Source organism: Trichosurus vulpecula, chromosome 2 (genome assembly GCF_011100635.1).
Source record: "Trichosurus vulpecula isolate mTriVul1 chromosome 2, mTriVul1.pri, whole genome shotgun sequence".
NCBI lineage: Eukaryota > Metazoa > Chordata > Mammalia > Diprotodontia > Phalangeridae > Trichosurus > Trichosurus vulpecula.
The window spans coordinates 40,127,379-40,261,811 of record NC_050574.1 but is presented as its reverse complement, the minus strand read 5'-3'; the positions used below and the strand labels follow the sequence as shown (position 1 = coordinate 40,261,811).

At 49.8% G+C, this 134,433-nt stretch overlaps 6 protein-coding genes and 1 long non-coding RNA gene across 9 annotated transcripts; 4 read left to right on the top strand and 3 right to left on the bottom strand.

Annotated features, from left to right (window-relative positions):
• The first annotated feature begins 3,609 nt into the window (after window positions 1–3,609).
• On the top strand, window positions 3,610–9,256 carry LOC118839552. Its single transcript, XR_005009628.1, has 3 exons — window positions 3,610–3,721; window positions 4,011–4,160; window positions 8,949–9,256. It is a non-coding gene; the product is annotated as an uncharacterized LOC118839552 (long non-coding RNA).
• An 8,873-nt stretch (window positions 9,257–18,129) lies between these two features.
• On the bottom strand, window positions 18,130–26,103 carry LOC118838417 (trafficking protein particle complex subunit 6A-like). The gene is given in 7 exon segments (XM_036745714.1): window positions 18,130–19,085; window positions 19,630–19,653; window positions 19,656–19,722; window positions 20,042–20,125; window positions 21,874–21,991; window positions 22,274–22,341; window positions 26,016–26,103. Coding segments are annotated over 7 exon segments (417 nt in total). The 5' UTR covers window positions 26,040–26,103; the 3' UTR covers window positions 18,130–19,053.
• Window positions 26,104–26,460: 357 nt separating this feature from the next.
• BLOC1S3 (biogenesis of lysosomal organelles complex 1 subunit 3) lies at window positions 26,461–28,564 on the top strand. Its single transcript, XM_036745713.1, has 2 exons — window positions 26,461–26,541; window positions 27,739–28,564. The coding sequence occupies exon 2, from the start codon at window positions 27,758–27,760 to the stop codon at window positions 28,346–28,348; it is 591 nt and encodes a 196-aa protein (XP_036601608.1). The 5' UTR covers window positions 26,461–26,541; window positions 27,739–27,757; the 3' UTR covers window positions 28,349–28,564.
• On the top strand, window positions 28,055–45,713 carry LOC118838415 (very-long-chain 3-oxoacyl-CoA reductase-B-like). Its single transcript, XM_036745712.1, has 12 exons — window positions 28,055–28,139; window positions 28,931–29,120; window positions 29,840–29,886; window positions 30,329–30,404; window positions 30,617–30,727; window positions 30,827–30,894; window positions 31,448–31,492; window positions 31,656–31,690; window positions 31,826–31,907; window positions 39,482–39,547; window positions 39,837–39,986; window positions 45,410–45,713. The coding sequence occupies exons 2-12, from the start codon at window positions 28,946–28,948 to the stop codon at window positions 45,494–45,496; spliced, it is 942 nt and encodes a 313-aa protein (XP_036601607.1). The 5' UTR covers window positions 28,055–28,139; window positions 28,931–28,945; the 3' UTR covers window positions 45,497–45,713.
• A 2,283-nt stretch (window positions 45,714–47,996) lies between these two features.
• Window positions 47,997–74,664, bottom strand: EXOC3L2 (exocyst complex component 3 like 2). Its single transcript, XM_036745008.1, has 12 exons — window positions 74,623–74,664; window positions 64,169–64,738; window positions 61,480–62,116; window positions 60,874–60,985; window positions 58,255–58,356; window positions 56,886–56,986; window positions 54,469–54,579; window positions 53,675–53,810; window positions 52,942–53,064; window positions 52,096–52,251; window positions 49,857–49,978; window positions 47,997–48,689 (listed from the first exon to the last, which is right to left on the bottom strand). Exons 2-12 carry the CDS (start codon window positions 64,725–64,727, stop codon window positions 48,401–48,403), a joined length of 2,448 nt encoding a protein of 815 aa, XP_036600903.1. The 5' UTR covers window positions 64,728–64,738; window positions 74,623–74,664; the 3' UTR covers window positions 47,997–48,400.
• Window positions 74,665–78,082: 3,418 nt separating this feature from the next.
• MARK4 (microtubule affinity regulating kinase 4) lies at window positions 78,083–101,891 on the top strand. Of its 2 annotated transcripts, XM_036745010.1 has the most exons (18): window positions 78,085–78,329; window positions 82,580–82,780; window positions 83,361–83,414; window positions 83,825–83,873; window positions 84,010–84,075; window positions 84,308–84,378; window positions 84,536–84,592; window positions 87,525–87,761; window positions 88,123–88,242; window positions 88,707–88,806; window positions 89,509–89,618; window positions 89,913–90,072; window positions 94,260–94,477; window positions 95,035–95,138; window positions 96,011–96,283; window positions 96,462–96,541; window positions 99,526–99,570; window positions 100,239–101,891. In XM_036745010.1, exons 1-18 carry the CDS (start codon window positions 78,279–78,281, stop codon window positions 100,301–100,303), a joined length of 2,061 nt encoding a protein of 686 aa, XP_036600905.1. In that variant the 5' UTR covers window positions 78,085–78,278; the 3' UTR covers window positions 100,304–101,891. The 2 variants fall into 2 exon arrangements, with proteins under 2 accessions (XP_036600904.1, XP_036600905.1); XM_036745009.1 differs by lacking the exon at window positions 96,462–96,541 and having other exon boundaries at window positions 78,083–78,329.
• Window positions 101,892–116,111: 14,220 nt separating this feature from the next.
• CKM (creatine kinase, M-type) lies at window positions 116,112–129,961 on the bottom strand. Of its 2 annotated transcripts, none has more exons than XM_036747198.1 (8): window positions 129,650–129,961; window positions 127,499–127,710; window positions 122,335–122,489; window positions 121,822–121,954; window positions 121,422–121,593; window positions 119,780–119,903; window positions 117,398–117,587; window positions 116,112–116,580 (listed from the first exon to the last, which is right to left on the bottom strand). In XM_036747198.1, the coding sequence occupies exons 2-8, from the start codon at window positions 127,689–127,691 to the stop codon at window positions 116,402–116,404; spliced, it is 1,146 nt and encodes a 381-aa protein (XP_036603093.1). In that variant the 5' UTR covers window positions 127,692–127,710; window positions 129,650–129,961; the 3' UTR covers window positions 116,112–116,401. The 2 variants fall into 2 exon arrangements, with proteins under 2 accessions (XP_036603093.1, XP_036603094.1); XM_036747199.1 differs by having other exon boundaries at window positions 127,499–127,757; window positions 129,650–129,699.
• Between the last annotated feature and the right edge of the window lie 4,472 nt (window positions 129,962–134,433).

Below are 134,433 nucleotides of genomic sequence, written 5' to 3'. Positions count from 1 at the left end.
GTGAAGTGGCCTGTCCAGGGTCACACAGCTAGGAAGTGTGTGAGGCTGGATTTGAAGTCAGATCTTTCTGCCTCCAGGTCCAGGCTCTCCTCCCCCTCCCCCCCAATAACTGTGGATGACATCCAGGATCCAAAGGGATCCTGGCAGGCTAGAGCATTGGGTGGAGTCTAATAAGATGAAACAATATAGGGATGAATGGACCCTTAGGTGGTTGTTTGTTGGTTGGACAACAGTTTATCTGAAAAAGATCTGAAGGTTTCAGTGGATTGCAAGCTTAGTATCTAGTATGACTGTGACCTAGCAGCCAAAAAGCTAGTTAGATCTTGGGCTCTGAGAAGACCATGACATGTTCCAAGAGCAAGCTGCTGATCAGTAGCATCTGTCTGTACTCTGCTCTGGCAGGACCACATCAAGACTCTTGATTTCAATTCTGAGCGCTACCCTTTAGAAGAAAACTGACAGTCTGGAAAACATTCAGAGAAATGTAACCAGGATGGTGAGGGGCCTCGAGGACATGCCATATGAAGCCTGTTCACAAAGCTGGGAAAGCTTCTTCTGAGCCTCCCAGATGCTAGGGCTCTTCCTGCTCTCTCCCCACCACCAACAAACCCAGTCTTGCCTTCAGTTGATTTTGATGAGGCTTATTTAGGAATATGGGCACTAGGGGGCGCCATAGTGCACAAAGCGCCAGGCCTGGAGTCAGGAAGACTCATTTCCTGAGTTTAAATTAGGCCTTGGACACTTGCTAGCTGTGTGACCCTGGGCAAGTCACTTCAACTTGTCTGCCTCAAGTTTCCTCACCTGCAAAATGAGCTGGAGAAGGAATGGCAAACCACTCCAGTATCTCTGCCAAGGAAATGCCAAATGGGGTCACAGAATCAGACAGGACTAAAAAAAATGACTCAGCGACAAACAACAACAAACATTTCTCTCCAGATAGAATATAAACTTCTTGAGCCTATGCTAGCAGTAGCAAGAAGGCCAATTCCGCTGGTTTCTAGTATGTGTGACCTAGATAGAAGACTACATAGTAGAGTGGGTAAAGTGCTGGATCCAGAGTCAGAGGGCCTAGGTTCAAATCCTGCCTCTGACACTTACCACCTGTGTGAATGTGGGCAAGAAATACGTTGTTGAGTTGTTTCAGTTGTGCCCAACTTTTCCTGACCTCATTTGAAGTTTTCTTGGCAGAGATACTAGAGTGGTTTGCCATTTCCTTCTCCAGTTCATTTTACAGATGAGGAAACTGAGGCAGACAAGGTTAAGTGACTTGCCCAGGGGCACATGACTAGTAAGTGTCTGAGACTGGAATTGAACTCAGAAAGATCGATCTTCTTGACTCCAGGCCAAGTGTGTACTATGGCGCCACCTAGCCTCCACAGGTACTAGGTCTATTTGGCTTCACCTTCTTTATCAACTATGCCTTCTGCATGGGACAGAGGAGAATCCAAAATTCACAGCAGGAAAGTGTCTTAGAAGCCCATCTTGTCCAGACCTCTCATTTTGCAGAAATCGCACAGTAGAGTATGTGGAACACAGCCAGCACTTAATAAATGTGAGAAACATAGTATGTAGGCACTTAATAAAAGCTTGTTGATTGATTTTCATCTAGAGTTGTTCACTCTCTGAAGGAGAGTCAGAGAGTCAGGGCTGAGGGGAAACCCTGGGCAGGGAAGGCTTCCTAAGAAGAGTCAGGGTGGGAGGGGGTTAGCCAATCTGGGTCCAGAAACATTGTGGAAGAGGTCCAAGAAGTCAAAGAGCCCTGGGGGCCAGGGTGATCAGGAAGGACTTCCTGGAAGGCAGCAATCTGACCCAGACTTTGAATGACTCAGCAAATTGTCAGGGTGAGAGGAAAGATTTCTCTGTTGTTTGGGGAACTGTGGGGCAGCTAGGTGGTGCCATAGTGCCTGGAGTCGGGAAGACTTCTCTTCATAAGTTCAAATCTGGCCTCAGACACTTACTAGTTGTATGACCCTGGGCAAGTCACTTAACCCAATTTGCCTCAGTTTCCTCATCTGTGAAATGAGTTGGAGAAGGAAATAGCAAATCACTCCGGTATCTTTGCCATTTTGCGGCCAAGTTTTGTTGTTCAGTCATTTCAGTCCTGTCTGACTCTTGGACACGACTGAAATGACTGAACAACAAAACTTGGGAACTATGCTCAGGAGAGAGGCCAATCTTAGGCTGTGCCACAGTTTAGGCAGAACATTGATGAGCTAGAGAAGGTGCTGATGGGAACCAGGAGGACCTTGAGTCTGATCCAATACAAACTCCCCTCTTTGGTGTTTCAAACCTTCCTAGCCAGGCTTACACCTCCCTTCCCAGCACTATTACACATGAGCACAGCAGGATCACAAATGGAGAGCTAGAAGGGCCATGAGAGGCCATCCCCTCATTTTACATGTGAGAAGATTGAGACCCAGAGAAAAGAAGTAATTCACTCACAATCAGGTGGTAGCAAGTAGTATGGGTGGGATTTGATCATTGCTCTAAAGCTAGGAGGGGCCCAGAGGTCATCTAGTCCAACTGAGGCCTGGAGAGCTTAAGTGACTTACCCAAGATCACACAAGTAGTTAGTCTCAGAAACAGGATTTGAGGCCAGCCTGGATGCAGCCTTCTTCCCGCTGGACTATGTAGACTCCTATCTGTACTATGCATGCTAAGCCCAGTGGAACTGGCTTTCTTACTGCTGTCCATAGAGGACATTGTAACCCCCACCCCACTGTGCCTCTATTTCTGGACCACTCTCCCTACTTGCCTCTGTCTCTTAGAATCTCTAGCTTCCTGCAAAGCTCAGCTCAAATGCCACAGTCTACATGAGGTCTTTCCGGATCTTTCACTCTGCCCCAGGTACTTCACCTGTCAGTTACCTGATATTTAATAAATAATAGTCATTAGCATTTCTGTAACACTTGGAGGTTTGTTTGATCCTCACAGCAACCTTGGGAGGTAGGTGCTATAACTATGCCCAATTTACAGATGTGGAATCTGAGCCAACAGAGACAGAGGTTAAGTGACTTGCCCAGGGTCACACAGCCAGGACGTGTCTAAGGCAGGATGTGCACTTAGATTTTCTTGAAGCCAAATGCAGTGCTCTGTCATTGTCCCAGGAGCTGCATATGTTTGATATGTATGCATATGGACATGTTTGGCAGGATGGAATGGAAGACTCCTGAGGGCAGGGATTGCTTTGGTTGGTTTTTTTTTTCTAACTTTATCTCCAGTGCCTAGAAGAGCCCCTGCATAGAGCAAACAATTAAATACTCCCTCACTGTTTGATTGGTTGGTAGAACCAGGCATATTTAGCCCAGAGAAGGAAAGAATTCATGCAGGACTTGGGAACTCTCCTCCAGGATTCTGAAGGACACCATGTAGACAAGAACTAGTCTTGTTCTCTTTGAGCCCAGAGGGCAGACTCAGGAGCAGTGAAGCAGTCCAGGGCTGAACAAGAGTCCTATCAATGACAGCTGCCCCAGAGTAGAGTAGGCTGCTTAGGGAGGTAGTGAGCCCCCTGTCCTTGGAGGTCTTCGAGCAGAGGCCAGAGGACTGCTTCTCAGTGAGGGCTTCCTCTTCAGTGAAGATTGCCCTTCAGGGGTGGGTTCTCCTCTGGGTCCCTTCTGATGCTAAAATTCTGTGATTCATCCTCTCTCCCTCATAGGCCTTTATCAATAGCTTCTCTCAGGCTGTGGCCTTGGAATACCAGTCTTCTGGAGTCATCATCCAGGTATGGGTGGGAGTGTGAGTGTGAATGTGCTCATGTGATTGTTAGGGCATGAAGGGATGGATTGGAAGGTCTGTGAGGAGCTCTGAGAGGGGGAAGAGCTTGGGAAAAGGGCAAGGGGGCCAAGGCAAGTGGGATGCAGGTTTGGTGAGCTAACAGGAGGGCAGGGCTAAGCTGGGTACAGGAGGGTAGGGGCAAAGCTGGGTGACCAGCTGAGGGGGAGGAAGCCTTTGGGAGGTGGATAGAGTGAAAGTTATGACCCTTTCATCCAGTCATCAATTTCTTCCTCCAGACTATTACCCCTCTGATAGTTTCCAGCAACATGAGCCAGATATCCCCCAGAAAATTCTTGGTGAAATCTGCAGATGACTTTGCCAGAGAAGCCTTGGACACTGTGGGAGTCACTAACTTCACCACAGGCTGTTTCATACACTTTGTCCATGTGAGTGACTGGGGTGCCCACTGGGTTGAGCTAAGAGGGAAGGTGTCCAGACTGACTCCTAGCTGGAGGGGTTGGCTGAGGAGGGAAGGAAACAAGCATCCATCAAGCATCTGTTACATGCCAGGCACTGTGTCAAATCCTTTACAAAGATCTCATTTGATCCTCACAACAACCCTGGGAAGGTAGGTGTCATTATTATGCCCACTTTCCAGTTGAGGAAACTGAGGCAGACAGACATTCATTGACTTGTGCAGGGTCACACAGTGGTAAATTTCTCATGCTGGATTTGCACTCAGGTATTGCAGACTCCAGGCCCAGTTCTCTAACCATTATCACCTATATGCACATATCTAGGTAGAAGTTGGGTCTTTGGTGTGTGTGTGTGGGGGGGGGCAGGGGATAATGGTTTTTTTGAGCAAAAGCAATGGGCTTCAGGGAAGAATGGGAGGCATGGATGAAGCCAGGTGTCTGCCCTAGGTGTAGTGTCATGGAAAGAACATTCAATTTAGATTCAAAAGACCTAGGTTCAAATCTTAGCTTTGCCATGTATTGGACCCTTCATCTGTCACCTTGCCCAAGGTATGTCTGGCACATGGCAGAGAATACTGGATTAGGAATTTCCAGTCTTGGCTGTAAGGTCTTGAGCAAGGCCCTGAATATCTGAGACTCAGTTTCCTCATCTGTAAAATGAGGGGGATGGCTCAGGGGCCTCCCTTCCAGCTCTAAATCTGTTATTCTAAAATTTAAATCTCCAAAATTCAGGTGTTTTTTTTTCACTTGTGAAATAAGAGTGGCTTTGACAAGGTGATCTCCATGGTCCCTCACAGCTCTGAGTCCTCCTTTTGGAAAGGATGAGCTCCTGGACCTGTGATTTCATAGGAGGTAGGAAACTCCTGGTGAGGAAACTCCCTCTCTCAGTATAGCTTGTCTGCAGTTTAGAGTTGCTGAGTTGCTTGGGGCAACCAGAGGGTGCCACAGCCTGTCAGTATCAATGCTGGCCCCTCATAAGGTAACACTGTAGGTAACCCTTAGCCTCTCAGCCACATTACTTTTGAAGTACTTGGATGTTCTGAGAAAGTCATCAGAGCAAGGACTGCACCCCCACCACCCCTGCCCTGGGTCTAACACCCTTGAGGTCTTGAAGGAAATGACCTCCATCAGGCTTAGAGTGGCATGGACACATTCCAAGGTGCCAGCTGTCATAATATTAGACAGGACAATGGGAACTCACTTATCCAGAGCCCATCTGTCCAATGATCTAATCTCCAAAACTTGGCTTTTTGGGGGGGCAGTGCCCAGTTATAGGGCACATGGCTCTCTAGAAGTTGGTTGTCAGAACACAACCAGCTCTATAAAATTCAACAATGTAGGATGTAGTTATCTAGAGCCCACTGTAGGTAACTGTTATCAACTGCCCTAGAGTGCAGGTATCTGGAACTTGGTCACCCCCAGTCAGCTCTCAAGAGCTTAGTCCTTCAGAATTGAGGTCACTGAGACTTAGTTATCTGGCATGCTGTTCTCTAGAAGTCATTGACCCAGAACAGAATTAAGAGTCTGACGAGACCCCAAAAAAGAAACACCCTAGCTTTGAGCAGTGTAGGCATCACAAAATGTGTGCATGTACATGCAAGCTTCTGCATCTCCTTCAAAGGAGGACCCATCAGGGATTTACTCTGAACCTACTGGCTCTTACTCAACACAAAATTCTTACAACCCTGGTGCTCTGGTTCTCTAAGTCCAGAGAAGATTAGAATCAGCAGATTAGAGAAGCATGGACCCACTGAAAGAAGATGGACTCAGGGTGCAGACCCAGACATAAGGTTTAGGATGTGGCCAATGTGGGAATTTGCTGTTTGACTAGGCATACTTACTGCAAAGGGGAAAGTGTGAAGGAGAGGAAATAGATTTAATTTAATTTTTAAAAAGATTGGAAGGGTTCATGGAATTAACTAGAGAAGGATAAGGGGGTTGGTGGGGAAGTAAGTGGTAGGAGCAAAAGATGGAAATACAAAAGACAACAAACAAGGTTGGGCCCCAGAAAGTTGAGTTCCTAGAGATTAGGACATTGGAGAAATGGGCTCTGGATAAGTGAGTTCCCACTGTCCCATGTAATTAGGGTGATTGGCTGACTGCCATGGAGTTGGTAAGTTGGTCTAGGTTTTGCCTAAGGAGGCAGAGAGATGTGACCTCTTTTTTTTAAAGGAAACTGGGGTTAAATGACTTGCATAGGGTCACACAGCTAGTGTCCGACGTCACATTTGAACTCAGATCCTCCTGACCCCAGGGTTGGTACTCTATCCACTGCACCACCTAGTTGCCCCAGTGAGCCATTTTAGAAAGCTCACCAAATGTTTTTTTCAAAGGAAAAAGAATTTTTGATCATGCACTCATAGACCATATTGCTGGCAAGGATTTGCATGATCACTTTGAGTCCAGTTGCCTCATTTTACAGAATAGGAAGCTGAAGCCTACAAAGGGTACAAGATGGAAAAGACATGGTGAGGCAGGAGTTGTATCTGAAAAAGAGCTGGGGATGTTAGTGGACCACAAGCTCAATATGAGTCAGCCATGTAATGGGGTACCCCAAAAAGCTAATCTTGGGTCATGTAAAGTGGGGTGTAAGCTTCCAAGAATAAGAGGCTTATAGTCCCACATACTTCATTAGGAGCTCTGTGTTCAGTTCTGGGCACCATGGTTTAAGAAAGATATTAATGGGCTAGAAAAGGTCCAATGGCAGGCAGCAAGGATGGTTCAGGTCTTGGCATCCAGGTTATACTATTAGTTGAGGGATTTGGTGGTATTTAATCTGGAGAAGACACAAGGGGGTCATGATGGCTGTTTTCTAGGACTTACATGTGGGAAAGGAATTCTATGTTCTTTGGCCTCTGAGGGCAGAGCTGGGAGCTGGTAGGCTGGGGGTGGGGTGGGGAAAGGGGAAGGGGAGACTGAAAGGTGGCCAATTTTGGCTTGAGATTGAGACAAACTTCTAGATAATGAGGGCCATCTGAAAGGTCAACGGGTTGCCTTGAGAGGCAAGTTCCTTGGAGGTCTTCAAGCAGAGGCTGGAGGACCATCTGGGATATGTTCTAGTGAAGATTCTGTTCCTGCATGGGATGGATTAAATGGTCTCCGAGATAATTTCCCTTGAGACTGAGGGGAAGGGGCTTGCCTGGGGAGGGAGGCATGGGTAGAATAGAACCCCCAGGCCATCTGACTCTTTCCCCTTCACAGGACTGTCCACCCCAGTCCCAGCACCCTTGAGCACACAGGCTGAATTCTGTTTATCCTGGGCCTGCTGTGTGCAAAGCCTTGAAGTGAATAAACTGTACTTGACAGCATGTCAGATAATACCAAACTGTTACAAACAGCAGGGACATTATTTACACAATGTTAAATGGTGAGGTTGATATTGTATATGCCAGAGGCTGTCTCCCATACAGTTATATTGTTAGCAACATGAAGATTAGGACACCAAGTAACATCTCTTAATTCATACAGCTTAAATACATGGGGCAGCTAGGTGGCGCTGCATTGGATAGAGCTCTGGGACTGGAGTCAGAAAGACTCATTTTCCTGAGTTCAAATCTGTCCTCAGACTTTTACTAGCTGTGTGACCCTGGGCAAGTCACTTAACCCTGTTTGCCTCAGTTTCCTCATCTGTAAAATGAGCTAGAGAAGGAAATGGCAAGCCCCAAATGGGGTCACAAAGAGTTGGACACAATTGAAAAGGACTGAAGAACAGCAAATAAATACATGAGTATGCTTTCTCTACTACTTTTCACATCAGAAGGGAGAGTAAGGGGAAGAAGCATTCCTATAACATGTACTATATGCTAGGCACTGTTCTCATGACAACCCTGGGTGCTAATATTATCCCCATTTTACAGTTGGGGAGACTCAGGCAGGTTGAGGTTAAGTGACTAAGATCTTAGAACAGAGAGGTGAGCAGGGAGGGACTTTGAATAAAGAATGTTGGAGTCCTTAGAATGGAGGATGTCAGACCTGGGAGGGCCCCTGGAACATGCAATGTCGGATGTGGAAAGGCCCTTAGAAGAGGGAATGTCAGAGCTGGGAAGGCCCTTAGAATAGGAAATGTCAGATCTGGAAAGGCCCTTAGAACAGGAAATGTCTGGGAGGGACCTTACAACAGATGATGTCAAATCTGGAAAGGCCCTTAGAACAAGGAATGTCAGTCCTGGGAAGGACATTAGGGCAGGTAATGTCAGAGCTAGGAGGGGACTTAGAACAGAGGATATCAGATCTGAAAGGCTCTTAGAACAGGGAATGTCAGAGGTGGGAAGTCCCTTAGAACATGGAATGTCAGATCTGGAAAGGCTCTTGGAACAGGGAATGTCAGGCTTGGGAATGACATTAGGGCAGATAATGTCAGAGCTGGGAGGGGACTTAGAACAGGGAATGTCAGGCCTGGGAAGGGCATTAGGGCAGGTACTGTCAGAGCTGGGAGGGGACTTAGAACAGAGGATGTTAGAAGTGGGAGGGCCTTAGAGATCATTTAGTCTAGAGATGTCAAAACTCCTGGACTGAAAAATACCAAAGTGCTGCCCAGACTGGGTTACAGAGTAATTGGAAAATGCTTACCAAAGTAAATAAAACTCCACTCCATAGCTAATGTTCCTAACTCAGCTGTACCCCACTAGACTCTGTTTCTCCTGGAGATGTCTGACGTGGCCCCCAGGGGGAAGTGCCACAGGCTCCAGAGCTCTGGGCCTGGGAGTCAGGCTGAGGCCTGGGCCACCTTCTGACTACTCTGTTCCTTCCTTTTCTCAGAGCTTGCTGGTGTGGCCATTGTTCGCCAACCTCAAATTCATCATCCCAATTCTGACGTTCTTCAGTTCTCTATTCAGAAGATCCTGAAGAAGTTGTGGGAAGGAGGTTGGGGGCTGAATTTGAGGCCCTTTGTGGGAGGAATGGGATGTGACTATTGCTAGAGGGACGAGGGGGGCCAACAGAGGGGTTTCCTCTCATTGATTCATCCCTTTGTCCTGCTCTCCAGGGTCTATTCAAGAAGGAACCCCAGCCCCGAGAAGCAATACCTGTAACTTGCTATAATAAATGGCTTTCTCTGGCCAAGCACACTCAGGCCCCACCCATAAAGAAGCAGCCACCACCTCCTCACTGCCTAAGATCAGGAGGCATGGGGCGAAGGCCTAGGTTCTGGGGCAACCTACCTCAGGCCAGGCCAATTCCCCAGGAGCTGCCTGGACTTTTAGGAGCCAGCCAGGACATTCTCATCTGTTCCCAAGTGCCTGAGCACAGAGATTCAGTCACAGGTGCTCAATAAGTGTTTGTTGAATGAATGGTTGGAGCTCAAGATTAGGGTTTAGAATTGGGTTAGGGCTGGGTCAGGATTAGGGTGGATCAGGAATAGGGGCTAAGGATCAGAGTTGGGAGCTGGGCCAACCTGGGTGTTAAGAATTGAGCCAGCGTTGACTGGTGTTTGTTTTGGGGATGTTGAGGTTTAGATTTTGACCTTGGCTTGTTGTTGGGGCCAGGTGGTCAGGGTGAGGACCAGATTGAAGTGAATCTGTCTAGTCTCTGAGGTTAGATTTGAGAGGAATGGTGGGGGTGGGGGGTTTTGGGCTGAATCAGTGTTGGGTAGTGGGTTAACAGTGGGCCCGAGTGAAGGTCAGAACTGGTACTAGAAGTGCCAGGATTAGAGCTGGCTCAGACTAACTTGCCTTGAGGTCTGAGTTAAGCTTGAAGATCAAAGCCAAGACGTCATGCAGAGGAAGCAGGGGGTTATTACTGGATTAGGCCTGGGCCACAGTGAAGATGAGTTGAGGCCTAAGGGTTAACATTTACTGGGCAGGCTCAGTGTTTGGGGAACAGGGGTGAGAGTTAGAGATGACTAGGAACTGGGGTCACGGTGTGGCCGCAAAGGGAACTGAGGGTTTGCGTTTGAGAACTGGACCATGGCAGGGTGTGTAGGGGCAGTCCCTGGCTGCCACCGGGCTACCTGTGATTTTGTCCAGCATCATGTGCAGTCGGCAGCCAAAGGGGGCGTAGAAGCCCACTGTCACAGGTGTGGGCACGTGGCACAGCGTCTTCGACAGACAGCTGCAGTAGACATCATCCTCTGTCACTATGTCTGCAAGTTAGATGTCGGGCTGTGAGGCAAGGGCTGAGGTTCTCCCGCCTCCCCAGCCTCCCTCGCACACACCTGCCTCCCACTGACCAGACCAAGAAAGCCACCACCTTCCCCCAGAAGCAACCATGTATAGGAAAACGTCCAAGAGTGCCAAACACCCGGGCCCCCATCCCCCATTGCCTAGATGCAGTGAAGGAGGAGGAACCATTGAGCTGTGAAGCCTGTGCTCCCCACAGAGCCCCCAACTCTGGTCACCTTCGTGCTAAGACCAACACATAGTTACTATTCAACTCCCTATGCTTGAGATACCTTGTTACCCCAAATTCCAATCCCATTCCTAACGCTAAACTTTCCCTCCCTGTACTGGAAGTTATATTCCAACTGTGTCCATAATGCAAACCCTAAAGCTAACTCCTCCCCTAAATTTGTCTCTTTACTTGGGCCGTTATCACATGATCCGAGTTGGAAGACACACCAAGCTTGCTTCACCTTGAACTTGAGCATAACCTTGAGTGCAAGTATAGACTGACAAGACCTTGTCTGGGACCCTCCCTCTACTGGAGCTGAAGGACTAGAAGGAGGGCCAAGCATCAGCATATAACTATAACACAGCGTTATATGATCAGTAGGTTTGGAACATGCAAACAAAGGGATGTTTACAATCTGCTGGGGAAGGTCATTGCCAACAGGAAATGTGGGAATGCTTCCTGAAGAAAGTAGTGTTTAAGCTGGGTTTTAAAGAATGACTAGGAACTCACTCCAGGAGGGACAGCATAAGCAGAGATGTGGAGGTAGCTGTAAGACTTTCATGGACAGAGCGCTATTCATTTCTACTGGAGCCAGGAGAGGGGGGAGGGAAGCATGAAATGGGGAGTAATGCCAGGTCATGGAGGACCTTGAATGCTGGACTTCAAACTTGTGCCCCTTGGGCAATAGGAAGAACAAGAAAAGCCAGATCTACTCATGACCCCTTCTGGCAGTGTGAGAGGATACTTCGTGAGGGCATAGTAGCATTGGGACGAGCAGAGAGGCCATCCCACTAAGAGCCTGGATGGGAGGAGAGAATGGACAGCTAGGAAAGATGGTAACCAGAGCCCTGCTTCCAACTTGGTTCTTATCCTTCAAGTCCTTGAATCTAACTGCGCTTGACCCTCACCCCAACACTCATACTCCTAACCTCAGCCACCAGAACCCCTGTCAAATGTCTCGGCTTTACTCTTGGTTTCCAGCCAACGGGACCCCAGAGGCTCCTGGCACCACCTGATGGAGCAAATAGGGAATGGGACCTTATAGAAGAGACCTCCCTTCTGTGTCCCTCCCCTCCTACCAGACTGGAGGCTATGAAGAGAAGCAGGGTTGAATGGTCAGATAAAGCATCGCAAGGTGGGGGTGGGTGGGGAAGAATAACTCACAGGTTCTGAGCGCAGACCCAGCAGCTGCATTGAAGGAAGTGACCTATAGCCTAGGCTAAGGGGCGTGGGGAAAGACTCCAAAAGGAAAGAGCTAGCGCCCAGAAGGAACCGATGGCTTCAGGGACCAGAGCTAGCACACAGAACCCTGGAGAAGACCTAGAAAGATAAACAGCCCTTGAGAGAGCTAATGGCCCCGAAAGACGACGGGTAGAGGGAGGGAACATTCCCCTGCCCAAAAAGACCAGTGAGAGGTTCCCAGAATGTGGGAGTGGAGGGAGAGAGGTACAAATAGAGCCAGGAGCCCAGGAGAAGTGTCTGAAGGATGAGGATCTACCACCAGAGAAGGAGCTGGCACTACAGGCTCCAAGAGCTGGAAAGGGCCGGACAGGGCTGGGCACCCTGACTTCGGGGATGGTGTCAGCCATCGGGGCTGGGGGCAAGTCTGGATTCGAGTTGACAGCAGGAGGGGAAGTAGTTCCAGATGGTGGGCAGCCTCGTGCTGTCCTGTGGCCTTTGCCCACGGGGTGGCCCCGGGCACAGTCTTCACGCAGACAGTGATGGTGCCGGTGCCGCAGGGGCAGGGGGGCAGCACCCGACTGCCTAAGCCAATAGCCTCCATTCCTGGGGGCCTGGAAGGAAGCTGGCCAGGCCCGGGGATTCCCTGGCCATGACCTGTGGGAATGGTGGGCAGAGGCCATGATTGGAGGCCGAAAAGTTGATACATCCTGACGTCGCTGGTGATGGAATCCTAGAAAGAAGGAAGATGAGCGCGATGACCGGGTGGGAGCCAAGGACAGAGAGACATGGGGCACGGGGTACCCAAGCCCCTTAGAGACAGATGAGGCAAAAAGATGCTCACGGTGGGAAGGAAATCAAGTCCTGACCCACTGTGACTGTATTTCCTCACTTTTAGGGCTCAGGCCCCCAAACACCTCTCTGCAAAATGAGGAGGCTGAGATAGATGGTCTGAGGTCTTTTCCAGCCATGACAGGTCATGGGAGGAGGGAGAGTGGCCTTGGGAGCCTTTTCTCTCCCAAGCTGATTTCTGTTTAGAAGACTGAGGGAAGGGCCAAGTGGAGAAACAACAGGAGAGGATGGTGCTGCTTGAGAAGAGGTGAGTGGTCCTCTCTCCTAGGCCTTCCTTCTGGAGGGCTGCCTGGCCCTCAAAGCCAACCTAGCAGGGCATCCTTCCCCATTCCCTGGCCCTCTCCTTCGTTCTGGAAGGAGGGATCATGGAAGGGAAGGGAAGACAGACTGATGGAAACAGGGTGGCATGGGATGGCGCCCTGGTAGCATCAGGGCATCTGCGATGTAGCCCCCACAAAGAAGGTCCGAAAGAAAGGTGAGGGTGATGAAGAGGGGTGGCTGCCACCTCACTCCCTCACTCCAGCAGAGGGGATGGAGGTGCAACCGATGGGCCACCCAGAGCCCCTTCACCCTCCCTCTTCTTTTGCTTCACATCTGCCTTTCTTTTCCCATTTCCTCCTGCTGTTTGCCCTCCTCATTCCTCTCTGCTCCCCCAGAAGGTGGTATACCAGCATGGTCATCATTGACTGGTTGCTGCTTCCCTTCCCCATCTGGAAGACTCTTTACCCACACCCCTCACCCCTCAGCATTTCACACTGCAGCTTGATAAACAAATGCCCTAGTTAAGATAATTCTGGTGCCCCTTGCTTCCATCCCTCCCTTTTAGGAAGGTTTCCAAAGCTAATGATGCTGCTCACCCCACCCCCCAAGCTAATCCCCCTCATTTCCCCTTCACCCCTGCCTCAGAGTTCAGGCCAACTAGTCCATCTACCCCCTCAGACTAGGAAGGATCAAGGATCACGGGCCCAGAGGAAGACACCCTCTACCTTTCCCCTGATAGCTCTCAGGGTCAACAAAGCGATCCAGCCGGAATCGAGTTTGGCCCATGGAGGGCATTGTCCCAACGGTGCCCACAGCAGCATAGGGCTTGGCCATGGGAAAGTTGAGTGTCTTGTCTGGTCAACCACCTCCTGCTGAGAATAAGAGAGGGTAGAGAAGGCCCAAGACTTGGAATTGAGCAAGGCAGGATGTGCTCCCCCTCTAAAGATTCTGAGGGGCTTGAAAAGGGTAATAGGGAGATGTGCCCCTAAGGATATCAATTTGGAATCAAGGATCTGAGTTCTATTCACTCTGCAGCTGACCCTTTGACATTTCCCCACTGAGCCTGTTGTCTGCAGATTAAGGAAAATACTGACCGGAGAAAAACAAAGTCCTTGTCCACCCCACCCCCCCCAGTCACAACCCCTTCCAACTTTCTCAGAGCTGAGGGAGATGTTCTATATCTGTTGAGGATGAGTGACGTTAGAGGAGAGGTTTGCCAGCTAAGTGATGGGAAGAATGAATAAGGTCTGAGGTTGCAGCTTGGGGAGCTAAGTATATTTAGGGCTGGCTAAAGTTCTTAGAAGTAAGTAATGGGACTAAATAGGTTTGAAGAGTAGATAATAGCTGAGGGGGTCAGTTAGGTTGGGAGAGAGGTGAGATCTTGGGTGAACTGGGTAAGTTGGGAGGAACAAGTGAAGTTCGGGGACTGCTAAGGGAACAGGTGGGTAAGGTCCCCTCTCCTTCCTTTCTGCCCCCTTCCCCTCCCCCCATCCCATACCCCAGTCTCATACCTGGTGGGGAGGCAGCTTCAGTAGAGGCCTCAGTTCCCTCCTGGTGCTAGCTGCATCCTGGGCCCCACTAGACTGAGGGGCTAGGCCCAGAGAACCCCTAAAAAACCCAACCCAACCGGTCTTCCCACCTCCACCTCCACCCTCACCAACTACAGGGATGTTCCCTTTGCCACCCCTGCCCCAAGCCAAGTAGTACTGGGCACACCCACCCACTCACCCCCTGACCAGCCTCCTTGGTTCATTCCTTCAGGAGACCTATGAGCTGTGGAATGAAGGACCCAGGACTGGGTGATGGGGACCCAAAAAGGCACAAAGATGGAGAAGAGATGAGAGGAAGAGAAAGGATCGAGGCAGAGATCCAGAGGGATCCTTAGCAACCATCTAGTCTAATCTCACTGCACAGAGGGGGGAGACTGAAGGCCAGGGGAGAACGGACCCACAGCAGATTGCCAACCACTGGATGGGGCTGGTCCCAGGTTCCAGCCCAGCACCATCACATGTCAGTTCAAGGATAACTTTGGGTCATTTCAGCTCCAAGCCCATTTGAGTATCTGGGCATGCCAGAATGGCAGGACTGCAGGGCTTTCTAGGTGGGAGCCATTCCAGGGCCAGGGCTCTCTGCCCCCTACCAAAGCAAGGAGGCTGGAGCTATCCAGTTCTAGCTACAGCTGGCCCCCATCCCCCAGCTTCTTTCTCTTAAGCCCTCCATTCCCCTTTGGGCAGCTCTAATTGCTAGAAACCCTCCTGCCCACTTACATCAAGCAGAAATCAGATTTTCTGAAACCGGTTGTTCCTCCTCAGTTCCTCTTTTAACACTGGCCCTTCCAACACTTGAAAGTATGGCTCCTGTTTCCCTTCTGCACTATGTTCACCCATGTGGCTCCTCCAGCTCACCCTTGATGGCATGCTATCCACCCCTCTCTTCTATACCTTTACCTATGTGCACTCCAGTCTGTCTCTTCTTCCCCCTGTCCTGGAACTACACCCCTTCTGCCTCCCTCAGATGTAGAGGGAAGGGGCCAGGCTTGGTCTGCTGTCCTGCCCCAAGTCTGCCCCACCTGCTGTGAGCTCCCAGCAGACTGGGCCTCTGACCAGTCTCCCTGCTCCCCAAACACACTTCAGCTGAACTGGGTGATGGACATGTTCTGGAGAGCTGCTGGTCAGATAGGAAACACAGGGGAGGGAGCAGGGATTCCATCTCACCTTCCTAGGTGAGCTAGAGTGGGGAAAATGGAAGGAAACCATTTCTAAGGAATATGTGAAACATGTTGCATTAGCCCAGTGCTTCGAAGGCCAGACAGGTGAACCCTGAGTGGGGCTTGGCCAGTGTCCTCAGCCTGATCCCACCAACCCTTCCTGCCCAGGAGCTCCAATGGCAATGCTGTGCACACAGTAAGCATTTAATAAATGCTTGTTCATTCATTCGTGACTTAGCATGATTAACAAGATGAAAGCCCTAATCCCTACCCTGGTATTTAGGAGTCCCCACAATGAAACTTTCTTCTATTTCCAATCTTCTCTCCTTGGCCCCCCTCAATAAGGCCTGGGAGAAGTCAAACTAGCTGACTCACGGTTCTTTGAATTCAGTCTGCCCTCACCACCCACCTTCATAGGATTTCCCAACATCTCTACTTCCACCTGGCTTTAAGAGTTACCTCCTTCAGGAAGACTTCCCTGATTCACTCTTCCCCTCACTCCCACATCCTTTGTTCCTCCCCAGAAAGCCTTGATAAGCAGTACCATTCTGGGCTATCTTATCAGCAGGGCCAGCATTCCTCAGAGGGAGTCCTCACTGAGCTGCCTCCAAGGTTCTCCACCTCACTTCCTAGCACAAGAAGCCTAGTCATAGCAGGTGACAGAAGAGTAAGGTGAGCTGAGCTGAGGGTGGCCAGGCAGAGCCCACCTGTGACTCTGGCTATGTGACCACAGTCCATTGGGGGATCCCTGCTTCCAAGCTGGAAGGGACCTCAGAAACCATCTAACGTCCTTACTTTAGATAAGGAGTAACTCATCTGGGGGTCACACACCAGATCCCTGTCCAAGAGGGGACTCCACCTGAACCTGTGGCAAAACAGGGAGAACAGCCCTTAGCTTCTCCTTGGAGGCCCCCATCGTGGCCCTCAGAACCTCATCCTGCACAATTGGTGGGGCTGTGGAGCTCCCATCTCAGTCCCCTCTGCCCATGTGAGGGCTCCTCCTCGATCCTCCCCTGGAAGCCCCCATCAGGGGCACTGAGGGCCCTTTCCCCAGGCCCTCCTCTTGTGTCTTCTGTTCCCTTCACTAGATTATGCTCTTATATTCCTATTCCCTATTTCCGTACTGTTTCCTATTTCCTCATGCTTGGCATAGAGCAAATGGTTCCTAAGTTTGTTGTGTGACTGGGAAGGGCAGTGGAATTAGGACCTAGGTCTGGACCAGACATGAGGTCTCGGTGTTGAAAACACCTCCAAGGGAGGCCACTGAAGTTCAGTAACTTTTCCTAAGTTACCCAAGGCATGGAGGAGAGAGTAAGTGACTAGTCCAGGGTCTCACAATCCCCATGTTCTCAAAGGTGGGACTTGAACTGAGGCCTTCCTGACTCTGAGATCCACCATCTAAATGCCATTACCTCCCATGACTAATTTTTAAAAATTCCTCCTCACCTTTCAGGGACTGAGCTGGTCTGGTGTCTCACCTCCCTGACTACCTGTAATGCATGGTGGGGTCATGTATACCTCTACTACCTAGATGTGACAGTGCTGTCCTGAGAACACAGCCAGGCCCCCCAAAGGCCTCTGGGCCACCTTCCCCTCCTCCCACCTTGCCACGGGGCCCCTCTGAGCAGGCTCTGCCTCAGAAAACAAGCCTCACCTCTGCTGGTCCAAAGAGCAAAACCCCTGTACAGGAGGAGCATCCATCCTTCTCAAGGTCAGAGGCCTGCTGTCCTGCAAGCCCTCCCCTGCCCATAGAGTGACCCTGAGATCACCCCAATCATGTGACCATGGCCATGTTCCTTTTCTAGCCCTCAGCCAGTTTCCTCATTTCTAAATAAAGGGCTTGGCCCCTTTCTGCTCTAAATTCCATTAATGATGGAGTCCATGAACTCCAGCCACAATCATAACTGGGCAAATGACTGAACTTCTCTGGGCTTTGGTTTCCTCATCTCCAAAGGAGATGACCAGGCCAGGCTAGACGGCCTCCACAGAGGCAGCATGCTGGGCACTTGGGGGCAGAAGATCAAAGTCTGGACAGCTCTGAACTTGGGTTGGGCTGAATCTCTCTGAACCAGCTTGGCATGCTACAACCCGACCCAGGATGGGGGAATCGGGAGACCCAAGTTCCCACCCAGGCCCCAGACCCACTGGCTGCGACCTTCTGCAAACAATTCCCCTAAGCCGATTTCCTCTCTAAATGGGGGTACAGCCTCCACTGTTTACCTCTCAAGGGTGTCATAAGAATCAAAGACCTCTGGAAGCCTCTTCTAGCTAGGAAGATGCCTACCCCAAAGAAGGCCTAGGGGGCTCTCCCTTCTTGTGGGTTCAGACTGAACAGATGGCCAGACTGGGTGGGCAGAAACAACAGGCCAGCAGCTCACTTAGTGGAACTGGGTGGCCCTGATTACTCTGGGTGCCCTGATTACTCTGGGTGCACACCTGTGTCCTCTATTGTGTCTGTGGGTGTGGATGCATTGTGTTGTCTCTGGGGTGGGCCTTGCCTTGTGCCTATGTATGAGGCAGATAAGGACACTGCTCACACCCACAGGAGTCTTCCCCAGCTCTGCCTCCCTCTTGGCTCTGTGGAGTCTAAGGAGAAAGAAGAGTGACTGAGGCTCAGGGGGCCAGGACCAGGCTTTATTAGAGAGAGGAGACAGTGATCCCAGAACTTCAGCATGGCTCTGAGCCTCTGGGGAGGTCCCCTCAGACTCTGGGACTGAACGATCCCCCTGAGCCCATGGTCCTTACAGCTCCCAACACTGGCTGTCACCCAGGCTCCCTGACTTCTAAGGACCCAGGACTCTAGGACCACTAGCCTTAGAATCCTGTGGTTCCACCAAACATTCACAGCCCCAAACAGTCCCTCAGATTCCCAACCTGGCTGGGTGACCTCCTGGGCTCCCACCACTCTGGGAACACAGGATTAGTTCTGGGCCCCCATCTCAGGGGCCTGTCCAGAAAGTGGAGACTAGGATGGTTAGAGGACTGCAGACCTTGGGAAGGCACAATGGGGTGAAAGGCCTGGGGAAAACAAGCTTGGAGGAAAGAGTGTGCTGGGAGGTCAGGGCTCTGGAAGGGCTGTCATGAGGGAGGGGCCCCAGATTTTTCCCCCTTGCTCCCTGGGGGCACAAGAAGCAGGGGCTCTGTTCTGGAGATCTGCAGCCCTCCCCAAAATCAGAGCTGTCCATAAAGAGACTGGGCCACTCTAGGAGGCAGAGAGCACCTGGCCTCCTGGTCCAGAGTGGGGCCTCCTCCAAGCTCAGGCCCCCAAGAAGAGAAACTCATTGTTCCAGCTTCAGCATCTCCTGGCAGTCTGTTCCCTCCCGGAGCTTCAGTCTTCTCATCTGTATGATGGGGTAAGGGTATTGCTTCACCTAATCCCTGGGATGCTTCGAATCTATGTAAAGCACTCTGTAAGCTTCCATTAGGAAGAAAGGAGGATCTCAGAAAGCAGTGTCTGCCAGCTCTCTGGAGCCTGGGCTGGGATTGAGAACCTGCCTCAGTAGATGGGGAAAGGCTGGTACTTGGGCCTGTGGCCTTTCAAGCCTTCTGAATCACCACCTGGAACTTACCTAGAACAAAGAATGCAGCTGGTAAGGAGGGGGAGCACATGCTGTGTGTGGGATGGGGGGCCGAATGCCCAGGTGACCAGCAGCAGGGCCAGTGTGGCATGCTGGACACGGCCCAGAGGCCTGGGGTCTATTTGCTATGGGGCAACTTTGGGCCAAGGACCAAACCTCTCTGAGTGGTGGTTTCCTCATCTCCAAAGGAGGAGGGAGCTGGACTCTGGCTTCTCCTCCCTCCCACCAAATGGCCTCCCACTGGGGGATCCAGAGGCCAGGTGGCCTTGGCCACAACCTTGGAGGCTAACATGGGCCAAAGATCTACATCAGAAAAGTCAGGCTCATCCCTGGAGCCCTGCCTCCCTTCCAGGGAGGGGATAGGGCCAAAGGACAGGCCTGTACTGCCCCACACCTGAGCTTGGGACCCGGAAGGAGGGAAGGAAGCCACATGGCCTGAGCTTTGGGTGGGCTCAGAAGCCCTGAGTCAACCCACTCTGGTCACAGGCTGACTCTGCCTTTTTACCCCAGCTGGCCCCCATCCCTGGAGACTCACAGGCAGGCAGGGAAGCCACGCTGGTGTGACGGAGCTCTCGATGCCCAGGGCGCTGAGGGTGCCCCGGAGAAGACCACACGTGAAGGCAAGAAACTGGAGGGGAAAGACATGGCTATATCAACTGCCTCCTGGAAGTCCACAAGAAAGGGGGCTAGTCCTTGGACCCAGAGCTGGGGAGAGCAGAGGTGTGTGTGTGTGTGTGTGTGTGTGTGTGTGTGTGTGTGTGTGCTCGTGTGCACTTGCACGCAGGGCCTAGGGGGAGACACCCACTGCACACTGCTCAAGTCTCTCAGAGCCCAGGGCCTCCCATCAGGCCCAGAACAGAGGGAGCTGATGGGGCACAGAAGGGAGGTGATGGGGAGATCAGCCAGACCTTTCATTACCAGGACCCCCTCCCCTGCCTACCCAGTACCTTGGGTGCTTCCTCCAGATACTGCTGGCCCCAGGCCATCTGTGTCAGGAAGGGAAAGTTGTTATCTTGCAGGATGTAGGTGCCCTAGAGGAGGGGAAATGCCATTGAGGCTGGGCCTCTGAGGCAGGCCTGAGGCTCCCCTGAAGACAAAGCCTGGGACTGAATGGACCACTCACTGCCCATGGGCTCACCGGCCTCAGTCTCCACCACTATACAATGACCGGACTCACAAAACCTTGGCACTGAGAGTGACCTCAGAGGCCGCCTGGTCTGGTGTAGGCCTGACTCTAAATCTGTTCTCCCATGGCCTGAATAAGGCGCCAACTGGTGAGGCAGGCGCCCCAACTCCTCCTGGGAGGGGGGCCACCCTGGGTCACCGGGAGAGTTCCTGTTTCCTGACCTTCCAGACTGTGAAATCTGCTGCTGCTACCACCTCCCCCACAGGCCCTCGGAGAAGAGAGTCAGATTGTCACTGCCCCCACTGTGCTCACGAGTGTGCACACACACATACACACACACACACAAAGACATACACAGACAGACACATACTCACACTAAACAATAAAGTCTCAGTTTTTTTCAACCAGGCTTCAAGGGGGGTGACCTTAAGCACCTCCCCTGGGGTCAGGGCAGGGGAACATCAGCTCTTGGGCTAAGGTAAGTCAGACCAAAGTCCTGCTCCTGCTCCTCAGGTCTTGTGTGACCTTAGACCAATGACAGGAACCCTGTTATTTCTGGGGTTCTGGCTTCCATCCCTCCTCCCCTAGGGTCTCCAGGATTCAGCCCAAAGATTGGCAGGACGTGGCCTCGGGCCCCCTCCCTGCAGCCCGTTGGCCTCTTTGTCCGGTGGCAGGTTGCCATCTGCTGCGTGGCTGCCAATCCAGACTGACCAGGTGGCTAGAAGCCTCAGGGCTCTGGGCATCAGCCACTATGTGGCCCACGTTCCTGGAGCTGATGGAATCAGTCTTCCATTGGGTCCTAATGGTTTACCCAGTGGGCGGGTGCTGCTATGTGTCTGAGGAAAACCAACCACACCACTCACTCTGGGGTTTAGACTGCACATTTCCCATTTTCTCTGTCCCCTTCTTAAATCCAGGCAATCAGCAAAACAGGAAACCAGGCCTGATTTGGAGCATTTTCGGATTTCCAGGGTGTGGACACTCGTGTGGAAAATTAACAATGGCTCCACTGAAATCCTGGGAGCCGGCTCTGGCACATGCCTTGTTCTCACCCAGCTGGATCCTGGGGCCCTGACTGTCCCCTAGGGAGCTCAGGGGGCCCTCCTCTGGTCCTGGAGCTGTGGCTGGGCATGTGCTGGGGGAAGGTCAGGGGAGGACTAAATACATGGTCTCCTTTTGGCACATAGCAAACCAGCCAGTGAGGCTGCAGGAGAGGGGGGATTAATGTCCCAATTTCACAAATGAGAAACCGAGAAAGAAGGAAGGAAGGAAAAGGAAGACATAAGTATTTATTAAGGCTCTACCGTGTGCCAGGCGCTATGTTAAGCCCTTTAAAAATATCTCATTTATCCTCACAACCACCCTGGGAGGAAGAAGCTATGACTAGTCCCATTTTACAGATAAGGAAGCTGAGGCAGTGATTAAGCACCTTGCCCAAAGTGTTGGAGGCTGCATTTGAACTCAGGTCCTCCTGCCTCCTGGCTCAGCGCTCTCCCCACGGTGCCATCTCAGAATGGCAGTCTCCATTTGAAGCCAAGACTTATGACTTCAAGCTCAGGGTCTTTTCCAGGATAGTATAATGAGTCCAAGGACAAGGGGAAGTGAGTGAAGTCGGGCCTACTTCTGACTCCTGGGGGCTCCACCATCACCTACCTGGTGGTTGGTCCTGAGGTTGTCCGTCTGCTTCCGGAACACAGCCCCCCACAGGTCCCTGCATAGGAACTTGATGGTGTCCAGCTCCTCTCTGAAGACCAGGGCCCCTCGGGGCAGTCTGGGAGAAATACAATCTTCTGACTGGAGTGTGAAGGCAGGGCTCCAGGCCCAGCCCCAGGGGGCCAGGGAGAGAGGGTGCAGGATGTAACCCAAGGTCTAGGAAGGCTCTGGATTGGGGGCAAGGGAAAGGAGACCTAATACCACCACCCATTTTGGCTCCTAGTACCCTAGGGGGGCAGTGACCAACTGGGGGCTTGCCCCTGCAGAAGGGTCTGAGCACATGGGACAGAGAACCCTCCTAGCCCCTAAGCCCTCTGGAGGATGGTGCCCTGGCTCTCACCTCTCAGCCAGGCCTTGGCCCACATGGAAGCCCATACCCTCGAGGACTGTCAAGCCTGTCCTCTGTCCCTAGGAGAGGAGGGGTGGGGAGAAGGGGGCTCAGACAGGGCCATCAATTCTGGGCACCTCCCCTTCTCCCCCAGCGCCCCCCCCACCCCCTCACCCCCTGCGAAAGGAGAAATTACAGATGAGTAATTTTGGATTAGGAATGGAAAAGTTTGCTCCCAGGGCTGGAATCCTAACTCTGGAGGTGGACAAGCCCTAAGACACCTTTACTTTCCCCCTCAAACTGCCAGAGAGGCCAGGGAGGTACCCAAGAAGGCACCAAGACTCTCCCCTCCCAGGACAGGGCCTGGCCCATGACCCCCGGCCTCGTTCTCTGTTCCAGGGAGCCAGAGCGGGAGAGATGGGCTCCTGGCCCTTCCTCAGCTGGGCTTGGACTCCCTCAAAGGCATTTCCTTCCAACCATGAACCCCTGCCCAGGGACCCAATCCAATCCCCAAAGACTGCTACAGTCAGTCATGAGACAAGGGATGTGCAGGAACCAGAGAAGATGGGCCAAGTCTGGATGTTAGGTAGTTAACTGAGGGGCTAAGACTCTCTGAAAAGTCAGTGACACTCCAGAGCTGGGTGTACTGTGGGAGGGCCCGAGATTGGACAAGAGGTGGACAGGGCTGTTCAGGGGGGCCAGAAGGGCCTTAACAAAGACAGAGGTGGAAGAGGCCTGGAGGGCACCGAGCAGTGGGGGAAGGGGGGTGTGAGAGGAGGTGAGGGGGCAAGAGGCCCTGTAGTGACCCCCAGCCCAGTCGCCTCCTGGGCCTGGATCATCTGTGCCTATGTCCAGCTCCCCCTTAGCAGTGAATGCCCATGGGGGGAAGGGGCAAGGAATGGAGGGACAGTGGGAGAAAGGCCTCAGGGACAGGAAATGAGGACAGCGCAGGGCAAGTGGGGAGGGGTGGGCCAGGAGAGAAGGAAGAATGGCAAGGTCATAATGGAAGCAGAAGGGGTGGAGGGAAGGCTGAGCATCCATCAGGCAGCATCTCTTAGGGGCACGTGTGTGCATGTGTGAGTGCGTGCACTGTCAAACCGTGGGCACACGCAGAGAATGGACTCCTCCAATCTTTGAAGGAGCCTCCATAAGAGGAGCGAGGAAGAGCCAGAGCTGGCTGCCAGGAGCCTTCCAGCTCACCTGGTTCAGCCTGTCTACCCCACTCCTCACACCTCCCTGGAAAGGCTGAGGCCATCCAGGCACCCCTCCCAAGCTCCATCCCACCTTTGGTTTGCCCGCCAACCTTTGCTCCATGCCTGCTCTGGCCCCCATCCCCATCCACCTGCTCCTGCAGGCCTATCAACCACTCCCCACTCCCCATTCTCAACCTCTCCTGCCTCCTTCCCTGCTGCCTACAAACCATCACCATCACCCCATCCTTAAACCCCTTCACTCAGACCCACTGGCCCCTGAAGCCCCCATCATCCAATGGTCTGTCTTCCCTTCTTCAGCCAAACCTTACCATCTTATATATATGAAGCCTCACCCACAAGCATTCAGTAAGGGCCTACTACCAGGCACTGGTGTTGGGGGTGGGGACCTGCCCTCAGGAAGTTCCCGGTCTGACCAGGGGAGATAACACAGGCTTACATATATGAGCATAGACAGAATGGACACCTGGTCACTGGTGGAGAAGGTTCTAGATACTCTCAATTCCTTGCAGTCTGGCTGCCAATTCCTTCACGTAAACGAACTGCTTACGTCAAGGTCACTGTGATCTCTTTCCTGGTCCCTCCCTCCTCCCCGGGTCTGGGCCAATCTCGGGGCTCCTAACTTCCTCCTTTCTGCCAAGGGCACCATCTTTGCCACATTCACAACCTGGGAGTCAATCTTGGCTTCCCAATCTCTCCTCACTCCCATCTATGACCAAGCCTTGAGTTCCACCCCAGTATGTCTCCCCAGCTCCAACCAAAGTGGTCCAGCTCCTTATCGCCCCTGCCTAGACTCCTAAGTGGTCTCTCTGTATCCAGTCTCTTCTCTGTGTCCCTTGTCCTCCACACAGCCTTCAAATGGAGGCTCCAAGCACGAGACTGACCAGGACACGATTCTGTTGGAGAAGCGTCAGTGGGACTCCCTCCCTAACCCCCCCCCCAGCCCCCTCCTTCCCTGCCACCAAAGGCCCAGGATGGAACAGACTCCCATTCACAAGCTGCCTCCCTGCTTCTTCCCTGCCCCCCTTCCTTGCTCTGCGTTTCAGCTTATGCCAGCTGGCTGACATGCACCAGACAGTCCTGCCCGGAAGTCACTCCTCACTTACTTCTGCCTCTTGGAACACCTAAGTCCCTAAGCTCAAATGCCACCTTCTTGTAGGGCTTTTTCTCTTATTGCCCGGCAGTTAATGCCCCTCTCTTTCAAATCAATGTACCTTTATTTTGTAAATACCCTGTTTATGTTTATCTGTGAGAGAGTAACCCTGATCACCCCAGCTGTGTGTGAGTACCTACCCCTGACCCCCCCAAATTACTTTGAATTCCTGTTTTATATGAGAGGCAGCCTGGCTTGGGGGAGATAGAGCTGGGCCTCAGAGCAAGTTCACAGCTGGGACCCAAACTGGCTGGGTGACCCTGGGCAAGACTGAGCTCCTCAGTGCTCCAAGTGACTCTCTGAGACTATGGCCAAGTGCCAGAACCAGAACTGCTGCTGGCCTGCCTGGTGGGAGCCTCCCCACAATAACAAGTCCCTGAGCTATTAAATCACACAGTCAGTCACACACACACATCATCCCCTCCACATCATGGGGGTTAGAGGCATGGTGCCCCACCATCTAGGAAAAATCTGAAAAAATGTTTTGGCTCTCCCTTCGCACCATATATCTTGTGCATTTCTGAATTTCTAAACTTTTTCGATTGTCTGCTGCCCTTTGCCTGTGTTGTCTGTGGCTTTCACAAGACTCCCCAAAATTCCAATTTAATTTCCTATGCTGACCCTCGATATACTGAAACCAGGATGGGGAAAGCAGCAGAGTGGAAGGGTAACTGTGTACACACACACAGACACACTGTGCCCTATGTGCCTTTGGTCCTGTTCAATTCTCTGTGACCCCATCTGGGGTTTTCTTGGCAGAGATACTGGAGTGGTTTGCCATTTCCTTCTCCAGCTCATTTTACAGATGAGGAAACTGAGGCAAACAGGGTGAAGTGACTTGCCCAGGGTCACCCAGACAGGAAACATCTGAGGGCTATTTGAACTCGGCTCCTCCTGACTCTGGGCCAGCCTCTCTGTGGTGCCACCAGCTGCCACCTCTAGGGGCCTGCTGTCTCCCAACAAAATGTAAACTCCACGAGGGCAGGGAGTGTTTATGTATCTCTAAGGGCAGGTGGGGGGAGGGGAAGGGAAAGTGGGGGAAAGAGAAGGGAGAAGGGAGAGAGGGAAGGGGGAGGAGAAGGGGGCAGGGAGAAGACGGAGGGAGGGAGGGGATGGAAAGGGGGAGGAGAGGAAGGGGGAGGAGAGGAAGGTCGAGGAGAGGAAGGTCGAGGAGAGGGGAAAGGAAATAGAGGGAGGGGGAGGGGAGGAGGAGGAAATAGTGAAGTGGAAGAGGGAGGAGGAGAGGGAAGGGGGGAGGGGAACGGGAGATGCACAGTCTGAAAGGAAGGACAGAAGGCAGAGAGGACACAGGGAGGCCCTCCTGGCTTCACCTCGTCTCCTGAGCCCCGGCCCCGCCATAGGCGGCCGCCACCACCCCGGTGTGAAGCACCTGAAACAGGGTCTGGTCCTCCATCGCCGGCGCTTCCGCCTTCAGCTGTCACTGCGCGCCCCACCCCACCATGTGGTTCCATTGCATGCAGCAGTTCCATTGGCTGAAGACCGAGCCACGTGGTCCCCGCCTCTCTTTCGTTCTAGATCCAGGGCCCTTCCAACACTTCTATTGGCCCAGAGAGATTTCAATGTGAATTCCGGCATCCTCTTCCTCCCTCCCGGCCTAAGGCTCAGAGGCAGAGCCGCTTTTTAAGTCATCACACACTATCAGGTGGCCGGGGGTGGGCGGGGCTAGGTAGCACCTCCGCGCACCCCCATTGGCCAATTCCTTTTCCACCTCCAGCCCTTCGCTGTCATTGACTGAAGCGGCCGGCATGTCACGTGACCTAGAGCCGCTCGGCCTTGCTCATTGGCGGAGTTGGAAAGGTCCAAATCCGACCTGACCCCACGTGACTGCTCCTCCCCTCCATATCTCTGGAAGGCTGCAAGTAAGGAAAGAGTCGCCTCGGAGCTCCAGCCGCCCGGTACTTTCCTCTTGCGGGGATCGACGGGATCCTGTCCTTGACCCCACCTATAGCGCACCCTCCCTTCCCTGTCTCTGGCGCTCCTCGGGGGCGGGGAGGGAGAATGGGCGCCCCACCCTCGAACCACCTCTCTCCCTAATTCTGCCCTTCCCCCTATGACTCCCGCTCCTCCGTTCCCAGCCCTGCATTCTCCCCCTCCCTGGTTCTCTCCTCCATGGCGCTCCTGTTATTTTTTTCCCTCTATTATTACCCCTCCCTGATTTTTCCCCCAATGACACTCCCCCGTTCTCTCACTTCCTTGTGACACCACTCCCTCCCTGATCCTCCCCCTTCCTGATTTTCCCTCCCCACAAGCACTCATCCGTATTTCCCCCCTTCCCTGTGACGTTCCCTTCTGCCTGATTCTCCTCTTTAAAATCAACATTCTTTGATTCTCCTCTTCCTTCTGACAGCCCCTCGCCAGAACCACCCCTATTTTCCCCTTCCCTCTATGACTCTCCCCTCCTTCATTCTCCCCTAGGTTCGCCCCCTCCCCATAGTCACCAATTCCTAATTCTCTCCTTCTCCCATGACACTCCCCTTTTCCACTACTCATCCCCCTACTTTTTCCTCCTTCCCTCTTCCACCTCCCTCCCATTCCTTATGGTCCCTGGTATATAGCAGTGTCCTCCCGTCAGAGGCCCCATTATGGAACCCCCTCCTCTCAGAATGATGCAATCCCTTCCCTGCTCCCCACCATGCCCTCTCTCTCCTGGTCAATTTTTGGAATAACTCGTCCACCTCCACCCACACCTCCCAACTCCTAAGCCTCCTCGAAGTCCCAAGTCTCTTTTCATACCGCCCTACTGCTCCTCGGTGTCTCGTCACTCTCCCTCGAACTTTTTTCCCGTTTGGTTCCTGTCTGTCGTGGCACCCCTCCCAGGAGGGATCCCCACAAGCCTTCAGGGTGCGTTTTCCAGCCTTACAACCTCCGCCTTCACATAAAGCCCTTATGCGTCCTAGAGTGCCTTCCACCTCTCTCCGCTAGAGACTCTATCCCAAGCTCTATTCAGCCTACCTCCCTTCTCTTCTCCGATGGGGTCCCTGCCCTATCTGCTTCCCTTCTTTCTCCCGATGGATGGCTTCCACCGCCCCCTCCCACCATTGACCCGCCTTGGTCCCCGGAGTAAAGCGCCCTCCTTCCCTCTCCCCCGACAGCTCTTGGGCCTGAGAAGTCATGGCTTCACGGGCCGTCGGAGGACTGCGAGGTCGGCGGCCGGAGACTGTGGTGCCTGGGGAGGCGATCGAGACGGACTCGGCGGCATCGTCGTCAGAAGAAGAGGAGCTGTACTTGGGCTCGGCCCCGCTGTGCCGGGGCCGCCCCACTGGGCTGCGCGTAGCGGGGGAGGCACCTGAGACTGACTCTGAGGAGGAGCCAGCGACCCTGGTGGCCCACGCGGATCTGCCCCCGCTCGTGGTTGTTCGGGAACCAGAGTGGGCAGAAGAGGAGGCTCCTGCAGCGCCCGCGCTCCCTGCCTCGGGCCGGGCCTCGCTCCTGCAGCACCGGCTGGCTGAAAGCCAGGCTCGCCTGGGCCACGATGTGAGCGCCGCGGTGCGAGGTGTGTACCGGCGAGCTGGCCTCGATGTAGCGGGCCTGGCAGCCCGCCTGGCCGCCGCGCAGGCCGTGGGCTTGGCGGCAGCCCACAGCATCCGCCTGGCGCGCAGCGACCTTTGCGCCCTGGCCGAGCGCCTGGACATTGTGGCCAGCTGCCGCCTGCTGCCTGACATCCAAACTCCGGCTGAGGCGGGCCCCAGTCCCCGGGCTTAGTGGAGGCCCGGCCCTCCTGTGGTTCCCAAGGTCTGGTGCTCCTGTGATCGCTTCCCTGGGGAGGCTTGGTAGAGGCCGCCCCAGCACTTCTTGATCTCGGGTTCAAGGGCCCTCCACTGGGGTGGAGGACAGGAAAGGCCTGGAAGCTGGGAGCAAGGAGCTGCCTCACCCTCCGTACCCTGTCCAGATTTCAATAAAGTGTCTTTGGAAAGATGATTGAGTGTCCTCGGGATGAAGGGAATACAGTGGGAGGAGGGGGCACAGGCCCCAGTCCCCAAAAAAACGCCCAGGGCATTCTCCTGTCCATCCTGCACCACCAGTGCTGGTCACCAGGTAGCGCTGTGGCTCCTTCCAGGGCGCCAGGGTTCCTCCACCTTTGGTCTTAGGCTAGCCTTGCTAACGCTGGCCCCGGCCCCCCACCCCCACTTCCATTCCACATTGTCATTCCATAGTCCTTCAGTGCCAGGTGGCCACTCCCTCCTCAGAAAGACCTTAGGACCTGGGTGATCCGTGGTCTTTAGTCCTCTGGGTTGTGAAGAGCTGAACCTGCACCTCACCAAGACTGTCCTGCCCAACCTCCAGGTTGTCCTATTCAGGATGGTACCATGGATGGAATCAGGTGGCTCAGCCTTCCAAATGCTGGGCACCGTGGCTGCAACCTGGTGGCTTCTGCGGATAGCCTGGTGGCTGGGCCATGTCCTGCTCGTCTATGGGCTGCCCCAGGTTGGCCTGGGCCTTGGGACCTCTTTCAGGAAGCACGGAGCCTGGGCAGGTGTGTGGGAGAGGGAGGGAGGGAGGGAAAGGGACCCAAGGGGGAGGGAAGGGGCAAGGGCTCTGGTGATGGGCTCCTTGGGCCAGCTGCCTCAGAAGTTTGCCAACCATGGATGGAGCACTCCAGGATCTGGATTCAAAATTCAGTCAAGCTACTTCGGACACCGGTCGGACTCTGTGAGCATGTTGCTTCCCCTCTGGGCTTCACACTCCATGTGTGTAAAATGAGTGTCTGACTAGGTTGCCCCAAGATCTGTCCCAATCTTGAATCTGATTGCATGACATGAGTAACTCCTGGGAGGTCATTTAATCTCTCTGGGCCTCAGGGTGGTTTTGGTGGGGTTTGTTTTTGTTGTTTTGTAAAATTGGGGGCAGCTGGACTAAATGATTTCCAGAGTCCTTGGAAGCTTTAAATCTGGGACCCTCTGATCTGTGCACTGCATAGGTAGGTCCTCACGCACATGGACATCTCTAGGTCTGTATGTCCCTTGGTAGCATGGTCCCCTTGTATGGGCCCTCATTTCCTGGTTGAGTCCTACTGTGTAAACAGTTTAAACTCCTTTCCACTTCCTGGGCCATGGAGGTAGAACTGAGATGGAGGAGGAGGAGAGCAAAGACTCTCTCCCTGCCCCTTTCTGGGATCTCCCCTTTGGTGGGTCCTCCAGAGGGTTTCCTCCAGAGACCCAGAGATCCCCATTCCCAGCCTCTGTCCCTTCACAGTGGTAACCGGGGCCACAAGTGGAATCGGCAGGAGCTATGCTCATGAGGTAAGAGGGGCCTGGGTCTGCCTGAGTGTCTTTAATGTACCTGGGCATGGCCCCATGTCTGTTCCATTGCATTTCAATACATGCTCCCATGCCTTTGGGGTTTTCTCGCATGCATGCTTCCCTCTATGTTCCCTGATCATTTTCTAGAGCTTCAGGCCATGTCTTTGCAGAGGGGATTCCTGTGTAAATATATGCAAATGTAGTAATTAATATAATATATGTATTATATACATACAGTGAGATAGATGATGTATGGATAGATAGATATGTACACCCATATTTGTCCTTGGTGTTTCTACCCCTGGGTTCCTATTAATTCCCCACATCCCTCCTTGTCCTATGGACACCTGCTGATTTAGATGGGTCCTCTGGAGTCTTCTCTAGGTGTGGGAGGTTCTGTGTGCCCATCCCTCAAGTTCCCCATTCTCCTGTCTGCATACAGCTGGCTCGAAGAGGCCTCAACGTGGTACTGGTCAGCCGAGATCTAAGCAAGTTACGTCGGGAGGCAGAGGACATTGGTGAGGGCGGGACTAGAAGAGAGGGGCATGGGATAGAAATAAGTCTGGTCAAGGTTCCCTGGTGGGATTTGGAACCAAGAGACCCGGGTTCGACACAACTATGCCACCTACGAGCTGTGTGTGACTTGAGCCACTTCTCAGGTCTTTCCTCATCTATAAAATAAGGAGTGGCACCAAACTTCCATTTCTGAATTCTCTGAGTTTTCCTACAGCGAGACTCCATGGGAAGGAGACAAGAGTCATCCAGGCAGACTTCACTGGGGGCTTAGAAATCTATGAAGCAATTGAAACAGCCCTGGAGGGCCTAGACATCGGCGTTCTAGGTACCCACCTACTCCCTCTGCCCGTCTCAGTCCTGCCCCCAGAATCCCTCTCTATCCCCTTGCTCTGTGGTACTGACCTGGTTTTTTTTTTTTTTGCAGTCAACAATATTGGTGTAGCTCCCCAGAAAATCCCTGGGAAGCTCCTGAATTTGGAGAATGCAGGCAAGGTAGAGGAAGCCACATCAACCCTGCCCCCCCCTTCCCCACTCATCACCCTTTCCATTTCTCTGACCTTTTCCATCTCTTCTTCTCCCCTATTCCTGCCTTCTTTATCTGTCCCTTCCCCCATCACCCTACCTTCCCTCTTATCTCACCCCCCACCTCCCTAACAAGGCCCAAAAGTGCTTTGTAAATTTAAATCAGCCCAGAAACGTGAACTCCCCTTGCTTTTGTGGCCATAATAATAATCAATGTTGAGAAAATGTTGCCTTAGAAATTCTGACAAACTTCTTCCACTTCACATCTATTTCTTGTTCCTGTATTTATCTATAAATGTGGGTTGATTGTTTTAATTGGGTCTCGGGCGAAGCTTGGGGAGAGGGGATTTGAGTGGTGAGGGGAAATTTCCTGGAGGAGATGGCACCGGATTGGGGGGGGAAGCCTTGAAGGGTGAGAAAGAACTTTACGTCTCATTAAACCCCAACCCGAGAATTCACGGCCAGGTTGCCATGAGAGACCCTGGGGACCATGGACAATAAGAAGTGTCCTTTGTCTTCTCAGAGCCTAACAGACATGATGAATTGTAACATGCTGTCAATGGTTCAGGTGAGACTGAGGCAGAAAAGAGAGGGAGCATCTTTGGCAGGGGATGGAAGGGAGTGTGTGTGGGGGGGAGGATATGGGAAGAGTTCAAGGGACACATGATTTCTGGGACTGGGCCCAAGGATGGATAATTGGGTAGACTGAGCCTTTGCCTCTTCCTCCACAGATGACCCGGATCATCCTGCCTCAGATGGCAGCCAGGTAAGGGCCCAGTATCCCCTTCCCCCCATCTCTAGATCCTACCTTCCCATCCATATAGACCTCCTGGCCTGTCTCATGCCACCCCCACCATAGACACTCCTTTGCCTTTCATTCACCCATTCTCCAACTCTACAGGGGCCGTGGAGTGATCATCAACATATCCTCTGGGGCTGGAAACCAGCCTACCCCATTCTTGGCTTTATATGGGGCCACGAAGGTAAATGGGTCCCACATGTGAAAGAGCCCAGAACTTGGACACTTTCAAGTTACCAGGAGCAAGAAGGAGGTTCAGGCATTAGGATGGAATGAATAGAGTGTCAGATGTGGAGCGGAGAGCTGTGGGGTGGTGGGAGTGCCCCCTCGGCCCCTGATTCCCTCAAAGTCTTTGCACAGTTACCTTTCTCAGTTTTAGGTCTACTATATGTAAAACCAGAGAGTAGGGACTAAGTGATCCCTGAGCCTTTCACCCCCATTCACCCACTACCCCTATGGGTTCAGTAATTATATGATGGGAGGCCTCATAGAGTGATAAACCAAACCAGCCAAAGCCTGAGTGCCTCATTATCAGGAGCCTCCTGGGAGATAACCGTGCAAGCTGATGTTCACTTTTCCTTCTTGGTACTCATAAATCTTGCCTTGTGAGGGAAGGACACAAGCATTTGTTGAGCAATTATCAACATCTTGCCAGTCTCTGTGATAAGCACTGGGGATATGGGTAGAAGCAAAACAAACAATCCTTGCCCTTGGCTTGCATGATGCAGGGGGTGAGGGCGTGGGGAGGGAAAAGTCATCAATTGGAAATCCAGAAAGTTCTGATTAGGCCAGGAAGGGAATGAAGGCAAGCCAGTGTAGGCATTTCCACAAAGTGGAGGCTCCAACTAGAACTGACCAGAGAGAGCAGAGGGATATCCCATGGTGAGCAGGCCAGAAGATTGGAAGGATAATCCAGGGGGAGGAGGCCCCAGGAGCTGAGAAAAGTTTCTAGAGCAGACAACAAGAAGAGACACGATTCTGAGGTCCCGAAGGTTTAGAATGGGGCTCGGAGGGGAGTGAGATACCATGAAAGTAGGGGAATTAGTTGGAGAAATTGAGGATGTTTGGCCTAGAAGTGTCTTCGACCATATGAAAGTGTGTTATGTGGAAGAGGTGTGCATTCTGATTGGACACCGAGGGCACTTTACATTTTACTTAATAGGAATAAGAAAGTTGCAGAGGCAAATATAGGCTTGGGGTAGCTAGGTAGGACAGTGGATAGAGCATCAGGCCTGGAGTCAAGAACACCTGAGTTCAAATCTGGCCTCAGACACTGGCTGTGTGACCCTGGGCGAGTCACTTAATCCTCTTTGCCTCAGTTTCCTCATCTGTAAAATGAGTTGGAGAAGGAAATGGCAAATCACCCCAGTATCTCTGCCATGAAAACCCCAAATGGGGTCAGGAAGAGTCAGACACAACTGAAGTGACTCAACAATAATAAATATAGGCATGACATCAAAAAAAGTTTCCTATCAGAGCTATTGAAAAATAGAATTAATTCCCTCCCACGATAGGAGGTTGCCCCTCATTAAAAGTCTTAAAGCAGGAAATGTAAGTTGCATTATAGAAGGAATTCCTCAACTATGGGATGGACTCGACAGATACTGAGATGCCTTCTCACTTGAGGATTCTGGGATTCTGTAACATCCACATGTCCTGTGGAAGCTTTTTCCACTCTGAGATTCTTTGTTCTGTATCCTAAATACCCTCATGAACCTGAAAGTCTATAATCTATGGTTCTTTCTATCTTTGACATTGTGTGTTCTAAATCTCCTCCCAGCTCCTCCCAGTTCTAAGATAGCATCCCCTTCCTTCATACACACACACAGACACACTTGCAGACATGCACACACACATTCACACAAATATGCAGGTACACACGCACACATGCCCAGACACATAGGCATGTACACATGCACACACACATGTACACGCACACACACATATACACACAGACACACACAGAGCTCTGTGTCTTCATATTCCAAGGGCCATCTGATGCTCTCACATACGCTTTTCTCTGCTCTAAGTTCTCTTGCTTCTGATGTTTTCTGTTCTAAAGATACTGTCAAATCTGACATTCCCTTCTTTAAAGACCCTTCCAGATCAGACTTACTGTGCTCTAAGACCATCCCTAATATTTTCTGTTCTGAGGCTCTCCCCTACTCTGATATTCTCCATCCTATGAGGCCTTCCAGGCCTGACATTCCATGTTCTAAGGTCCCTCTTAGTTTTTTTTTACCTTGTTAAATTTAATATAAATGCATTAAAAATTGCACATAATAGAAATTCTTAGTTCAACTATCATCACCATTTCTGTTCTTTGCATATTGAAATAATTGTGTATTTTGATGACTTTTTTCTTTTAAAAAATTTATTATTTATTTGCGACATTCTTTTCTTTTTAAGTTTTGAGTTCCAGATTGTATCCCTCCCTCCCATCTCTCTTTGCCTTGGAACGGTGACCAAGGTCCCTGCTCTCTTGTGATTGACTACCAACACTCCTAGCCACTCTAGAACTGCTACCCAGAACTGTGAATGGGTCATAGAGTTGCCAATCACCCAGTGCCAGCAAAAGGTCCCCTGTGATCTGTTTTGGACCAGTTGTGTGACCCCCTTACTATCTCTGTGCTGAGAACTCTCAAAGCAGCTGCTGCTGCTGCTGCTGCTGCTGCTGCTGTTGGTGTTATCAGCTGTCTCCAAGGCTCACCATCAGTGCCCTTGTCATTCTGTAGGCCTTTGTCCACCCCAAGGTTATGGATATTTCCTGTTGACCTCCTATGTTGTCTTAGGCTGAAAAATGTCTCCCTGTGACCTTTTGTTGGCTTTGCTGCTCCAAAATTTGATTTGAGTCATTTTTTTAAAGTTGTTTGGCAGGAAATGTTGGGAGAGTTCAGCTGAGCCCTGGCACATACTCCAACATCTTGACCGGTCCCTCCTGGTTCTGTAATCTAAGGCCCCTCCTGTGCCTGATATACTCTGTTCAAAGTCCCTCTCAGCTCTGTCATTCCCTATTCTAAAGTTCCCTCTGACCCTGATATTCCCTGTTCTGAAGCCCCTCCCAATCTCTGTCATTTCCTGTCCTCAGTCCCTCCCAGCTCTAACATTCTCTGTTCTGAGCCCAGACCAGACCCCCAGAGACCTCCCACTCTAGCACATCCTTAGGACTAAGGGCTCCAGAATTCCTTTGCCTGGAAGCCTTGCTTGTCACACCAGGAAAAGGGAATGTGCCCTGGGGGGAAGAAAGCAGGAGTGCATTGCTAGGCTTGTCCTGGGGCTCCAAGCTTTAGGGGATTCAGAGGAGGATTCTTAGAAAGAGGATTCCATAGAGCGCTAGCAGGGCTGCAGCAAGGACAGGTCTTGCCAAAATAACTTTATTTCTTGTTAGGGCAGGTGCACAAGACTGGTACTGATCAAGGGTATTCAATAGATAGCATTTACCTGGGTCTCACCAAGACGTTCTTAGATGGTGTATCTCATGATGTGGAAAACAGAGATGTGGGCTTGGTAGCAGCTTGATTGGGGCCACTAGGGGGCACCACAGTGCACAGAGTGCTGGGTGGGGAGCTCAGAGCCTTACTAGCTCTGAGGGCAAGTCACTTAATCTCTGTTGGCCTCAGTGTCCTCATCTGAAAAATGGCCATAATAATAGTACCTACCTCTAAGAGTTGTTTTGAGGATCAAATGAGATGATAATTGTAAAGCATTTAGAGAAATGCCTGGAACATAGTAAACATAACAAAAATTCTAACTATTATTAGCCATTAAGTGCACTGAGTCTCAAAACCCTTGAATGACCAGACTCAGAGAGTTAGTCATTTATGCTTGGATGTTGACTTGGAAAGAGGTCTCTGGTGGAGTGCCACAGGAATTCTGTTAAGTGGGTTTTTTTAATCGTTGACTTGAATGAAGGCACAGATGAAATGTTGATTCAAATGTGTAGTTGACCCAAAGCTGGGAGGGGAAGGAGAAAGGAATGTGCATTTTTATACTGCCTACTATGTGTTAGGCACCGTGTTAGGTACTCTGCTAAGATTATCTCAATTTGTCCTCACAAAACCCTGGGAAGTAGGTTCTGTTATCATGCCTATTTATAGAAGAGGAGACTGAGGGTGGCAGAGGTGAAGTGGCCTGTCCAGGGTCACACAGCTAGGAAGTGTGTGAGGCTGGATTTGAAGTCAGATCTTTCTGCCTCCAGGTCCAGGCTCTCCTCCCCCTCCCCCCCAATAACTGTGGATGACATCCAGGATCCAAAGGGATCCTGGCAGGCTAGAGCATTGGGTGGAGTCTAATAAGATGAAACTATATAGGGATGAATGGAGCCTTAGGTGGTTGTTTGTTGGTTGGACAACAGTTTATCTGAAAAAGATCTGAAGGTTTCAGTGGATTGCAAGCTTAGTATCTAGTATGACTGTGACCTAGCAGCCAAAAAGCTAGTTAGATCTTGGGCTCTGGGAAGACCATGACATGTTCCAGGAGCAAGCTGCTGATCAGTAGCATCTGTCTGTACTCTGCTCTGGCAGGACCACATCAAGACTCTTGATTTCAATTCTGAGCGCTACCCTTTAGAAGAAAACTGACAGTCTGGAAAACATTCAGAGAAATGTAACCAGGATGGTGAGGGGCCTCGAGGACATGCCATATGAAGCCTGTTCACAAAGCTGGGAAAGCTTCTTCTGAGCCTCCCAGATGCTCTCTCCCCACTAAAAACAAGCCCAACCTTGCCTTCCGTTGATTCTGATGAGGCTTATTTAGGAATATGGGCACTAGGGGGTGCCATAGTGCACAAAGCGCCAGGCCTGGAGTCAGGAAGACTCATTTTCCTGAGTTTAAATTAGGCCTTGGACACTTGCTAGCTGTGTGACCCTGGGCAAGTCACTTCAACTTGTCTGCCTCAAGTTTCCTCACCTGCAAAATGAACTGGAGAAGGAATGGCAAACCACTCCAGTATCTCTGCCAAGGAAATGCCAAATGGGGTCACAGAATCAGACAGGAGTAAAAAGATGATTCAACAACAAACATTTAGGGATATATTTTCTCTCCAGATAGAATATAAACTTCTTGAGCCTATGCTAGCAGTAGCAAGAAGGCCAATTCCGCTGGTTTCTAGTATGTGTGACCTAGATAGAAGACTACATAGTAGAGTGGGTAAAGTGCTGGATCCAGAGTCAGAGGGCCTAGGTTCAAATCCTGCCTCTGACACTTACCACCTGTGTGAATGTGGGCAAGAAATACGTTGTTGAGTTGTTTCAGTTGTGCCCAACTTTTCCTGACCTCATTTGAAGTTTTCTTGGCAGAGATACTAGAGTGGTTTGCCATTTCCTTCTCCAGTTCATTTTACAGATGAGGAAACTGAGGCAGACAAGGTTAAGTGACTTGCCCAGGGGCACATGACTAGTAAGTGTCTGAGACTGGAATTGAACTCAGAAAGATCGATCTTCTTGACTCCAGGCCAAGTGTGCACTATGGCGCCACCTAGCCTCCACAGGTACTAGGTCTATTTGGCTTCACCTTCTTTATCAACTATGCCTTCTGCATGGGACAGAGGAGAATCCAAAATTCACAGCAGGAAAGTGTCTTAGAAGCCCATCTTGTCCAGACCTCTCATTTTGCAGAAATCGCACAGTAGAGTATGTGGAACACAGCCAGCACTTAATAACTGTGAGAAACATAGTATGTAGGCACTTAATAAACGCTTGTTGATTGATTTTCGTCTAGAGTTGTTCACTCTCTGAAGGAGAGTCAGAGAGTCAGGGCTGAGGGGAAACCCTGGGCAGGGAAGGCTTCCTAAGAAGAGTCAGGGTGGGAGGGGGTTAGCCAATCTGGGTCCAGAAACATTGTGGAAGAGGTCCAAGAAGTCAAAGAGCCCTGGGGGCCAGGGTGATCAGGAAGGACTTCCTGGAAGGCAGCAATCTGACCCAGACTTTGAATGACTCAGCAAATTGTCAGGGTGAGAGGAAAGATTTCTCTGTTGTTTGGGGAACTGTGGGGCAGCTAGGTGGTGCCATAGTGCCTGGAGTCGGGAAGACTTCTCTTCATAAGTTCAAATCTGGCCTCAGACACTTACTGGTTGTATGACCCTGGGCAAGTCACTTAACCCAATTTGCCTCAGTTTCCTCATCTGTGAAATGAGTTGGAGAAGGAAATAGCAAATCACTCCGGTATCTTTGCCATTTTGCGGCCAAGTTTTGTTGTTCAGTCGTTTCAGTCCTGTCTGACTCTTGGACACGACTGAAATGACTGAACAACAAAACTTGGGAACTATGCTCAGGAGAGAGGCCAATCTTAGGCTGTGCCACAGTTTAGGCAGAACATTGATGAGCTAGAGAAGGTGCTGATGGGAACCAGGAGGACCTTGAGTCTGATCCAATACAAACTCCCCTCTTTGTTGTTTCAAACCTTCCTAGCCAGGCTTACACCTCCCTTCCCAGCACTATTACACATGAGCACAGCAGGATCACAAATGGAGAGCTAGAAGGGCCATGAGAGGCCATCCCCTCATTTTACATGTGAGAAGATTGAGACCCAGAGAAAAGAAGTAACTCACTCACAATCAGGTGGTAGCAAGTAGTATGGGTGGGATTTAATCATTGCTGTAAAGCTAGGAGGGGCCCAGAGGTCATCTAGTCCAACTGAGGCCTGGAGAGCTTAAGTGACTTACCCAAGATCACACAAGTAGTTAGTCTCAGAAACAGGATTTGAGGCCAGCCTGGATGCAGCCTTCTTCCCGCTGGACTATGTAGACTCCTATCTCTACTATGCATGCTAAGCCCAGTGGAACTGGCTTTCTTACTGCTGTCCATAGAGGACATTGTAACCCCCCACCCCACTGTGCCTCTATTTCTGGACCACTCTCCCTACTTGCCTCTGTCTCTTAGAATCTCTAGCTTCCTGCAAAGTTCAGCTCAAATGCCAGTCTACATGAGGTCTTTCCGGATCTTTCACTCTGCCCCAGGTACCTCACCTGTCAGTTACCTGATATTTAATAAATAATAGTCATTAGCATTTCTGTAACACTTGGAGGTTTGTTTGATCCTCACAGCAACCTTGGGAGGTAGGTGCTATAACTATGCCCAATTTACAGATGTAGAATCTGAGCCAACAGAGACAGAGGTTAAGTGACTTGCCCAGGGTCACACAGCCAGGACGTGTCTAAGGCAGGATGTGCACTTAGACTTTCTTGAAGCCAAATGCAGTGCTCTGTCATTGTACCAGGAGCTGCATATGTTTGATATATATGCATATGGACATGTTTGGCAGGATGGAATGGAAGACTCCTGAGGGCAGGGATTGCTTTGGTTGTTTTTTTTTTTCTAACTTTATCTCCAATGCCTAGAAGAGCCCCTGCATAGAGCAAACAATTAAATACTCCCTCACTGTTTGGTTGGTAGAACCAGGCATATTTAGCCCAGAGAAGAAAAGAATTCATGCAGGACTTGGGAACTCTCCTCCAGGATTCTGAAGGACTCCATGTAGACAAGAACTAGTCTTGTTCTCTTTGAGCCCAGAGGGCAGACTCAGGAGCAGTGAAGCGTCCAGGGCTGAACAAGAGTCCTATCAATGACAGCTGCCCCAGAGTAGAGTAGGCTGCTTAGGGAGGTAGTGAGCCCCCTGTCCTTGGAGGTCTTCGAGCAGAGGCCAGAGGACTGCTTCTCAGTGAGGGCTTCCTCTTCAGTGAAGATTGCCCTTCAGGGGTGGGTTCTCCTCTGGGTCCCTTCTGATGCTAAAATTCTGTGATTCATCCTCTCTCCCTCATAGGCCTTTATCAATAGCTTCTCTCAGGCTGTGGCCTTGGAATACCAGTCTTCTGGAATCATCATCCAGGTATGGGTGGGAGTGTGAGTGTGAATGTGCTCATGTGATTGTTAGGGCATGAAGGGATGGATTGGAAGGTCTGTGAGGAGCTCTGAGAGGGGGAAGAGCTTGGGAAAAGGGCAAGGGGGCCAAGGCAAGTGGGATGCAGGTTTGGTGAGCTAACAGGAGGGCAGGGCTAAGCTGGGTACAGGAGGGTAGGGGCAAAGCTGGGTGACCAGCTGAGGGGGAGGAAGCCTTTGGGAGGTGGATAGAGTGAGAGCTATGACCCTTTCATCCAGTCATCAATTTCTTCCTCCAGACTATTACCCCTCTGGTAGTTTCCAGCAACATGAGCCAGATATCCCCCAGAAAATTCTTGGTGAAATCTGCAGATGACTTTGCCAGAGAAGCCTTGGACACTGTGGGAGTCACTAACTTCACCACAGGCTGTTTCATACACTTTGTCCATGTGAGTGACTGGGGTGCCCACTGGGTTGAGCTAAGAGGGAAGGTGTCCAGACTGACTCCTAGATGGAGGGGTTGGATGAGGAGGGAAGGAAACAAGCATCCATCAAGCATCTGTTACATGCCAGGCACTGTGTCAAACCATTTACAAAGATCTCATTTGATCCTCACAACAACCCTGGGAAGGTAGGTGTTGTTATTATGTCCACTTTCCAGTTGAGGAAACTGAGGCAGACAGACATTCATTGACTTGTGCAGGGTCACGCAGTGGTAAATTTCTCATGCTGGATTTGCACTCAGGTATTGCAGACTCCAGGCCCAGTTCTCTAACCATTATCACCTATATGCACATATCTAGGTAGAAGTTGGGTCTTTGGTGTGTGTGTGTGTGGGGGGCAGGGGATAATGGTTTTTTTGAGCAAAAGCAATGGGCTTCAGGGAAGAATGGGAGGCATGGATGAAGCCAGGTGTCTGCCCTAGGTGTAGTGTCATGGAAAGAACATTGAATTTGGATTCAAAAGACCTAAGTTCAAATCCTAGCTTTGCCATGTATTGGACCCTTCATCTGTCACCTTGCCCAAGGTATGTCTGGCACATGGCAGAGAATACTGGATTAGGAAATTCCAGTCTTGGCTGTAAGGTCTTGAGCAAGGCCCTGAATATCTGAGACTCAGTTTCCTCATCTGTAAAATGAGGGGGATGGCTCAGGGGCCTCCCTTCCAGCTCTAAATCTGTTATTCTAAAATTTAAATCTCCAAAATTCAGGTTTTTTTTTTTTTCACTTGTGAAATAAGAGTGGCTTTGACAAGGTGATCTCCATGGTCCCTCACAGCTCTGAGTCCTCCTTTTGGAAAGGATGAGCTCCTGGACCTGTGATTTCATAGGAGGTAGGAAACTCCTGGTGAGGAAACTCCCTCTCTCAGTATAGCTTGTCTGCAGTTTAGAGTTGCTGAGTTGCTTGGGGCAACCAGAGGGTGCCACAGCCTGTCAGTATCAATGCTGGCCCCTCATAAGGTAACACTGTAGGTAACCCTTAGCCTCTCAGCCACATTACTTTTGGAGTACTTGGATGTTCTGAGAAAGTCATCAGAGCAAGGACTGCACCCCGACCACCCCCGCCCTGGGTCTAACACCCTTGAGGTCTTGAAGGAAATGCTCTCCATCAGGCTTACAGTGGCATGGACACATTCCAAGGTGCCAGCTGTCATAATATTAGACAGGACAATGGGAACTCACTTATTCAGAGCCCATCTGTCCAATGACCTAATCTTCAAAACTTGGCTTTTTTGGGGGGGTGCCCAGTTATAGGACACATGGCTCTCTAGACGTTGGTTGTCAGAACACAGCCAGCTCTATAAAATTCAACAATGTAGGATGTAGTTATCTAGAGCTCACTGTAGGTAACTGTTATCAACTGCCCTAGAGTGCAGGTATCTGGAACTTGGTTGCCCCCAGTCAGCTCTCAAGAGCTTAGTCCTTCAGAATTGAGGTCACTGAGACTTAGTTATCTGGCATGCTGTTCTCTAGAAGTCATTGACCCAGAACAGAATTAAGAGTCTGATGAGACCCCAAAAAAGAAACTCCCTAACTTTGAGTAGTGTAGGCATCACAAAATGTGTGCATGTACATGCAAGCTTCTGCATCTCCTTCAAAGGAGGACCCATCAGGGATTTACTCTGAACCTACTGGCTCTTACTCAACACAAAATTCTTACAACCCTGGTGCTCTGGTTCTCTAAGTCCAGAGAAGATTAGAATCAGCAGATTAGAGAAGCATGGACCCACTGAAAGAAGATGGACTCAGGGTGCAGACCCAGACATAAGGTTGAGATGTGGCCAATGTGGGAATTTGCTGTTTGACTAGGCATACTTACTGCAAAGGGGAAAGAGTGAAGGAGAGGAAATAGATTTAATTTAATTTTTAAAAAGATTAGAAGGGTTCATGGAGTTAACTAGAGAAGGTCAAGGGGGTTGATGGGGAAGTAAGTGGTGGGAGCAAAAGATGGAAATACAAAAGACAACAAACAAGGTTGGGCCCCAGAAAGCTGAGTTCTTAGAGATTAGGACATTGGAGAAATGGGCTCTGGATAAGTGAGTTCCCACTGTCCTGTGTAATTAGGGTGATTGGCTGACTGCCATGGAGTTGGTAAGTTGGTCTAGGTTTTGCCTAAGGAGGCAGAGAGATGTGACCTCTTTTTTTTAAAGGAAACTGGGGTTAAATGACTTGCATAGGGTCACACAGCTAGTGTCCGACGTCACATTTGAACTCAGATCCTCCTGACCCCAGGGTTGGTACTCTATCCACTGCACCACCTAGTTGCCCCAGTGAGCCATTTTAGAAAGCTCACCAAATGTTTTTTTCAAAGGAAAAAGAATTTTTGATCATGCACTCATAGACCATATTGCTGGCAAGGATTTGCATGATCACTTTGAGTCCAGTTGCCTCATTTTACAGAATAGGAAGCTGAAGCCTACAAAGGGTACAAGATGGAAAAGACATGGTGAGGCAGGAGTTGTATCTGAAAAAGAGCTGGGGATGTTAGTGGACCACAAGCTCAATATGAGTCAGCCATGTAATGGGGTACCCCAAAAAGCTAATCTTGGGTCATGTAAAGTGGGGTGTAAGCTTCCAAGAATAAGAGGCTTATAGTCCCACATACTTCATTAGGAGCCCTGTGTTCAGTTCTGGGCACCATGGTTTAAGAAAGATATTAATGGGCTAGAAAAGGTCCAATGGCAGGCAGCAAGGATGGTTCAGGTCTTGGCATCCAGGTTATACTATTAGTTGAGGGATTTGGTGGTATTTAATCTGGAGAAGACACAAGGGGGTCATGATGGCTGTTTTCTAGGACTTACATGTGGGAAAGGAATTAGCTATGTTCTTTGGCCTCTGAGGGCAGAGCTGGGAGCTGGTAGGCTGGGGGTGGGGTGGGGAAAGGGGAAGGGGAGACTGAAAGGTGGCCAATTTTGGCTTGAGATTGAGACAAACTTCTAGATAATGAGGGCCATCTGAAAGGTCAACGGGTTGCCTTGAGAGGCAAGTTCCTTGGAGGTCTTCAAGCAGAGGCTGGAGGACCATCTGGGATATGTTCTAGTGAAGATTCTGTTCCTGCATGGGATGGATTAAATGGCCTCTGGCAGATAATTTCCCTTGAGACTGAGGGGAAGGGGCTTGCCTGGGGAGGGAGGCATGGGTAGAATAGAACCCCCAGGCCATCTGACTCTTTCCCCTTCACAGGACTGTCCACCCCAGTCCCAGCACCCTTGAGCACACAGGCTGAATTCTGTTTATCCTGGGCCTGCTGTGTGCAAAGCCTTGAAGTGAATAAACTGTACTTGACAGCATGTCAGATAATACCAAACTGTTACAAACAGCAGGGACATTATTTACACAATGTTAAATGGTGAGGTTGATATTGTATATGCCAGAGGCTGCCTCCCAGACAGTTATATTGTTAGCAACATGAAGATTAGGACACCAAGTAACATCTCTTAATTCATACAGCTTAAATACATGGGGCAGCTAGGTGGCGCTGCATTGGATAGGGCTCTGGGACTGGAGTCAGAAAGACTCATTTTCCTGAGTTCAAATCTGTCCTCAGACTTTTACTAGCTGTGTGACCCTGGGCAAGTCACTTAACCCTGTTTGCCTCAGTTTCCTCATCTGTAAAATGAGCTAGAGAAGGAAATGGCAAGCCCCAAATGGGGTCACAAAGAGTTGGACACAATTGAAAAGGACTGAAGAACAGCAAATAAATACATGAGTATGCTTTCTCTACTACTTTTCACATCAGAAGGGAGAGTAAGGGGAAGAAGCATTCCTATAACATGTACTATATGCCAGGCACTGTTCTCATGACAACCCTGGGTGCTAATATTATCCCCATTTTACAGTTGGGGAGACTCAGGCAGGTTGAGGTTAAGTGACTTGCCCAGGATCACACAGCTAGTAAAAGTCTGAGGTCAGATGTGAACTCAGGAAAATGAGTCTTTCTGACTCTAGTCCCAGAGCTCTATCCAATGCAGCGCCACCTAGGTGCCTGTGTCTGAGACCAGATTTGGATTCAGGTCTTTCTGACTACAGGCTCAGCACTCTATGCACTGCATTACCAGCTGCCTCATCCTCAGTATTTTCTGCCCCCTAAGACCTCACATTTTGATTGATTGGTTCCTTCCAGAACTTCCATCTTAAGGAGAAGGTTCAGGCAACAGTTGTCTTCAACCCTCTCCAGGCTGCACTACAGACTCATCTGCATAGAACTTCCCCTACCTTTTCCTTTCCCCCTTTTCCACTTCCTTTTAGGTTCCTTTTAGCATTCCATTAGAATGGAAGCCTCTTGAGGGCAGGACTGTCTTTGTTTCTGCTTGCATTTTCGTATATTATATATTTGCATATTGTATATTTGCAGCCCTTAGCACAATACCTGGCACATAGTAATGTTGTAATAAATGCTTATTGACTAACTGGCAGTATGATGTGTAGCACTCATATGGAAGAATCTTAGAATGTCAGAGCTGGGAGGAACACCTGAGAATAGAGAATATGAGAACTAGAAGAGATCTTAGTACAGAGAGGTGAGCAGGGAGGGACTTTGAATATGGAATGTTGGAGTCCTTAGAATGGAGGATGTCAGACCTGGGAGGGCCCCTAGAACATGCAATGTCAGATGTGGAAAGGCCCTTAGAAGAGGAAATGTCAGAGCTAGAAAGGCCCTTAGAATAGGAAATGTCAGAGCTGGGAGGGACCTTACAACAGATGATGTCAAATCTGGAAAGGCCCTTAGAACAAGGAATGTCAGGCCTGGGAAGGACATTAGGGCAGGTAATGTCAGAGCTAGGAGGGGACTTAGAACAGAGCATATCAGATCTGAAAGGCTCTTAGAACAGGGAATGTCAGAGGTGGGAAGTCCCTTAGAACATGGAATGTCAGATCTGAAAAGGCTCTTGGAACAGGGAATGTCAGGCCTGGGAATGGCATTAGGGTAGGTAATGTCAGAGCTGGGAGGGGACTTAGAACAGGGAATGTCTGAGCTGGGAAGGCCCTTACAACAAGGAATGTCAGGCCTGGGAAGGGCATTAGGGCAGGTAATGTTGGAGCTGGGAGGGGACTTAGAACAGAGGATGTTAGAGCTGGGAGGGCCTTAGAGATCATTTAGTCTAGAGATGTCAAAACTCCTGGACTGAAAAATACCAAAGCGCTCCCCAGACTAGGTTAAAGTGTAATTGGAAAATGTTTACTAAAGTAAATAAAACTCCACTCTGTAGCTAATGTTCCTAACTCAGCCGTTCCCCACTAGACTCTGTTTCTCCTGGAGATGTCTGAGGAGGCCCCCAGGGGGGAAGTGCCACAGGCTCCAGAGCTCTGGGCCTGGGAGTCAGGCTGAGGCCTGGGCCACCTTCTGACTACTCTGTTCCTTCCTTTTCTCAGAGTTTGCTGGTGTGGCCATTCGTTGCCAACTTCAAATTCATCATCCCGATTCTGACGTCCTTCAGTTCTCTATTCAGAAGAGCCTGAAGAAGTTGTGGGAAGGAGGTTGGGGGCTGAATTGGAGGACCTTTGTGGGAGGAATGGCATGTGACTATTGCTAGAGGAACGAGGGGGGCCAACAGAGGGGTTTCCTCTCATTGGTTCATCCCTTTGTCCTGCTGTCTAGGGTCCATTCAAGGAGGAACCCCAGCCCCGAGAAACAATAGCTGTAACTTGCTATAATAAATGGCTTTCTCTTCAGTCAGCTATCCATCTTATCAACTGTTGGATGGCCAAGCACACTCACCCTCATCCTGATCCTCCTCAGGCCCATGGTCCGGATGGGAATCCCAGGTCCAAACCCCACCTCCACTCCTTGTCACTCCCAAATCTGCTGAGTGAGGCCCAGCAAAGGCTGCCTGACCTCTCCTCCCCATGGATAGCCCTTTAGATGCTGAAGGGATGCCTGGAGCAGAAAGGGCAGGGGGTGACTGGGGGAGATGCAGGAGGCCTCCTCCTGTTCCTCCTCCACCCCTCCCCCCGCCCCCCACCCGCCCCCAGCTATCCACTCTGAGGTGTTGTCACAGACTCCAGGCTTGGTTGGGGTGAGGGGGTAGTCAACAGACGGAGGTAATTTACCAGCCCCAGGAGCTCTGATTCCAGTCTTGATTTTCGTTCCCTGATATGCTCTATAACCCTGGTCAACTGGCTTCTCATTTCTGGTCTGGTTTCCCCTTCTGTAAAATTAGGTGGAAGGGGGTAGATTTTGATGGCTCTCCCAAATCCCTTGCCAGCCCCTGGGACCAGTCCCCTCATAGTCCTCCTTCGGTCTGACATTCTGGGTCTTGGGTTCAAGCTGGGACTTTGCCCTCTATCTGGGCCACCCTCTCATTTTTCAGATGGCATCAAAGCCAAGGCTCAGAAAGGGGAATGCATTTGTTCAGCCACTCACCAAGCTCACCCAGGCAGGGGCAGGGGCAGAGCCAGGAAAGGTCTCAAGGCTCTTTCCCTTAGAACAAGCAGAGCCCTCTCCACCCCCACCCCCCACCCCATGCATGTCACGGCCCCCTCCTCCCTGAACTTCCCCCTCCCGCCCAGCCCCCTCCCCCCACACCCCTCCTAACACCTCTAGCTGGAAGTTGGGAGGGGCGGCTCCCAGAGGGCAGAATTCGGCCCTCACCCTTGGCTGCCTTTAGTTATCTCCCCTCCCCCTCCCTTGAGGAAGAAAAACAAGGAAACAAATCAAATTCCTGTCTCCGTCCCAGGGCCTCTGGGGACCCAGGAGGGAGTCACTGAATCTCAGAGTGTCAGGGCAGGAAGGGACCTCAAAGGTCATCTTGGCAAGATCCTCTTGACAAATGGGGAAACCAAGGCCAGGGGAAGGGGTGTGAACTAGCCTGAGGTCTCCCAGTGAAGCAGAGGAGGGGCAGGGCCCAACCTCCCCCACCTAGCTCCCAGGCCAAAGGAAGAAGAGATTGGAGAAGGCCTCGACTTCCCTCCATTGTCTGTAGGGCCCCCCAAAATTCCCTGCCTTTTGGGGACTGGCCCTGGAAGGCTTCTTGGAAGCAGCCAGTGTGGCAGGGTGTGTGAGGGGCTCAGATGAGACCAGATGCCCCTTTTTATGGAGCCATGGGAAGAGTACTGAGTTCAAATTCTACTTCTAACACTCACTAACTCTGTGACCTTGGACCACTCCCTGCCCTGACTGGTTTTCCTTATCTGCAAAAGGGGGGTGGTGTGGGGCGGGAGTGGGGGGTGGGGGGTGGGGAGGGAATTGGACCAGCTGTCCTCTGAGGTCCTTCCAGCTCTAAATCTTATCCATAAATTCCTAGATATCTGAAACCTTTTGGGGGAGGGAGAGGAGTAAGAGGGGAGCCCCTTCATTCCCTCTTCCCCAGACTGCTCCCTTCTTCTGATATAGCATGTAGATGAGGTTCCCTTAGGAAGGAGAGTCATATGGACCTAAAGCAATCAATGCTAAGGCATAGGGCCATGTTTCCTGCTCAGACTGGCAGCCCTCAGAAGGGAAGGCCACACCTCTCTCCTTCAGGGGCATTCCTCCTAGGGGACCCTAACCATCTTGGGGTTCAGACCCCTAACTTCTGGCCCAGCTCAACGTGGGAGAGACAACTTGGTGCCTTCCCTCTTCCCATCCACCCTGCCTCCCAACATAGGACTCAGCCTCGGTTGCTTGTTAAATAGAAACATTTATTTTATAATCATACATTCTTTATTACATGAGGAGCCGCCCCAAGAAGAAGTGTAGAGGGAAGAGAGAGATGGAGACTGGGCATTATTTCTATGGGACCTCCCCTAACTCAGGAACAGCCCTGGCTCCTGGCACTGCCACTGGCCTGCTGTGTGGCCCAGGAGGACATCCCTTTCCTCACTCATCAGCCTCAGTTCTCCGGTCTGCAAAATGAGGGAATAAAACTAACCAATCTGATGTATTTTCCCACCATGATAGTCTATGCACTTAGTGTAGTGCCTGGCACATAATAGGTGCTTAATAATGTTTATTGCTTGGTTATTGATCTATATTCTAACTTCCTTTTCAACCTTAACTTTCTATGTCCTAAGGTCCCTTGCAGCACTGACATTCTCCATTCTAAGGTTCCTCCCAATCTAACATTCAGTGTTCTAAAGGTTCTCCCAGTTCTGATGATCTATGTTCTAAAGATTCTCCCAGTTCTGATGGTCTATGTTCTAAATGCTCTTCCAGCTCTGATATTCTATCTTCCTAGGGTTCTCCTAGCTATGACATTCTGTTCTGAGGACTCTCCTGGCTCTGGTATCCCATGCTCCACAACCTGGTTTTAAATTCAGGGATAGGATCCTTCCTTAGGGGCAGGGTCTTTCTCAGCAGCAGATGTTGGGGGAAAGGGAGAAGACACAGGCTTCCAGGCTGGGACAGCAGCATCATAGGGCAGGTTCTAGGAGTCCCAGTTGCGCTCAGGGCTGGGCACGAGGCCGGGCAGGAGGCTGAGGGCGGGGCCGGGGCAGGCAGGCAAGATCAGGCCTAGTGAATCGGGTGAGGGGTAGTCGGGCAAGTGGGAGGGGGAGGCCCAGACAGAAAGGTGGCCGAGGGACGGGAATGTCAGCAAAAAAAGCTCGGTCCCTGGGAGGGGCAGGAGCCCCTTCCCCACTCTGCTCCAGGTCCCGGGCCACAGCCAGTATCTCATGACGAGCAGCTGCGCTCCGTAGGCCCCGTACATCTAAGAGGGCAGCCACATGCTTCCTCCTGGGGAGAGATGGGAGGATATCATTGGGGTCTCAAAACCCTAACCATCTAGCCCAGGTCCAGAATCATCATTCTATCTAGACACGGAGCTTGGAACCTTCCCAAAGGCAGTTCTAGAACCCGGAAACCCATATCCAGAAACATCATTCTATCCAGATAGAGCTTGGAACCTTCCCAAAGTCAGCTCTAGAACCTGGAAACCCATATCCAGAACCATCATTTTTCCCCCAACTGTTTGGGGGGGCTATCAAACCCTTAAGTTTAATTCTCACTCCAGTTCAATCCCAGAGCCCCCACCCCCAAGAGATCTAGAGCCATCATTCTCCCCAAGTGCTGGGGTCTGGAGCCCCTCACCACTCCCAAAGTCAACTATAGAAACCCTAAACCCAGATCTAGAACTCTCAGCATGTGGCAATATGGGTCTGGAAGCTTTACTCCCTATATAGCCAGCTCCAGAACTGACCTCCCCCTCAACCAAGTTAGCCCTGGAATCTTTATCTCTAGAGCCCAAAACCCAGGCCCAAACCCCCAGCTCTGGCGCCCGGAATAAGCCCCTCCAATAACACTCTAGAATCTGAGCCTCTGGTCATTCATCACAATGACATAGTATATGTGAATTGGTGACTGCCCCTGGCTCATAGGCTCCCTCAGGCTTTAACCGTGTGTCCCCAGGCTCCCATCATACTCCCTTGGGGATGCTAGTGGCTCTGCCATCCGCCTGCCCTGTGGCCCTTCCCACCTCCTCTTCCTCTCCCTCCTCTTCTCCCCACCCTCCACCTCCGGGCCCTTCCTGTGGCCTCCTGTTTGTCTCCCCTGTGCCCACAGCAGTGGCGGGTGTGAGCAGGAGGGGCTGGGCAGGAAACGGCCGTCAGACACGCTCACTCCACCCCCGGGGGCAGGAAACGAGGGAAAGCTGAGCCAAAAGCCCAGAAGGCCACAGCAGCCAGCCCAGAACTGGCCCCGGCCCAGGGCACCTTGGGCAGGAAGTGAAGTGAGGCAGAGAAAGGCAGGACTCAGGAGGCAGGGGGCCCTGGGTTCGAATCCTAGCCCCACCACCAACATGCCCAGTGGCCTTGGGAATGGCCCTTTTCCTTTGTTGTCTTTGCTATGATTAATAATTTTGTCAGCTTCTGGGGCCCCAGGTTCCCTCCCCACTCCTCCCCTCACCTGATATCAGGGTAGTCGCGAACTAAGACCCCAACCTCCACCTGGATGCTGGGCGTATCCTCCAGCTGCAAAACTTCAGCGAGATGCGGTACCACAGCATCCAGCCACGAGGCCTGAGACTCCTGAGGACATGAAAGCAACGTTAGTGATCCCGTCCTTCCCAGAGCCCTCTCGTCGAGGACCCCCAGCCTCCAATCACCAGCAGACACCTGGCACCTCGGTTCACTCTCTACTGCCCCTGACTCATTTAGGGACCAGGGCAAGGCGATTCCTTCCTCTGGGCCTCAGTTTCCTCCATAAACAATGAGGGACATAGATTAGACAACCCATAAGATACCTTCCAGTCCTGACTCCATGTTCTAAGATCCCTTCAAAGCCTGGCAGTCAGTCAGCTGTTACCTTTCCCAGTCAGCCCTGGGAAAGAAAGTTGACTCCAGACTTAGAGTAACTGAGCTCAAACCCTATTTCTATATGCTTTCATTTCTATAATGCTTTTTAAAGTACATGTGTTGGGGCAGCTAGGTGGTGCAGTGGATAGAGCACTGGCCCTGGAGTCAGGAGGACCTGAATTCAAATCTGGCCTCAGACACTAGCTGTGTGACCCTGGGCAAATCACTTAACACTGATTGCTTCTAAAAAGTAAAAAAAAGTGCATATATTGCATATATTATTTGATCATCACAAACAACCCTGTGAGATAGGTGCTATACTATCCCCATTCTAAAGATGAGGAAACTGAGGTAAATAGCAGGTAAGCGACTGCCACGATCACACAGCTAGTATGGGGGGGGGGTAGGATTTGAATTCAGGTCTTCCTGATTTTCAGTCCTCAGTGATGTCAACCTCAAATAGAAAAGGATCCCTGGAAGGCTGTATATTGACTTAGAAAACCACAAATTAACATTATCTATGTCATATTGTAGTTTTGTTAATTTTGTTAAACATCTCCCAATAGCATTTCAATCTGGCCTAACTCAGGAGTTTGGACCACCGCTTGTGGGAGCCCTGAGTGTGAGTTCGACACCTTGTAATATCAATTAAGTTGGGTGTCTTTGATTGAATCTTACTAGGTGCTAAACCCCAGGCCCAAACCCCTATCTACTAGGTGCTAAGCCTGTGTGGGCATAAAACCCTCAGAGTCCTAAGGGGAGTTGCTAAGACCAGAGCCAATTGTAGGAGCCTAAGTTCTGGTCGTTCAGATGGCGTTTGATGATGTCTGAAACTGTGTAAAAAGAGAGAACAGAGTTATTTGCTTAGGGCTCTCACTCTTGGTAGAGTGCTGATGTGGAGACTCTGGATAGCTGAAGTTAAGAGCCCTCCAGCTTGTAAACCCAGACGTTCAGACTTTGTTAAACTCTGGTAACTATGCATTGAGATTTGAATCAGACAAGGTCTGTCTGTTGATGTTTGTGATTTGTTTGTATTTGCTCTGAAGCTCAGGGTGCTGGCTTTTCCCCCTGAGCTGAGTGAATGATATTTGTGTGTTGAATTAAAGTAATATTGTTAACCCCTTAACTTTGCTTTCCTTAGTAAAGCAGGTCAAAAGAACCTGTGTTGGCAGCTTTCTGTGTGCTGGTTGTTGGTGGGTCTTACATCCCCACAGCAGCTGCTAGCCGAATTGTTGCAACACACCTCTGCCAAGGTCATCAAGCTGCCTGCTTATGTGACCTTCTCCTCTCCAGGTCTCAATCTCATCTGCAAAATGGAGAGCTCCCTAATAGGTGTTTGTGAAAGACAAATGAAGGGATGTGTATGAAGTTATTTGAAGCCTTGGGGAGCTATAGCAACGTCAGCTCTGATGAAGAAGGAGCTGATGATGGGTCTAAGGGCCTGGGATGCTCTGGTTCTAAGACTCCAGTGGGTCTCAGAATCCAATTCTGAATATTACAGTTGGAGGCATCCTTAATGGTCCTCTAGACCAACCCACCTGGGAAGAATTCTACCAAGTGGTCCTCCAGCCTTGGTGTGCAGATTCCTGAGGAGGGAGCCCTCCCACCTCCCAGGCAGCCCATCCCTCTGAGTTCTAAGATTCCAAAATCCCAAGAGTCCAAGACACTAAGAATCTAAGATTTTAAAGAATGGAATATTCCCATAAGGACCCAAGAATTTGCTTTTAAGTGGAAGGTTCTAAGGTGCTAAGAATCTAGAATTCTAAGGCTCTTTGGACCCAGGTTTCTGTCCCTCGGACCCTTCCCCTTCCCTTCTTATGCCTTCGCTCCCCCTTCTTCCCATCACTAACCAGTCGCCTAAAGAGCCTCTGGAGCTGGGCAGCCTCATCCCTCAGCCTCCCGGCCACTCGACTCCTGGAGCGGGCAGATCGGCATCGAAGGCGTCCCCTCAGCAAGGGCCGGACATATTCCACCAGTGCCCTTCGGTGCAGCTCCCCCACCAGGGCCTAGGCACACATCAGAGTGAGTATAAGCAGGAAACACAGTGTGATGTGGGGCAGGGGAGAGAGATTATCAGGACAGAAGTGAAGAGAAAGATGGAGGGGATGTTGGAAGGGCACGGAAGGGGAGAGAGATGGGAAGAAATGATGGGAATGTGGAGGGGCAGAGATGGGGAGATACAGGGATGAGGGGAGCTGGGGAAATGAGGATAGGAAGAGATAGAAAGGGAGAGACTGGGGGACACAAGTGGGAGAGATATAAGGGAGATAGAGAGGAGGAGATATTTAAGAGACAGAGACGGGGGGGGAGAGAGAGAGAGAGAGAGAGAGAGAGAGAGAGAGAGAGATGGGGAAGGGATATTATGAGAAAACACAGATATGGAGGGAGATTAGGCTAGATTAGACACAGAAACCCAATTTTGGAGGAAGAAGAGAAAGGAGGAAGGGCAAAAAAGGTAAGGTGATGCTTGCAGCCACCTGAGTGACCATAGGGAACAAGAGTGTTTGCTGTGCCAACAGTGCTGGGGACTCTGGTCTTGGCTCAGGGGCAGAGAGAAGTACCTGAGGTCACTTATAGACCAAGGCATGAGCACCAGGAGAAGGGGGGATCCCTTGCCCCCTTCATTTTCCTGCCCTTCTCCCTGACCATCCTTCAACCACCCCCTTCCTCCCACCTGTGGACATGTCCATTCACACCTGGTAGGGCTGGTCATGCATTCTTCTGAGGGCCAAGGCCTGGGCTCCCAGGGTCCCCACAATGCCATCCAGGGCCTCAGAGCTGGTCAGCCACTTTCGACGCATCAGTTTTGAGAAGTGGGGCTGGATTCATCCAGAGAAAGGAGAGGAGATCAGAGCTCATCTGATCCACAACCCCCTTCAGGCCTCACCCAGGCCACTGAGCCAGGAATTCTGCCCCCTTCCAGCCTTGATGGGGGGATCCCTGAGTCTGTCAGTGCCCTCGCGGGGCTGGGAGGGGTTGAGCACACACAGGTAGCCAGAGCTGAAACTCACCTAATTAATGGTCATCTAATTCATGGCCACACATTCCACACAGAGTCACAGACTTAAGCACAAAAGATGTACAGTGTCACACCCATCCCAGACTAGCAGGCGCAGGCATAGCCACAGCCCTCCACGCTCCTGAGTAGCCGGTGGTATAGCAGTCAATGGGCAGGCTGTGGGGGCTTAGGCCCAGACCCAGGCTCTGCCCCGCCCCTCCCCCCCAAGCTGGGCCATCTGTGTAAAGATCTTTCTCCTTCCCTCCGTTCTGCTCCCTCCCCTTTCTTTCCTCTCTTCCTTTGTCTTAGGCCGGTCTTCGGCCGGCCGGACCTTGGCCTGATCCTGATCCTGATCTGAACCTTGTCACAACCCCCAGGATCCCATTTTCTAGTCAGTTTGGGAGGGGGACCAGGGGCTTCCTGGGACTGACCTGCAGTTCTTGAAAGAGCAGGTCAGCTAGGACTCGGTGGCAGAGGCGGGTGACGCGGTCAAGAGCACTTGCAGCTGCCTCCCGAGCAGGCTCACTCTCTGAGGGCCCCACACGGGCCAGACGCTCAGCCAAGGCCCTGGAGGGGGAGAAGCGGGGGCTCATCACTAGCTGGTCTTGGGTCCCAGCTGGCTCCCTCCACATCTTGGGTGGGCAGGCAGGGGAGTGTGTCTCTCCATGTTTGGAGGAGGAGTATCTGTGTCTTTGGAGGGTCTCTCTGTATCTTAGTGGTGGGCAGGGGCCATGGCTTTGATCTCTGTGTGAGAGATCTCTCCATGTATCTGATGGGGGAGTGTCTCTGACTCTTGGAAGAATCTCTCTTTATGTTTGGGTAGTCTTTCTAGTGGAGTTTCTTTTTCTCTCTGGAGTTATCTGTATGTCTGAGGGGGGCATGCTGTCTCCGGAGAGGTTTCTCTCAGACTGGGGGTAGGGGTTGGGTGGGGAAAGGGTCTCTATGAAGTCTGCTTCCCTGAGGAGGATGTCTCTCTGGGTCTCTGGGAAGGATTGTTTTCTTGAGCCCAGAATGGGATCTCTGTCCATATCTCCCCAGGAAGCATAGTGGGACCCTTTCTGTGGCCCTTTCCCGGGGGGATGGAGAGGAATAACAGGACCTCAGAACACCTGGGATTGGAGCAGACTCCCTGACACAAGAATGGGCCAACTCACCATGGGGAGAAGGGGGAACATTAGCTCATCTTGGGGCCTCTTTTCCCCATCCTCTCTAGGGTCTGGCTTACCGAAGCGGGGGACCACAGTTCACCAACGTAATTGTCCTGCTGATATAACTGTCACTCGACAGCTCTCGGACACTTGGGTTCTCATGGAACCTCTCTACCCGCTGCTGGAAGCTGGAAGTTCAAGAGAGAAAAGGTCAGGGTCTCCTTTGCAGCCAGCCCCTTCTCAGACTAGGTTCTGAGCTCTGCTCCTCCAGGAAGCCCTCCAGGTTTCATTTCCCCTCCAGTTTTATCACTTTCTCACCACACCACTGTCTCACCTCCCACTCACTTCTCCACCCTAGGGCAATCTGGTTTCCATCTTCACCACCTGACTGAAACTGCCCTCTTCCGGGCCACCAGGAATTTCTCTTTTGCTAAATTCAATGACCTTTTCTCATTTGTCCTCCGTCTCCACCTCTCTGCAGCTTTGCAGACAGTCCATCACTCTCTCCTCTGCAGGTTTTCACGATGCACTTCTCCCTACTGGTTCTCCTTCTACCTGACAATAATTTGGCCGGTCCCCCTCCTCCCTTCTCCCCATAGCTAGGTGTCCCCTCAGTGTTCTGTCCCGAGCCCCCTTCTCTCTCGGCGTATATTCTCACTAGATAATAACCTCATTGCAAGGGCTCAATGATCATCCACGTTCCACATGACCCCCATATCTAGCCCATGTTTGTCTCCCAAGCTCCAGGCCAATATCACCACTGTCTGCTGGACGTTTCCATCTGGAGGTCCCATAGCTGAGAACCCAAAGAGAACCCATAATCTTTCCTCCTAAACCTACCCCTCCTCCTAAACCCCTCCTCCCATTTCTACAGTTCGTGCTTCCGTCTTTCCAGCTGCCCAGGTTTATAATCTCAGAGTCCTCATGGACTCTTCACTCTCCCAGAGCCAATTGGTTCCCAAGTCTTTGTATCCTTTGTATCCCCAGTCGATTCTCTGTATCCTTAGCATGGGTCCCTTTCTCTGTAGCCTCTAGCCTCATCTAAGCTCTCAACACCTCTCAACAGTCCTATTGCAATGGCCTCCTATTTGGTCTCCCCTCGACAATCTACCCTCCACAACCTGCCAAAGTGATATTCCTAAAGTACAGTTCAGACTCTGTCATTCAGCTGCTGCTCAAAAGTCTTCCATGGCTCCCTATCACCCCAAGGGTCAAATACAAACTCCTCTATTTGGTATTTCAGATTTCAACCTACTTTTCCTGTTTAATTTCACATTACTACATCTCATGCACTCTATTCCAAATTGGTATACCAGCTGTTCCCATTGTCTCTTACCTCATACCTTTACACTGACTATCTCTCATGCCTGGAATATGTTCCCTCTTCATTTTCTTGGATGCTCAATTTGGATGCCGCCTCCTACTTGAGACCTTTGCTGATCCTCCCCCTCTCCCAATTTGCTAGGTTTCCCTCCCTCCCTCCTGAAATTCTTTTGAAATTGCACCCCCCACCCCGAAGTTAAATAATCAAATAATTGTTTAATTATCTGTTTATATACAACGTCTCCCAAGTAGAATGCAAACTCCTTGGAGGACCTTTTTTTTGGGTCCTTGTAACCCCAGAGCTTGGGACAGTACCTGATATGTAACCCACCTTGTGTAGGAAGTCCTCCCCCCAACCCATCCTACCTCTTCCCTCTGAGACTACCTTCAATGTCCTTAGTACACATCTTGTATGTACATGGTTATTGAATTGGTGTCTCCCAGACTTGAATATAAGCTCCCCAAAGGCAAGAACTGGGGGGTATTCGGGTTTTTTTGTTCTTTTCTTTGTATTCCCAGCCATTGGCACAGTGCCTGGCACAATCATTTAATAAATGCCTGTTGCCTGGTTGACTGAAATTGTAAGAGATCAATGCTGGGTTGAAATGCATCCTAGACTAAGTTGCAAAAAAGGGCTGACCTGTGTCAGGAGGAGGTATTCTGCTAAATCTGGAGGGTCCAAAGACTCAAACAGTCTCTGCCTTCAAGGAGCTTATGTGCTTTGGGAGGAGGCAGACAGAAATGAAGCCAGTTCCTGTTCTGAAGGAGCTTACGTTCTACAGAGAGAAACAAAGTGTACCCAGAGAAGCAAGCGGCTCTGAGGACTGCGGTGGTTCATAGACCCTGAAGACTTAGAAAACCCTTTCCTCACCGCAGCCCTTGGAAGCAGGTAGTGCCATTGTTCTAAGACTCATTTTACAGAAGGGGAGACTTAAGCCCAGAGAGATACACGAGATACACAAGGGATAAATAAAATTTGGAGCCAGCCTCTCTTCAACCTGACTTATCTCTAGACTATGCCTTTTTTTTTTTTTTTTTTTTTTTTTTTTTTTTTTTTTTTTTTACAATGATGCTTCCTCTAATCTGGACAATCCTCTGAGGGTAGGTTGCTGCTTCCTCCTCATGGCCCGTTCCACCATCCATAACCATGGGTCACCCGCCTCTCCCGTACCTCTGCAGGAATTCAGCCAGCCCTCCCAGGCAGCAGTGTGCCATCCGCTCCCCAAATTCCTGGCTGATGCGAGGGGCCTGATCTGTGTGCTCTTCCAGTAGCTGGGGGATAGAGACAGAGAAGTGCTTTAAGGTTTGTAAAGTCCTATTCATATGCTATCACATTTGATCCTCACAACCCCCAGAGATAGGTACTATTATTATTTATTTTTTTTAGACAATCAAGGTTAAATGACATGCCCAGGGTCACACAGTTAGTGTCTGAGATCAGATTTGAACTCAAGTCCTCCTGACTCCAGGGCTAGTACTTTATCCACAGAGCCACCTGGTGCTGTAAACTGAGGCAGACAGAAATGAGGCGACCTGTGCAGGGTCACACAGCAGGTAAATGTCTGAGGCTAGATTTGAACTTAGCTCTTCCTGACTCCAGACCCACCCAGTACTCTATCCACTGCACCACCTTAGCTGCCTCATGTTTATTATAAAACAAGTTTTGTTCTATATTATTTATTGTGTTGTTGCAAAATATGTGTGTAATTTAGATTCTTAGAATTACATAATTTTAGAATCACAGAATCCCCAAATTTCAGTCTCATAGAATACTTCAATCTTAGAAAAACAGAATCTTGGACTTCTTTCATTTAACATCTTAGAATCAAAGAACTTGGCTCCAAGGAATCTTTGGGTTTATAGACTCTTAGAATCATCTCCTTTGCTAATCCTAGAATCATGGACTCGAAAAATTAGAAAGGACCTCGCCTTCCTCCTCCAACCTCCTCTCTCCCCATCCCTTCTTCTTTCTCTGATGGGAGCGGGCGCTGATATTCTCCTCTCTTCTTCCCCAGAACCACACACCTTACACACACATACATACACACACATCTCACAATATACCTCTCACACACATATACACACACCTCTCATACATTTTACACACACACCCCTCACACACACACCTCTCACACACATATACACACACCTCTCTCACACACACCACACCTTACATACACACACATCTCACACATACACCTCTCACACACCTTATACACACACACATATACACACACCTCTCTCACACACACCACACCTTACATACACACACATCTCACACATACACCTCTCACACACCTTACACACACACACCTCTCTCACACACATCACGCCTTACACACACACATACATACATACACATCTCACACATACACCTGTCACACACCTTACACACACACACACCTCACGCACACCTCATACACACACCTCTCACACACATATACACACACCTCTCTCACACACACACACCACGCACCTTACACACACACACACACACACACATCTCACAGATACACATATATGTATACACATGCACACACCTCACAGACATCTTGAGCCAGGCTGCTGGGCTGGTCCTCAGCCCCAATCCATTGCTCTTCCTCTTCCTGCAGGGTCTGGAGCAGCGCAGCTCGGGTCTGAGCCTGGGAAAACAGAAGGGGGCATGATTTGATCCGCAGAGGAAAAGTTCAGGGAAGTGGTGTGGGGGGGGGGGTGGGGTGGGGAGAGCATTCCTTTCCTCCCCACAATTCCCTTTACTCCCAGAGTGTACCACATCCCACAGACAATGGAGCCCTAGACAGACCCCTGGACTTGGAAGAACTTTAGAAGTTTGGAATCTTAGAGGACCTTAGACCCAGAGAACTTTAGACATAGACTCATGCAATCTGAGACTTTAGGGAATCACACAATATCTGGCCCTGTTGGAAGGGACTTCAGTGGTCACTTGGGTCAGCCTCACTCTCAGATGAGTGAAGGAGAATCTTCCCTCCAACATCCCCAACAAAAGGAGGCGTCTGGCCATTAATGTAGACCTCTGTTGAAGGGGAGCTTGTCACCTCTGGAGGTAGTCCATGCTTCCCCTTTTGAATAACTCTTATTGTCAGAACTTTCCCCTCTTTGAAACTGTAGCTCCCACTCATTGCTCTGACTTCTGCCTTTGGGGACCCACGAGGGAGAAGCCTGATTCTTGCCCTATGTGGCAGCTCCCAAATCCCCAAGGCTTCTCTTTGCCAGTCCCAAGCTCTCTTGTACCCTCAGCTGATCTTCACAGGGCTTGAGACCCCAATCATGCAGCATCCTCCTACCATCTGCAGCATTCCCTAGACCTGCCTATTTAGGAACCTTTCAATAAAGGATAAAAGGTTGGTCTGGCATGAAATTCTGGGCTGTGTTGATTGTTAGTTGGTTGGTCCAGACCTTTGATTTCTTTCATTTCATGGTGAGGAAAGCCTCACTACCAATGCAGATTCACAACTTTTAGGCGCCTTCCAGACTTGGAGAGTCTCCTGAGGCAAGGAGCGCCCAGAGTGTCACAGGCAAGCTTTGAATCTAGGTCTTCCCATTGCTGAGGTACACCATCCTGACTCCCCCCGACCTGTTTTTGCTGAAGCTACGCTAGTCCCTTAATGGTCAAATCTTCCCTGTCTAGGTGCGCACAAACCATCCTTTTGTTGCTACGTGCTAGAATCTTGCAACTGTATCCTGTAGTTCAGAGGTAGGGCTCTGCCTAGACAGAGCCCCAGATTAGTCGTGGAGGCTTATCAATAATTACCAAGACTGTCTACAATCTTAGTGGCTCCTGCCTCAACCCGGAATTTCTTCAGGAAAAATCAGTCTGTTTCACATTAGTTCTCCTTGAGGGGAATTAACTTCCAACTCCATCAAGAAAACACTGTAAATATACACTATTCAGGACAGTAATTAAAGTAGAAGCCTAGCCTCTTTGGTCAAACAATAAGAAAAAGACCAGGTCACCTCCGGGTTAGTGACATTTCTGATTCTCTATCTCTCTAGTCTTCATTCCCCAAAATACTCTCACAAGCACATGCAACTGCCCACCTCAAGAACCATTGGTAACTCCCTACTGCCTAAGGTATTAGACAGATAGACAAACAGAAATGGGCAGATAGATAAACGGATAGACAGATGGTTGAATTATATATATTATAGACAGACAGAAAGATGTGAATGAATAGAAAGACAGACCGATAGAGGTGGATAGATAGATAGACAATCAGATAGACTGACAGAGATGTAGATGGATAGGCAGACAGACATTAGCTAGCTACTATGCCTGGCACAGCAGAGCAGTTAAAACCCTCCAATTGGATGCCAGCTACCTTTCCACACTTATTTCGTGTGATCCCTCTTTGTGCTCTTTACATTCCAGCCAGACCAGACTCCTAGTCTTTCCCTGAAATTAGCATTCCAATGTTTTGCATGACTGCACATGTATAATCTATATCAAATAGTTTGCCTTCTCAAGGAAGAAGGAGAAGAGGGAAGGAGAGAATTTGGAGGTCAAAATTAAAAAAAGAAGTTAAAATTGCTGTTACATGTAATTGGGGAAAAAATATGAAAAGTTTTCACTTGAAAAAAGAAACGAGAATTCCACCTCCCTGCTTTATGCAGGCTGTCTGGCCCTCATGCCTGGAATGTGCTCTTTGCTTAGCCTTTAGAATGCCTAGCTTCCCTCTTTTCCTGGCTCCCAGTTGTTGAGGCACTCTCCCTCCTCACATGATTGGGGTGGAGGCAGAGGAGAAGGAAGAACGGTATCCTCCAATCCCTTTACCCCCACTTTCCGTCCAGATGTGTAGCTGCTAAGTCCTGTCTCCAGCCCCATGGGGGCAAGGGTCCTACCTCTGCATGACTGCATCCAGCCTTGGACCCTTACATCGTACCCTGGTGCTGACAGCTGTCTGCCACCTGCCTTCAGGTGAGAATCATTCTCCTTAGGGCTCTGTCTGTATCTGTCCTGGGCTTCAATTCTCCATTAGCTCTTTTTTGTTCTGTCCTCATCAGTTCGAAGATCATTCTTAGAGCCACAGAATCTTTGAGTCATAGACCTGGGGAATCATAGACTTCTCCAAGGCCAGGAAGCCCGGGGACCCTGTAAACCCTTGGTGACCCACGGGCCCTCCCCCTTCCTCCCAGGTCACCTTGACGTCAGTCACACATTCATCTTCCAGGCTCCGAATGGTTTCAGCGGGAAGGAGGGGCCCCAGTTGTCCATTGTCCAGGGCCACCATGTTCACCAGGCCCAAGATCTCCCTAAGGCAAGGGAGGAGATAGTGAGGCAGAGGAGAAGAGGAGAAATGTCCTCAGAAAAGCAGACAGAGCCCGTGCCCTAGGTCCCATCCCATTCCCTCTCCTCTGAGACACTGAGCAGCTAAGCCCTGTCCCTCCAGCACCTCCTGGAGCTGCCATTGTGGCCATGGAATCAAATACAGTCCTCAGCATAGCTTTGGCCACCTACACCTTAGAGATAAAGCAGGCTGGGGCAGGAGGGGAGGTTGGTAGATTGTTTAAAGCAAGAAGGGGCCTTAAAACAGAGGGTGTTAAATTTGGAAGGGCCTTTAAAATTTAGGGGAAAAGAAGGTCAGAGCTGAAAGGGGACCTAAAATACCTTCTAGTCCAGGTCCTTTATTTTATGGAGCGGAAACTGAGGCTCAGAGGAGGGAAGGACTCTGACTTCTCCATTCTGTTGCACCCCCCCCACCCACTCTATTGCACATTCCTTAGCCCTTTCCCCTTCAGAGTCTCACCTTGGATAAACTTGGTTATGCCAGTACAGAAGGGCATAGCGGTCAGCCAGAGGTAGCCAATGGTAGGTGGCCTTCCTCAGCCAATCAGAGAGGGCTCCATGATAACCCCGAAGGTAGACACCGAAGGCTCCCAGGCTTGGTGGGTAAGCAGGTGCCAGGCGGGTCCTAATAGCCCCCATGTCTTCCAGCAGCCTAGACCTCAGGGCCTCCAGCCTCCCAGCCATGGCCTCAGCCTCTGCTTTGGCAGCTGCCTCCAGCCTCTCTCCAGCCACCTGGCCCACAGCCTCTGCCCAGCGGGCCCGGAACCTCCGGGCTGCCCCCGGTCCCCGGTGCCCATCAGCCTCCTCTTCCTGGGCCAGGACCTGGCCCAGCTGGGTCAGGGGGGCCCCTCCAGTCCCTCCAGTGGCTCCAGGGTCTGCCAGTGTCTCCCTGACCAGTGCCCAGAGCTCTCTCTGCAACGCTTCATAGAGGAGGGTCACATCTCGGGCCCGACGGCCCTCAGGGAGACCCCGGGCCTCCCCTAGGCTGCCAGGGCTGGACCCTGATGTCACCAGCTTCTCCTCAGCCTCTAACTCCAGAATATGTTCATCTGCCCGTGCCAATTCTCGCTTCTGGATCAAGCTGAGGATCTCTAGGACTATGAGAAAAAAAACACCATGGAGGGGGTGAGGGTCAGAGGGGACCAAGAGATAGGGGGACAGAGAGACTGACTGAGATGGAGGTGGGAGAGGTAGAGAAAACAGAGGGAGAGAGAAAGAAAATGAGCCAGAAGAAGAGAAAGGAGAGAGGGAGGGAGGAAAGGAGAGAGAGAGAAGAGGAGAGGAGAGGAGAAAGAGGAGAGAAAGGAAGAGAAGAGAAGGGAAGGGAAGATGAGGGGAGAGGGGAGGGAGAGAGGGAGGGGAGAGAGCGAGAGAGAGAGAGAGAGAGAGAGAGAGAGAGAGAGAGAGAGGGATTAGGAATGGGGTGGGGTGAGGGGGACTCAGGCTATCGGGAGGAAGAGAGGGGAAGGATTTGGGAAAGTTGGCTAGGTTCTATAAACCAAGTCATGGGCTCCCTGCAGGGGGGTACAGTTGTGATGGGGGTACAGAGGGCCATCAGAGGTAGCATTTGGGTTGGGGATAGAGGTCAACAGGGGACAGTTAGAAAAGGCCCATAGGGGCGGATGAAGGGTCCCTAGGGGCCCAGGGGCTCCCCTTGACCCTCCCCCGCCTCTGTTTCCTACTTGCAGGGAAGCAATTTCCTGTCCAGTGGCTATTTCTGCCCATCCGTTTCCAGAAGGTGGGGAGGGGAGGTGGGTTCCCCCAGCTCCCAGCACTCTCCTCCCCTTTCACTCCTTGCCCCCTCCCTTGGGGCTCGAGGCCAGGACCCGGGGCAGCTGAGCACTGCCTCTTTTCCCACAAGGGGCCTTTGCTCCTTTCTGGTGGTGAAAAGGTGCTTTCTTGGCTTTGAGATCGGCAGAGCTCTCATAAGGGGTTGTAGGGGTCAGGACTTCAGAAGAGAAGGGAAAGGGGAGGGTTAGTGCTAAGGAGATACAAAGCAGAGGTCAATACTAGGGGGTGGGGTTAGGGCTAAAATTGAGATCAGGTTGGGGTTGGGGATAGAGTGGGGTGAGAGTAATGGTTATTGGGGTTAGGATCAGAACCAGGGTTGAATCCACTCTTGGGGTCATGGTTAGGGTTAAGGACAGGTTGGGGATGTGCTCAGAGGCCAAGTTAGGGCCACAGTTGAGTTTGGGGTTGGTTTGGAATTAATGTTGACTTGGCTGTTAGGGTCCAAGGTGAGATCAAGGCTGAGGCGGGGGCCTGAGTTGAGGCAGAAATCAAGGGCTGGGGCTAGGGACAGTACTGGGGTTGTGGGTATGACTTGGAGCCCCCATTGAGAGTGGGACCTGTAGGTCGGAATTAGAGGACAGGGAGTTAGAATTGGAGGTTGAAGCTACAGTTGGGGTCATTGTTGGGGCTGAATTCTGAGATAGGGGTTAGAATCAGAGATGAGGACCACAGAACAAAGACTTCAAGCAGGAAAGTACTTCAGAATCCACTGAGGCCAGCCCTCCCATTTTACAGATGGAAAAATGAAGGCTCAGGAATGGTAAATGATTTGGCCAAGGTCACGAAGATGGTTGTTGTTCAGTTCTGTTCGACTCTTTGTGACCCCATTTGAGGTTTTCTTGGCAGTGGTTTACCCTTTCCTTTTCCAGCTCATGTTACAGATGAGGAAACTGAGGCAAACAGGGTGAAGTGACTTGGCCAGGGTCACATAGTAAGTGTCTGAGGCTGGATTTGAACTCAGGAAGATGAATGAGTCTTCCTCACTACCTAAGTCCTCACTCCAGAGTTCTTTTCGTTGCCTACAGATTAATGTCAGAAGGTCAGACCGGGATTGGTGTTGGCGCACTTGGGTTAGGGTCACAGTTGGAGGTCATGGTTGGGGTAGAACAGAGGTGGGGTTAGAGTCAGGGGTTAGAATTAGGGTCCGAGTTAAGGTTAGGTTTAGAGTTAGGGTCAGAAATGAAATTAGGTTGAGTTGGGGTCTAACTTGGGTTTGGGGTTAGAGTTAGGGTCTGGGTTGTGACCAGAGTTGAGCTTGCCAGTGGGATTAGGATCAGAGTTAGAGTCCAGACCCTGGTCAGGTGCCTTTCTCCCTGAATTATGGTCATCTCACACTCCTGTTACCTCTCCCCACTCACCAGACAGCGGCTCCTTCACCTTGGGTGGCGCTGGGGCTGGGGGTGATGTCCCCAGGGCTGGCTCCCCTGAGGGCATCAGCCTTTCTGCCAGGGACCCCCGGCGGGGCTTGGGCCCTCGTCCCAGCCTCAAGAAGGCCAGCCTCCGAGCTGCCTCGCCTGCAGCCTCAGCATCCCCTGTTCCACCCTGTCGGGCCCCGTTGAGCCTGGCCAAGAGGCCAAAGTCGGCAGAGCTCCGCCGGACCCCAGGGCCCAGCACCCGGCCCAAGAAGGAGCGGGACTCCCCATCTCCAGGGCTGCCCACCCGTCGGCCCCCTCCCCTGACCAGCCTGAAGGGTGACAGGCCCACCAGCTTCTCCAGGGTGGCCCGGCGGTGGCAAGAGGCCCCATTAGGCAGGGTAGGGGTTGACTCCCCACGGAAGGCATCCAGTTCCCCCTTCTCCTCCTCATCCTCTGCCCCTGAGGAGGACTCAAAGGGGTTCCTGGAAGGTGTCAGCGGCAGAGTGTTGGCACGGGTCCCCTTTGGGTCTGGCATTCGAAGGCTCTTCAGGATAGGCATCATGGGGTGGGGACCTAGAATTAGAATAATAATGAATCTTTTTGTTTGTTTCATCATTGAATCTTAGACTTCAGACTTAGACTCTTAGAACCATGAAGCACTTTTCAAACCCTAGATTCTTTTAGAATTCTTAGAGTTATAGACATAACCTTGGGCACACCAAATCTTAGAATTTGGCAGTCCTAAAATTGCAGACTTGTAGAATCCTAGAATTATACTCTTGGATCCTTAGACTAAAGAGGATCTTAGAACCTTAGTCTTACACTCTCTCAGGGACCCTGGATTCATGGATTCTTAGAATATCTGAATTCTCAAATCATAGACTCATAAAATGAGAAATTTAGAAAATCCCAAACTTACGTAGTTTCAGCATCTTCATTTCATCCTATGCAGCTAAGTGGTCCAATGAATAGAGGACTAGGCTCAGAGTCAGGCAAGCCCTGAGTTCAAATACAGCCTCAGACACTTACTAGCCGTATGACCCTGTTCAAGTCACTTCACCATTGCCTGCCTCAGTTTCTTCAACTGTAATTATTCTATTGTCATTCTAATCATTCTATTTCCCACAGTGGTTGTGTGTATGAAACAGGATAATATTTGTAAAGGGCTTAGCCAGAGTCTGGCACAAAGTCTGGGCTGTATAAATTGTTATTACTTATCCTCTTAGGCTCACAGACTCTTAGCGCTTATAGACTACTTCACCCTTGGACTCATGGAATCCCAGAATTTTAGAATTCTAGGCTCTGAATTCTAGAATCCTTGATTCTTAGAAAAGACTTGTAGACTTTCAGAATGCTACCCTTAGACACTTAGGCTCCCAGACTCTTAGACTCTTTGAATCCCACAACCTGAGGAGTCTGGCGCCCTGTCTGGGCCCTTTCCCCATTTCCTTGATCTCTCCTGCCCCTGCCCAGTAGAGGGAACTGTATATAAATAAACCATATATAAATAAAGTATTGCTCACAGAATGATTCAACTCCTAGGATTTTTGCTAGAGAGCCTCAACCTTTTTTGGGTGGGGCTGTGGAATTGACCCCAAACTAGCCCCACCGCAGCCCCCTGCCCTTTTTATAGTTCTGTGAGAAAGCTCTCCTTGAAGTCTGGCAAAGGAGAAGCCAGTTTGCCCAATCCCCATCCACTTAAAAAGCCTGTTGATGTTTCCCTCAGCCTTCAAGGCCTCACTTAAGTGCAGCCTCCTTTAAACAGCTCATCCTGAATCAATGACTCACAGAATCTCAGAATTAGAAGGGATTTCCGCATTAGACCTGGAGCCTCTTGAGATCTCACTGTTTTTGCTTTTTTTCTTTGTCTCCCCAGCACTTAACAAAGTGTATACAGTCAACATTTAATAAATGCTTGTTGATGGACCCAGTGACCTTAAGGGTCATCTACTCTGAGCTGTTCCAGAACAAGAATCCTTTTTCCAGTATGCTTAGCAAGAGGGCATCCAACTTTTGATTAAAACCCCCAGTGAGGGAGAACTCCTCGCCCCCCCCCCCAACCCTGCCCCCACCCCCACCCCCGCCTCTGGCGGCAACTCATTCCTCTTTAGGATAGCTCTAATTATCCAAAAGCTTAAATCTGCCTCTTTGCACCTTCCCCACTCTGCCCCTGGTTCTGCCTGGGGAGTGGGGAGAAGCAGAACAAGGCTCCTTTCTTCTTCACAAGACAACCCTTCAGTCACTAAAGGGAGATCTCCCCCAAGCCTTCTCTTCTCCAGGCTAACCATGCCCAATTCCTTCAATGGATCTCCAGATGGCATGATCTCAAGACCCTTCAGCATTCTGGTTGTCCTTCTCTGGATCCTCTCCAGTTTATTAGTGGCCTTTCTAGAATGTGGTACCCATTTCTTGACCGTGACTATTGACTTTTATTGTGCTTGCAGTACAATTGGAGACCCCTTCTCTAAATTGTGTAGAACTTTTCACGTCTATTCTTCGGGTGTGGCCATTCATCCAGTTCCGAAACCACTTAATTGTACCATTGTCTAGACACACCTCTCCATCTTAGAGTGCACAAGCATAGCTTGGGAGACTTTTTCAATTTCTTTGATATAATCTAGGTAAATTACGCCCACAGCCTTCCCTGATTGACCAGTCTAGTAACCCCATCAAAGAAGGAAATAAGGTTGAGCTGGCGTGACTTGTTTTTTGATGGAGCCACAATAACCTTCTGTGATCATGGATTCCTTTCAGGGACATTCACTAGCCAGCTATCTGATAATACATTGTGGAATTTTACCAGGAATATAAGTCAAGCTCGTTGGATTATGGTTTGCAGGCACCACTCTCTTCCTTTTTTCTTCTGTTTTCCATGATCTTCGATCATGGAGTAGACAGTCACATTAGCCAATTTCCTCAGTGTTCTAGAATAGAGTCCACCTGGGTCACCAAAGCAATCATGTGCCCTCTTACTGTATTCCTACTTAGCCTGGTTATCAATTCCCCATTAGCCATTTTTGTTCTGTCTTCAGTTTAAAGATCATTCTCTTGGCTGAGAAGATAGGAGCAAGGTAAGTTGAGGCAATGATACTCTCCATTCCCTGGTCCTTTCTTCTACCGCTCCCATAGCTCTTTTATAAACTCCTTTTTGTTCTTAATTTTCTTGGCTAGATTCTGCTTGTACTGAGCTGAGACGATGGGTATCCTTCTCTCCCCTCTCTCACCACCAACACAAATGGGATTCTCTCTTTCCTCTGAGCCTTCACAGCTTGACACTGCCCTTCCTTCATGGCCTTATTTCCTATCCTGTCTAGGGTTGGGGGTTATCTGTGGCTGGATCTGAGCCCCCTCCTCCAAATAGAGGTCAGGTTGCACCTGGGCAGCCAGGTGGTGCAGTGGATAGAATGCCAGCCCTGTGATAAGGGAGACTCTTCTTGAGTTCAAATCCAGCCTCAGATACTCACTAGTTGTGTGGCCCTGGGCAAGTCACTTCACCCTGTTTTCCTCAGTTTCCTCATCTGCAAAATGGAGATGGAGAAGGAGATGGCAAACCACTCCAGTATCTCTGCCAAGAAAACCCCAAACGGGGTCACAAAGAGTCGGACATGACTGAAAACAACAGCACCCTCTCTGAGGTCAGAGACTCTTGGCCTTGTCCTCCCTCAGTTCCAAACTCTGTTTGTTGAATCAAAGCGAATAGAACTGTATGTTGGAAAATGCTGCTTCTCCCTCTCCACTTATCATTCACCCTTCCCTTCCCCTTCAAATGCCACCATCACACTCTGAGATTTGGTCCTCTTTGAGGTCAGGGTCTATGGGTACAGTAGAAAGATCACCATTGGTCTGACCTTAGGCAAGCCACAAACCTTCTGGCCCTCGGTTTCCTCATCTGCAAAATGACTAGACAGCCTCCAAAGTCCCTTCTAGCTGGGCAACAAGGTAGATGCAGAAGCCAGATAAGAAACCTGTGAGAATCCTGCAAGTGTATGTATATTAAGTTGGCAGTTGATGTGTGATCTTTGACATAGAGGGTTCGAGTTAGCATTTATACTGACCCCTGACTGGCTTCCAAGGGCAAGGAATGAAGCAAGAAGCAAGGAGACCAGTTCCATAAAAACACCTGACCTCTTTGGCCCCGAGGTACAAGGAGGATTACTGATTTTAGAGACTGAAGACCTGGGATCAAAGGGGGAGAAGAAGGAGGAGGAAGAGGAAAAAGGAGGAGGAGGAGGAGGAGGAGGAGGAGGAGGTCTTATATAGCAAGGTTTGCAAAGAGCTTTACATGTGTTAACTTTTTTGATCACTCATTGATTCAGCTAGAGTCCCTTCCCCTCTCTGAGCTTGTTTCCCTCACTGAAAAGTTCAATCACAATCTGACTCCAGGATGATTACACTTTTACTCCCCCTTCAGGCACTCCAGTCAAACTGAACTCCCTGCATTACATCTCGCTTTAGAACAGCGTTTGCACAGGCTGGACCCCACTCCTTGAATGCCTTCCTTCTTTACTGCCACTTCCTAGAACCTCTATCCCTGTCACAGGTCAGCTCAAGTGCCCCCTCCCGCAAGAAGCCCTTTCTGATTATGCCAATTGTTTCTGCTGCTCCCCAATGACTTTTATTTATTCCATAGATACTTTTTGGATTTATCCATGGACATTTTTGCCATTCTCCTCCCTGCCCCCAGTCCAGTGGAACGTGAGCTCCTTGAAGGCAAGGACTATTACAATTTTGTCTTTATGTACCCAGCACCTAACAGAGTGCCTGACACATGGTAGGCAACAATAAATCATTACTGATTTGAATTTAAAATCTTAGTGATAGAGGAAACAGCACTATCATCATGGTTATTTCTCTACCACCAACTGCTGAAGAGCTACACTATGAAGAGAGAAATAGCATGGATCCGAAAATGCTTCTTTCCTGGTCCTCAGGCTGTCCTTTGGGATTTAATCTATCTGGATTTGCTAGAATTGAACACAACCAAGTCCCGAGGAAGGTTCTTTTGTGGCTGGACCATGGTAAACCAGGCAATATTTGGAGTTTAGGGATACTTAGAAGACCATAAAAAAAGCCTCTTAAAGCCAAGTAAAAAAAAAAGCCAGGATTAAGTCCAGCAGGGAGTGATAACAGTAATTTTTAACATATTAATATTAATTGATATTAATAATAATAACAGTAATTTTTTCAAGAAGGTACATAATTGTATCAAGTTGTTTGTATTTATTTAAGCCCTGATCTAAACTATACATTTTTAAAAAGCCAAAGGCAAATTGAACTATACTTTAAGGATCTGGCCATCCTGAGAGATGGCATGGTGCCAAAGAAAGGGCGTCAGTTTTAATTAAGTCCCAGCCCCGCCACTTTCTAGCTGTGGAACCCTAGGCTAGTAACTTCCCTATTCTGACTCCAGCTTCTTCAGTTGTGAAATGGGGTCAGCAAAATTTGCATTACTTTAGGAGAAATCCATTTGGTAAGGAGGGAGCCAAGATAGAAATACAGGCCATGACATAGATTCTGCATACGTTTGTGTTGCTTTTTTATGTAGGCAGAAACTGAGTTTCTAAGGTTAAATTGCTTGCCTAGGGTCATAGCTAGTAAAAGTTTGAGGTGGGATTCAAACCTGAATCTTTCAGATCATAAGCCCAACCCACTATCCATTACAACATGCTATAGTCTCTCTCCAATCATTCCACACTACCCCCTCCCCCCACTAAGTTCTCTAGCATTCTCCGCTTTCCTACCTCTTATCTTTCCCAGCTCTAGCTTCCCTGGTGGTCCCATCACTGGATGGATTAGGTAGTCGAGGGCCCTGCTGTTTGTTGCCTTTGTGGCCTTCGGAAAACCTCTCTGGACCTCAGTTTCCTCATCTGTAAAATGAGGGAATAGAGGACTAAATAATCTCTAAGATCCCTTCCACCTCCATTAAGAGGATATTTCTATGTCTCCCTGGGAGCTGCCATGATTATAGTGAGTGATAAAAGTTTTTAATGAACAAAAAAGACACTGCTAGGTCTCATTTACTGCAAATAATGGAGCACCCCCCTGAAGTGGTCGTATTATTGGAATTCACATTGCCTATTTCCGTTGGGCTGGAACCAATTTCTATATTTTACACAATCATAACTTTGAAGAGTTCAAATTCCAATCCATGAATCCACTTCAGGTATTTATATTGTAGCTGTCCAGGATTATAGACGCATATAGGGAGGAATAAAAAACATTTATTAAGCACTTACTGTGTGCCAAGCACTATGCTAATAGGGATCTTGGATTTAGAGCTGAAGGGGACTTTACAGTGTTATCAAATCCACATTTTACAGATGAGGAAACTGAGGCCCATCCAGGGACAATGAGTTGCCCAAGGTCACATACCTGGTGAGTGGCAGTTCTGAGACTCAATCCCAAATCTTCAGACTCCAATGAATGAATGAATGAACATTTAATGAATGTCTATAAGGTACCACTAACTCTGTTAGGGCATTAGTATAGAAAGGCACAAGTGAAAGTCTTTGCCCTCCAGAAGCTTACAATCTACTAGGGATAAAAACACTTTCACAGATAAGAGTAAACAGGATACTCGAAAAATAAATACTCTGGCTGGGAGCTGCCTCGCCAAGATTAACTAATTCCTAATTAGCTCAATTTGCGTTTACATTGTCTTGTTGATGAACCATTTAGATAGAGGTTGAGAGGTAAAACGCCTAGATAGGATTTGATGCCTTTTTGACTGACCTTCAACTATTTATCTGCTATCTCCTGTTGTCCCAGAAGCCTTCCCCAACCCCTCCTGCTTATAGGGCCTTAGTTCTGGGAATGATTTCCTATTTATCCTGTATATAGCTTGCTTTGGAGATATATATGTGTGTGTGTGTGTGTGTGTGTGTGTGTGTGTGTGTGTATGTATATATGTATATATGTGTGTGTGTGTATATATATGTGTGTGTGTTTGTGTGTGTGTGTCTGTGTGTATGTATGCATGTATATGTATACGTATATGTATACACACATACACACACATATACACACATATAAATACACATACATATATATATATATCCAAAGCAAGCTATATACAGGATAAATACACACATACACGCATGTATTTTGTCGTCTCCCCTAATAGAAGGCAGACACTCTTTGTATCTTTGATTCTTTGTATCTCCAGCGCTTAGCACAGGGCCTGGAACATAGTAGATGCTTAATAAATGTTTACTGATCGATCGTTACGTAGTCTTCTCCCACCCCCACCCCCACGCTAAGCTCTAGGGACACAAAGAAAGCCTCTCCAGGAGTTCACAATCTAATGGAGAAGACAACACTCAAACATCTTGACTTGGAATGGTCGCTTTGGAAAGCTGAGACTCATATCCAGGACTCTTGACTCCCAATCCACTGAACATGTATTAAGTGCCCTCCCCCCAGATTTATGCACAATTTAGTCATCGTCTCCAAAGCTCTTTACGATCATTATCTCATTTGATCCTCACATCAACCCTGAGAGGTAGGTGCTCATGTTATCCCCATTTTACTGATTGGGAAACTGAGGGTGAGATTAAATGACTTGCCCAGGGTCATGCAAACTAGTACCTGCCTAATGTAAGATTTGAACTCAGGACTTGCTGACTCCAGGTCCAGTGTTCTAGCTACAGTGTGACCCATCTGTCCCAAAGTCAATTCGTGGGGGCTGTGTGCAAAAATCCCTGTTCTCTTAATTTCCAATACCAAATGTGAGCCCATCTATTGGCATAGTGCCTGGCATATAGTAGGGAATTGATAAATGTCTGTTGCCTGACTTTACTCCTCTTCAGTTTTAAGGTGGGGCTTACCAAGTGTGACCATGAACCTAATGATAGCAAGAGAAAACGAAGTCATGATTCCAATGGGGAAAAACCACAAAATCGTTGAATGTGAGGGTTGGAAGGAAGGGGACCACTAGACCGTCTAGTACAACCCAGTTACAAAAAGAATTCCTACTAGACCAAAGTCAGCAAGCGTCATCCACCTCTCCAGGCACTTCGTTCCACTTTGGGACAGCTTCTGACATCCAGCCTCAGTTGGCATCTTCCTGCCTTCTGCCCAAAGCTGGTGGGTCTGCAGTCTGGGGCCAAACAAATCTAATCCATCTGCCAGAGGACAGCTCTTCAAATCCTTACAGATAGCTCTCCGCTCCTCCCCTTCCCCTTCCCCATGAATTGAAACACCCAGAACAACTGCTGCCTAACCATGCCTCCTTTATCTTATGCACATGAAATCGATTTTTTGTACCCAAACACAAGACTTTACATTTACCCCTGTTGGATGTCATCTTACTAACTTCAACCCTAAACTCCATTAACCTGATTACATCCCTTTGGATCCTGAATGTCATCTAGTATGTTATCTCTCCCTCTCAGTTTGGTATCACTTGCAAATTGGACGAGGGAGTCATCACACCTTTATCTAAGTCACAGATAAAAAAATGTGGAATTGCCTGGGACCAAGCACAGATCCTTGGGGCCCTTCACTGGAGACCTCTGGCCTCATAGAGGTGGAACTTATCTACAACTCTTCTTTGGGCTCAGCCCTCCAAGTTCTTTTGAATCCATCTGAATGTATCATTGCCTGACCCATGATCTCCTCATCTTCTGCCTCTGAAGGAATCACTAATGTTACTACCCTTAAGAAGCCAGAGCCACCACCCTAGGCATCTGGTCCCCGCTTTCTCTCTCTGCACCCACATACCTCCTATGGTTTCATGGTGAAGTGCTACTCTCTGTTTCCCCAGGGCCCATTTCTCTCTCTCTCCAATCCTTAAGGGACAGGGAGGCAGGTGGTCTTTGGCTTGCTCATTCTTATTGGAGCCAGACCAAGAACTCCTGCACCCTAGTCCTGGGGATGTTTTTCATCCTTGGAGGTGGCATAGCAATCTCTGCCTAACCTGGAGACCCATCATTGCTCCCCAAGCTCCTAGGGTCTCCTCCATCTAAATCACCTAGGAAAAACATTAGAACAAAGAGTGTCAGAGCTGGGAGGAGTCTTAGAACATGGAATACCAGAGAAAGGAGGGCTTTTAGAACACTGAATATCAGAGCTGGGAGAGGCCTTAGACCATGGAATGTCAGAGAAAGGAGGACCCTTAGATTATGGAATGTCAGGGCTTGGAGGGTTCTTAGAACACAGAATGTCAGAGCTGGAAGGGGCCTTAGAACATGAAATGTCAGAGCTAGGAAGGCCTAGAACGTGGAATGTCAGAGCTCACCCTTTGAGACTAATACAATTCCTCTATTTAATAGATGGAGAAATTGAGGCTCAGAAAGGGGAAGAAACTTAGATAAGGTCATACAGTAAGTAAGGGGTAGAATACAAGGGAGAATCAAGTCCCCTTGAATTCTCAATTTCATAACAGGACCAGCTACCTGTTCCCAAGCTCTTCCAGTTCCATGCACCACCGAACCTATTTTTCTGGATCCAAAATCTCACTGAAACTCTGACATCTCACTCCTCCCCACCTCATCCTCAGACAATCTCCACCACTCCCCCCCCCCCCCCACCTTCCCCCTAGGCGCCCACTGCTCCAGGTCTCAGCCTGACTCACTTCCCAGACGCCTCTCTTGCCCCCTCCTGCAGGATGTGTCTGCCAGAACTTTCTTCTTCCCCCAGGGTCTGCCCCTCCCCCGTTGCCCTTCTCCTCTGCCTCTTCTTCCTCCACCTCGATTTAAAAATGATCCTCTGAACTCAGCTGTCCCCACTGCCTGGATTCTGACCAGTTCATGGGGTCCACAAACACCTGACTTTGCCACATAGCCCATCCCTCCCTCTTCCCCAATGCCGCATCTCCCAAATGTTCATTCCTCCCTCTCTCATCCCTCTCTCTTCCCTCCAGGTCCCTTTTCATACCTCCTTTCTCCATCCTCCTATCCCATCCATCCAGCCTGTCTCATCACTTTGTTCTCTAGTCTCTCCAACCCCATTTCTCCATCCCTTCATCTCCCCATTTCTTCATACCTCATCTATTGATACCCTGTCCTCTATAACTATAGGAGTTCTGCACTCAAAATTAAAAGGCTTGATTTTTAGTTTCACTGGGTGATATCTGTCAAGAATATTAATTCTGGGACTCAGTTTTACCATCTGCACAATGAGGCAATGCATTAGATGGTGCCAAAGGTCCATTCTAGCTCCGGGAGTCTAAAATTCTAGGCCTGCTCTGACCCCTTCTCCTCAGACCTTACTCCCTCTGGTTCCCATGATGTCTTCTTCCTGCCCCCATCTCCTGTCTCCCCAGGCTTCTACAAGTCCCTTTTTCCCCTGCATTGACAGGAAGATCCAATGCCTGACTCCTTCCTAGCCTTCGGCTTTCTCAAGTTATTGGATAGAAAAGACCCCCACTCCCCTTACCCATCCTGTCTCCTGCCAACCCTTTCCTCCCCCAGGATCTGGGGACTAGTAAACCGGGGACCCTAGGGAAAGGCCCTCACCTGAGTCCCTCTGACCGCTGGTCCCAGCCTCTGTCTGGACGCTCTAAGTGGGCACTGCTGGCTAAGGAGAGTGGAGCCCCACCGGGGTGGGGGGGCGGATCTGGGTCAATTTCCTGTCAGGAAACCCCTCCCTCTCTGGGGCCAGGGGGGCTGGGAGGGACTCATTATCTGTCTGCCCTCCAAGGCTGAGCTGTGATTAGAACCTGGCTCCTCCCTGCCTGAGATCTGGGCTGGGGCTGGCTCAAGCAGATTTCACCCCCCCCCCCCATCTTGGCGGTGCTCCCCCTCCATGGTCTCCTCCAGCGATAGCCCTTTCCCTCCAGCCCACTGACACTTCCCCCTGTCTTTACTTAGTAGAAAGGGCTCTGGGCTTGGCATGCTGAGGCCTGATTCCTAGATCTGCCCCTGACTCTTTAAGTGACCTGGGACAAATCCCATCCCTTCCTATGAGCCTTGGTTTCCCTTTCTAGTAAAATGAAAGGCCTGGACTGTGCTGGCCTTTTTAGTATTCTCTCTAGCTTGGAGGCTCTTGGAATCTATGAATCTCTGAGCACAAAACTACAAATATCTAAGACTCTAAGAGAGATTTCAAGGGATTGATAATTTTGAAGGGATCTTAGAAGCAATCTAAGAGACAACTCTCTCATTTTACTGATGGGGAAACTGAGGCCTCTAGCTCCAGATTTAGCCTAAGGTGAAGAGCCAACTTCAGTTTCCTTCCCTATGAAACAGGGAAACTAGTATATATAGGTGTGGAAATTCAGTAAGATAATTTGTTTAAAGCATTTTGCAGAATTTAAAAGTGCACAAACTTCATTGATCAATATTAAAATTATAACCTTTCTAAGTCATTCTATTCTACTCTGTGAAACAGAAGTGTGGGTTGGTGGGGTAGGGAATTGGAATGGGAGATAGGAATGGGGACAGAGACAGGGATCAGGACAGGGACAGGATCAGAGATGTTTTTGTGTGAACACTGACTCTTCCCTAGTTCCAGCCTGAGCCGGTGGGAAGCTGAGGTTGGCAGGGAGTAGGGGTGCAAATGCTTCAGGAGGCCAGAGTTCAGAGTTCTGATCCTGAAACAATGGCCTGGAGGAGGAGGAGCCCCAGAGCCCAAGGCCCCCCAGCCTTTCATCAGTATTTTCCTGACGCACTGGTCTGGGAAGCCAGAAGCTGGAACTACAGGCCCAGATCCTACACTGACTCACTGAGATGAAGGACTTCCCCTTCCCCTCACTGGGCCTTAGCTTCCCCTTCTGTAAAATGAATGAGTTGGACTAAATGATGCTCGGGGTCTTTCCCAGCTTTAACATTCACTGTTCTCTGTTCCAGCTCTGACATATATTCTAAGGCCCCTCCCAGATCTGACACTCCCTGTTCCAAGGCCCTCCCAGCTCTGACATTTCCTGTTCTAAGGTCCCTCCCAGCTTTGACATTCCCTGTTCTAAGGACCTCCTAGCTCTGACATTTCCTGTTCTAAGGTCCCTCCCAGCTCTGACATCCCCTTTTCTAAGGCCCTCCCAGCTCTGACATTGTGTTCTAAGGCCCTCCCAGCTCTGATATTCCCTGTTCTAAGGCCCTCCCAGCTCTGACATTCCCTGTTCTAAGGGCCCTCCAAGCCCTGACATTTCAAAGGGCTCCCCCAGCTCCAATATGCTCTGGTTCTATTGTCTTGAGAATCCATTAATCTATGTTCTCAGTCTATGACTTCAGTCTCTCCCTGACTCAAGAACCTTTCAAGATTCTCCCAGCCATCCACTTCAGACAGGCTATGGAGACAAGGTCTTCACCAAATTAAGAGTCAGCTATCATGGGGACCCTGTGTGGGTAGGGGGAATAAAGGGAATTAATAGTGCCGGGAAGAAGAGAGGGTGTCCCCTTGTGGGGGGAGGAGATGCTGTGTGCTCCCGATTCTCTTTTTCTGCTGCCCTCTAGTGGAGACCATGAGAATTCTGGTTCCCAGAAGCAGGAGGGTAGGCTTGTCTCCCCCATGCATCCTGGAAGCCCCATCCCACCCACCCACCTTCTGTCTTCTCCAAGCTGCCATTGAGTAATTCCGGGTACCCCGAGAGCTGCTCCAGCAGGCTTCTCATTCCGCCCCATAGAGCCCTTGGCACACACTGCCTCCCACCCAGAGACCTGAAATCCCGCCCTATTCTGCTCCCATTCAGGTTTTTACTCCGAAGTGGACTGGGCAGTAGGACCCAGGCTCCCATGCCGGCTTCTTTGATCCTTCCCTCACTGGGGCTTCCCTCATTTGTGAAGATGGGGAATGGGATTAGTTGGGCTCTAATGTTCTGCAAGTCAAAAGCCCAGAAATCTCACTTCCTTTTTCTGGACTTCCGTTTCCCCGTATGTCAAATATGGGGCATAGGATAAACGAGTCCATGGGACCCGGCCCCAGGACTCTGGACTGGGATCTGAGGCCTCCCTGTCCAGCCCCCTCCGCATCTGTGCAGCCCATCCAAAGAGACTCAATGCTACAGCAAGCGCCAATATCCCAGGACGCCCGATTAAGCCTTTTAAAACTCTGTCTCCCTCTGTCCCTCCATTTCTCTCTTTCTGTATCTTTCCCTCTGACCCTGTCTCTTTGTGTGTGTGTCTCTTTTTCTCTCCTTGTTTCTGTGTAAGATCTTCTGTCTCTTTCTCTCTCTCTCTCTCTCTCTGTGTGTGTGTGTCTTAGGATCAGAGAATTTGGGGACGCAAGGGTCCTGAGTCGCTCTCCTAGTGCAGCTCCCTCGGTCCTCTGGCAGAGGAGGAAGGGGAGGCCGGAGAAGGGAAGGGACTCGATCAAGGTCGCACAGCTCCAGCTCATCTCTTTGTGTTTCTCTGTGTGTATGTGTGTCTCTGACTGCCCGGGTTTTGTGCGTGTGTGTGAGTGTGTTGGGGGTGGGGGTCTTTCTGTCTCCCTCTGCCCTTTCTTCCTTTCTCTGTCTCCCGGGGTCTCCTGCCTGCCTCCCTCCCTCCCCTCCTTCGGTGTCTCTGCCTGTCCGCCCGGCTTCCTTCTTCGGTCTGTAGAGCTGCGGCCTCCTTGCTCCGCTGTGCTCTCGGCTCACAGGGCGCGGGGGCCTGCGAGCCCCGACACATCCTCTCTCCGCCCGGCCTGTGGGTGCCCAGAGGGGTCCCCGCCCTCACAGGCCGGCCCGGGCCGAGCTGAGCTGGGCTCCCCCAGCCACCCCTCCTCCTCCTCCTCCTCCTCTCCTCTTCCTCCTCTTCCTTCTCCCCCCTCCCCTACCCCGTGGGGGAGCCTGCGCCTTTAAGGGCGGGCGGGGGGCGGGGGCTCGGGCTCCCCTCCCCCTCCCCGCCCCCTCCCCCTCCCCCTCCCTGACGTCTCTTCCTCCCGGGCCCCTCCGCCGCCGCCGCCGCCCGGGCCGGCTCCGCGCCCCCCGGCCCCCCCAGCCCCGGCACCCCCTCCCCCCATGGAGCCCGGGCTCCCTTGGAGCCGGGGCCACTAGGACCCTCGGGTGCCCTCCCTCAGCCCCGGCCCCCAGTCCCCCAGCCCGGGGCCGGCTCCCGGAGCTGGGGGGCCGCCCTTCTCGGGACCCCGGCGTCCGGGGCCCCCCAGCCTTTGTGTGGGAGGGAGCGGCCGGCGGTCCGGGGGGCAGGGCCAAGGCCGGGGCCGGGGGGGTCCTCCCCCCCGGACCCCGCAGGAGAAGATGTCTTCGCGGACCGCGCTGGCTCCGGGCAACGACCGGAATCCCGACTCGGTGAGTCTGCCCTGCCTGCCTGGGCGCTGGCTGGTCACGGCCTTCTCCTCCCTGTCCGCCCGATCTCCAAGCTCCCTGGACCTGCCAGGCCTCCCGATCCCCCTTCCTCCAGGCAGCTCCCCCCCCTCAACTGGACCTGCCAGGCTTCCCCATCCCCCTCCTCCCGGCAGCCCCTCATCTTCCACGACTCCTCATCCCTTCGACCTGGGAGTGCCCCCCCCCCCCCCGGTAGCCTCCCACCTTCCAATTCTTCCGATGCCCTGGGCCTGGGAGTGCCCCCTTTCTCCAGGTAGCCATCCCCACACCTTCCAGGCCTCCTGATCCCTTGGCCCAGACAATCATCCCCCACACCCCAACCCCAGACAGTTCCCTCTGTTCCAGCCTTCTGGGCCTGTAGCTGTCCTCCTGGCAACCCTCCACTGTCCAGGCCTGATCCTCTGGTCCTGAAAGCTGGATCCCCTCCACCCATCAGTCCCCTTCATCTCAGTCTTCCAGGCCTGCTCTCCACCTCTGGGCAGCCCCCCATCTTCTCAGTTCCATCCTTCGGCCCTGAGAGCTAGTGAGAGTGACTCCCCACTATAGAAGCCTCCTGGCCAATGAGAGCTGGTATTTTCTCCTCCCCCCACCCCAGCCTGCAGCCACTGTCCTTAGCTCTGGGCACCCTTGTGAAAGACCATGTCTCACCCCCAGAAGACCCCATCTTCTCCCTCCAGGGCTAGCCTCGGCTAAGTGGGATGCCCATCACCATTCTATAAGGCCCTCTTTAGCTCAGAGGCCCCCATGTCACTTTCTGGAAGCACCCCACCCCCTGCCCATTTTCTAGGCCTCTGTCTCTTTCGGGGCCAACGAGTCTCCTCCTTTTCTCCTTCCTTTCAAGGCCAGCCTAAGTCCTTCTCTCCCCCAGGAAGTGCCCACCGCCCCTATTTCATGCCTTTCTTTTCCCTTCACCTCTTCCAAGGCTAACCTGGCCTCTGGGAATCTTTCTTCTCCCTTCCTGTACCCTTCCCTCAGAGGCCTGCTTCACCCCTTCTCCCAGGCAGAACCCCCTCCCTCCATCCTCTAGGCCTCTTCCCTTGGTCCTGGGCACCAGGGCACTCCCATCTTCTTTGGGTGCTGAGTGACACCACCTCCTGCTCTAGGCAGCACCCCATCTTCCAGATCTTCTCTCCTAGCTCTGAGAGCTAGTGTTCACTCCCAGAAATCCCTTTTTTCCAGTCCCTGTCCCTTGCCTCTTGGAAACTATCTTGTTCTCCTCAGGGCAACTCCCCAGCCCTGTATTCCCCAAGGCCCAATCCCTGGTTCTCCCCTCCCTAGGCTGCTGAGACCCCTTCTTCCTGTATTAGCCCTCCAGCTTTTAGGCCTTCCCTCGTTCTGTGGCACCTTCCCCACATACCAGTCCCTTCCTCCTCCCTCCCTCTCCCCTCTCTTCCTCCCTCCCTCTCTCCCTTCCTTCCTTCCTTCCTTCCTTCCTTCCTTCCTTCCTTCCTTCCTCCCTCCCTCTCAAGGTCAGCCTTTAGCCCTTCTTCCTCCCCCAAGAAGCCTCTCATCTTTTAGGGCAAGTCTGCCCAAGATTCCAGTCCCTCCCCCCACCTCCTTCTATTTGAGACTTCCCCAGGGAAGACTTCCATCTTCCAGACGCCCCCCTGCTCAAAGGCCCAGCTGGTCCCCTCAGCCCTTAGGAGGGGACTCTTCCAGTTTTCCCCTAGAGACCTCAGATCATATGGGCCTCTTCTCCCCCTCTCTCTAGGCTCATCCAAGGTTGCTGGCTGATGGGAGGGCCCATCTTCCAGGCCTCTTCTCCCCAGGTTAACTGTTTGCTCTCTAATCCTCTAAGGCAGCCTAGGGCTCCCTTTCCTGTAAGGGTTTTCCCTAGAGCTGTAACCTCTACTTTTTCTTCCCTTTGCCCCCTCCTCCATTTTCCAGCTCCCTCCTGCCTGGGAAGGCCAAGGGAGGGTGTGTGGTTTAGAGATATCTCTCTGTATCTCCATCCTCCCCTTCCAAAACTGAGATGAGTTTATTCTACCCTGAGAATCGTCAGGGATCCCTTCTTCCCACCTTTGCTGCCTCCCCCCTCCACCCCCTACCCCCGGTTCTAAGTAGTAGAAGACTGGGCCTCTGCACTCCGCCCCCTTCTCTCCCTTCCTGGTCACTGTTATCCCAAGGAGCCATCCATCTGTATTTCTCTGGTTCCTGTAATTCTGCTAAAGGTAGCCCTGTCCTGGGGTGTGTGTGTGTGTGTGTGTGTGTGTGTGATGGTTCATAGTCCCCCTTCCCTGCCAAAGAGTACCCCCTCCCACTAATCTCCAGCTGCCCCCCCTTGACTCCACCTCAGTTCCCTAGCAACGGGAGCCTCATACCTGGGGTGCCAGCCCAGGCAGAGGGAGCTAGGCCAGATGGTGCTGAAGGCCGATTTTAGCTACCACCCCCAGGTTGGGGGTGGACGGGGGGGTGCTGTGTCACCTACTGGCCCCTGCTCCCTTAATTCCTCAGGGGGTCTCTGTTCTGCCCCCATGCCCACCTGAATGCTGCCTTGATGCTCTCAACATGGGACAGGGGATGCTGCTGGGGTTGTGTTGAGAAGGATCTCAAAGCACTTCATTCTAGAGGGGTGGGGTTTTGAGATGAAGGAGGCCTTAGAGATCCCCTAGTCTCACCCCTTCATTTTTACAGAAGAAGGCATTGAGGCCTAGATAGGGGGACTGAGTGGCCCAAGATCACCCAGAGAGACAATCTTCTTGACTCCCAGCCCAGGGCTCCACTTTGCCATAGCTGCACATCTCTCGGGGCATATCAAAGTACTTCCCTTCAGGATCTTTGAGTGCCCTGTATCTATTCCCTAGAGAAGAAACAAGGGCTGTGGTTTACACGGTGTTGGGGAGGAAGGCAGGCCTACAGTGTCCCCAGATCAGTTGGCCTCCTTTGGGCTAAGACAGGGCATTGGGCTGAGGCAGCCTCCTCCTCTTGTTCCCCTCGACAAACAAAAACCTCCTGAAGTGGGGCTTGCTTAACTGCATGAGGGTCTGAATGGAGAAGCATGGTCTGGGTCTTAGGGCATGAGGCAGAGGCTAGGTCCTGTTCTCCATCTTTTCTTTATTGAAGGGGAAAGAGGCATTCCTGGGGCCTGAAATAAAGAGAAGTGAAGAAGTGAAGAACCTCGGATCCCAAGTGGGGAGAACCTGGGGAAGGGATGATATTTTTGGAGGCTAGAATGTTAGGGACAGGGATTGGAAGAATTGGAGGATGAACTCTGGGGGCAGAAGAGATGGGAAAATAGGGGACTAAGTGGAGAAAGAATGTTGCATAGAGTGCCGAAGGAATATTGGGTGTTGGAATGTTGAGGGTCAGAATGTGGCCCGGAATAAGAGGAATGGAATCTTGGGACAATAAATTTGGAGGGCCAGCCTACTAGGGATGGAGCACTGGGGACGCAGTGGTGCCTGGGTGGTAGGGGCTAAATGACAACTGTCTGGGTGAGATAAGTCACCCTGAAGACCTTGCGTCTTCATTGGAGGAGGACTTGGGACAGTGAAGGTGGATGAGGATGTGCTCCTGGTCCCTCCTCTCTCTTGTTCTCTTTTGGACTTTGGGGATGGAGACTCTGCCCCATATGGGTAGAGGCTGTTGTGGGATGGAAGGAAGGTCAATTGAGTTGTCTGGAGTGATGCTGCTGGGGCTAGGCAGGGAGGAGGCCTATATCAGGTAGTCTAGGAACTGAGTCCTAAGGGGGATGGGAGCCTTTGGTATGGTGGAAAACACATCAAATGGGGAGTCAGGCAATCTGACTAAGTCCCAATGTCACTCTTGGCAAGTGGCTTCCTCTGTGCCTCAGTTTATCCTTCTGTAAAATGAAGGGGCTGGTATAAAGACTCTTTCGGGGCCTTCCTCATTCTAGCTTCAGAGGTTTTCAGACACACAGAACAGACACTGGAGAACACACATAGACAAAAGATGATCTTGAGGGCCTGCCCTCTTGGGGAACCTTCCTTTGCCTCCCTTCCCCTTTGGCAAAGTCAGAAAGAGAGGGCACTTTATCTGGACCAGGGAGAAGGGAGAAGAGGAAGAGATGGAGGTCTTTGAAGGGGAGAGGGTGGGGGGGTGGGACTGGGTGCTCTGCTCCTCCAACCCCCACCTCTGCAGATGCCCTAGGCCAGGGGACTGAGTCACTGGCCCAAACCGGCTCTCCTGCCTGGGTGGGGGCGGAGATGGGCGGGCCCAGGCAGGTGAGGAGCTGACATCCCTGTCCCCCACAGCATGGAACCCTGAGCAGCGGTAGGTCCTCAGACAAGGGTCCCTCTTGGTCCAGTCGCTCACTGGGTGCCCGCTGTCGGAACTCCATTGCCTCGTGCCCGGAGGAGCAGCCCCATGTCGGTAACTACCGGCTTCTTCGGACCATTGGGAAAGGGAATTTCGCCAAAGTCAAACTGGCCCGGCACATCCTCACTGGGAGAGAGGTAGGCAGTGGCCAGACCCCCATGTATTTGGGGACAGAGTGAGGGCTTTGGGGAGGACACCTGCTTGAGGATCGGGAGTCTGCCCTGCATTTGAATCCTCACTCTGTGACTACTCTTGTGGGGTCTTCAGCAGCAGGCATCTCTGAGCCTCTGTAGAAAGTAATCTAATCATACTTGGAGTGTTGTGAGGTCTCAATGAAATAGAGAATATAAAATGTTCTATAAGTGTAAAAAAATTATTAGTGAATAATAGTGATCATACATCAATGGTCACCATTTCAGTCCTGGAAGGGGCTGTTTCCCCTCTGGGCCTCAGTTTCCCCATCTATGAGATGGGGAGGTTGGAGTTTATGGCCTCTAAGAGTCTTTCCACCTCAGAATTGATGATTCGAATGGTGGCCTTCCCTTCTACCACTGGGAGATTGCAGGTCCCTTGGGCCATTTTTACCCTGCCCCCAACTCTCAGAGTAGCTGGGGGGCGGGGCAGGGAAGACATTGAGGAAGGGGGAAGGCTCCCAAGGGAGTCACTCCCAGGGTAAGCAGGGGATGGTGGGCTTGGTCTCAAGGTCTGGCCTTGCAGGTTGCCATCAAGATAATCGACAAAACCCAGCTCAACCCCAGCAGCTTGCAAAAGGTAAGTCGGAGTTCTTTCCCTCATCACAATCCCTGCTGCCTCCCACTTTCTACTGCTGAAGACCCAGAGCCCTGGCAGGGGGAGGCCCCAAGGAACACTCTGCCTCTGGTTTCCCTGCCTGCTGGGCACATGCTGTCCCCTGGCCTTGGCCTGTTAGGGAGGCTGAGGACTTGATGTTCCTGGACATGGTGGCCCTTCCCCGGAGCTTCCTCCTTCTCTATGAAACGTTTGCTTCAAAATTGCCACAAGGCCTGTGTTTAAATGCAGACTTAACCTTCCTGTGTGACCTTAGGGGAATCACTTCAGCTCACTTTCTATCAATTGAGGGGGGCGTGGGGTGGGGGCGGGGTTGAACCCTTTCTAAGGGTTTTTGTGTTTAAAACTCTGTCCCTTTCCCTCCCTCCTCACAGCTCTTCCGAGAGGTCCGAATCATGAAAGGCTTAAATCACCCCAACATCGGTGAGGCTCTGGGCCTTGGGGGGTGAAGGGCTGAAGAATTGGATGAGAAGCTCCAGGCGGGGCTGGGGGAGGGGGCAACAGCTCCGGTGCTAAGGGGCAGGAGGACACTGATGCTGACCTCAGGGGCTTATTACAGTGAAACTGTTCGAAGTCATTGAGACGGAGAAAACCCTGTACCTGGTCATGGAGTATGCCAGTGCTGGTGAGACACAGTCCCACTCCTGCCTTCTTCCCCACGCCATTGTCCCTGCCATGACCTTCACCTTCTCCATCATTCTCTCCCCAGTGTTCCATCCCCAACATTCCCCTCTTGGTGCCCAAACTCTCCTCAGCCCAGCTCTCCCCCATCCCTCTCTGTCCAGCCCCCATCCCTTTCCCCCTCCCCACCTGTACACACCCCTGTGTCTCCCTGACCCTGTCCCTGCCCCCCTCAGGGGAGGTGTTTGACTACCTCGTGTCCCATGGCCGCATGAAGGAGAAAGAGGCAAGAGCCAAGTTTCGGCAGGTGAGGGAGAGGGAGGGGTGAGGGTGAGAGGGTCTGGGTGTCCGGGTGGGGGTGGGTCTGTCCCTCTGCGTATCTGAGGGTGAGGGCCAGGGGGAACACCATTGGCTGAAACCTCTGTCTTCTTTCTTTCCCTTCCCCCATGATTCTTTCCTGCTAGATCGTCTCCGCTGTGCATTACTGTCACCAGAAAAACATCGTACACCGGGATCTGAAGGTGAGGCAGGTCCCTTTTAATCTTCTCCCCTCCCCCACCCCCTAGTGTCCCCTGGCTTCTTTATCCTTCTTAATACCCCCATTCTACTGTTTCCTATGACCCACCCCCCCACCTCCAGTGTGCCCTCTGAGCCCAACATAACACCATCTGTGACCTCTGACTCCCACCCCACATATAATACCACTGTGCCCTCTATACTCTTCTTAACCAGTACAAGTGAGCAAACATTTACCAAGGGCCTAGGAGGGCAGAACTGGAGGTGGGGATGGTGGGGGCGGGGGTAGGGAGAGAGAGATGCAGTTTTGGATTCAACTCTGCTCTGCTTTTGTGGGCCTACTAGGGGTCTAAGCCATAAATAGATCCCTTGGCTAAATGGCAATACTATAGACTTGGAGTCCCAAGGAAGACGAGGCATTGGAATTGGTCTTTAAAGGCTCAGTAGGATGTTATGGTAAAGATGTGGAAAGTGGGGGTGTTCAGGGTATGCTTGGGGGATGTTGCACCTTGGGGATGGGGCAGTGACTGCTGGAAAAATGGAAAGGTGAAGAGGAGAGGGCATCAGTTTGTGGAGGGTTTTCTGAGTGCCAGGCAAAGGGGTTTCTTTTGTCTCAGAGATGATAGGGAGTCACTCAAGATTCTTCTTGTTGTTCAGTTGTTTGTAGTTGTGTCTGACTGACTCTTCCTGACCCCATCTGGGGTTTTCTTGGCAGACACTGGAGTGGTTTGCCATTTCCTTCTCCAACTCATTTTACAGATGAGGAAACTGAGGCAAGCAGGGTGAAGTGACTTGCCCAGCATCACACTGCTAGTAAAAATATCTGAGGCTGGATTTGAACTCATGAAGCCAAGTCTTCCTGACTCCAGGACTGGTTGCTCTATGAACTATGGCACACCTTAGTGGCCCTCAAGATTCTTGAGCTGGAGAGTAGCATGATCTGACCTATGCCTTGGGGACATTCTTCAAGTGACTTATAAATAAAGAGTAGATTGAGGGAAGGAGGGACTGGAGGTCTGGGGCCTGGCTAGGAGGTTACTTTATTAGTTCATTTTTTTTTTGAGGCAGTCAGGTTTAAGTGATTTGGTCGTGCAGCTAGTAAGTGTCTAAGGTCACATTTGAACTCAGGTTCTCCTGACTCCAGGGCTGGTGTTCTCTCCACTGTCCCACCTAGCTGTCCCCTATTTTAGTAGTTCAGAGAGAGTGGTTACCTTGGTCTGGCACTGACATCAAAGGACATCTTGTCCAACCTCTCCCCACCCCCAGCTCCTCCACATACATTATTTTAGAAATGAGGAACTGGGGTCCTAAGAAGTGAAGGATTTGAACCCAGGATCTCTTGATCCCAGTGTGAGGGCTCCTTCTGCTCCCAATCTGGTCTTGGGAATGGAGAATCAAGACCCCAGAGATCCTTCCCCACAATGGTGAAAAGATCCATTGGACTTGGCTGCTGTTTGACTAGGGAAGGTTGGGGGGATGGAAGGAGGAGTGGAAAGCTGCCCCCAGCTCTTGAGCTTGGGGAGACTGAGGTCAGGACCTGGGAGGAAGACTGAGAAGAGATGGATGAGTTTGAGACCCTGGCAGGACATCCAGCTGGGGGCTTCCTGGAGGCAGCTAGAGCTCTGGAATTCTGGGCTCAGTTCAGAGCCATGAGAGTGAATGGGAGAGTGGAGGAAAGGAATGGAGAGGGGAAGGCATCATCCTTCATGGAAGAGTCCATCCTGTGGGGATAATAATAGCCATCTCAAGGGGCTCTGGTGACTCTCTGTGTGGTAATAAGGAACTGTAAAGCATGGTGTAGTACTTGTCAGTAGTACTTCTGGTTTTCATTATCGCCTGGTACATGGTAGGGGTTTAGTATTTGTTGAATGGATGAGGTGGAAGAGAGACAAGGGCAGACTTTTTTTGGGGGGGGTTGCCAACATTTGGGCAGAAAAAACAGAGAAGGTGTGGCCAGAGAGGTAGGAGGAGAACCGGGGGGGTTTGCAGAGAAGCCTGAGAGATGCTGTGGACTGAGCTTCAGTTTAGGGACCAGGATGGGGGAAAGAGTGGGCAGGACAGGAGCACTGGGGGTGGGGCAGGGCAGGGCTGTGCTCCTGGGGGAGGAGGAGGGTGTAGGCCGGTGCCCAGGGCTGCAGGGACAAGGGAGAAAAGGCCCCTGGAGAGCCTGGTGGCCTCTGGGTACACAAAATCCCAGAGGCTGGGACGCATTCTAAGGGGAGTTACAGTTTGTTCTTGGGGATTAAATGGAAGCTACAATGTTACCCAAAGTTTAGATACAGTGAATGTGTCCCTGGGGCCTCCATTCTCTGCCCCTCCCTCTAGTTGGCTTCTTAGCAACGTGTGTCAACTTTGTATCCTTGGGCCAGTCCCTTCTCTCCGGCCCCTTCCTCTGACATGGGACCTTCTCAGCCGTGGAAGGGGAGAGATCGCCCCCTGGTGGAAGCTTCTGAATTATCCCAGTGAGCTGAAAGGGACCCCGGGACTACCATCTGTTCCCTTGACAGGGGTAGGAAATTGAGGCACCAAGAAAGGAGGGAAGGGACTGGCCCAAGGTCACACAGTGAGCCAGAGATAGAGCCAGGATTAGACGCCTTGGCTAATGGTCCTAGGGTTCTTTCTACCTCACACCAAGGCTTAGGGTGGGACTAAGGTTCTAGGTCTGACAGTGATTGCTGAATGATCTTGGACAAGTCCTTATTCTAATAAGGGTTTGAACCAGGTACTCACCAGAGACCCCCCTAGCCCTGACATTCCCTGTTCTAAGGCCCCTCCCAGCCCTGTCACCTCCTGTTCTAAGGCCCCTCCTAGCTCCGACATTCCCTGTTCTAAGGGCCCCCCATCTGATATTCCCTGTTCTAAAAGCCTTCCCAGCTCTGACCTTCTCTGATGACCTGTAGGACTGACCTGGACCCCCTGATCTCCCCCTTCCTGCAGGCAGAGAACCTGCTGCTGGATGCAGAGGCCAACATCAAAATCGCCGACTTTGGCTTCAGTAATGAGTTCACACTGGGCTCAAAACTGGACACCTTCTGTGGAAGTCCCCCTTATGCAGCCCCGGAGCTATTCCAGGGCAAGAAGTATGATGGGCCTGAGGTGGACATCTGGAGCCTAGGGGTCATTCTCTACACACTGGTCAGCGGCTCCTTGCCCTTTGATGGCCATAACCTTAAGGCAGGTGCTGGGCTTGGGAAGGAAGAAAGGAAGGAGGGAAAGAGGGAGGGAAGATTGGAGGGAAGGAAGGAGGGAGGGAGGAAAGGAGGGAAGGAGAAAGAAGGGAGAGGAGAAGAGGAAAATGGAAGGAGGGAGGGAGGAAAGAAAGGAAGGAGGGAAGGAGAGAGGGAGGGAAGGAAGGAGGGAGGGCAGGAGGGAGGGAGGGAAGGGAGGAGGGAGGGAGGGAGATAAAGAAGGAGGGAAGGAGAGAAGGAGGGAGGAAGTGAAGGAGGGAGAGAGGGAGGGTGGGAAGGAAGGAGGAAAGGAGGAAGCTCACTCCCCTCCCAGAGTGGCTAAACTTCCGTATCCCTGTCCTCCATAGGAGCTCCGGGAGCGAGTCCTGAGGGGCAAGTACCGGGTCCCCTTCTATATGTCCACAGACTGTGAGAGCATCCTCCGAAGGTTCCTGGTACTAAACCCAGCCAAACGGTGTACCCTTGAGGTGAGAGCTCTGGGCCCACCCTATCCTTCCCCCCATGTGCCTCTATCCCACCCTCACCCCCCACCCTCCTGTGTCTCTCCTCTGCTCTCTTCCCTCTGTCCGGTTTTATCCCCTCCCACTTTGACCACCCAAACTCCTCATTCCCCCCCCCCCAATCCTGCCTTCATTAGTAGGGTGGGGGGCTGAACCCCAGAATTCCCTGCCTCACCTCTGATTGGCAGCTTCTTTGGGATGACAATAATTAGCTAACGAGCTGTGGGGATGATTACAGGGTGCTGGGGGACCCAGACAGTGCGGAGGAGGGAGGGAGGGAGGGAGAGACAGACCGGGAGCCCTGAGGCAGGCAGGGAATGTCTGAGTGGGGGAAGGTAGGGGAAAAGGGGACCTGGACTTGTCTTTTCCCAATCTGTCTCCCAGCTCACTGGCTGATCCCTTCCCTCTTACCCATTTTCTGGTCCCCACAGCAAATCATGAAGGACAAGTGGATTAACATTGGCTACGAGGGAGAAGAGCTGAAGCCGTACACTGAGCCTGAGGAGGACTTTGGAGACCCCAAGCGCATCGGTGAGGGCACAGTCAGGACCTTGGGCATCTTAGAACCTGATACCTTAAGACAATAGACCTTTGGGTCTTAGGATTGTGTGATCTCAGAGCTAGAAGGGCTCTTAGGGCTTGGAATGTCAGTCCTGGAAGGGGCCTTAGAACAGGGGATGTCAGGGCTGGGAGGGCCCTCAGAACAGGGAATGTCAGAATTGGGAGGGTCCTTAGAACAGAGAATGTCAAAGCTGGAACTAGTCTTAGAACATGCAGTGTTAGAGCTGGGAGTGGCCTTAGAACTTGGAATGTCAGAGCTGGGAGGGGCTTTAGAACAGAGAATGTTAGAGCTGGGAGTAGCCTTAGAACATGGAATGTCAAAGCTGGAACTAGTCTTAGAACATGCAGTGTTAGAGCTGGGAGTGGCCTTAGAACTTGGAATGTCAGAGCTGGGAGGGGCTTTAGAACAGAGAATGTTAGAGCTGGGAGTAGCCTTAGAACATGGAATGTCAGAGTTGGGAGGGGCCTTAGAAGAGGGAACAATAGAGAAGAAGGAAAAGGTTCTTAGAGATCCCACAGAAAGTTGTGGGAAGGCCTCAGACTACAGCTGGGGCCCCCTTGACTGGCCTCTCAGGCTAGCCACTCTGGCGATGTGAGGTCTGCACTTGGGAGGAAGTCTTGGGAGCTGAAGGTCTGGATGGCCACATTGATTCCTTCTCCCTCTTTCTCCAGAGGTAATGGTGAGCATGGGCTATACTCGGGAAGAGATCAAAGAGGCCTTGACGAGCCAGAAGTACAATGAGGTCACAGCCACCTACCTCCTGCTGGGCAGGAAGAGTGAGGTGTGTGGGATCCCAGGGGCTCCAGCAGCTCATAGCCCAGGGGTGGGAATGCCAAGGAGGTGGAGCAGATTATTTAGGGGGGAGGGATTCTCCAGGGAGGGGGACCCAGAGTCAGTTCATTTTGACTTAGCATCTATTAAGCACCTCCTGTATGCCAGGCACAAAGACTCCCATGAAAAAGTCCCTGCCTCCAAGGAGATTATAGTCCATTGGGTCTGGCAGGCATTAGACTGGGGCTCACAAGGTAAGTGGGGAGGCGGCATTTGACTGAGACCCTTTTCCCTTGCCTCCCAGGAGGGTGGGGATAGGGGAGCCCCTGGGCTGGCTCTGGCTCGAGTTCGAGCACCCAGTGAGGCAGCCAACGGCCCCAGCAAAAGTTCCAGCTCCAGCCAGAACAAAGGCCAGAGGAGTTCTTCGTCGACCTACCACCGGCAGCGTCGGCATAGCGATTTCTGTGAGTGACCTTCCCCCTGCTTCGCTCCTGAGCCTCTCCTGGGGCCACCCCACCTGCCCCGACCCTCTCCCTCCTGGGCCATGAGGTAGGAGTGGCCCCAAAGGGCGATGGTGGGAGCCTGGGGCCCGGCATCACCAAGCCCTAAGTTCTCCTGCTTCTGCCCACAAGTAGCTGGTTCACCTTAGGGAAGTCTCTTGGGCCCCAATTTCCCCTCTATAAAAAGAAACAATTGGCTCCTAAGATACCTTCCAGTCTAGGATTCTTTGTTTTTTAATTAAAAGAGGGATTGATATTTTTCATTTTTAAATCACCCTCATTTCCGTATATATCCCCACCTAGAGAGCCATCCCCTATAACAGAGAATAAAAAAGCAGGAGGGGAAAAAAGGCACCCAGGAAAAACTAACTAACATACCAACTGAGCCCAACAGTATATGGAATGTTCTGTAACCATAGCCCACCTCCCCCCACCCCCACCCGTCCAAAGAAAGGAGGTATAGCTTCTTTCTTCTCTGAGGCCAAGGCTGATCATTAGAATTACAATTATGTATATATAATTATATATTATATATGACCCTATAATATATATTATATATGGTATTATAGTATATTAGATATGTAATTATAATTACCCAGCATTCAGTTTAGGGTTTGGAGGTTTCTTTTTTCACTGCCCTTTCCACTTATGTTGTTGTAGTATTATCCTATGTTGTTTTCCTGGCTCGTCGCTCTGCATCAGTTTATTTAAATCTTCCCAGGTTTCTCTAGATCCATCACTTTGATCATTTCTTATAGCAGATTCACATATAATAGTTTGTTTAGCCATTCCCCAGTCAGTGAGCATCCACTTTATTTCCATTTCTGTGCTACCACAAAAAGTGCTGCTATCAATGTTTTGGTATATAGGGGGTCTTTCTTTTTGGTCATTGATGTCCTTTGGGGTGTGTGACTAGCAGGAGTGTCTCTAGGTCAAAAGGCATTTTAGTCACTCTCTTAGCATAATTGCACATTGCTCCCCAGAATGAGGAGACCGATTCACAGCTATACCTACATTGCATTGATGTGCCTGCTTTTCTACAACCCCTACATCATTGGCCTTTCCCATCTTTTATCATCTTTGCCAATTTGTTGGATTTGAGGTGAAATCTCAAAGTTATTTTGCTATTTGCTTTCTTTTGTTTTTTGTTTTTTATTCATTTATTTTTAGTTTTCAATGTTCACTTCTATCAGATTTTGAGTTCTAAATTTTTCCCTCTTCCTCTTACATTCATATTAAACATATTTTCACATTAGTCATGTTGTAAAGAAGAGTTAGAACCAATGGGAGGAACCACAAGAAAGAAGAAACAAAAAAAGAGAGAAAGAGCAAATAGCATGCTTGGATCTGCATTCTGACTCCATAGTTCTTTCTCTGGGTATGGACAGCATTTTCCATCATGAGTCTTTTGGAGTTGTTTTAGATCTTTGCATTGCTGAGAAGAGCTAAGTCTATCAAAGTCAGTCATCACACACTGTGGCTGTTACTGTGTACAGTGTTCTCCTGGTTCTGCTCACTTCACTCTGCATCAGTTCATAGAAGTCTTTCCAGGTTTTTCTGAAATCTGCCTGCTCATTGTTTCTTATGAAACAACGGTATTCCATTATGTTCACATCCCACAACTTGTTCAGCCACTCCCCAATGGGTGGACCTCCTCTCAATTTCCATTCTTGGCCACCACAAAAAGTCTCTTCTTTTGTTATTAGTGATTTGTTATATAGTTATTAGTGATCTAGGGCAAAGAATGCCCTCCCTCACCTCAATCCAATTTACTTGCAAGTCATGACTTTGCCTTCCTGATGTCACAGGCCTCTTCAAGAACAAAGGGCAAACAACAAGAGATGGTTGTGGGCAAACTATTTCTTTTGATATCATAATTGTAAAACATTTAGCACAGCGCTTAGCACACAGCAAATGCTGTATTAATATTAGTTATTATAATTATTTTTAAAACTGTTTGTATCATTTGATCACTTATCAATGGGGAATGGTTTGGGTTGTTTATACTTGTTTTAGTTACATATGAATCTTGGCTATCTGGTCCGAATCAGGCTTTTCCCCAGTTGACAGCTTTTCTTCGTATTGCATTGTTTTACTTGCAAAAACTTCATTGTTGAAATGACTGTCAGACAGTCATTTCATTCATGTCTGACTCTTCATGACCCCTCTGGGATTTTCTTGGCAATGATATTGGAGTGGTTTGCCATTTCCTTCTCCAGATCATTTTATAGATGAGGAAACTGAGGCAAACAGGGTTAAGTGACTTGCCCAGGGTTGCGTAGCTAGTAAATGTCTGAGACTAGATTTGAAACCAGGTTTTCCTGACTCCAGGAATAGAGTTCTATCCACTGCATCACCTCACTACTCTGCAAAACCTCTTTAATTTCACATAATCAAAATTATCCATCTTAATATCACTAACGTCCCATGGTTGGCTAAGAATTCATCCCCTAGACTTAGCAGTACCAGATCTCAAACTATACTATAAAGCCATTATTGTAAAAATAATTTGTTAGTGAATAAGAGATTCAGATTAGTTACACAATGTTTGATACACCCAAAGACCACAGCTATTGGGGCAAGGACTCACTGTTTGACAAAATCTGTTGGGAAAACTAGAAAGCAGATTGGCAGAAACAAGGTATAGACCAGCATCTGACACCATATCCCAAAATAAGCCAAAATATCCCAAAATGAATGCATGATTTAGACCTAAAGAGTGACATAATAAGCAAATTAGTGAAGCCTGGAAGAAATTGCCAGGCCACTGTGCTAAGTGCTAGGATTACAAAAGAGTTAAAAGATAGTCCCAGCCCTCGAGGAGTTCACAATCTAATGAAGAAGACAACATGCAAACAATTATATATATAAACAAATTATAAACAAGATTTGTAGGAAGTAATCAACAGGGGGAAGGAAGAGAGTTGGGAAAGGCTTCCTGTAGAAGGTAGGATTTTAGTTGGAACTTTAAGGAAGCCTGAAGGTAGAGTGTTCCAGGCATGGGGGACAGCCAGTGAAAATGACCAGAGAGTGGGAGATGGAGTGTCTTGTTCATGGAAGAGCTAGGAGGCCAGTATCACCAGATTGAAGGGTATGTGGCAGAAGATGTAAGAAGCCTGGAAAGGTGGAGGGGTAGGGGAGGGAGAAGGCACTAGGTTATGAAGGGCCTTGAATGCCAAATAGAGCATTTTGTATTTGATCCTGGAGGCAATAGGGAGCCCCTGGAGTTTATTGAGTCAGGGGTGGGGTGGGTGGAGGAAAATTACATGATCAGACCTGTGTTTTAGGAAAATCACTTTAGTGGCTGAATGGAGAATAGTCAGGAGTGGGGAGAGATGTGAGGCAGGCAGACCCACCTGCACATTATTGCAGGTTCCCAGGTGTGAGGGGACAGTGTCAGAAGAGAGAAGGGGACATATTGGAAAGAAACCATAAAGATGAAAGGCCCAAACTGTACATACCTTTGCCCCAGTGATACCATCACTAGATCTATATCCCAAAGAAATCAAAGAAAAGGCAGAAGGACTCTGCACAAACCTGTTCATAGAAACTCCTTTTTTTTGTGGTGGCAAAGAATTGGAAACTGAGGGGATGCCCATCCATTGGGGAATGGCTGAACCAGTGATGGTATGAAATAATACTATGATGTAAGAAAGGTGGTTTCAGAAAAACCTATGAAGAATTATATGAACTGATGCAAAGTGAAGTGAGCAGAATCAGGAGAACAATAAGAGTCATATTATGAAGACAAACTTTAAAAGACTTGAGAACTCTGATCAACACAATGACCCACAAATCTGGAGGACTAAAGATAAACATGCTTCTCACCTCCAGATAGAGAAGTGATGGATGCCAGGTACAGATTGAGACACGTTTTTTGGGACATGGCCAACATGGGAATCTGTTTTGCTTGACTCTACTTGTTTGTAACTGGCATTTGTTTTTCTCACTTTCTCAGCTGGGAAGGGAGGGAGAGAATGAGGATCTGGAAATAAAATCTGATTTAAAAAAAAAAAAAGGAATTCTCCCCGTAGCCATAGTTGGTTAACTTGTCTGGTTTTTCTAGCATGTCCTTTAATGCTTAGGCTCCCCAGGATGGAATTCTGAAGAGCTGGGATTAGAGGCTCACTGTTTCTCTCCTTCTTCCCCAGGTGGCCCCTCTCCAGCGCCCCTGCACCCTAAACGTAGCCCGACGAGTACGGGAGAGACAGAGCTGAAGGAGGAGCGGCTACCAAGTCGAAAGACCAGCTGCAGCACGGCTGGGGGTGGCAGTCGAGGCCTGCCCCCGGCCAGCCCCATGGTCAGCAGTGCCCACAACCCCAACAAAGCTGAGATCCCAGAGCGGCGCAAAGACGGTTCAGGCACACCTGTGAGTGGAGGCCAGGGGGATGCTCAGGGCAAGGGGCAGGGCTGGTCTTTCCCGTCTGTCTCTGTCTCTCCCCTGAGCACCAGACTACAAAGTGGAGGCTTGGGTTGGAATCCTGGCTCTGGCGTTTAACCTCGAGCAAACAAACTCCTTTGCCTTTCTGAGCCTCAGTTTTCCTCATCTGTAAAATGGGGCTGATACTAACTCATAGGACCCACCTCACTCTGAGGATTGAGTGAGTCATGAAGGTAAACCACTTTCTACATTGCTTCCCAGCTTGTGTGACTGTGAGCAAGTGACTTTCCCTCTCTGATCCACAATGTCTGTTAGAGAGGGATGATAAGTCTTGTCCAGCTCTCTTATTTGAGCTCGATGAAACTCGGGCTCAAAGAGGGTAAATGACTTGCTCAGGGTTGCACAGCAATTGAGCAGCAGTCAGAATTCCGAACTGACTGCATTTCCCGGGATGTTAGAGGGTGGCTGGGTGGGAGGACAGGGTGGACAGCAGGTCCCGCCCTTCCTGTCTCACTCCTTTTTCCTCTCCCCAATCTCTTCACCAGAATAACCTCCCCCCTAGTGTGATGACACGCCGGAACACATACGTATGTACGGAGCGTCCTGGGAGTGAGCGCCCTTCTCTGCTGCCCAACGGGAAGGAGAACAGGTACAAGGACCAGGGCACTGGGGGGCAGCACGGGTCCAAGCCTGGATCAGTTACTGGGACTGCCCAGCACTGCCACCAGGGTACCCCAGGGCCACCATTCTAATTATCCTCTGCCACCAAGAGCTGCTAGGGGGTCATCTCTGCCCCATCTTCATTCTCAGCAAATGAATGGTAGAATGTCAGCCAACAGAGGTGGGAGGGCTCTTGGAACAAGGAATGGCAGGACTGGGAGGGGGCTTAGAACAGAGAATGTCAGAGCTAGGAGGGCCCTTGGAACAGAGAATGTCAGAGCTGGGAGGAGCCTTAGAACAGGGAAGGTCAGAACTGGGAAGAGCCTTCAAACAGGGCAGGTCAGAGCTGGGAGGAGCCTTAGAACAGAGAATGTCAGAGCTGGAGGGCCTTTGGAACAAGCAGTGTCAGAACTGGGAGGGGGCTTACAACAGGGAATGTCTGAGGTGAGAGGTGTCTTAGAACAGGGAATGTCAGAGCTGGGAGGGGCCTGAGAACAGGGAATGTCAGAGCTGGGAGGGATTTAGAACAGGAAAAGTCAGAGCTGGGAGGGGCCTTAGAACTGATAATAGCAAAGCTGGGAGGGGCCTTAAAGACCATCAAGTCCAGCACCAGGCCTCCAACACACACATGTGCACACACATGTGCACTCACACACACACCATTTTGCAGGTGGGGAAGATGAGAGCTTAGGGAGCCCCAGTCCTTACTTCCCAGAGGTTCCAGTTTCTGTAGCTTTCAGCCTCAGGGGGCCCAGGCTCATCTGATCCAACCCTTCAGGGTCACAGTGACCTTCCAAGGGCCCCACCAATTCTGTGGAGGGCTTGATGCAGGACCCTGATGGCCATCTCTGTTTCCTCCAGCTCGGGCCCTCCTCGAGTTCCCCCAGCTTCCCCCTCGAGCCACAGCTTGGCACCCCCAGGGGGTGAGAGAAGCCGCCTGTCCCGGGGCTCCACCATCCGCAGTACCTTCCATGGTGGTCAGGTGCGGGACCGGCGGGCAGGGGGCGGAAGTGGGGTCCAGAATGGGCCACCTGCCTCACCCACCCTGGCCCACGAGGCCACGCCTCTGCCCACTGGGCGACCTCGACCCACCGCCAACCTCTTCAGCAAGCTCACCTCCAAACTGACCCGAAGGTATGGCCCTTGGGCCCGGGGAGGGTTCTCTGGGGGTTGGGAGCTGGGCAGACCATCCTGGGGCTGGGCTGCTAACCTCGGCCTCTCTGCTCTCTCCTCTTCCTCCACCCGAAACAACTATTTCTCCCTCCTCTTCTTTCTCTTCTCTCCGTTTGCTACTCGCTCGATCCCGCTGCAGGGTCACCCTCGACCCCTCTAAACGGCAGAACTCTAACCGCTGTGTGTCTGGGGCGTCTCTGCCCCAGGGATCCAAGATCAGTAAGTGGGGCCCGCCCCCTTCTCTTTCACTGTCTCTGGGAGCCTCCCTGCCTGCCTGCCCAGTCTGGCCCCCTCTTCCTGCGATCCCGCCTGTCTCTGCAGACTGCCTGCCTTGGTGGCTTGGCTGTCTGTGTCCATTCTGCCTGGTCCCTCTCTGTCTGCTGGCACCTGTCCCTCTGGCTAGTGGAGTGTTACTGTGAGTGTGTGTGTGCACACGTGCGCGTATGTCTGTGCATGTGTGTGCATGTGGTGTGCGTGTGTGTACGTGCATGCGTGTGCCATGTGTGTGCACACATGTGCAGGTCTCTGCTTTCTCTTTCCGTGTCTCCTTCTGTGGGTTTCTGTGTCGGTCTGTATCTGCCTTTGTCCTTTGAGATTGATCTCTCTACCCACCCTCTCACCATCTTCTCTCTGTCTCTGTCTCTCCTCTCTCTCTCCCTTGTTCTCTCTTGGGATCTCTGTCTGTCTGTCTCTCCACCCCCCCTTCTCTCTCTCTCTCTCTCTCTCTCTCTCCCTCCCTCCCTCTCCCTCCCTCTTCTCTCTTTCCCTTGTTCTCCCTTGGGATCTCTGTCTGTCTCTCTCCTGATATCTCTCTGTGTCTCTCTCCCTTCTCTTCCCACCTCCCCTAGCCCCCTCCCCCCAAGGAGCGCAATAGGATAATGAAGGTCCTTAATTTTTTTTATTATTAATTATTTTTAATTTTTAGTTTACAGCACTCAGTTCCACAAGTTCTTGAGTTCCAAGCTTTCTCTCCCTCCCTCTCCTCCCTCCTCCCCCCAAGACAGCATGTAATTCTATATAGATTCTACATATACCTTCACATTGAACTTATTTACATAATAGTCTAGTTGTAAAGAAGAATTATAACCAATGGAATGAATCGTGAGAAAGAAGAAACAAAACCAACAAAGAAATAGAGAGCAAATAGTTTGCCTCAATCTGCATTCAGACTCCATAATTCTTTCTCTGCACGTGCATAGCTTTTTCCATCATGACTCCTTTGGAGCTGTCTTTGAACCTTGTATTGCTGAGAAGAGTCAAGTCTATCAAAGTCAGCCCTTATAGATACCGTGTGTCTGCAATTGTGTATAATGATCTCCTGGTTCTGCTCCCCTCACTTGGCATCAGTTCATATAAGTCTTCCCAGGTTGTAATGAAGTCCGTGTGCTCCTCATTTCTTACAGCACAATAGTATTCCATTACATTCACATACCACAATTTGTTTAGCCATTCCCCAATTGATAGGCATCTCCTTGATTTCCAATTCTTTGCTACCACAAAAAGAGCTACTGTAAATATTTTTGTATATACTGGTCCATTTCCCCCTTGTGTGATCTCTTTGGGATACAGCCCTAGAAGTGGTGTTGCTGGGTCAAAGGGTATGCACATTTTTATAGCCCTTTGGGCATAGTTCCAAATTGCTCTCCAGAATGGCTGGACCAGTTCACAACTCCACCAGCAATGTAACAATGTTCCAATTTTCCCACATCCTCTCCAGCATTTGTCATTTCCCTGTTAGCCAATCTCTCAGGAGAGATGTGGTACCTAAGAGTTGTTTTGATTTGTATTTCTCTAATCAGTAGCGATTTCGAGCATTTTTTTCATATGCTATAGATATCTTTAATTTCTTCCTCTGAAAACTGCCTGTTCATGTCCTTTCACCATTTCTCAATTGGGAAAATGAGGGTCCTTAGTATAAGGGCTGATACTGAGCTCCTTTAAGATCTGCAAAGTGCTTTACAAAGATCTCATTTGAACCTCACATTTTACAGTTGAGGAAACTGAAGCAGAGAGCAGTTCAGTGACTTGCCCAAGGTCACACAGCTAGTAAATATCTGAGGTTGGATTTGAACTCAGATCTTCCAGATTCCAGGCTCAGCGGTGTCTCCACTGCCCCACACAGCTGCTCAGTGACACCAGGATCCATTAAATGAATGGATGAGGTCTAGCATGAAGAGAAGAAGCCTGCCTGGGCAGGCTGGGGTGGGGAATCATGGGAGCTGCCTCCAAGTATCTGAAGGGCTGTCATTTAGAAGAGGGGCCAGCTTTGTTCTGCTGGGCTACACAGACCAGAACCAGGAGCCTTGGGGTGGGGAAGTTGCCGGCTTGAGCTCAGGTAAACCTTCCCCATCCTTAAGGCTGTCCCAGAATGGAATGGGTTCTCCTGAGAGGTGGCAGCACTGGTTAGAACTCTGGGCCCGGAGTCAGGAAGACCTGAGTTCAAATCCAGCCTCAGACACTAGCTGCATGACCCTGGGCAAGTCACTTCACCCTGTTTGCCTTGGTTTCCTCATCTGTAAAATGATCTGGAGAAGGAAATGGCAAACCTCTCCAATATCTTTGCAAGAAAACCCCAAATGGGGTCACGAAGTAGGCATAATTGAAGACAACTGAATAACAACAACAACCCTGAAGGGCAGTAGCCTCTGCCTTGACCATTTGTCAGGGACGTTGTACAGAGCTGCCGCTTCCCACCACTCTGTCTTCACACTTGTTGCTCAGTCTCTCTCTATCTCTCTCTTTTCCATGTCTCTGTCAGTCTCTTTTACTTGCCCTTCCTCTCTTGGTCTTGACTGTATCTCTGTGTCTTTGAATTCAGCAAATGCTGGATTTCCTATTGTTTGCCAAATTGCAGGTGTCTGTCCTTCCCCTGCCCCTGTCTCTCTTCCTGTGCCCTCTTCCCTTGTCCCTCCCTCATACTCCTCAGTCTCTCTTCTCTCCTGTAAATGGAACTAACAGCTAACATGGGAGGGGAGGGCTGGGCAAAGGGGACTTGACCCCAGCTCTCACCCTGGGAGCTAAGCTGGCTAGGAAGCTGGGGGAGGCAGGATCTAGGATCCCCTCTCTTCTTCCTGTCCTCTCACCAGGAAGGGGTCTAGAGAGAGGCTGGGGACAGCTGGGTCCCTTGCGGGGAGGGAGAGATTACAGGTAGGGGCTGGCTGGAGATTCTGTGTGTGACCCTTTGCTCCCCTCATCGCCATCAGGGTCGCAGACCAACCTGAGAGAATCGGGGGACCTGAGGTCACAGGGTAAGTGTCTGTCCTTCCCTGCCCCTCCCATTCCCATCTACCTGCTCCCCTGCCTCTTCCAGAGACTCCCCAGGTGGCCCCTGGCCAGTTTCCTAGGTCCTAAAATCAGCACACAGATCCCCCTTCCTCCCGGAAGAGGAGATGGTTCTGAGGTGCCTCTGTCCTGGGCTTCAGCCTTCTTCTCCATCCCACCCCAGGACTTGTTTCTTCTTTCACCATATTACTTTCTCCTCCCTCCCTCCCCCCATGACCTCCCACTTCTCCCACCTTCTCCTCCCTTCCCCCATGACCTCCCACATTCCCCTCCCTCCCTTCCCCCATGACCTCCCACTTCTGCCACCTTCCCCTCACTCCCTCCTCCTGTGACCTTCCACCTTCCCTTCCCTCTCTCCTCCCTCTTCTCCCACTTTCCCCTCACTCTCTCCCCCCATTTCTCCCACCTTCCCCTCCCTCCCTCCCTCCCTCCATGACCTCCTACTTCTCCCTCCTAACCCTCACTCTCTCCTCCCACAACCTCCCACTTCTCCCACCTTCCCCTCAATCCCTCCTCCTGTGACCTTCCACCTTCCCCTCCCTGTCTCCTCCCATGACCTCCCACTCTCCCCCCATAACCTCCCACTTCTTCCACCTTCTCCTTACACCCTCCTTGTCTGTTTGGTCTCCTGCAGTCGCCATCTACCTTGGGATCAAGAGGAAGCCACCCCCCGGCTGCTCCGATTCCCCTGGAGTGTGAAGTTGACGAGCTCCCGCCCACCGGAGGCCCTCATGGCAGCCCTTCGCCAGGCCACTGCGGCCGCCCGATGCCGCTGCCGCCAGCCCCAGCCCTTCCTGCTGGCCTGCCTGCACGGTGGGGCCGGCGGTCCGGAGCCCCTGTCCCACTTTGAGGTGGAGGTGTGTCAGCTGCCTCGGCCGGGCCTCCGGGGCGTCCTCTTCCGCCGGGTGGCGGGCACTGCCCTGGCCTTCCGCACGCTGGTCACCCGCATCTCCAACGACCTGGAGCTCTGAGACTGGCAGTCCCCCTCCGCCAGAGACTTTGAGGGGATCAGGGGGAAGGGGAGCCCCCACGCCCCACTGAAGAGCTCGGCTCCCCCTTGTCCTTCTTCCACTCCACTCACGCTGGTATTGGGGAGGGGGGAAGAACGCTGGAGGGGTGGCCACCATACTTATTCTAGTCTTTTTGAGCTGGAAAAAGCCTTAGAGACCATCAAGTTCCACCCTTCCCATTTTACTGAAGGGGAAACTGAGTTTTGGGGAGGGGAAGGGCCTTGCCCAAGGCCAGCTGGTTGGGGGTCCTTAGAACCCAGCTTTCCTGCTTCCCTCTTCATTCTCCCACACCAAAGCCCAGCACCGCTCCTATCCCGCCCAACCCTTCCGTTCCTTGGAATGAGGCATTGAAGCAGAGGTGGGGTCAGTCGCACAGGTCCTTGCGAAGTCAGGTTCCTGTCCAGCGCAATGGCCTGGGAGGCAGGAGCTCTAGGTTTTCCTTCCTGATTCTCACTCTTTTGACCTTGGACAAATCACTGTAGGCCACGTTTTTCCTCTTGGGACAAAGGAGGGAGTTAGACTAGCTTGGTCTCTAGGGTATCTCCTAGCTCTATCCCCAATTTTTTTTGGGGGGAGGCAGCTGGAGGGAACCTTGTAGAACCTAGATTCCCTACTCTTTCTACGATGGGTTGCCAGAGACTTTGCAGGAAAGCTGGGGGCTGGGGTGGGGAACGGGGTCAGTTATAAAGAAGGACAGGGCTCCTGTCTGCCCGGTCCACCCCCCACCCCCCACCCCCCATCCACCAACAAGATCTCCCATGGGACTGAACTTTGGACTGGGTGGCAAATTGGCTGTGAAGGCCAGGTACAGCATCCTAGGAGGAACTTGGCTATAGGGGAAGTCCCCCCACCCCCAGCCTGAGGGCTTTCCCTTCCCTTTCTTTCCCTCTAAAAACCACCTCAGGTGCCCAAAACTGATTTGGATTGGACTCTCTATGGGGCGAAGTTCTCAAATTCTCCCCCTTCCGTTACCTGGTGTGAGAGCTTTGTGGGGAGGGAAGACTGAAGAGGGGAGCTGGGAGGACTGCGGGCCTCCTCTCCTTCTGTCCTCCCTCCCCCTGCTTCCACCCACCAATCAGACACCTTCTCCCTTCCTCTTTTCCCTGGCACTTTGTACAAATCCTTGTAAATACATCCTCTCTCCTGCTTCCCAACCTCCCCTCATCCTATCCGCCAAGGGAGCTGCCTCCAGTTTTTAAGTTATTATATCCCTGGTCCCCCCAGCCCGGCCCTGGCCCCTGCCGCCTGTTACCAATAAAATTAGGAGATTCCCCCTGCCTTGCCGTATCCTTTCCCCAACACTACCCCCCAGGACCTTAAGACACTCTTAGAGGACACCCAGAGGAGGGAAGGACCTTTTCCCACTTTGCTCCCTGCTTTGTCACCAAATTACTTAGCCCTCAGTTTCTCCATCTATAAAATGAGGGAGTTGGACTCAGTTGTCTCCAAGCACGAGTCCTGTTAACCTAACACTAGTGGTAGGTCAGGTGAGATGCTGGACAGCATCCATGGCCTGGGAGAAGTGGGGCATGAAGCAAAAAACAGACAAAAACCGAACCCAGGCTATAACTTTGGTCAGGGGTTATAAAGACAAAATGGAAGAGAAAGAAGTCTAAAGTCTTACGCTTAGATGAAAAAAAGGCAATTGCAGAAGCAGAGGAGTGGGGGCAGGAAGGCTAGAGAGCAGTGTGTGTGTGTGTGTGTGTGTGTGTGTGTGAAAGAGAGAGAGAGAGAGGGTCTTAGGGGACCACACCAGACCCTATGAGGTAAGAGACTAGCCCTTCTCTGCCATATGCCATCCATTTCTGGAGTGCTACCTTTTTGGTAGTACTTTGCTGAGTGCAGAGAAGGTTGGCCAGGCTGGTGAGGAGAAGGGAAATTGTGCTATCGGAGGCTAGCTTGCAGGAGAGGTGGCAGCTGAGAATCTGATACTGCTGTTACGGGGAAAAGAGGTCAGGCTTGTCTGGGAAAGCTTCTGAGCCATGTTATCTGGCCCTGCATGGATGGGCTGCCTTTGAGGTAGTGAGTTTCTTTTCCCCTTCACTGGGGGTCTTCAGGCAGAGGCTTGGAAGACCAGCCAGCAGGCTGCCTGCAAAGGGGGTTCCTGCCTGCCCCAGCCAGCATTTGGACTGTGCAGCTCCTGACATCCCCTTCATTTCTGGGTTGAGCTCCCCATTCGACCACTGTGTGACTTCAGTCTAGTCCCTTCCAATCCTTGAACTGTAGTTTTTCCCATCTGTAAAATGTGCGGAGTGAATCCTGGTCTTTTAGGGCCACCCCGCCCCATTCTTTCAGGTTTGACAGTTGAGGATTGAAGGATATTTTTTAAAGTGAGGGTAATGCTAATCTTGCCTGGTCTCCCATGAAGCCCTGGAATCCTAGGACCAACACTGCTTTGATTCCTGGAGTCCATGCATCCCTTTACTACCTCCCCAAACCCCATCCAGTTCCTTCCATCCAGGTTTCAAAGGTCTCATTTGGCCCAGTTTGACCACTTTCTTGGCTGATGACTGGAATAATGGGCAGGTTTGCTCCTATTTCCTCAGGGAGCATGAGAACTTCATGCCCTTCATTTAGCCCCATCCTCCCATTGGGACCCCTCTTTCTCTTCATTGAACCCCAATCTGTACACCAAACTTCCATTCTCATTAAGCCTCCTTCCTCCAATTAACTCCCGCTTATCTCACTGAGCCCCATTTCTGTTCACCTGCCATCCCCCTCACTTAATACTCCGTCTCCCTCACTGGACCTCACTGAAGCTCTATGTCTACTGTGTCCATCCTCAGTATACCTCTATGCACAGTGGCTCTTTGTCCCCATTACTGATCTGCTGGCCCCAACCCTCACGCCTCCCTCACTCAGCTTCCACTGGGGATCCCATCTTCTTTAACACCCACATGGAGCTTTTAATCCCCATGCAGCTCTTATTCCATCAGACCCCATTGCCCTGAGTTTCATCTTGGGGTCTGCAGCCAGTGCTCTCATTGAGGACTCTACCCCCTTCACTGAGCACCTCATTCTCTCATTGATGGAACTCCCTCCATTGCCTACCTCAAAAAAGCCCTATCCATGTCTCGAGCTCCCTGTCCCTCTCACGAAACCCAATCCCATTCAACTAGCCTTCAGACTCCTCACTGAGCAATCATATTCTCCCTGATGTACAGTTCTCTCTCTGAGCCCCTGCCCTCCTCACTGACACTCCATCCTGTCATCCCTCACCAAAGAGATGTAAACCAGAAGGTATCTGTTAACTGGGCACAGAATCAGAGTGTAAACTATATTTGTCTGAGTGGTCAAAAGCTCAGAGGGATAGCTCACCCATCAGACAAGGAAACAAAGATCCATAAAGGTCTCAACTGGAAAAGGAAATGGCAAACAACTCCGGTATCTTTGCCAAGAAGACCCCAAGTAGGATCATCAGTCGGATACAACTGAAACCGAACAAAAAGATCTCAAGGGGCCATGTCTGATGAGAGGAAAATGAATACAGCCAAATGTAAAGATTGTCCTGGAGAGTCCCTAGGTTCTCCAAGGTGAGCAGCCATGGCAGTTCCAAGGGCTTGGAGGATGGTCCTTTTGGCAGACAGTGCCTGCTGCCCAAGGAGGACCCAGTTAAGGGGTCGACCAGCAAATGCTAAGATCATATGAGATTCCTTGATAGGTATGACATCTGAGGTAGCTTTGTTCAACAATCTCCTGGGGACCAGCTAGGTGTCTCAGTGGATACAGTACTGGCCCTGGAGTCAGGAGGACCTGAGTTCAAATCCAACCTCAGATATTTACTAGCTTCGTGGCTCTGGACAAGTCACAACACCATTGCCTCAAAACAAACAATCAAACAACAAAAAAACCCTATGATCTCCGGATTGTCAAAATCAAGGTACAAGTAAGAAAGCATGTGCTGCCCCAAAGTGTTGTTCACCACCAAGGTTATGCTGATAAATGTTTAACAACTGGCTCTGGAGTTGGGGGGTGGATGTACATACCCAACTTCTCTTTTAAGCTTAATCTGTATCAATAACATTTTATCCATCACTTTCTTAAGTCTAGACAATCTACAAAACAGGCCTGATTTGTAGTACTTGCCAACTTCTGAGGTATAAATTCTCACAATGAGAATTTAGCAATCAGTTTTCCAGCAGATATAAGCTGGCTCCAAGATACCCAGTTCACCACCATGGAGGGTTTCCAGCTCAGAGTACAAATGGAAGTGGAATTCCCTAGAGAGAGTGGGGTCTCTCAGCTGCTCCTCCTTAACCCTGACATAGTGTAAGTGCATCATGACAAGAGCCCTGGATTTGGAGTGGGGAGATCTACATTTGAATTCCAGCCACTTTATATTTCTGTAGCTTTGGGCAGATTTCACCTCTTGACCACGGTTCCCTCAAGAGCCTATAATCAATAATACAATGAATGATCCAAGCCATTCTGAAGGACTTGTGATGAAAAATGCAATCCACCTCCAGAGAAAGAACTGATGGAATCTGGGTGCAGTGAAGCATCGTATTTACTTGCTTTTCCTTACTTTTTCCCCCCACCATGACTAATCTAGAAATATGTTTTACATGACTCCACATGTTTTTTTAAAATAATATTTTATTTTCCCTTCAGTTACATGTAAAGACAATTTTTAACATTCATTTAAAAAAATCGATTTCCAAATTTTCTCTTCCTTCCTCACCTCCCCCTTCCCTGAGACTGTATGCAATTTTATATAGGTTATACATGTTGAATCATGCAAAACATTACCATTTTAGCATGACTTCACATGTTTAAAAAGATCCTATGATCAAAAGAGATCAACCTTAACCACTAGTACAAGAAAAAAACAAATGGATCCATCCATCTAGCAACAAGCATTAATTAGGCACCTACTGGATACTACAGTGCTAGGTTCTGAGGATACAAAGAAAAAAAAGAACTCTCCCCTATCCTCAAGGGTCTTACATTTTGCTGGTGAATACAACATACTGAAGAAACCAACCAATTAATTAAGAAATCAATTCAGCACCTGCTATGTGTTGGGGTAGCTGGGTGGTGCAGTGGTTAGAGTGCTGAGCTTGGGGTCAGGAAGACCTGAGTTCAAATTTGGCCTCAGACACTAGCTATATGACCCTGGACAAGTGGTTTAACCTCTGTTTGCCTCAGTTTCCTCATCTCTAAAGTGAGGAATGTTGGACTAAGTCACCTCTGCAGATCCTTTAGATTCTCAGTCAATGATCTTAGGTGCTCTTAAGCAGTGTTAATAGCCATCTAGCCATTTAGTTGGGTGGAGGCAGTGTTAATAGCCATCTAGTCATTTAGTTGGGTGGAGGCTTGTTAGTCCACCCCATGTTGGATCCCGACCAGTGAATTGCGCCCAGGCTAGTAAATTCATTGACGAGCTGGAAGGGTCTAGGATGGATGAACGGGATGAGGAGAAAGAAAATCGTGTTGTAGATAAATCAGTCATGGGAACTGATAAAAATTGGGGGGAAACACATGATCTCTGTCTTCCAATACCTGAAGGGAAGCAGGCATAGGTCTGCTCTGCTTGGCCCCAGAGGGCAAAATGAGGAACGATGGTGGCAGGAAGAGTGGGCAATCTAGGGTGGCAGATTTCAACTTTGAATAATGAAGGACTTTCTAATGTTAGTTGTCCAAAAGGGGAAAGCCCAGGAGGTTAGCAGGCTCTCCAGAGCTAGCAGCTGGATGGGATGATATAGAGGGCATGGTTTGGACTAGATGTACCCTAAGAAACCTCTGAGACCCAGGGCCTTTTTGGGGTGGAGTAGGAGGTAGAGGAAGGCAGGAAATTCTCCTTAGATAGAAAGCTTGCCAACCAAGGATGTCAAGGAAAATATCCAGAGATCCAGTGGTAATGTTAGTATTATCATCATTATTAGTAATAATGATGATTATAAGAGTATATAGTAATTTTATAATATTATATTATAACATAATAATATAATAATTATTAATCCATAATATTGTTAATTATTAATTAATAATAATTAATTATTAATATTAGCTAGCAATTAGCTAGCACATATATTATCTTTGATCCTCACAACAATCCTGGGAGGGAAGTGACATTATTATCCCCATTTTACAGATGAGGAAACTGAGGCGCAGAGCACATAAGTGATTTGCCCAGGGTCACCCAGCTAGGAAGCGGCTGACTCAGAATTTGAACTCAACTTTTCCTACTTTTTGTCGTGTGTGTTTTTGTATTCTTGATTTCTGTCTGTTAAATCAATGTTCCCCCAAACTGGGGCAGAGGAGTCTAGCATTCAGAAAAAGGAAAGGGAAGTATCTAGAGATCAGTGGCCAAGTGACATGAGGTTTGACATAGTTTGACATGGGAGTTAGGATTGACAAAGATGAGTCAAGAAAAACTGCCAAAAGGAAGACAACGACTATGGCTCTTGCTTCAAGCATGAAGGACAAGGGCAATTTTGCAATGATTCCAAGAGACTATGCTACGTTTGTGTTTCTTCTGCATCTGCAATGTACAGTTTAATCCTATCCTGGAGGAGAGAGTGAAAGGAACATATTTCTACTCCCCAGGTTATCAGGGAGAATTCAGTGTTTCTTGAAAGGATGGCAGGAGAGCTAGGAAAGAGAAATGAATTTGAAACAGAATATAAAAAGAGAGAAAAGCTTTGCCAGGAACTGGGAGGAAAGTGAGACAGAGAATGATCAGTGAATATGATGAGCTCTGTGTTGTCATAGCTGTTACGCTCTTCCTGTAGAAGGGGAAGCAGGACCACCTCTAGATGAGCAAATTCTTCCTAGGGTCCTGAAGGGGAAGGGAGGGAAGGGAAGGGAATGAACGTTTCTATAGTACCTACTGTGTGCCAGGCGCTGTGCTAAGCACTGAACAAATATTATCTCATTTGATTTTCACAACAATCCTGCAAGGTAGGTGCTGTTATTAATCCTAATTTACAGATGAAGAAACTGAGGTGAAAATGGGTTGAGTGACTTGCCCAAGGTCACACAGCTGGTAAGGATTCAATTCCCCATCTTTCTAACTCCAAGGCTTGCACTCAATTCTCTATACCACGTCATCTCTCCTGGAAGGTGGTGCCATCTGGTGGAATCATCCAAGAAAGACAACGCAGAAGGGAGGCTGAAGGTGAAGGAAAATTAGCCGGTGGAGCCGCTATTAGACACAACAACAAGCTCCCCAGGCTCTGAGCCTCCCTTCAGACAAGTATGTGTGATTCAATGCCTAATATTTTCAAGATGAACTCAAACCAAAAAGGATGGGAAACTCTCAACTGAAGACTCAAGTAGGAATGATTATGAGTAGGAAAAAGGGCTAACTGCCTAGAGAGATTGCCATGGATGCCCAGGGGGAGGAACTCAACAGCCAACTCGGATTTTTAAGAGACATGTATAGAAGATGAGAGTAAGGACAGGTAAGATGAAGGTGCAAGAGTAGTGTAGTGCTTTGGTCCTTTAGGGACTGTGTCAGGAGTGCTCAATCCCAGAATGCATCGCTAAAGACAACCAAAAAGGGTTTGGGAGGGGATTTGTTTTTACTGTTGGGACCAAGAGAAGAATCAAAGAAGGAACAGGTTGCTTCTCGGGGTGGATGTGGTGAGGATGATGGAGGGAGGGAATAACCATTTGTTAAGCACCTGCTGTGTGCCATGTGCTGCACTAAGTACTTTAATAATATTATCTCAACTGATAAGCTAAACTGCCCAAATCATATTTACTTTTGTTTTCTCTTTTGAGGAGAATGTTCTTTATGCCCCAAATGATCAGTAGTGAGTGGAAACCCAAGATAAATAGAGAGGTTGGTTGGTTGGATATTGTCCTTCGTTCTCAAAGAGGAACAAAATGACATCACTATGTTAGGGTCAAGTTACAGTGTGTCCGACTGTGGCTGATCAGACCAATACAAGCTGGGAATTCTTTGCCACAGGTCAGGCACAAACAGTCATGTGAACATTTGGGGTGGATTCTCTGAATTTGTGCCTCTAGAGTTTCTTTTAGGCCACTTCAATTCTGTCTTGCTCATAGAACACAGCACCTTCTTTGATGAGGGCATGGCATGCTGGCTGGTCCCATGCCAATGTCTCTCATATCATGCAATCGATTCCAAGGTTCTTCAGAGAGACCTTGAAAATGACCTTGTATCGCTTCTTCTGACTACCATGTGAGCACTTGCCTTGTGTGAGTTCTCCATAAAACAGTCTTTTAGGCAAGCGTACATTTGGCATTCGTACAATGTGGCCAGCCCATCAAAGTTGTGCTCTCTGCAGAAGACTTTAAATGCTCGGCAGTTTAGTTCGAGAAAGAACCTCAGTGTCTGGTACCTTATCCTGCCAGGTGATCTTCAGAATCTTCCTAAGACAGTTCAAATGGAAGTGATTCAGTTTCCTGGAATGGTGCTGGTAGACTGTCCAGATTTCACGGGCTTACAACAATGAGGTCAGCACAATGGCTTACAGAGAGGTAGGCAGCTGGGAGCTATGCATGATGAATACTAATCACCAGTGCTTCTAGAATGTAGCAGTGGCCACCCCTCTCTGCTACAACCGAGTTCATGGTCCCATCTGAAGTATTGCTTATTCAAATTCATAGCTTCAAGCCTCCATCCAATGACTCTGAGCTAGTCCAAATTAAATGATTTTTGCCATCAGGGCAAAAGGCACTTAAAAAAACCACACAGAATAGAAAAAATAAATAGCAAAGAATTAGATCAGGTATTAAGGATTCTCAACATCCATTCCCTAACTGATGTTACCCCCAAATGTTTCCTGGGAATGCTAGTCAACTCTTAATTATGGGGCATTCAGGGAGGACTAGGATCTCTGGTGTGAGGGCTGTCAAGCCTTTTTCAGGGATGCTCATCTAACTTTGGTGTCCACCTGATACTCAACTCTCACCCGTGGCTCCAAGAAGCTGTAGCATGTGTAGCAGCCACACTCTAGTAAACCATCTTGGCGAATGGGCTAAACCAAGCTGAGGGTGACCAGCAGGCCACAAACCTGTTGGTGACTTAGGGAATGGGAGTGTCTACACCAAACATGTGAAGACTTTTCTCCTGCAGAATGGGCTAATGTGAATTATTTGTTCCAATGGCCATCAAGGTGGCAGAAGCAGGCACTATGGAGTGCTTAGAGCTTGGTCAGACATCAAAGCTGCCAAGGTCATCCACTGCATCCTGGGCCATTGCCAGTCATCCTGACTTTTGTCCTGCCACTAAACTTCAGTGACTCTGGAAGAGAGAGCGAGGCTGACAATTTCATGCAGCTCTGCTTCGCTTAAAACCGATCCACTCACAAGTCAAGACACTACCCCATGATATCATTGGTCCTCTCACACAATGAAAGATGAATGACAACAATCCCCCAACACGGCAGAGTGGGAGCATGTCAGGTCCCTCTTGGAAGGCAAGTTGAGCTTGCAACCATTGCTATTTTTCCTTAGTCATGAGGTATGAGATCAGAAGAACTGGGAACACTTTATCCCTTCCCCTCCCTTCCCTTCCCTTCCCTTCCCTTCCCTTCCCTTCCCTTCCCTTCCCTTCCCTTCCCTTCCCTTCCCTCCCTTCCCCTCTCTTCCCTTCCCTTCCCTTCCCTTCCCTTCCCTTCCCTTCCCTTCCCTTCCCTTCCCTTCCCTTCCCTTCCCTTCCCTTCCCTTCCCTTCCCTTCCCTTCCCGTCCCTTCCCCTTCCGTCCCCTCCCCTCCCTTCCCCTCCCATCCCTTCCCTTCCCTTCCCTTCCCCTCCCCTCCCTTCCCTTCCCTTCCCTTCCCTTCCCTTCCCTTCCCCTCCCTTCCCCTCTCTTCCCTTCCCTTCCCTTCCCTTCCCTTCCCTTCCCTTCCCTTCCCTTCCCTTCCCTTCCCTTCCCTTCCCTTCCCTTCCCTTCCCTTCCCTTCCCTTCCCTTCCCTTCCTTTCCCTTCCCTTCCCTTCCCCTCCCTTCCCCTCTCTTCCCTTCCCTTCCCTTCCCTTCCCTTCCCTTCCCTTCCCTTCCCTTCCCTTCCCTTCCCTTCCCTTCCCTTCCCTTCCCTTCCCTTCCCTTCCCTTCCCTTCCCTTCCCTTCCCTTCCCTTCCCTTCCCTTCCTTTCCCTTCCCTTCCCTTCCCTCCTTTCTTTCCTTCTCTCTCTCTCTCTCTCTCTTTCTTAAAAGGCATTTATTCTAATGCCATAGCATGAGCAGTAACTCCCACAAACCAGGGGCATACTCACCCACAAATATACACGAACTAAGTAGGGTGCTAGAGGGTACAATGGATGGAGCCCTGGAGTCAGGAAGACTTGAGTTCAAATCCAGCCTCAGACATTTACTAGCTGTGTGACCTCAGTCTGACTCAGTTTCCTCAATTGTAAAGTGGGGGTCATAAAAGCACTTTCCTCTCAGGGTTGTTGTATCAAATGAGATCATATTTGTAAAGCACTTACCACAGTGTCTGTCATAGAGTTGGTGCTTAATAGATGCTTTTTTCCTTCTGTTCCCCGGTGAAAAGAATGAACATGAATTTAAAGTATGATGGTACTGAGGCACATGTGGAGGGAAAAATGTGACCAAGGCAGCTCACACCTCTGAAACTGTAGAGTCTTGGTGACTTTTGCTTTTTTTTCCTGAGGGATTCTCAAGAAATTTGCTCTGGGTTTTGACATTAGCAATGGACAAGCTAATCCCCCGCTCAGCTGGGCTGGCTTTTTGAAGGTCATGATGTCTTGCCTGGATGGGCGGCTCAGCTGGACTTGCTCCTCATACAATATGGTGCTTTAGCGGAATAGGTCTACCCCTTCTGAGCTGGGTCGTGAAGGTCACTTGGTTGCTGAACTCATCCTTCCTCCCCGGGTTCAGCTGCTACTTGGCTAGACCAGATAGGTCACTTTGCCTCTGGACTTCTATCAGATTGGGCCAGGCAGGTTAATGATCCATTCGGCAGCTGCTGCTGGATTGGGCTGGGCAAGCCATTGTACTTTTGAACTCTTCTCAGTATACAGCATCTCCACTGGACTCTCTGGACCCTCTCTGTGTTGAGCATCTTCAGTCTTTTACCACCTTCAGCCACTGGCTTGGCTGGGTGCTGCTGTGCTCCTCTTAGAGTGTTACAATGTTCTTTTCAGTTGAGCAAAGCTGTGCTTTTTCAGCGGGGGAAGTGACTCATAGCTTAGGACCCCAAAGTCAGAGGTGGAAGAAACCTGGTCTCTCCTTTTCGATTATCCTTCTTGAGGTACTCTACCCTGGCTTTGGTAATCAGTCCCGACTCAGTCAGTTACACTTCCCAGACTCCTTTTGGGGTCTTGTGCAGATAAGCAGCCAGGGACTAAAGGTAGGAATACACCTAATGCTCTAGAAGCAAGTTCGTTGTCTTTGCTGCCCAAGTCACATATAATTGAGCTATCTAAGCCCATTACCCTTCCTAAGGTTTGGAATGTTTTGGGGTTTTATTTATTTATTTTTTAAAAATCAGCAAAAATCCACCTTCTCTCTTTCTTACCCACTCCCAATTGAGAAAGAAAGAAAAAGAAGTGTAGACAAACATTACAAATATGTATAGTTAAGCAAAACAAATTTCTTCATTGACTACATCCTGCACCGTCCCCCCACCCCCCAGTGTCTCTTTTTGTACTCTGAGTCTTCATCGCTCGATCAGGAAATAGGTGGCTTATTTCATCATGGGTCCACTGGGATTATGATCAACCATTAGGCTGATCAGAGTAACTAATCCTTTGAAAGATGTTTGTCTTTTTAGAGAGACAGAGACACAGTGGGGAGGGGAGACAGAGAGACAGAGAAAAGTAGAGAGGGAGAAACACAGAAAGAGGAAGAGGTAAGGAGAGAGAGGGAGAGAGAGAGAGAGAGAGAGAGAGAGAGAGAGAGAGAGAGAGAGCACGACCAGAACTCAGGCTCCTACTATTGGCTCTGATCTTAGCAACTCCCCTTAGGACCCTGAGGGCTTCAGGCCCACATAGGCTTAGCACCTAGTAGATAGGGGTTGGGCCTAGGGCTTTGCACCTAGTAAGGCTCAATCAATTAATTTAGCATTCTAAAACAGTAAAAAAAAGTCCCAATTTAATTGATATTACACCACCTCACTTTTCTTTCCTGTTTTCCTGTTTAGTAAAATATATTTCTGTATTGAACAGTGTGTGTGTGTGTGTGTGTGTGTGTGTGTGTGTGTGTGTGTAGGCTTCCCTCCTTTGACCAACTCAGATGACAATGAGGTTCAAGTGTCAGCCATTTTCCCTGCCCCTTCCTCCTTGTTTGAATAGACTTTTTCTTGCATGCCTCCTTTTATTTTCCTTAATATTTTTCCTAACTTCTTCTCCCTACCCCTCCCAGTATTTTTATCTTCCCCTCCTTCTGCATTCCTCTTTTAAGGTCCTTAAGACATAACAGAATTGGTCTTGGATCCCCTGTCTAATTAGACGCCCTTATGACTGCAGCCATCATTGCAGTTCAGAGGAGGAGCACGTGGATCATCTCTCCATTTAAAATGCAAGCAGTTCATCCTTTATTTAAAAATTATGATTTTCTACTCATGTTTATCTTTTTATGTTTCTCTTGACTCCTATGTTTGCACTTCAAAATTTCTAGGCAGCTCTGGTCTTTTCATCAGGAATTCTTAAAAGTCCTCTATTTCATTAAAGGTTCATTCCCCCACCCCTTACAGGACTATACTCAGTTTTGCTGGATAGGTTATTCTTGTTTGTAAGTTTATATTTTTTGCCCTCTGGAAAATTGTATTCCAAGCTCTCTGTTTCTTTTAAGTGGTGGCTACTAAATCCTGACTGTTGTTCCTTGGTACTTGAATTCTTTCTTCCTGCAATATTTTTTCTTTGGCCTGGAAGCTCTGGATTTGGGCTATAATGTTCCTTGGAGTTTCATTTTGGGATTTCTTTCAGCAAGTGACCAGTAGATTCTTTCTATTTCCACTTTGCCCTTTGGTTCTAAGAGATCTGGGTAGTTTCCTTTTATGATTTCGTGAAATATGATGTCTAGGCTTTTTTTTTTTTGGTTGGGGTTTTCAGGTATGATTCTTAAATCATATCTCTTTGATCTGTTTTCCAGGCCAGTTGTTTTTGCTGTGAGACACATTATATTTTTCTTTTATTTTTTCAGCCTTTTTACTTTCTTTTAATTTATCTTATTGTCTCATGAAATTATTAGCTACTGTTTGGTCCATTATAATTTTCAGAGAGTTTATTGCTTGGACAATTTGGTTCTCAAATCAACTTATCCAGCCTTAACTTCTCTGCTGGCTTCCACTTTCATATCTCTGACTGTTTACTGGGCACCTGGAGCTGGATGTCCAGTAGACATCTTAAATGCAACCATATCCAAAACTGAACTCATTATCTTTCCACCAAACCTTCCCCCTCCCCAAATTCTCTGTTACTGTCAAAGACAACACCTACCTTCCCTGGCTTCCTTCAAATGCCTGATAAAATCTCACCTTTTCTGATCCCCCTTAATTCTAGTGCCTTCCTTCTGTTGATTATTTCCAATTTATCTCACACATAGTTTGTCTGTACATAATTGTTTGCATACTTTCCTCCATTAGAGTATAAGCTCCTTGTGGGACCTGTGGACTGGTTTTTGCCTTTCTTTGTGTCCCTAGAGCTTAGTACAGTGCCTGACACATGCCAGTTGTTTAATAAATACTTATTGACCGACTAGAAAATGTATTATTTTAAAAAATTATTTATATATATATATATATTTCAATCAGCAAAAATCCTCCTTTTCCTCCCATCCCAAACCCTTTCCCCCATTGAATAGTGGGGGGAAAACCCTACCAGTTATAAACAAATGTACAGTCAAGCAAACAGATTTATTCATTGGCCATGAGCAAATATATGTGTGTGTATATTATATGTATACATACATATTTATATATGATAAAATAACTTTGATTACATAAGACTGAAAAGCTTCTGAAACAAAATTTACTCAGGATAAGAAAGAAAGCCTCAAATGGGGAAAAAATCTTTGCATCAAATTTCTCTGATAAGGGTTTGTTTTATATATGTGTGTGTATCACAATGTTTTTTTATAGATTTGTAACATAAATTTGTGTGTATATATGTATATACATACATATAGGTGTGTATAGAAAATCAAAAGCTGAAAATATGGTCCAGAGATATGAACAAATAGGTCTTAAAAGAAGAGTTGAAGGCCATTGATAAACATATAAAAGAACACTCCAAATCACAAATAATAAGAGAAATGCAACTCAAAACAACTTAATAGTTTCATCTCATACCTAGAAAATCAAAAAAGAAGACAAAGGTGGCAATAATCAATGTTGGAGGGGTTGTGGGAAGATCAGCGCACTGGTGCATTGTTGGTGGAGTTGTGAAGCAGTATAATTATTTGGAATTAGACAAATAAAGTAAAATAAAATGCCCATACCCTGTGACCCAGAGGTTCCATTACTAAGCTTATGTCTCTAAGAAATCATCGATAAGAAGAAAGGCTCCATATACATCAAGATTTTTATAGTGGAACTTTTTGTGATAGCAAAAAATTGGAAACAAAGTAGATGCCCATTAAGGAGTAGCTAAACAAATTATGTCAGAGTGCTGTAAGAAATGATGAATTTGATATTTACCCAGAAGTATGGGAATATTTACATGAATGATATAAGGTGAGTAGAGCCAGGAATATCATGGACACAATGACTGCCACCACATAAACAGAAAGAACAACGCATGAACCAAAAACGAATCATACAAGAGCAAGCTTGGCTCTAAAGGAGAAGATACGAAAGGATGCCTTCTCCACTCCTTTCTAGAGAGAGATGTGGAGCAGTGTGTAAAAGGGCAGATTTTTTTAAGGTATTGATTAGTTTTACAGAATTTTTTCCTTTTCCCCTTTTTCTTTAAAAACAAAACAAAACCCAACTTTCTTATAAAGGATTATTCTCTGGGAGGAAAGTGAAAATTTAGGTGACGGGATAAGAAAATACATCAATAAAATTCCATTCTAAAGAAAAGGAAGTTATTTATGGGGGCCTTCCAGAGGAGCGAGTGGAAGGAGATGATGGTGAGTAGCCCCCTAGAAGCCGAGTTTTGGTGTGCCCCCACAGAGGATGATGTCCCAGGGTCTCTGTTTTCCACCACTGGGCAATGTCCATAACTCTCCTTAAATGATGGTGCCTTAGATGTCCATTGGTCCATGTTCCATTTGCAGTGATTTCCTGTGATGCAACATTTCCTGGTCATGAGCTGGCTGGGTGTTTCTCTTGACTAGAGGTCTTCCAGCAGAGACTGGACAGCCAGTCTCAATGCCATTGAGGGATTATTGGTTGACTGTAGGTGAGACTGGATGGGTTCTGAGGTGCTGTCTAATTCTTAGGTTCTATGCTCTGTGATTATTATTGGAATGGGTGAAGGGTGTCTTGAAGGAAATGATGACTTACTTCTTCCTTGGGACAGAGGGAGTCTGGTTGCTCCAATTCTTCCCCCATCCATCAATTCTGATACTTTACAATATCCCCCTTTCCCCTCATTCCAAGAACCACAAGACACTGAACTCTGGGGCCACCATTGATTTTATTGCTGGGAGTGGAAGGGACAGGGGAGAATTCCCAAAAGGAGCAGGAGGCCCCACTGTGCAGAGCTCCAGGTAGTGGTTGGATCTCGAAATACAGGTGGTGGTCTCCTATTGTCTAGAATTCCTGGCAAGACACCTGGTTGGTGGAGTTCATTACCAAACTCCCATTGGCTGGAATTCTACACAGTAGTTGGAGCTCTGGGGATAAGAAAGGGAGGGATGGGGCTCCAGGTGGTATGTGCATGTAGGGGGCCAGTAAGGTGGAGGCCCTTATTTCTGAGCAGGGATCATATCATCAATGGACTGGCCCTTCTCCAGTTTCTTCTCCATCTCCACCATGAGCTTCACGCCATCCACTACCAACTGCACCTGCTCCACCTCTGAGGAACCCAGTCGGTCTGCGTTGGACACATCAAACACAGAGCCCACAGCCGCTGTGTCCACACCACCTGCAGGGGAGGTAGGAGGGAGAAGATGCAGCAATGGCTCAAAGCAAGAACCTGCTGTGTTTGAGTGAAGGGACAGGGACCAGGGACACAGAGTCAGATACCCAGCACCCGTGGAACTACACGTCATCTACCTAGATATCAGATATCACAATATCATTGTCATCTAACATTTATAGAGCACCTACTATGCGCCAGGAACTGTGCTAAGCACTTTACAAATACTATTTGTAATACAAATTTGTGATACAAATACTCATTTGACCCTTACAACAACTCTAGGAAAGAAGTGCTATTACAATCCTGTTTTACAGTTGAGGAAACTGAGGCAAACTGAAGTTAGGTGACTTCCTCAAGATCACACAACTACTAAATATGAGGCTGGATTTGAATCCAGGTCATCCTGATTCCATTCCCAAGCTTTCTATCCCCTATACCACCCAGATGCCCTAATATATAATATCCATGAAGATACACAATGCCTATGGAGGAATCCAATGACCATGGAGGTACCCACTGCCCATGGAAATATCCAACACTCATGAAGACAGCCAACATTCATGGAGTTGTAGGGGACACCCAATATCCATGGTAAGAGCCAACACCCATGGGGCTCTATAGCACCCATGAAGATATCCAATGACCATCCAATTTTATTGGGTTGGCCAATATCCATAGGCACCCAGTGTCAATCCGTGGAGATACTGAATGCCCAGTCCAGTCCCCATGGAGACACTTAATAACTGGCCAGGACAATGCCTAGTATGAGGGGTGGGCCATGCCGCATTCATCCAGGGCAGCTGAACGAGCGAGTACCCACCTGTGCCCCTCTTCTGCAGACGCAGGCGGGTGAGGATCTCTTCAAATTTGGGGTGCTTGCTAAGGTGTGCCAGTTTAACGTGCACACCCCCACGCAGGCCAGTACCGAGGTTGGAAGGGCAGGTGAGGACGTAACCAAGATGTTCATTCCACATGAAAGGGTGGCCAGCCTTCTTGAAGATCTCTTCAATCTGGGGAGGGGGGAGGAGAAAGGATGGGTCACTGTGACAGAGGAAGTAGTCATCATAAGGGGATAGAGATGGTACCTGTGATTTCCTCAGTATAAGAAACATATACAAAGTCTGTGTGCGAGGCTAGATTTGAACCCAGTTCTTCCTGGCTCCAAGGCCAACTTTCTACCTACATCCTGGCTGCCTCCTATTAATTGCAAAACCTCCTATATATTTAGCACTTCTCCAAGTATCTCTGTGGAGTTGCTGATGTGAGGATGATAATTCTTGCTTCATAAAGGAGTAAATGGAGATATCATGGAAGGCAGTGGGATCTAGGGGACAGAGAGCCAACCTTAGGGTCAGAAAGACCCAGGTTGAAGACTTGTCTCTGCCAGCCACTGTGACTCTGGGCAAGTCAGGAAGGTCTCAAAGATGAAATTTCAGACAAGCTGTCCTGAGAGAGGGAGTTCTGATGAAAGAAATCAGGTCAGGGGTGAAAGTTCAGAGTCAGAATTCAAGGGCTGCTGCCCCAAGAGATCAAGTCAGAGAGAACTCTCTCTGGTTCTCTGTTTCCTCATCTGTAGAATGAGAGATTTGGACAAGAGGGCCTCTGATGTCCCTCCCTGCTCTGAATCTGTGACCCTCTGCCCATTTCCATGCTGACCTGTGTCCTTCGGGGGTGTGCAAAGGAGGTACCAGGAATAATGAATTAGGCTGGGAGGATGCCAGACGGCTCCCTGCTTCTCTTCTGAGGCCTCACACCTGGGGAGGGCCTCCTGGCCCTGCCAAGTGATGCCCTCACTGTGTCCTTTGGTGTGGGTCTCCCTTGTAACCCTACCCCCATCTCCCCTGCAAGCTGGAATCCCAAGCTCTTCTCTATGGGGCTCCACTGGGCTCCATTCTCTCCACCCTGTGCTTGATTAGAGGGCACTCTCAAGTATCTCCCCAGACACCCATTGTCTTCTATTGATTTTCTATCAATTTTCTATGTATTATATCAACAGGGCAATCAGCATTTATTAAGCATTTACCATGTGCCAGGCACTGTGTTAAATGCTATAGATCCAAAGAAAGGCAAAATTAGCCTCTGTTCTCAAGAAGCAGGCAGTCTAGTGGGAAAGAGAAGTGTAGCTGTATATATACATATGTGTATATATGCACACGGGATATGACGTACAAACATATGGATCATGTAGACACAGTATGTAGTATATGTGTGTATTATGTATACACACATATGTATCATGTAGATATGGTATATACTGAACATATATTATGTATATATACATACCAGTAGTGTGTGTGTACTTAGTACACATACATTCCATATATACATAACATGCATGATATATGTACATACTATCATATGTGTACACACGTGTGTACAAATATATTATATATGTACGTGTCATCTCCCCAAATAAAATATAAGCTTCTTGAGGACAAGGATTGTCTCTTGTCTTTGTATCTCCAGTGCCTAGCACAGTGCCTGGCACATAGGGAGCGCTTAATAAATGTTTGTTGATTGATTGCCCTAGGCACCAAAATCACCAGGGACAGTTCTGTCTGAGATTAAACACCCATTTCTATGGTGTTTTAATGTTTGCAAAGCACTTTCTCCAAAATATCCCTTTGAGGTAGGCAGTGAAAGTATAATTATCTCCATTTAGCAAAGGGGTAAACTGAGGCAACTGACACACAGTCACCCAGGAGGTGGGATGATAGGATTTTGGATCTGATAGGGACCTTAGGGACCATCTAGTCTAGGGGTTCTTAACTTTTCTCATGGCATGGAACTCTTCTCAAAATCATATTTTTAAAACATAAAATACAAAAGAAAGCCAAGGTTAGTGACGCAATTTTTTTCCCACCCTAGTTCATAGACCCACTGCAATCTATCCACAAATCCCTTGTGGTTGATCCAGAACTCCTCATCTAAGCCAGGCCGCTCATTTTACAAACGAGGCAACAGACCTAAAGGACAATCTTAGTATCACAGACTCGGCCCTGGAAGGGTCGTTCGAGACCAGCTGGCCCAAACCTTTCCTGCTACAGATGAAGAAGCTGAGGCTCAGAGGGACAGGTTCCCCAGGTAACACGGACCAGAGAATCTGAACCCAGGTTTCCTGACTCCTAGTCCTGGGCTATTTCCATTCCATTGCCACAAGGAGGGTGGCATCAGGGGCCAGAGATCAGGGGTCACAGCCCACCTTCTGCAGTCCCACGCAGAAGCGACGGAAGACCTCCTTCATGTTGCCCCCCTTCTCCATGGAGATGACCCTCAGATGGTCCTCCTCATTCACCCACACCAAGAAGCTCTTGTTGTCATTGTGCCTGAGGGAAGAAAGAAAGTAGATCAGAAGATCATTGGGCTCCCCAAATGCCCTGGCCTCTCCTCCTCCCTAAACGGCCTACCCAGCTTGGGGAGGTACTGTGGACTTGGAGGAGGAGTCAGCAGGGAGAAGGGGTAGAGGAAAGAGGTCTGTAAACAGTAGGGGCAGAATTGTTGCTGGGCAGAATTATAGCATGCTCAGGTCATAGAATGGCGGACTCCTCAGAGTTTTCCCATTACCCCTCCCTCACCTCCTCTGAGGCCTGAAGAGCCCTAAACTTCTAGATTCTCAGAAGACTGGAATCTCAGCACTTTAGGAGGAGGTAGATCTCATGCCCCAGATTCTCAGAATCACGAGGATCCTAGATTTGATCATCTCCAAATTTTAGAATTTTATGTTTTTAGCCTTACAGCTGGAAGGAGCCACGGAAGTCATACTGTCCAAGTGCCTCATTTTTCGAATGAGGAAACCTGGACCCAGAGAAGGGAGGCATTTGCTTGAGAAAACATGGTTCATGCATGGCAGAGCCAGAATTTGAGGCCAAGGACTCTGATCCCAAATCAAAAACCCCTCCCAGTGTCACCATACCGGAATTTGAATTTTCTGAAACTAATCTTAGGATTGCAGAATTCTAGAATCCCATGAATGCCAGGCTCTTAGATCTTATAGAAACTGGCCAGCCCCACTCCCCCCTCATTTATGTAACCCCACTCTCACCCAAGGTGGGTGTTCTGAGGATGAGTGTACTTAAAGAGACGTGACTCCTCATTGGCTGAGAGAACCCTGAGCCAGGACAATTTGTAAGTGGAGGAGGGATGTGCATCAATTTGTTGGAGCCATTCTAGGAGAGAGGACCTTAAGCGACATCTCTCAAGAGAGAGGAAAGGAAGGGCCCTGGGGCCACAGCCACGTGGAGGAGCTGAGACTGGTAGGAGTGGGCTGCCGCTTGGCGAGGTTGTTGTCTTGCTTGTTTTGAGCTGAGGTCTGATCTCACACCCACCTGAAGAGCTCAATTATTCTTGTGTTTTCTTGGGTGCTTTCTAATCTATCTACCTCCTATTTCTGTTCACTGTTCTTTTTGATAGAGGATTACTAGCTATTCATGATGGTCTTTTGTGGGGCTGTCACAAGTATGTTCCTCCTTGAGAGGGATCAGGGAAATGGCTTTCATCCTGAACCCAGACCCAGACCTGAGACCAGAGATATAGGAAGTGTAGCAGATAGATGCTACTCTAGGGTAAGACTAGAGGAGATATCTCCCAGCCTCAGTGGTCCTGTTCTTCCTGTCCCCAGCAGCCGTCAGCACAGCACCAGCAAAAGTGGCTCTCTGTCTATGCCCTCCATGAACCGTATCTCTGCAGGTAGAAAATCCTTTGTATCTATCACATCTTGTGTATAGATGAGGAAACTGGCTCAGAGAGGGAGGGGAAGGGACCTTCTTCAGGTCATGTAGGATGGTGGATGCAGAGCCCAGGGCCCATTCTGCCAGTGCGAAGCTCAGTGGGAGGGGGCTCCTCACCAGATGCCACGGGCATCGGGCCAGTCCCGAGCCATGCCAGAGGCCAGGAGCAGGGGGGAGACGGGCTTGTCGAAGAGGAAGTGGTCATCGATCAGCTGCTGCTGTTCCTGCTCCGTCATGCTCTTCAGAGGGTAGTATTTGCCCTTAAACTCCCCAGTCAGACTGTTGAGGGCTGTGGGGTGGGGGTAGTCGGGAAGGGAGAGGAGGGGGAAGAGAAGACAGCATAGTCAGCACCCAGACCTCCTGGAGGGTGGCTGTGGGTGGAATCCAAGCATTGGAGGTGTCTGTAGAGGGGAGGTTTTAGGGGGCTAAAGACAAGCAACAGGGTCTGGGGGCATGGAGAAAAGCTTCTTCACCAAGGACAGACAGACAAGGTCTTTCCTGGTCTGGGAATCCTCACCATTGACACTCAGGGTTTCCACAGCTCGACGCTCGCCCCGGGAGCAGTGGGGGGGCAGGGAGTAACCCTTGATGCTTCGGCCTGTCCGGACACGGCTGCTCAGCACGTAGTTGGGGTCTAGGTCATCACCACCCTGAGGGACAGCGTGGCAACGGAGGCTGGTTTAGGGAGGGATTGATGCCTCTCCTCACAATGCCCCTCAGAAGGCACCTCTGGACAGGGGGTATCCCAGCTCAACCTTGCTTGCCCTTCAGCCTCTGGCAAGATTCCCCTAACTCTGACTCCCCCTTCCCCACCCTTTCATAGGCCCTTATCTCTCCCCTTCAGTGCCCACCTCCCTCCATCAATCCCCATCCTGCTCAGTCTCCCCCAATTTCCCTCCATCTCCCCATCTCCCCCCATCGGTGCTGGTCTCCTCCATTCTCCCCACTGCCTTCGACCCTCCATCCCTCCACCTCCTACCCTTTCCTTCCCTCCCCACCCCACCCCCAAATGTTTTCCCAGTGCTTCCACCTTAAGGTTCTCATGGTTGAGGTCGGTCTTATGCTTGTCTGTGGGCTTGTAGCCCCCGTGCCGATCCTGAATGATGGGGTCAAACAGGTCCTTGAAGACGACATAGGACTCCTCGTCACCAGCCACACAACCCACAGTCATGATGAAGGGATGGCCTGTGTAGGGGGAGAGTCAGAAGTTATAGAATCACAGAAGCTTAAAAGAAATAAAGAAGGTCAGCTCTGGGAGGGCCCTTAGAACATGGAATGTCAGAGCTGGGAGGGCCCTTAGGACAGGGAATGTCTGGGCTGGGAGGGCCCTTAGGACAGGGAATGTCAGAGCTGGGAGGGCCCTTAGAAAAAGGAATGTCAGGGCTGGGAGGGCCCTTAGAACCCAGAATGTCAGAGGTGGGAGGGCCCTTAGAACATGATATGTCAGAGTTGGGAGGGACCTTAGAATAGGGAAGGTCAGAGCCGACAGGGGCCTTAGAACAGGGAATGTCAGAGCTGGGAGGGGCCTTAGAACAGGAAATGTCAGAGCTGGGAAGGGGCCTTAGAACAGGGAATGTCAGAGGTGGAAGGGACCTTAAGACAGAATGTTAGCAGCAGAAAGGACTTTGGAACAGAGAATGTCAGAGCTGGGAAAAACTATATGGAGTATCAAAGCTGAAAGAGAACTTGGAAATTGCCTGGTTCAGTATCTCACAAACAGGACATTCTGGGGCTTTAAATCCATTGATGGAAACCATGGTTAGATGACAGAAACAAACAGGGATAAACGTAAAGTCTGACACATGGCCTCAAAAAATCAATTTTACAAGTACAAGATGAGGCACACATGGTTAGGCAATGGTTTGAACCTGAGCTGGGGGTTTAGGAGGAAGCAGGACCCTCACTGTGTATGATCAAGTATGATACAGAGACTATTGTGAGATCTTGGGCTGTGTTAAGAGACATGTGCCTTCCGAGGATAAGGCTGGCAGATCATTGTGGACTCAGCTGGAGTCTTGTGCTTGGTCCTAGGAGCCACAGCTTCAGCAGGAGATTGCTAATTCAGTGGCTGTCTGGGGAAAGCCTAATCCTAACCCCAACCAGGAGGGTGCAGGAGATCCTACCGTATGGGGATCTGTTGAAAGAACTGGGAATGTTTAATCTGGAGAAGACGTCGGGGCAGGGGGTGGGTGGGGGACAACATGATGGCTGTCTGTAAAGATATGAAACGTTGGGATGTGAGAAAGGGCTTTTATCCATCCTGTTTGGCCCCACAGGGTGAAATTAGACGTATCAGGCAGAAGTTTCTAAGTGACAAATTTAGTCTCAAGGAAAGGCTACACTTCTTGATAATGAGAGGTAGCGATTTCCCCTCATCCCGGGTCTTAGCATGGCAATCAAGGTCAGATGGACCCCTGTGGGCAGTGGGATCACAGAATCCTAGATTTTGGGGCAGCTAGGTGGCACAGTGAGTAGAACACCAGCCCTGGAGTCAGGAGGATCTGAGTTCAAATCCGGCCTCAGACACTTGACACATTTACTGGCTGTGTGACCTTGGGCAAGTCACTTAACCCCAATTGCCCTGCCTTCCCCCCTCCAAAAAAAATCCTAGATTGAGCCTGGAAGAAATAGAGCTCGGAAGAAATCTAATAAAGGTAGTTAGCAGATAGAACACTGGGCCTGGAGTCAGCAAGACCTGAATTCAAATCCAGCCTCAGACACTTACTAGCTGTGTGACCCTGGGCAAGTCACTTAGCCTATTGGTTTCAGTTTCCTTATCTGTAAAGTGTCTATAACAATAGAGCCCATTTTCTAGGGAGGTTGTGAGGATAAAATGAAATAGTATTTGTAAAGCACTTTGAAAACCTTAAAGTGTTATAATTTTTATTGTCACATCTTTATTTTAAATGAAGATACTGAGACTCAGTTGGGGGGGGGCGGGGCTTGCCCGTGGTCATGCAGGTATTAAGTAGCAGAGACTGTTTCTGAACCCAGGTCTGGCAGTCTCCAATCCAACACCAGACCACCATGATGACTCATAGGATGGGGGGAGGGGTCCTTGTTCATATGTGGGTTGGACTGTGTGTCTGTGAAGGTCCTTCCAATGTGGAAATCCTGGGATTCTGTGAAATGCTGATCTGGGAGCCCAAGGGGATGGGGGCAGGGTGGGGTGGTGGCAAGGAGAGTGGGCTGAGAAATGCAGGCTGTGGCAAGAAAGAGCTCACCAAGACATTGCAAACAAAATGGAAGCATAATTTTCACACCAAAGAAACTGTGCTGTGCAATTCGTTTGTCTGATGCCTCATTCCTAATGCTATATTTAACATTTGGAGAAGGCAGCTGGGTGGCACAGTGGATAGAGCACCAGCTCTAACCTGGAGAAGTTAGTCAGAAAGACCTGAGTTCAAATCTGGTCTCAGACACTTACTAGCTGTGAGACCCTGGGCAAGTCACTTAACCCCGATTCCCCCCCACAAAAAAAAATAATTTTAAGAGGAAGTAGCTAGAGCATTGGGATTTCTCCATAGCACTCAATGCTTCCACAGAACAGAGCTTAGAAAGGACAGAGTGTGAGCCACCCAGATATACAGATAGAGGGTATGGAGGCAAGGGGGAAGAGCTGGATATGGTCTTAGCCAGTCTCAAGCACAAGGATGGTAGAGGCTTTTGAGAGCATTTATTCAAACACAGAGATGTTGTAGGGGAGGAAACTAGGGGCCTGAGAGGGAAAGAGGCTTGGCCAAAGTCAGATAGCCACTCACTGATCTAGCTGAGGGCTAGAACCCTGGTCTCCTACCTTCCAGTTTAGGCTCCCTGTAGGTCTATTTGAGTTTGTTTGGGAGAGGGGGTGAGGAGGGGCAGGGCTCCCTCAGGGGTTTATAAGTGATTATGAGATTGCCTATGAGTTTTACAAAGTCATATCTATTAGTCTTCCTTCATCCCCACCTATAGAAATCCCAGACATATCTATGGCATACTTATGAGATCCTGCATCTAGAGCCATCTCCAGTTGTCCTGATCTATATCTGGCCACTAGACCCAGATGGCTCCGGAGGAGAAGGTGAGGCTGGTGACTTTGTACAGCCGTGCCTCACTTTAATCCAAGTCACTTGCATATCATGACATCACTTCCCTGATGTCACGGTCTTCTTTGAGGACAGAGGACAAACAATAATATATAGGAAACTTGGGAGTGTCTATTGGAGGATCTGAGAAAGTCTATGTGAATTATACAATGGTAATGTTAGGTTTGGAAGAAACCTTAGAGGTTATCTAGTTCAACCCCCTCACTTTACAGATGTGGAAACAGGCCCAGGGAAGTGAGATGTTTTGTCCAAGGTCATATGAGTAGTAAACCTCAGAAGTGACTCCAGAGACTCCCTTTTCCACTGTTCCATACTGGGAGGGAGGGGACTGCAGGGCCATCTGAGATGTCCTTGGTGTATCTATGGGGGTCCGAGGTTGTTCATTAGAGTCCCTAGGAGGATCTCAGAGTGTGCCCCTGAATGTGTTTATGGGGGCCTGGGTACATCTATGACAGTCTCAGGGAGATCTGCCAGGCACTCCATGGGTATCTATGCTTATCTATGAGGGTCCTGGGAAATCTGTGAGACTTCTGGGAGATTCTGAGTTTCCCTGGGATGTCTGTGAGGGTCCCAGTTATGTCCTTGTGGGTCCTGAGAGTGTTTAAGGGCATCTCTGGGTGTCCTGAATGTGTCTACAGGAGTATCAGGGGTGTCTCTGAAAGTGCAGGAGCTATCCATGGTAGTCCCAAGAGTATTGGGGAGGTGGGGATGGGAGAGGGTTAGGATGTTCAGAAAAGGTCCTAAATGTATCGAGGAGGTCCCAGATATATCTTTGGGCACTCATGGGGGTATTCTAAGTTTCTCAAGGGTATATTGGGGATCCCAGAGGCATCAGTGGAGGTCTTGGGGGTCTATTCTGGATCCTAGGGGTCCCTATAAATATCTGTGAGGTTTGGGGCTTGTCCACTGGAGTCCTGAAGGTGTCTGCAAGGAGCTCCAGGGTGCTGAAGGAAGGTGCTAGGTTTCTAAGAGTGTTTCTGAGTGTCCTGGGAGTATCAATTTAGGTCCTAGTGTTTTCTATAGGGATATCATGGGGTCTGTGATGCATTTAGCCTGTGTCTGTAGGGGTCTTGGAGATGTCTGGGGATTGTGGAATCAGAACTACGAGGGACTAGGAAGGCCATAGGGTCTAACCCTCTCATTTTATAGCTAAGGAATCTGAGGCTAAGGAGGTTAAGTGATATGCACAGGGTCATGCGGTAACTATCTGAGGCAGGATTTGAACCCAGACTTCCTGACTCCAAATCCTGTGCCTGAGCTCACAAAGGAAGGATGAATTATAGGTTAGACCCAGAGCAAGAAGGGACCCCAGTGGCCACCTAATCCAATATCTTCATTTTGCAAGTGAAGCGACTGACCCCAGGCCACACACACATAGTAAGTAAGCAAAACTGGGATTTGAACTCACATCTTCTAACTGCAAATCCAGCCTATCTTCCATTGCTCTACACTGCCTGCCCTGGGGTGTCTGTTGGAGTCATAGTGTTTCAGGTAGGCTCCAGGTATGCCTGCGCGGTCTTGGGGACATCTATGATGGTTCTGAGAGTGTTTGAAGCATTTCTGGGTACCCTGGGGTTGTTCACTGGGGTCCCTAGGGTATCTACAGGGGCCTCTGGGTGTTTGCAGTAGGTTTTGGGTGTGTCTCTGGAATCCTGGGGATGTCTGTGGCAGATCAGGGATTGTACAGGGGTACTGTGAGATGTCTATAGTCATTTATGGGTGTCCCAAGATTGTCCATTGAGATCCCAGAGGTATCTATTAGACTCTCAGAGCATCTGAGTAAGAACCTGAGTTAGGTCCCAGGCGCGTCTATGGGGTCCTGGGGATAGGTCTGTGGTGGTTTGGGGAGGTTATGGGAATGCTAGGGAGTATTCGTGACTATTTCTAGGGCCCCGGACAGTGTCCACTGGGGTCCTGGGGTGTCTATAGGAGCCTCAGAGTATCTGAGTCAGGTTCTTGGCATATCTGTGGGGATGTCTAGGAGTGGATAGGATGCTGGGAGTGTTTATGGCCATCTCTGGAGTCCTGGGGATGTCTAGGGTGGCTCTGGGAGTGTCTCTGGAGGCCATGGGGGCTTTTATGGCCCTTGCTTAGCACTGGGTCTCTTACCTGGGTTGTCCACACCGGTCTGGATGACGTCATCCAGGGTGAAGCCAGAGGGTGTCTCCTTGTCCCGAAGTTTCTTGTACAGGTCTGGAGTGAGCACCTTGGCCATGTGGTTGTTGTGCTTGCTCAGGTCTGGATACTCCTCCTCCGGCTTGAAGTTGAGCTTGTGTTTGTTGTGGGTGTTTCCGAAAGGCATGGTGGCGGCAAGGTAGGGCCTGTGGGGCAGGAGCAGGGGTCACTAGGGCCAGCTGTCAGGGCTTGGCTGGAGAAGAGGGACGCCAGGGATCAGAGAAGGGTCGTCCTGGTGGGAAGGCTGCTTTAGCTGTGGCAAAATCAAGCTAACTTGGAGCCCAAAGTATCTTAGCCTCAGTAGCACCTTAGAACCTTGGACCCCAAAGAATCCTGGGCTTGGAAGAACCTTAGAACTTTGGACTCCAAACAATTTTTGCCTTGGTAGAATCTTAGAACCTTGTGCCCCAAGGAATCTTAGACTTGGAAGAATCTTAGAACCTCAGACACCAAAGAATCTTAGATGAGGTAGAACTTTAGAACCTTGGACCCAATAGGATCTTAGACTCAGAAGAACCTTAGAACTCTGTCAACAGAATATTAGTCTCAGTAGATCCTTATAGTCTTAGAGCCACTAGAATCTTAACCTCTCAGAACCTTTGACTCTTAGAATCGTAGGATCTTTCTGAGCTGGATGGGCTTTGCATGGAAGGGAAGAGTGCCACAGCATTCTGTCCACCTAGAACCTGGGGCTCCAGACTCAGCCGAGGGGAGGAAGGAGCGAGGAGCAGACTCAGAGGGATGGGAAGGAGGTCAGGAGAATTTTAGGGGTTGAGTGGAATTGCGGAAAATCTTAGGAAAGGGGAAAACATTAGGGTTGGAGAAAGCTTGCAGACCACACCTCAGTTTTCCAAACTGTAAAATTGCAGAGTTGGACTAAATTATCTCTAAGGACCCTTCCAGTTCTAAATGCTACTGTGCTTCTAAATTAGGGAAGACTGGGGGGAGGGGGAGATGAGGGGCAGAGGAGGAGGGAATTATAGGAGTTGGGGGGGCAGTAGGACCTGCCATCCCTGGGGGGATATTTTTAGCCTATGGACTCCGCCCCCCACAGCTGTGGCCATTCTCCCTCCCCTCCCCCCACCACATTCCGGGGGCTCTGTTTGCACCGAATCAGCGGCTCTAGAGCCAGGGGGGAGGTGGGAGAGGACAACAGCAAAGGACACGAGCCCCGCCCTAGGCCAGACAAAACCAGCCAGCAGCCGTTGGCCTTAGGGTCCCCTGAGACCTGACATAAGGGGGGCATCTATCCCCTGGCTCATGTGTAGGGCACACACAGGGGCACACAAGCATGGGCACACACACAGGGACACACACACAGGGGCACATACATGGGGCGGGCACACACATGGAGGGGCACACATGAGCACACACAGGGGCACACATGGGGCACACATGGGCATATACACAAGGGCACATATGGGCACACACAGGGCCACACACAAGGAGGGGCACACACACAGGCATACCACCATGAAGAGGAACCAGCAAGACACAGAAACAAAAGCTGCCACATGAAGACATACGCTGTTATCAGGGTATCCCCCCCACCCAGAGACACCCAGAAGGTCATCATAAACAGATGTATGGGGGCACACACACACCCAGCCAGAGAGTTGGGCATAGGCAAGGTCAGAGTTAGAGCTGTAAGGGACCATCCAGGTTGGTTGTCAAGATGAGGAAACTGAGGCCCAGAATCATAGTCAGATATATGAAGAGACAATCTATCATAAGTGGACACAGAGAGACCTACAGTGGTGCGTGCACACACACAGAGTCACACAGACCCTCAATGACACACAGGTACACGGAGACAGTCACACACAATCCAGAGGGACCCAACAGCACCCATGCAGTCATATACGGTCACAGAAAGGACACAGAGCCTGCCAGCCAGACTGAACAGACCTACAAGGGGACCCAGGGTCATTCACACCTAGCCGTAGATGTAAGGTCCTAGTGGCATAGTAATCCACCCTATGCAGGAGAAGGTGGAGAGACAACTCTAGCCCCTTCTCTCTTTAATTTTCCCCAGCCTCCCCTTCTCTTCCCTCCCCTCCCCTGCCAAACACCTTGGGACCATACCTGGGCTGGGCTGGGCTGGACTCTCTCTGTGTCCCCTACAACTGATGGGTGACCCAGGGGTCTGGCAGGGTGGCCCCTGACTTATATAGGAGAGCCAGAGAGGCTGTCATTTGCGGGGGCCAGGCCAGCCCCCCTGGAGGGTGGGAGGGAAGCTGAGCTGCCCACTGGGCATTGTGCCCGGGCAAGGGAGCATGGTTGGCCCTAGGCTCCCCCCAGCTGGGCCCCGGGGTCCAGAAGCGCCTTGTGGCCTGAGCCCCACAGGATACCTTGTATGGGTGGTTGAGGGGAGCCCAGCTGGCCCCCCCCAACAACAAGTGCTGAGTTGCACTGGAAGGAACAGCTGGCTCCAGGCTGGGGACATTGGGGAAGAAGGGGAGGACACGTCCCTGGTTCCTGGCCTGGGCCCTTCCCCCTCCTTGGGCCAGGGCCCAACTCTCCAGTCCTAGACAGCTTGGGGCCCCATGTCCCTCAATCTCTTATGCCTCCCCTCTTTTCACACCCTCCTAGGACCCTTGGCCTCCCATGCCCTCAGACCCTAAACCTGACCTTTAACCCTTCACATCTTCCCTGACACCAACCCTCAGCCTTACAATTCCACCTTTAAATTTTCATCTCCACCTTTGACCAGCCTCTGAAGCTACACATTAGCCTCTGACCTCACCCTCAGCCTCTGCCCCGCTTCTCCATTTCTGGACACCTAACTCCCTCTCACCTCCCCCAACCCAAAGATCAGATATATTGGGGGCTCAGGTGGGAAAGTGAGTAGGAGGAAGGGATTTGAACTCAGGACTAGGAAGGGCTGGTGCCACCATCCTGGACCCCCTCCCTGTCTCTCCCAGTAGTAAGAGATTCCTCTTCACACCCAGGCTCTCTTGATGCTGAGAGAGACATAGTTCTCCCTCAAAGATTCCTGCCCTGAATGAGGACAGGCCATTTGGGAGTGGTGGACTGAAGCCCAGGCATCAGAGCCCCCAGCCCTGGAAGAGTATTTTTAGAGGTTCCCAGAGGCTTTCTCAGCTCTCCTCCTGTAGGGACAGGGAGGCCAGGACCTGGGGGGGGGCAGAGGGGGGAGGTTGGGTGGGTTCCAGGGGCAGGTGTGGCTGGGGGAAGGAGGGGGAGCCCAGGCACGTGGGGGTCTAATTATAACCAGCTGCTGCCTGTACCTTACAAGGACAGCAGCCTGTGCCTTTGGTTTGACTGCCCCTCCCAACAGCTGACTCTCCTCTGGGGGGCTCTGCTTGTAAGGAGCCCCCTGGCTTGCAAGCAGACACAGGGATGAACATTGGGACTCTCTTTCTCCATCCTTCCCAGAGTGCCTCTCCCACCCAGATCCACTTGTCCAGGCAACCCCCAGCCCCATCAGAGGCATAGCACCCCAGCTCTCCTCTAAGCCTGGGCCACCTGCTCTGTACCCCCTCAGTCCTCCCCCCAAAACTGCTGGACAGCCCCAGGCTCCCTGTTTGCATCACCCCTCCCTAGTCCCTTCATGATGCCTCTACTGGGAAACCCCAGGGACTGCACTATTGGGAGGGGGGTGCATGGTTGGAGGTGTGTTGCCGGTGGTATTCTGTACCAATCCCTATTTTGCTGGAGACCTCTCCCTTCCACCCTCCAGACTAGTGTCGCCTCCTCCAGGAGACAGGTGGGTTTGCTCCTCCCCTGCCCTCTGAATGGACCCTGGTTGTCCCCCTCCATGCTCCACCCCCCCCAACCCCCCATGCCCTGGCCCTTCCTCCCTTCCCTGTCCCCTGGGACTGGCCTTATAGGGTCTGCTTCTACCCTAAGAAGGAGGCACCTCATATATCATAGGGAAGGAAAGAAGGGAGCTTGGGGGGAGGGGACAAAGGAGAGATGTAAAGGCCCTTCTCTCATCGCCCCCCACCCCCTGTCAAGGACCATTCCCTGAGACTCAGCAGGGCAGCTGCCCTCAAAAGCAGCTGCTCCCTCGAGGTGTGATTCCACAGCGGCATCTGCAGGCAGTATCAGGGACCTGCTTGGGCTAGAGACCAGGGCATGTGATCCAGAGATTCGTTCAACTATGAGAAAATCCTAGAATGTCAGAACTGGCATGGGGTGGCGGTGGGGGCTTTTGTTAGAAGAGAGAATGTTGAAAATGAAAATCATCTTAGGAAATAGATTAGGGGAAGAAGACTTCCCATGCTGCCATTCATTGGCTCATCACCCCTACTCCTGATACTTCAGAGACAATTCTGCTTTTGACTCTTCTCTAAAGCTCTTCCCAAAAGGAGGACAATAAAACAGGTATTCAATGTACAAATATGAGCTGGGTACAGATCAGGCAATCTGCCCCTTCTCATGAAAGCTGTGATAAGTACAAAAGAATCATTGCATGCATTACAGAATGACCCGAACAGAATTCATTGGCTGACAAGCATTTACTCAGTGCTTCACACAGAAACACTAAAGACATAGAGAAGGGTGGAAAACAGTTCTTACTTTCAAGGAGCCTACATTCTATGTAAAAATGACGAACATATAGATATATACAGAGAAAGCAGTGAAATATTACTGTGCTGTAAGAAACGCCAAATATGATGAGTATGGAGAAGCCAGGGAAGATTTACATCAACTGATGCAAGGTGAAGTTAGAATAGCCAGAAAACTCATATATAGCATGACTACAACAGTATAAATGGAAGCAGCAGCCAGAAAACAATCAAAAATGAATGCAATAAAATTACAAAGAACAAGCTTGGCCCATAAGTAGAGATATGAAAAGATACCTTCCTCCACTTCTTTGCAGAGGTAGAAGATCCACAGGTGTGGAATATTGCATCCATTTTCAGATTTTTTCCTCCATGTATCAATCTGCTTTGATTATTTTTTTTCTCTTCTAGATCTTCTTCTTTAAAAAAAAATTCTTTGTTATATGGGGTGGTTCTCTGGAAAAAGGAGGAGGAAGGATACTGGGGAAAATTTAGGTAATGTAAAAACAAAAGATATCAATAAAATTCTTTTTTTAAAAAAAGGATATACACAGAATAGTTGGAAAACAATCTCAGAGTCTAACAAAACCAGATCTCTAACGACACTGCAAAGCAATAGTGACTAAAACCTTTGGTATGGGGGGCAGCTAGGTGGCACAGTGAGTAGAGCACTGGCTCCAGAGTCAGGAGGACCTGAGTTCAAATCTGGCCTCAGACACTTGACACACTAGCTGTGTGACCTTGGGCAAGTCACTTAACCCCAATTGCCCTGCCCAAACCCTCCCCATCCCCCCCAAAAAAACCACCTTTGGTATGGGTTAAAAAAAGAGAGAGGCCAATCAGTAGAACAGATTAGATGCCCAACATTCCAAAGGAAACACAATAGACCCCAACAACTGGAGAAAGGACTCACTATTTGGCAAAAACTATTGGGGAAACTGGCCGCAATTTGACAGAAATTCGATTTAGACCAACACCTTACACCATACACCAAGAGAAGCTCCTAGATATAAAGGGTCACATCATAAACAAATCAGAGGAGCAAGGAAGACATTACCTTTTCGATCTTAGTTAAGAAATTACTTTTCAGATCTACGAAGAGGGGAAGAGTTCAGGACTAAGCAAGGGATAGAGAGGCTCCCATAAGATAAAGTGGACAATTTTGATTATATAAAATTCTATAAGTTTTTGCACAAACGAATTGAACATACTAAAAATTAGAAGGGAAACAGGTAACTGGGGGAGGTGGGGAATCTTTGCAACAAGGTTCTCTGATAAAGACCTCATTATCAGTGGGAAAACCTTTATGAATGGAGACAATAAAGGGATGAGCAGAACTAGGAAACAATTGAAATTTATGACTAAGAGTCATTCCCAATAAATAAATGGTCAAAGGGATGAATAGGCAGTTTTCAAAGGAAGAAATCCAAGCTATCAACATCTTAATATTCTAAGTAAAAAAGAGGGAGCATTTATTAAGCACCTACTATATGCTAGGTACTGTGTTAAGTCTGAAAATACAAAGAAAGGCAAAAGAAAAATCCCTGCTTTCAAGGAGCTCCCAGACTAATGAAGGAGACAACATGCAAAGAATTATGTACAAACAAGATACATACAGGATAAATTGCATATTGTCTCAGAGGGGAGGCCCTAAGGTTAGGGAGGACTGGGAAGGGCTTCTTGTACAAGGCGCTATTTGAAGGAAGCCAGGGAAGTCAGGCGTTCGACATGAAGAGACGGATCTAGTTCCAGGAATGGAGGACAGCCAGTGTTGATGGCTGCAATCAGGTGATGGAGTGCCATTTTTGAGGAACAGCAGAAAGGTCAATGTCACTGGATTGTAAAGTGCATGAGGGTAGGATGAGTAAAGTGTAAGAAGACTGGGAAGTTTGGAACGGGCCAGATTTGGGAAGGACTCTGAAGGCCAAACAGAGGATTTTATTTTGGTTGCTGGAGTTAATAGTAGGGAACCAGTGAAGTTTATTGAGTAGGTGGGTGACATGATCAGATCTGCACTTTAAAAACAACAATTTGCCAGCTGAGTGAATGAGGGACTGGAGTAGGGAGAGGCTTAAGGCAGGGAGATTGACCACTAATAATCAGAAAAATGCAAATTAAAGCGACTTTGAGGTTCTGTCTCACACTTGGGCTGACAAAGATAACGGCAGAGGAAAAGGACAAATGTTGAAGGGGCTGTTAGGAAATACCTGCTGCATACACTGCTGGTGGAGTTATTAATCAATCAACACACATTTATTAAGTACCTACTATGTGCCCCCTACTGTACAGCTAAGCCTTGAGGATACAAAAACAAGCAAAATATAGTCCCTACGCTTA

Bases quoted from the DNA above. Each gene is read 5' to 3' on its own strand.
- LOC118838415 (XM_036745712.1), top strand. From the start codon at position 28,946: ATGGTACCATGGATGGAATCAGGTGGCTCAGCCTTCCAAATGCTGGGC. The intron at 29,121-29,839 runs GTGTGTGGGAGA...GTCCCTTCACAG, and splicing joins GAAGCACGGAGCCTGGGCAG to TGGTAACCGGGGCCACAAGT. The intron at 39,987-45,409 runs GTGAGTGACTGG...TCCTTTTCTCAG, and splicing joins GTTTCATACACTTTGTCCAT to AGTTTGCTGGTGTGGCCATT.
- MARK4 (XM_036745009.1), top strand. From the start codon at position 78,279: ATGTCTTCGCGGACCGCGCTGGCTCCGGGCAACGACCGGAATCCCGAC. The intron at 84,593-87,524 runs GTGAGGCAGGTC...CCCTTCCTGCAG, and splicing joins TCGTACACCGGGATCTGAAG to GCAGAGAACCTGCTGCTGGA. The intron at 90,073-94,259 runs GTGAGTGACCTT...CTTCTTCCCCAG, and splicing joins GCGTCGGCATAGCGATTTCT to GTGGCCCCTCTCCAGCGCCC.
- EXOC3L2 (XM_036745008.1), bottom strand. From the start codon at position 64,727: ATGATGCCTATCCTGAAGAGCCTTCGAATGCCAGACCCAAAGGGGACC. The intron at 56,987-58,254 runs GTGTGTGCATGT...TCTATCCCCCAG, and splicing joins TGGCTCAAGATGTCTGTGAG to CTACTGGAAGAGCACACAGA. The intron at 53,811-54,468 runs GTAAGCCAGACC...CTCCCCCTCCAG, and splicing joins AACTGTGGTCCCCCGCTTCG to GGCCTTGGCTGAGCGTCTGG.
- BLOC1S3 (XM_036745713.1), top strand. From the start codon at position 27,758: ATGGCTTCACGGGCCGTCGGAGGACTGCGAGGTCGGCGGCCGGAGACT.
- CKM (XM_036747198.1), bottom strand. From the start codon at position 127,691: ATGCCTTTCGGAAACACCCACAACAAACACAAGCTCAACTTCAAGCCG. The intron at 121,955-122,334 runs GTGGAAGCACTG...GCTGTCCCTCAG, and splicing joins TCAACCATGAGAACCTTAAG to GGTGGTGATGACCTAGACCC. The intron at 117,588-119,779 runs GTGGGCTGTGAC...CCCCCTCCCCAG, and splicing joins TCTGCGTGGGACTGCAGAAG to ATTGAAGAGATCTTCAAGAA.